Source organism: Armigeres subalbatus, chromosome 2 (assembly GCF_024139115.2).
Source record: "Armigeres subalbatus isolate Guangzhou_Male chromosome 2, GZ_Asu_2, whole genome shotgun sequence".
Classification (NCBI taxonomy): domain Eukaryota; kingdom Metazoa; phylum Arthropoda; class Insecta; order Diptera; family Culicidae; genus Armigeres; species Armigeres subalbatus.
This window is the reverse complement of record NC_085140.1, coordinates 169,209,238-169,336,749: the sequence shown is the minus strand read 5'-3', so window position 1 is coordinate 169,336,749 and position 127,512 is coordinate 169,209,238. Positions and strand designations below refer to the sequence as shown.

The 127,512-nt window shown below is 39.6% G+C and overlaps 1 protein-coding gene and 1 long non-coding RNA gene across 8 annotated transcripts; both read left to right on the top strand.

Annotated features, from left to right (window-relative positions):
• The first annotated feature begins 10,154 nt into the window (after window positions 1-10,154).
• Window positions 10,155-11,422, top strand: LOC134211171 (uncharacterized). The gene is made up of 3 exons (XR_009978958.1): window positions 10,155-10,731; window positions 10,791-10,872; window positions 10,967-11,422. It is a non-coding gene; the product is annotated as an uncharacterized LOC134211171 (long non-coding RNA).
• A 6,583-nt stretch (window positions 11,423-18,005) lies between these two features.
• Window positions 18,006-92,100, top strand: LOC134211170 (protein sprouty). 7 transcript variants are annotated; one of them, XM_062687837.1, is made up of 5 exons: window positions 18,006-18,156; window positions 18,216-18,297; window positions 18,392-18,626; window positions 79,791-79,947; window positions 83,110-92,100. In XM_062687837.1, the coding sequence occupies exon 5, from the start codon at window positions 83,189-83,191 to the stop codon at window positions 84,962-84,964; it is 1,776 nt and encodes a 591-aa protein (XP_062543821.1). In that variant the 5' UTR covers window positions 18,006-18,156; window positions 18,216-18,297; window positions 18,392-18,626; window positions 79,791-79,947; window positions 83,110-83,188; the 3' UTR covers window positions 84,965-92,100. The 7 variants fall into 7 exon arrangements, with proteins under 7 accessions (XP_062543821.1, XP_062543820.1, XP_062543825.1 ...); XM_062687836.1 differs by lacking the exon at window positions 79,791-79,947; XM_062687841.1 differs by lacking the exons at window positions 18,006-18,156; window positions 18,216-18,297; window positions 18,392-18,626; window positions 79,791-79,947 and adding exons at window positions 41,025-41,243; window positions 42,307-42,721.
• Window positions 92,101-127,512: the final 35,412 nt, after the last annotated feature.

Here is a 127,512-nt window from a genome sequence, read left to right as displayed (position 1 = left end):
CCCCCTGCCAATAATAGAACAAAACCTACCAAAGCCGTCTTTCCCCCTACCACCAAAAAAATCTGTGTTTTAATTTCATCTTGCGAATCATAAACTAAGATAAGCGGAATACAAATCTTAGGGATCGCTTCTCAAGGTGCGACCTGAACTATTTACAGTGTTAGTTTACTCAATCAGTCTGTTTCAATTTAAATATTTAGTTAATTAATAGCTGTACGGATTTTGATCCATTGATTCGTATTCCGTCCACGGTGGACGGATTTCGATTCAGGAGGTGTTGATTTAATTCATTATTTTATCATGTTTTTCGTGGCTTTTAATGTTTCAATGTTGAACACTTTAAAAGTAGAGGTCTTCAAAAATCTGTATCAATAAAAAAAGGTCTCATTTGCATTCGATTCCAATATTGTAGAGAACTTTTCATATACTGGGGTGCTTAAGTATACGGATTTTGACGCCCCACGGTAATTTTATCGACTAGTCATCGTTATTTGCACAGATTTATTAAAACTATTTAGATATTTAGATTTCGAAACAAAGCAACATTCCCATGTGACGCCACATTTTCATTTGGTCTCTTGAAAATAAAAATGCAACGGTTTTCGCTTTCACATGACGATCACGAAAACTACCAGTCAGTACCTACTGGTAGTTTTCGTGACTGTCATGTGAAAGCGAAAACAGTTGCATTTTCATTTTCAAGAGACCAAATGAAAATGTAGCCGTCTACCGGTCACCTGTCACATTACAAGCAGTCATGATGGGAATGTTGCTTTGTTTTAAAATCTAAATTTCTAAATAATTTTAATAGATCTGTGCAAATAACGATGACTAGTCGATAAAATGATTGTATGTATTGTTTTTTGATTTTCGTGTTATTTGGAGACGAGCCAGCCTCGGGCTGAAAGTCTCCCTAATAAAGAAACCAAAAAAAAGGTTTTCGTGTTAGAAGTAACATTTTTGAAGAAGAAACAGCTTGCTTACAACGGTTTGATGCGCTTTCGTGCAACAAAAATCCGTGAAAATATGGCAGAATTCCTTTCAATATTTATGTTTTCTATGAAAGCGGGAGAGAATAAAATGTAAATATCGCGTGACCTCTCTCAATGAAAATGAAAATCTCAGTACTGCTACCAGTACTGGCGTCCATTAGTAACTATATATGAAGCTGTGCCAACTTAACACTGGATCGTTGTCATGCTACCGCAAGTTGTAAATTACGCGCATAAAAAAACAGATTCATCCACCTAGCAGTGATCTCGTGGATTATTAACCTTCTTCAGATATTAGGAAAAACTTACGAATAAGATATTAGGGTCATATTGACCCTGAAATGTAAATGCTTATAGAATAGTCAAATTGTAACCGAATTACAAAGTTTACATATCGTTTGAAAGACAAACTCATCAAAATTGTGGCTACGGGTGATACGCTAGTTCCAGAGACAATGGCCACCGGGATACAACTTCCACTGTGACTTTAAGGGGTGCATAAAAAACGTTCCATATCTGTCTTTCGATGGCTAATTCTTCGTAGATTCTCATAAAACGGAGATGTATGGTTCACGAGCTAGTTTTCGACCAAAATGGCCACTCTTGTAACCTGCAAGGTGCCCCCGGGGAACCCGTAGAAGGGGACGTTTTTGCTTTTACACCAAAAAACGGCCGTGCGACGTCGTGATTTTTCACCAAATTATTATCGACCTCATCGGCCACTTTTGGAACCTATGAGGTGCCCCCGTGAAACCCGTAGAAGGGGACGATTCCATTTTTACACCAAAATATGCCGTACTGCAACTCTTCTTCGTGATTTTCCATCATATGGATGTTTATGCACTTGAAATCAAATATGCACTATATTGGCCACTCTTGGAACCTATGAGTTGCTTCCAGGGAATCTGTTGAAGGGGACATTTCTGTTGTTACACCAAAATACGTCGTGCAACGGCTCGTTCTTGGTGATTTGGCTTCAAATAGATGACTATGCGCTTGAAATCGATTTACGACCACATTGGTCCTTCTTGGAACCCATGAGGTGCCCTGAGGAACCCGTAGTAGGGGACAATTTCGTTATTAAATCTAAATATATGGTGCGGCAATTTTCTTATTATTTTTTCATTAAATATATTTCTGTGTTTGAAATTTTGCTCAATTGAGCATTGTAAGCCACCCACGATTTGTACAATCACCTATGCTATGCTATGCTATGCTACTTTTGCCACTCTTGGAGCCCATGGGGTACCTTCTTCTTCTTCTTATTGGCATTACATCCCTCAATGGGACATTGCCGCCTCGCTGCTTAGTGTTCATTCAGCACTTCCACAGTTATTAATCGCGAGGTTTCTAAGCCAAATTACCATTTTTCCATTCGTATATTATGAGGCGCTAACACGATGATACTTTCACTCCCAGGGAAGTCGAGATAATTTCCAAACCGAAAATTGCCTAGACCTGCATCGGGAATCGAACCCAGCCACCCTCAGCATGGTCTTGCTTTGTAGCAGCGCATCTTACCGCTAGGCTAATGAGAGCTACATAAGCGAAGAGAGATCGCCACTCGAGTTCAGTACATTCAAAGTTAATTGCCTATGTTCCGGGTATTAAGCCACCTGGAGTGGAAATTAAATACTATGTCTATATGTGGTCGGGTTGGGATATGACTACCAACTGGCACAACCTCACACAACCCCACTTCATCGAACGCCGTTGCTGATGAAGCAAGTGTGTAGGAGTCAGACAATACTAAATACTCATCCTACTTGGTTGGCATTGTACAAAAATACATATGAGAGAGTTAGTTCTGAAAATGTATTGCGAGAGTTCGGCTACGTGCCCGGTGCTGGGAATTTGGTTTCATCAGTACCCGCTAAGCTGCGGAGGTCGACGGAGGTCCTTCGTAGCTTAGTAGGGAAATCATCTGTCCAGCGTACTGGTTTCGTGGGATCAAACCCCATTGAAGGGAACGGTTACCCTCCAATACCTTTTCTGAACTAAATCTTTCACATGTTGTGCATATGAATAATTATTCATAATAGTTTCAGACATAGTAATCATTTTTGAATGCATGACAAATCATTGACTTCTCCAAATGAATAGAAGTGTACGTGATTCCGCAGTATTCCTCTCAAAGTGTTTGTGATAATTTTGCTGCAACTGAATTACCACTCACTTTTATTTTACACATCCTACACAGTACCGTCGTGCGGGGCTTCTTTTGATTCCGGGGGCTACTTTGGATTTTTAATTTTTTGAAAAAACTAAACGGAAAAAATACCAAATTTGTAACAGAAAGTTGCCGTCCAACTATCAACAAGACACCCGATTGGTGATAATGACAATTTTATAGTAATTTTCGTTATAATTCTTGTTTTAAAATTTCCAAAGTAGCCCCTGATTTTTCAAAAGAAGCCCCGCACGACGGTAACATTAGTGTTGGTGATTCTGGCTTTGGAGAAGTTAATATACAGGGTGTTCAATAAGTTCGAATACAAGTGGTTGATCATTGTGTGTGTGTGTGTGTGTGTGTGTGTGTGTGTGTGTGTGTGTGTGTGTGTGTGTGTGTGTGTGTGTGTGTGTGTGTATGCCCAATGTACATATTCTGTATTAGTATTGGTTTCAGCGTTAGCGGTATATATACGCTAACGGATGTGTGTGGTGTTGACATTCTGTCACTTGTTGTTAGCTTATTACGCACGTTGAAAATGGATTGGGGCATCGTAAATAGCCTTTTTGAAGGTCAAAATCATTGCGGCTTACTACAAGACTGAGGTTTTGGGAACGATTGATGCCCCCAGTGGCCCGGTGCTAAGACGGAGATGAGCCCTACGTGTTCCAATAGGACGGTAACCCTTTATACACAAAAAATGCGATTTAGGCCTAATATGGGGACAATTTCATCAACTTTTTGGACAAACCCCCTTTTAAATCCTCTTAACTTCTTGTTTGGTCCTTCATTATGCTAAAGTTGTACGAATACAAGGTCAGTAACTTGGACCAGTTCAAGACGTAATTCTCAAAATCTGGAACGAAAAGCCTATGCAGAGCGTGCGAGCCGCTTGCGATGGGTTTAAGAAACGTTTGAAGCTCGTGAAGAAGTACAAAATAGAGGTCATTTCAAAAGAAATGTTACAAACGTTCCTTATAAACAATACTTCCAATGAAATGTAACCGGGAAAAGAAATAATTTAATCTCAATTTTGAAAGTGTATTCGAACTGATTGAACACCCTGTAGTAATAGCATCCGAACGTCATAATGTTGTAGCCTTAGCAACATAGTTGATGTCGATTGTTGTCGTAACTCAATGTTGTCGGTTGACGTAAATCATATATGACCAAATTTGATGTCATATGAGTATCAGAAACTGATTTACAACATGTGTGGGAAAACACAAAAATGATCTCCTCTAGTCGTTCACTAGAGGTCTATTTCAGCAATTCTCATCCTGGGGTACATGTACCCCTAGGGGTATCTTCGCTGGCTCCAGGGAGTACCTCAAACAAAGATGCGTAATGGCAGATATATTACAATTCCAATAAAAAAAACCGTAACGCTGGGTAGACACCTTTGCATGGTGTGTTACGGTGTAAGATCTACCATGGTTACATTGCCAGATACAGGCAAATCCTGACCCAACGAATACCTTCCCCAATATCCATCTTCGTGGTACTTATGAGGGTATCGCTGAGTCGGAGCCTCTCGTTAAGTAAGTACTATATCAACACTTCATTTCCTTCCCAAGTTACGGTGAAGATGGGCACAGCTAGGAGTAGTAATCCTCATGCTTTTGTGATTTTTGTCCACCTTGATTTCGGATAGCAATCTGGATAGCAATTTCAAAAGAAAAACATGAGTATCACTAGTGTCCAATCTACGAAGTACACCGTAACTATGCTATTCTATGCTATATATTACAATTCCAATAAAAACTGATTGATAATGTTTTGATTTTTTTATTCTAACGCTTTGTATTGTACATAATATGCATGGTGATAAGTAAATCAAAGACTATTAAATCATGTCCACAACAAGCAGTACAGTGCATGAGGGGATGTGGGACGAATGGACAAAACGTTGAATGAACAATTTTTTAAAAAATCTTCAATATATGTTACATGATCGATACAAAATGTTGAATAACATGCTTCTGAACTAAAGTTTAGAATATAAAGGTTTGGAAGCCTCCATTTGAGAGGCTTGAAGGTCTTTTTTTCGAAAAGCTCAGTAGCTTCGTTGCAAGAAGCTTGGAAGCCTCCTTTCAAGAGGCTTCTTCTGAAGCAGCTCGTAAGCCTCCTTTCAAGAGGATTGGAAACCTACCTTCAAGAAGCTCGGAATCCTCCTTTTAAGAGGATCGGATGCCTTGCTTCAAAAATTCTTCGGAATTTTTCATTCAAGAGGTTTGGAAGCCTCTCTTCTCTAGATAAAGATTGGAAACCTATCTTCAAGAAGCTCGGAATCCTCCTTTCAAGAGGATCCCTTGCTTCGAGAATTCTTCGGATTTTTTTATTCAAGAGGTTTGGAAGCCTCTCTTTTCTAGATCTAGCTTCCTTCCAAGATACTGAGAAGCGTTGTTTCAAAATACTTGGAAACCTCCGTTCAAGAGGCTCGAAAGCCTCGTTTCTCAAGAGGAAGGCTCTTTTCAGGTGCTAAGAAGCGTCTTTTCAAGATGCTCGGAAACCTCCTTTTAAGAGACCCGAAAGCTTTCTTTCAAGAGGCTTGGAAGCCTTCTTACAAGAGGCTCGGAAACCTCCTTTCAAGAGACACCTTATAAGTTCCAAGAGTGACTAATGTTGTTGATAATATATTTCTAGTGCATACCTAAAAAATCTAAAAAATCGAAACATGTAAAGTGCCCAATAGTGGAACCTCCAGCTATTTTTGCATTATTACTGCACAACATTTTTCTTTGAAATTCCATCGGTTCCATATGTTGAAAATTTCTACTCCTTATGATATAAAGAGCAAAATTTCGCTACTAGAAGGTCCACTATTGGGCATTTTACCCTTATTCCTTTAATAGTTGTTTGCCCCGAGATCTGCCTCAAAGTGGACAGTTTCTTTGAAGTTCTATACTGAACAGCTGATCTTTTTCCATCAGGCGTTTCGTAATCCCTACCCATTATTCATGGTTTCCTTCGATGATCCCAAATGAGTTATTCTGAGCTCCACCACCACCTCATACGCTCCATTTGAAGATTGGAGATTTACAAGACTGATTATCAATTTGAAATTTTCGTTAATATCAATGCAAACAAAAAAATAATATTTTTTTTCCGATATTTGGCAACAACTTCCTGTTGTCCAAATCGTGATGGACTGCAATTCCAACACAATTATTATTATTATAATTTCTTTATTATAGTGATTTTTCAAAATTAATTCCAACACAACGCACACTGGGGAAAATGCGACCCAAAAAGGAACCTATTTATTGCGGCTACTTGCTGCCCCAGAAAAATACCATTCCTAAAGGGAAAATCCACGATAAAACGAATGGTGCTATTTTCATTCGCCAGAAATTATGGGAACTGGCCGTTTTGCCCCATTTACCCCTAAAAATCATATTATTTCTATGACAACTACAATTTAAAATCGATTTCGGCTAACTATTTCTATGTTTTCTGATGCTTAGTCAGTAGAAAATACGAAGGGTATCTATTCCGACCTTATACCATGACTGGAAGTGGCCGTTTTGCCCCATTTACCCCTGGAATCGTATTTTTCTATGACAGCTACAATTTAAAATCATATTCGGCTGACTATTTCTTTGTTTTTTTATGCTAGTTTAGTAGAAAATACAAATGGCATAAATTCCGGCCATGAATAATGACTGGAAGTGGCTATTTTGCCACATTTACTCACGAAAATCGATTTTTTTTTTCTATGACAGCTACAATTTAAAATCGATTTCGAGTAACTGTTTCTATGTTTTCTGATGCGAATTTAGTAGAAATATAGTGTAATCTAGTCCTGGTGTTAGGTGGGACGCTAAACAGCCCTGACACGACGGCCCTCCGACGAGACAGGAGGTTTGCGCAGGCCCAATAAGCCACCTTTAAAAACAACTATTACGAACGACATAGAAGATAATACGACTCGATACAATCGGCAACGACCTAGGCGACGAATAAAGGATCACGATTGGAAGCTTGGAACATGGAACTGCAAGTCACTAGGCTTCGCAGGTTGCGATAGGATAATCTACGATGAATTACATCCCCGCAACTTCGATGTCGTAGCGCTGCAGGAAATCTGCTGGACAGGACAGAAAGTGTGGAAAAGCGGGCATCGAGCGGCTACCTTCTACCAGAGCTGTGGCACCACCAACGAGCTGGGAACCGGCTTCATAGTGCTGGGAAAGATGCGCCAACGCGTGATTGGGTGGCAGCCAATCAACGCAAGGATGTGCAAGCTGAGGATAAAAGGCCGTTTCTTCAACTATAGCATCATCAACGTGCACTGCCCACACGAAGGGAGATCCGACGACGAGAAAGAAGCGTTCTATGCGCAGCTGGAGCAGACATACGATGGATGCCCACTGCGGGACGTCAAAATCGTCATCGGTGACATGAACGCTCAGGTAGGAAGGGAGGAATGTATAGACCGGTCATCGGACCGGATAGTCTGCATACCGTATCGAACGACAACGGCCAACGATGCATAAACTTTGCAGCCTCCCGCGGAATGGTAGTCCGAAGCACTTTCTTCCCCCGTAAGAATATCCACAAGGCCACATGGAAATCACCTAATCAAGTAACGGAAAACCAAATCGACCACGTTCTAATCGACGGTAAATTCTTCTCCGACATCACGAACGTACGCACTTACCGCAGTGCGAATATTGAATCCGACCACTACCTCGTCGCAGTCTGCGCTCAAAACTCTCGACGGTGATCAACACGCGTCGGAGTCGTCCGCCGCGGCTTTACATTGGGCGGCTACAAGACGGTAGACTAGCCCAAGACTACGCGCAGCAGCTGGAAGTGGCACTCCCAACGGAAGAGCAGCTAGGCGCAGCATCTCTTGAAGATGGCTGGAGAGATATTCGATCCGCCATTGGAAGCACCGCAACCGCTGCACTAGGCACGGTGGCTCCGGATCAGAGAAACGACTGGTATGACGGCGAATGTGAGCAGTTAGTTGAGGAGAAGAATGCAACATGGGCGAGATTGCTGCAACACCGCACGAGGGCGAACGAGGCACGATACAAACGGGCGCGGAACAGACAAAACTCGATTTTCCGGAGGAAAAAGCGCCAGCAGGAAGATCGAGACCGTGAAGAGACGGAGGAACTGTACCGCGCTAATAACGCACGAAAGTTCTATGAGAAGTTGAACCGGCCACTTGCAGTCATGATCCAAGGCTGGAATATGTAACAACCGTATTTTCTTCAGTTCAATCAAAGTTAATTGCCTATTTCCGGGGATTAAACCACCCGACTTGGACGTTAATTTACAATGTTATGAAAACTCATATGTGAATATGTACGTTATGTGAAAGATATTGATTTGGAAAATGTATTGGGGGTAACCACTTTCTCTTCGATGGGACTCCTCCAATACATTTTCCAAATCAATATCTTCCACATAACGTACATATTCACATACGTATTTTCTTACAAATTAGCATTAGAAAACATAGAAATACCTAGCCGCAATTGATTTTAAATCGTGGCGGTCATAAAAAAAATGTTTTTTTTTTGAAAATGAAACATATTTGCCATTTTAGTCACGATTCCAGGTTTGTAGTTACTGAATTTGCATAAGAAATCATAGAAATAATTAGCCAAAATCGATTTTAAGTGTTAGCGATCATATGATAAATTGATTTTTAGAGGTAAAGGGGGCAAAACAGCCATTGCTAGTGACAGTCCCAGGCCGGATCATATACAATGTAGACCATTCGTATTTTCTACTAAATACGCATCAGAAAACACAGAAACCGTTAGTTGAAATTGATTTTAAATTGAAGCTGTCATAGAAAAACTACGATTTTCGTGGGTGAATGGGGCAAAAAGGCCACTTTTTTATAATCCAAGGCCGGAATTTATACCATTCGTATTTTCTACTAAATTAGCATCATAAAACATGGAAATAGTCAGGCGCAACTCATTTTAAATTGTAGCTTTCATAGAAAAATACGATTTCAGGGGTAACTGGGGCAAAACGGGCACTTCCAGTCATGGTATAAGGTCGGAATAGATACCCTTCGTATTTTCTACTGACTAAGCATCAGAAAACATAGAAATAGTTAGCCGAAATCGATTTTAAATTGTAGTTGTCATAGGAAAACTTCGATTTTCGTGGGTAAATGGGGCAAAATAGCCACTTCCAGTTATTTTTCAAGGCCAGAATTCATACCATTCGTATTTTCTACTGACTAAGCATCAGAAAACATAGAAATAGACAGCCGCAATTGATTTTAAATCGGAGCTGTCTAAGAAAAAATACGATTCCGGGGGTAAATGAGGCAAAACAGCCACGGAATAGATCGGAATAGATACCACTCCTATTTTCTACTTAATTAACATCAGAAAACATAGAAATAGTTAGCCGCAATCGACTTTAAATTGCAGCTGTCATAGAAAAAATATGATTTTTAGGAGTAAATGGGGCAAGACGGCCAGTTCCCATAATTGCCGGCGCATTATAATAACACCATTCGATTCGTGGATTTTCCCTTTAGGAAAGGTATTTTCCGGCACAGCAAGTAGTTGCAATAAATAGGTACCTTTTTGGGTCACATTTTCCCCACTGTGCAATGTTTCGCTCTAGACTAGAGAGTCCAGCCCTGGACGTCCCAGAAATTTGACAAACCTTGGGTGTTCTTGTTTTCAATTCGAGCTACGTGAGTGTCATCAATAGTTACAAACTAATGGACGTACAACACTTTTGTAATACCATGTAACTCAACATATCACATAAATAAGCTTATCTTCATGTATCAACATAAGAAAACAAAAAGATTATAGACTATTCAGATTACGCCATTTATCATAATAAATATCGTGTTGAATTTGAGGAAGAATATTGAATGTATGGGAATTGACATCAAGTTACTCTTTATCATAATATTTGTTATAATAAATGGCGTAATCTGAATAGGCTATAAGATTCCCAGCCTTCTATTAATAGAATCAGAGAATCTGTGACCTGCGCACTACTATTAATCTTGTTTTGTACCGCGAGAGCAGACTTGTAGCTCTAAGCCCAGTGTGCGAAACAAAAATATAAATTCCTATTCTTACCATGTGTTAACCACCTACACCTAGAACAACAGAACAACAGAACACTACGATCCAAGCATGACCAACAAACCGTCCAATTACGGTAATCGCCAACGACACTACGTTTATCCCTCGGTGGATGATAGTTGAAGCACAGAATGGATAGTGGAAAAGGGAGATCGAGCAATGTCTACCTGTGCGCCGCAGTAGAAGATCCAACACATGCTTGTCTATCGGGGTACTTTCTCATATGAACGATATATATATATATCTGAGAGAGTTCGTCTATAAATTATCGCCACCCAGGTAAAATTGAGTAGGTCACTCATTTTTTTAAAGCAGAGATCACACAGCTTAGATTTTTGAACGGAGATTCAGTAGCTAGCGTATCGTCAAACAGATAAGACAACTGTTTCGTGTACTCCCGGGAATATCTAGTGATCCTTAGTGACAAATTGTAGTGGTGCTATAGTTGGACGAGTGGATAAAAGGGCAGTGGCACGCTTAGGTAAAATTAAGTGAAATTGTTAGAGGCATGTCATAATGCAATTATCTCCCTTGATGCAGCCGTACAGCCTAACTCCACATCTTCAATTTTGCACGGTGTAGCATTAGGAATGGCAGAGTAGCCCAAGTTATTTTGAGATCGGTAAGCGAATTGAAATGCCTAAAACCATTCCAAAAGAAGTGCTTTTAGTGGGAATCGATTTCTAAAGTGCTGCCTCGATGCCCTCTTTGTACAGGCCTTTCTCTTCAACATCCATAATCGCAATGGTGTTAACATCCATTGTCCGGTGCTCTGGTGAGGTGAAATTCCACCATGGTCAACGAAGTAGTGCTGGAGATACTGGCGGTTCGTCGGTGGTTGCATGTCCTTCTGTCCGGACTACTTCAAGCTGCCGTCGTGGGATACACTAAACACGGACACCACTCATTAGGATTAAGTACTAAACACTAGGAGTTAAGTACACATATGCGTAAGTAACATTTAATAAATCATTTCATTACACAGTTGTGCATGTAAAAGGTATATTTTTGCTTTGTGATTGAGTGGCTCGTTATGTCCCTAGTGTTGGGTTCCATTGTATTTATTTCGAACCAGGTTTGGATACGAGATTGGTAAGTGGGTCAATGGGACCAGTATCAACACATCCTCTTTCCACCTATTTTGTCATCGTCTCATGCGACTCCCCCCTTCCTCAGGCGGGGAGATGACAAATGGCGCCCAACGTAAATATGTTTGTACAGTGGATATCCATTTTGACGAGGTTTTTCAGACATGGAGTCATTCGCTTATAATAAGCAAATTTAGATTTTCACATGCAATGGTGGATGTTTATTGTTTATTGTATATATCTTTATTCTAGGTTTATTGTTCACACATAATGGTTTCTGAATTACGATGAATTTTGAAATGATTTTGAATTGAATTCTTGCTTTTTTATTTTTAGTTGAATTTTTATGCAAGAATTTGTAAATATGTACATAAATTAGTACTTTTAAGAAATTTAAATAGATAGTGAATTTTTATTGAATTTTATTGAATTAGTCAATTTAATTTTTAGAGTTAGTTGAATTTTATTGCATTTCATTGATTTTTTCACACTTTTCATATTCTTACACATTACAAATTTTAGGATAATGAATTGATTGGCCGATCTCAATAGTAATCATACCGTTGAATATTATTGAAAAATTATTTAAGTGAAAGGACACTAATCGTGAAAGTGAAAGGACACTAATGGCGTACAGCAGAGAAGGTGAAAAAATCGCGAGCAATTTACTTGGTTTTGAAGATGAAAAGAGTCCGGTAATGAGTATTAGAAAGATGAGTAATCGCGAAATACGAAGGCTCACAATCTCTCCCTCCTTTAGGGACAGATTAAACCAAGTTTATGAAAACCGCGCGAAACAAACGTCTGATTCGGTGGTTAGAGTTGATAGTAAAGAGTGCGCGCGTGAGGAGATGGCAGATAATGGGAGACAGGTAATCCCTCCTCCACCGGTAATGCCAGTTGAAAATGATCCACAAAATAAACACGTGATTAGCAATAGTGACCGAACGAGACCGAGTGAAACGTACACAGGTACGAAAAAGAAAATTCCAGTAAATAGAACACCGGAGATTCAACGACAGAGTGGTGCACCGGATTTAGACTTGAATTTGAACCCGAATGTGATGTTAGTAAATGAACAGCGACATTCTGAGATGTTTCGTCCTCCGGGATTTAATATTCATTCTCAGGTTTCGAATCCAGCGATGGCGAATAATCCTTTATTCTTCAATTTCAATAATGCTCATACAAATAATAGGAAATCTTTACCGGTTTCACAATGGCCGATTAAGTATGCAGGCAATGACAACGGAATTGGGTTGAATCTATTTCTTCGAAGGGTTGAGTTTTTTGCTCATTCAGAGAAAATGTCAAAAGAAGACCTTTTTGAATCGGCCCACTTTCTTTTAGTAGGACCTGCACAGGACTGGTTTGTTGCTAAATGGCCAATATTACGTAACAAAGATTGGGACTATTTTATCGATGCTTTAAGGCACCAATTCTTGCCGAGTAACATCGATCACTACGTGAAAGTGCGATCGTTTTCGATGTTCCAGGGGAAAAATGAACTTTTTTCGAATTTTCTGGTGCGCATGGAGCAATTCTTTTTATGCAGAACAACTCCAATGTCCGATCAAGACAAATTTGATATAATGTGGCACACAATGCGGCCCATCTACCGAGACCGACTGGCCTTAGTAGACGTCAAGGACTTGCACACATTAGAACAATTGTGCACCAGGATTGACAACAGTAGTGAATCAATAATGAATAAATTCGTACTTTCGTTCGAAAATCAGAGAATCAACGAAATTAACGAAACTAATTGTAACTCAAGATCAAATACAAATTTCAATGCCAGAACTCCACCCAGAAATAATAATCAACCTAATCAGCAAAGAATTCAACCTTCATATCCAAGCAATAGCAGACATAATCAAGTAAACACAAATCAATACTTAAACCATCAAAATGATAGAGCCAGGAATAATCCGATCATCAACAGAAATCAAAATTTCCAACAAGAACACCAGCCAGAAGGAGGGTGGAGAGAATTGTCATTAGATGAGATTTTGCGACGTTATAGAGTTCCAGATCGTAGAATTTGCTTTAATTGTAGGAAAAGTGGTCATCATTTTACGAGATGTTTCTCAAGGCGCAATGTATTTTGCTGCATATGTGGTCTTCCAGAGTTCCATTACGAGGAATGTCCATTTTGTGAGGCAAAAAACCAGAGAAGGGAAAACTGAAGGAGGAGGTTTTCCCAATTCCAGATATTCCTCCAAGTTTGAATGGTGAGACAAAAACTCTAAATTCATTCCAACAGATTGTTTCAGAATTTCATCACAATACAGATTGTACCGATGAGAAACAAATAAACGATGACTCAACAGAATACACTGGTTATTTTCAACATATTGAAACAGTTTTTATAAATTTAGATGGCGATTCGAGATATTTTTTGAAATTTAGCGTTTTGGGATTGCAATTACAGGGGTTGTTGGACAGTGGAAGTAACGTGTCATTAGTTGGAGAACACTTTGGTAATTTGACCAGCTTTCTAGAGATTCAAGATCTGGATAAAAATATTAAAATTTCAACTGCCAGCGGTGAACCAATGAAAATTAATGGATTTGTAGATGTTCCTTTTACAGTCAATCAAAAAACTAAAATTTTACCATGTTTAGTTGTTCCTGAACTTGGATCGCGTTGTATCTTAGGAATGGATTTTTTTAAATTATTTCAAATTAAAATTACGTTTGATGAAGTGGTTAGCAATTTAACAACATACAATGTGGAAGCAAATAATGAAATTCAGTCAGCTTCTCACGTCCTAGATGTGGAACAGACTGAATTGCTAGAGGCTGTGAAGAACACTTTCAAAATATCAGAGCCTGGGACTCTGGAAACATGTAATGTGATGGAACATAATATACAGCTCACTGATGAGAATCCCATTCATTTGAATCCTCATCCGTGGTCGCCCACAATTCAAACAAAAATTAATGAGGAGATAGACAGATTGTTGGATCTGGATATCATAGAACCCTCAAACGCCAATTGGGCCTTACAAGTGGTCCCAGTCACCAAAGAAAACGGTGACATGCGACTTTGCTTGGATGCTCGTAAGCTAAACGCGAAAACTATCAGAGACGCATATCCTCTGGCAAGCTCAATGAGAATATTAAATAATTTGGGGAAAAATCGATTTTTCTCTGTTTTGGACCTAAAGGAATCTTTCCTTCAGGTGAAGTTATTGAAAATTCAAAAAAGTACACCAGCTTCAAAATTATCGGCAAAGGTCTTTTCAATATAAAAGGCTTCCATTTGGATTGATAAATAGCAGTGCTACCATGTCGCGTATACTTGATAGGGTTTTAAAGGAAGGACGTTACGAACCATTTATTTTCTCATATTTAGATGACATAATAATTGCAACTAGAACATTTGAGGATCACATTAAATATCTAAAATTGTCTCAGATTGCTTAAGAGAAGCTAACCTGTCCGTAAATTTAGCGAAATGCAAGTTCTGCCTGAAAAGAATTAAATATTTAGGTTTTATTCTTTCGGAGAGCGGCTACCAGCCGAACCCTGAGAGAGTAACTGCGATCTCAAAGTTTGCACGTCCGCAAACTCCTAAAGAGATTCGCAGATTCTTAGGGATGGCGGGATACTACCGCAACTTCATCCCAAACTTTAGTGGCATATCTTTGACTTGCTGAAAAGCAAGCCCAAAAAGATTAGGTGGAATGATAAGGCGGAACAGGCATTCATCAAGCTCAAAGAATGCTTGATATCAGAACCAGTTCTTGCCAACCCAGACTGGACAAAGAATTTACCATACAAACCGACGCCAGTGATGTTGCGATAGCCGGGATACTGACGCAGGAGTTGGGTGGTAAGGAGCATATCATTGCCTTCTTTTCGAGGAAGCTGAGTTCTTGCGAGAAGAAATACGGGCCCACCGATAAGGAAGGGTTAGCGGCTCTTGAAGCAATTGAGCATTTTAGGTGTTATGTTGAGGGTTCTCATTTTACGCTGATTACTGATTGCTCTGCAGTTACGTTTATTTGCAACTCAAAGTGGCGACCTAGTTCACGATTGTCACGATGGTCAGTCAAGCTACAGGAATATGACATGACAATCAAACACAGAAAAGGGAAGGATAATGTAGTTTGCGACGCTCTGAGTCGTGCGGTTTGTGCCATTTTTGTGAACTCCACTTCTAGGTGGTACAACGATCTGAAGCAAAAGTAATCGACACTCCAGAAAACTATCAGAATTTTAAAATTGAAAATGGAGATCTCTATAAATTCGTTACTTCCAGATCTGCACAAACCATGGGTCGACTGGAATGGAAAGTGGTTGTGCCACCTGACAAGATGACACAACTCGTTGAAGAAGAGCATGCCAAATTAATGCATCTCGGTACAGAAAAGACTTTGGAACGAATAAAATTAAAATATTATTGGCCTAAGATGAACTCAGATGTTAAGAGAGTTTTGTCTAAGTGCAGCACTTGTAAGCAGTCGAAGCATTCGACTATTGCTACAATTCCTCCAATGGGAAAGCAGAAGGATGCTACCCGCCCATTTCAAATGATTGCTATGGACTACATTAGTGGTTTCGTCCGTAGTAAATCGGGCAACAGTGATTTGTTAGTTTGTCTGGATGTGTTCACTAAATATGTTCGTTTGTTTCCTGTTAGAAAAATAAGTGTGGAAAGTCTAACTCAGTTAATTAAATGTGAATGGTTTTTGAAATTTGGTGTTCCACAAGTGTTAATCTCGGATAATGCTGTAACGTTTTTAGCTAATAAGTTTCAAGATTTGTTGTCCCAGTTTAATGTTCATCATTTTAAGAATACCAGGAGACACTGCCAAAATAACCCAGTGGAACGGGTGAACCGAGTTATTTTAGCGTGTATTCGTTCATATTGTCAGAACGATCACCGCATCTGGGATTCCAAAATCCCAGAAATAGAATTTGCATTGAACAATACAAAACACTCATCAACAGAATTTACGCCATTCTTTCTTGTGCATGGATATGAGTCGGTGATTGATGGAAGAGACCATCTTCAGGATAGGTGTACTTCTGATCCGTCAACTGCTGATTTTGTCCAGCGCAGAAAGGAAGTTTTGGGTTCTGTGTATGAAGACGTTGTAAGGAATAGCAAAAACAATTTGAAAATACAAAAAATCTATGACAGTAAACACAAAGGTATGCCGCCTATTTTTAATGTTGGGCAAAAAGTTTACAAAAAGAACTTCCGAATTTCCAGTGCAGCTGAGAACTATTCAGCTAAACTTGGCCCAGTTTATGTTCCTTGTAAGATCATCGCCAGGAGAGGAGCAACATCGTATGAATTAGAAAATGAGGAAGGGAGAAATTTAGGGTTGTTTGCCGCGCAAGATTTGATTCCGGAATAATGTGTGTGAGACTTAGTTTTTAAAAAAAAGTGTATGAGAATGAGTTATATTAGAGTGGTGTACTGGAAGATATAATATTTATAGTCATTTGTGAATCAGCTATAGAGAATTATGTTAGAATGTTTGAGGAAATGGTGATCACCGAGAGCTTGCGTAGTAATAGGAAGCGTGGTTATGAAAGAATAGGAAATGAGTAAAGTGTTTGCGTAGTATTTTAGTGAAATGATTCGTTTAAGTTATCGAGAAGGTTTGTTTGCGGAGTATTACGAAGCAAACGAGATGAGAGAGATTGAATTGAGAATTGTGTTCGCGTAGTAATTAATGAGTAAGTGTTATTATAGTATGAAAGTTAACGAGTAGGAATGTGCACGTAGTCTATAAGCCAAATGAAAGTGTAATGTGACAATTGTCTGAATGTTGAGATTGAAATGTGTGAAAATATTATAGAAATGTCAAAATGTGTAATTGAGTCCGGAATACAAGCAGAGATTGAACGCTGATAGTCATCATCCATAAAGTTCAGCATGTTGCGTTTAACTGAGTCCATCGAATAACTACGAATGATCGATGATCTGTTCCTGGTTGATGCTTGCTCATATAATTGAAAGAATAAAATGAACTTAAACTAGTTACTGAAACCAGGAGCCGTCTGGCAAGCATCCACATGCATATGAGACTTTAAAGTTGTTCTGACAAGAATGATTTTTGTACTGAATTACTGATTACACTTGACGACACCATACACTAATTTACATGGTCGGCAAGAGTCGAATGCGTGAGTGGATAGCTCATGGTAAGAAAGTAACTGCTATATTAGGACGTATCCCATATTGCAGTCTGGTGTGGGGGTATTGTGACCTGCGCACTACTATTAATCTTGTTTTGTACCGCGAGAGCAGACTTGTAGCTCTAAGCCCAGTGTGCGAAACAAAAATATAAATTCCTATTCTTACCATGTGTTAACCACCTACACCTAGAACAACAGAACAACAGAACACTACGATCCAAGCATGACCAACAAACCGTCCAATTACGGTAATCGCCAACGACACTACGTTTATCCCTCGGTGGATGATAGTTGAAGCACAGAATGGATAGTGGAAAAGGGAGATCGAGCAATGTCTACCTGTGCGCCGCAGTAGAAGATCCAACACATGCTTGTCTATCGGGGTACTTTCTCATATGAACGATATATATATATATATATCTGAGAGAGTTCGTCTATAAATTATCGCCACCCAGGTAAAATTGAGTAGGTCACTCATTTTTTTAAAGCAGAGATCACACAGCTTAGATTTTTGAACGGAGATTCAGTAGCTAGCGTATCGTCAAACAGATAAGACAACTGTTTCGTGTACTCCCGGGAATATCTAGTGATCCTTAGTGACAAATTGTAGTGGTGCTATAGTTGGACGAGTGGATAAAAGGGCAGTGGCACGCTTAGGTAAAATTAAGTGAAATTGTTAGAGGCATGTCATAATGCAATTATCTCCCTTGATGCAGCCGTACAGCCTAACTCCACATCTTCAATTTTGCACGGTGTAGCATTAGGAATGGCAGAGTAGCCCAAGTTATTTTGAGATCGGTAAGCGAATTGAAATGCCTAAAACCATTCCAAAAGAAGTGCTTTTAGTGGGAATCGATTTCTAAAGTGCTGCCTCGATGCCCTCTTTGTACAGGCCTTTCTCTTCAACATCCATAATCGCAATGGTGTTAACATCCATTGTCCGGTGCTCTGGTGAGGTGAAATTCCACCATGGTCAACGAAGTAGTGCTGGAGATACTGGCGGTTCGTCGGTGGTTGCATGTCCCTTCTGTCCGGACTACTTCAAGCTGCCGTCGTGGGATACACTAAACACGGACACCACTCATTAGGATTAAGTACTAAACACTAGGAGTTAAGTACACATATGCGTAAGTAACATTTAATAAATCATTTCATTACACAGTTGTGCATGTAAAAGGTATATTTTTGCTTTGTGATTGAGTGGCTCGTTATGTCCCTAGTGTTGGGTTCCATTGTATTTATTTCGAACCAGGTTTGGATACGAGATTGGTAAGTGGGTCAATGGGACCAGTATCAACACATCCTCTTTCCACCTATTTTGTCATCGTCTCATGCGACTCCCCCCTTCCTCAGGCGGGGAGATGACAAATCAATCAGCAATTATACCCTTTAAAGCAACGATTCCTACAGTTTGAATGCCGCAAGAGCAGCACGAATGGTGGGTCAAGATGCATTTGTGTTTATTTGTAGACGATCTAATCGCCTTGCTATTTTAGGTTAATCCAATTGAAGGATTAGGAATCCTACTATACAGTATTATTTACCCTAACTACTGGAATCTTGTCTGTATGGTTAAGTTTTAAAAACATGTATTGTCTCATCGAAATGTGGACAACAATCATTCAATTTAATCGATTTTTGCCCAGTTTCGCGCCACCCATTCATCGCTTTAGAGTAGCAGGGATATTGAAACAGTTTCGTGGTTCGTTTCTCCACTCTAAAAGGAAAACGACACGTTCCGGTTCTCTTCTTCCAAACGCGCCTAGAAAGCAAAAAGGCAACGTATAAGTAGTCAAGTTATGAATCGCTCAGTCTGAATATAGTCAACATATTTATTCCACATTTTTCTTCTTTTTGCCCAACGACGACCACTCGGCCTTCATACCCGGCCGTATTCATCGTTATCGTTGTTGTCGTCGAAAACGTCGACCGTGGACGTGGTGCTGCCTCCAGGGAGGAAAAGAAAAAAAATACGACTGGGCAACTCTCAATCGAATCAATTCAATTCAGCTTTTCTGCTACGGCTGCTGCGACCACTTCAGCTTCTTCCAGCCGGTCGTCTCACGATTACTTCCCTGCATTCCGGCGATGGTAACCGTGAGTTGCCTTACATCCCCGCACATCTCAGCCTACACATTGATCGCTTCGGCAGCACCACCCGATTCGCTCGCCGCACGCTCTCTCGCGTACTTATCCCTTTAGCCCACTACTATAGGAGTCCACCCCACACTGCAGTCTTCCGTCTTCTCGATCAGCGTTCCCTAGCGCGCGGATCGGATAGTGACCGATCTACATACACACACCCTGCCTGCCGGCCTGGACTGGCCTGGAACGAACGGCTTCAGCTTGTGTCCACGCATTCGCTTCCGCTGTGAGCGAAAACGACTAAAATAAATACTCCCCCTAAACAATTAGAAAATTCCCATAAAAAAAATAGAAAATTGCCAATAAAGAAATCAGGGTATGAGCAATAAATAAACATAAAATTTCCACAAATAAAACAAAATTTCCATAAACAATTAAAAATTTTCCACAAAACAAAAATAAATAAGCACTTTTAAAAGCAAAAATTGCAATTATAAAAGAAGAATTTTCCATAAAAAAAATTAAATGTTCCACGCAAAAATATACAATATTTCCATAAATAAATCAATATTAGCAATACAAAATAACAAAATTTTCCACAAAATAAATATATTTATTCCACAACAAAATAAAAATTTTCAACGAAATAATCAATAAAAAGCAATAAAAAAAATAAGAAAATTTCCATAAAGAAATATAAAAAAGCAATCAAACTGTGCTGTTTTTCCATAGATGACCCCTTCTTTAAAAGCGTTTAAAGTTCATGAAAAGTTTCATCAGCTTTATTGCTTTCTTGTATTTTTTTATGGAAATCTTCTTATTTTTCTATTGCTGAAATTTGAATTTTTTTATTTTTTTATGGAAAAAAATATTTATTTTGTGGAAAATTTTGTAATTTTTTATTGCTAATATTGATTTATTTATGGAAATTTTTTATTTTTTTCGTGGAACATTTTCATTTCTTTATGGAAAATTCTTCTTTTATAATTGCTATTTTTGCTTTTAGAAGTGCTTATTTATTTTTGTTTTGTGGAAAGTTCTTAATAGTTTATGGAAATTTTGTTTTATTTGTGGAAATTTTATAATTATTTATTGCTCATACCCTGATTTTTTTATTGGCAATTTCCTAATTGTTTATGGAAAATTTCTAATTTTTAATGGAAATTTTATTTAGCTGCCGAGCGAAAACAGCACTGCAGCGCGCATGGAAGAAGGAAAATAGTGTGACTTGAAGTGATCGAATGCGGTAGCAGAGCGTTGAGGGTTTACTTTGTGGATTTGACTGTAAATATATTGTGAATTCATTGAATGTACTTTTTGCTTCCATTCAGAATTAATTGCATATTATTCGACAACTAGGCCACACGAAAAAAAAATTTTTTTTTGTTAATTAACTTGGCTCGAACCTCCAGGATGTCGATGGGTCGAGTCCCTCCAAGACACGTGGTACATTTTCGCAAATTTATTATTAATCTGTCCATTTCGGAAACATGGGCTGTACATATGTTCTATTCGGTGGACTTTCGGATATTCATTATATAATTTGATTTTCCAAATTTTGTTGCAAGCAAATCGGTTCAAGATAAGTTCCTAAAACATGAGTGAGTTTATTTTGCGCACATACACATACAGGCAGACAACATCTCAATTCGTCGAGCTGAGTCGTTTGGTATATAACACTATGTATCTCCAGGCCTTCTATCACAAAATCGTATTTGGAGTGAATATATACCCTTTTCGTTACACCTTGGTGTACGAGAAATAGCTAAATAGCGAGACCTTGTCGTAATGCCCTTGAGAAAACAAAACAAAAACTGTATCGAAAGTCGAAACCGATACTGAATTGCTTCTAAATAGTAACGGAATAATTCGACATAGATCTAATAACTGGTTACAGTGGCACGCTCGAACAGGTTAAAAAAATGTTCTATGACAGTAACGTGTACCGGTTATTCAAAGTGCGATTTATATATAGGAGTAGTTCTCCTATTCTCAAAAAAAGTGAACGTTCCTTGTGGAATGCAATTTCGATATGCACCTTTTTAGAACGACATCATCCGTGAATCCGAAGACCTTAACTGCTTTAGGCAACTTCAGCGTTAGTACCCCGTTATACATCACGTTCCACAGCGTTGGGCCGAGTATGAAGCCTTATGGAACGCCCGACGTAGACCTGACGAAATCGATGTGACGAAATCGGTTCACACTATAGACACTAGAGTGGGGCGTCATGGTCATTTTTTCAAATCAATGGTTTTTTGAACCCATTCTGGGTCATGAACAACTGTGCAGAATTTGGGACCGATTGGTTGCTTCCTCGCTTTCCGCATCGCGTTTGAAGTTTGTATGGAAATTAGTATGGGAGAACGTATATTTTTGCATTTCTACTGCTAGAGGTTTCAGTTCATCGTAAACCAAGTGGCACATTGCGTTAAAGTATAACCTAAAGGATACCGAAGAACTTTGCTGAAGAAAGCACGTTGCTGGAACGTCCACGAAAAAAGTTATAATGCTTCGAACATTGAGTGTTCAAACCATATGCAAAAAATCGTTTATTCTGCCAGCACTGCCGTACTACGTGGAGCAATAATTTAACTGAGTGTTATTTCAAAATTATTGATTTTATAGGACTTTGGAGCTAATGGGAGATATTCGAAATGATTTGACAAAGTAAAAATTCCGACTAGAAGGAAAATGGGTTTTGCCCTCTGACAATTGCAGGTTGTCCGGTAGTGCTGGCAGAAACATTGATTTCTTGCATATGGTTTAAACAATGAATTTTCGAAACGTAATAACATTTTTTGTAGTCCTTTCAGCTACGTACCTTCTTTGGCAAAGTCTTTCGGCATCTTTCAGGCTATATGCTAACGTATTGAGTCACGTGATTGATGGTAATTTGAAGCCGTTAAGTGCAAAAATGTAAAAAAGTACGTTTTCCCATACTAATTTCCATGTAAATTTAAAACGCGATGCGGCATGCGAGGTTACAACCAATCGAGCCCATATTTTGCACAGTTGATTGGGGTCCCAAAACGATTCAGAAAAACCTTGATCTCACTTGATCGGACGAAGTTTGCGTTTTTCCATACAACTGCGCCCCACTCTAATAGACACTATAGGTTCCATAGACGAGCTGAGGCGAGTGTAGCCAAACGAACTGTCAGTTAGTGTAGCCAAACGAGCATGACGTCACGAATGCAAACCAAGCAATGGAGCCTGTGACATCAAATTCGAGCGGTACACTGTGAAAAAATGGAAAAACACACTAAATCGAAATGACTCATCCGTGCCTCCGCTCGTCTATGGAATCTATAGTGTCTATAGTTCACACATAAGCTACTGAGATCTATGTACACTAGCCGTTCGATAACTGCAACATGTTTACTTTTCAATCAGCGAATGCAGTTCGATAACTGCTACGTATTTTAGACGTCAAACCGTTGTAAATCAACGTCAGATGCAATAAAAGTGAATCTGATTGAGCAGCCCAATGCAGCTGTCATTGAGATTGACATTGTTTTGAAGCTTAGCGGTCCGATAACTGCAAAACTGTTGCAACTGACGAATTGCAGTTAAAAAGCATTGCAGTTAAATAATTTTCAGTTATTGAATGTCTACTGTACAACATGTGTGCTGCTCGGGAAGGATCCTACACTGAGACCCGTCTAAGACCAATATGAGACCCGAATTCCCGAAGCTTTTTTTAAGTCAATCGTTACTACCACGCAGAAGTGATTGCTGCTCTTCTTCTTCCAGGACGCCCTCCCTGCAACTTCAAAGACTGTCCTGATTGCATCCACCGTCGATTTGCCTTTTCGGAATACGAACTGCTTTTCCAATAAACCGGTAATCCTTGTTTCGACAGCGACACCAACTTCTGGATCTTCCACTAATGCGGAAAGAAGCCATCTGCTAGGCATTTCTGCAGCACCGTCCTGAACAAATCTGGAAACGCCAGTTTCGCAGTTTTTAGACCCACGTTTGGAATTCCATCCGGACCCGAAGCTTTCTTCATCTTCAAACCTTTCGCCACTGATGTTACCTCATCATTGTAGACTTGCATACCTGCAATGGTTATTCGGTTTTCATCTTCGTACGGTGTATGCGGCCACGTCGTAGAATCATGCTGCTGGAAAAAAACGTTCAAGATAATCTTCAACTTGTCCGGACACATTTTCGCTGACATCGCTGGACCTTTGATCTTCGCTGTTACGATACGATAAATGTTGCCCCAAGGATCAGCGTCTGCTTCTTGGCACAACTGCTTGAAGCCGTTGAACTTGCTGATTTTAATCTCTCGTTTTAAATCCGCCCTAGCTTTACGAAAAACTATCATACGCTCCTCTCTGACCGTTTCAGTCCTTGCTCTCTGGAAACGTCTCCTGGCTCTGAGACTGGCAGTACAAAGATTGACAAAAGTTTTGCTTCACAAGTAATTTGGCCGTCGGCTGTTCATTGACTCCAGTTTCCTTGGCATCAACGCATCGCAAGCCCTCGATACCGTTTCAGTCAGTTCATCTACTTCAAGATTTGTTGCGCTGCTGTCTGCTCGAATTGCTTCGATAAAAAGGTCCTTGTCGAAGTCCTTCGTCTTCCATCTTCGCGTACTATTCCTTATTCCTCGTCGAGCCGGCTGCAGTCGAGTTCCAACACTACACCGGATCGCCTGGTGATCGCTATTAATGTAGTCCTCACAAACTCTCCAGATCATGTTTCTAACCAGCGACGGACTGCAGAACGTGACGTCGGTAATGGACTCCCTGCCGTCTCTGCGAAAAGTACTGACGGTACTTTCGTTGCCAAGTCTGACTTCCAGTTTTGCTGGCGCCTCCATTCCACCGCCAAAGCGTTGAAATCGCCTCAGATGATTACCGGTTTTCGGCCGATCAGCTTCTCCGTGAGTGCGTCCAGTATCCGATTATACTACTCCAAAGTCCACATTAGGGGTGCGTAGCAGCTACACACGAAGATCCTATTAATTTTTGCGGTTACGAAGCCTTCGCTTAAGCTGTCTACCACTTATTGAAAAGCGATATTGCCTATCACTTGGATAGTCGGTGGTGAGGCACTGGCTAGACACGGTGGACACGACGAGGAGTCCACCGGGAAAAACTCCCTCGATACCGACGACCCGCCTGCGTGGAAGGCTATTCCGTTACCAACACGACTCTTCCACCTGGTCAGCAGATTCATAGATGATCTGGTGACCGGACGAGTGCCGAATCAAAAGAATCCGAGTGGAGATAGCTTCCGGTTCAACGGTGCCCCGACGAACCGAAAACAGTGTATTCCCACGCCACGATCTACTGAACTATAGTCCCCGGCGGTGGACTTAGCCTATTCCGATTTACCCTGCCCTTGAGTCATTCGGAATTCTGCTAAACCGTTGAAATATTCAACTCACGCCTTGATCGCGAACTTCTCGATTAGTCCCCAGTGGTGGATCAATACTACCCCGACGTCGGAATCATGCCCGTGAACAGGGTTTGCAGAAATCGCTCTTGATAGATAACAAACAACGATAAAAGTTCCGAGGCATAACAAGCCATGATAACAAATTTATCAAACTTGTATACAAGGGCGGAAAAACAAAAGTCCCCACAGAGAAGTGATGATTTTCGCTTTGTTCTCGCTCATTTTGTGTTTAGGGCCACACAGTTTTGTATAACAAGTTGAAATGCATTAAGGTACACCGGGGCAAGTGGGACCTAAAAAACTCTAGTTCAGCAAAATCGCTTACGTATACTTAGGAAACAGGGTATTTCTGGACATGAACCACGGATACATCATTATATGCTTTCGTTGTTGAAGTGTAGACGTGTTGTAAGCCGTGTTGTAAGTCAGTTACAAAAATATTGGTAGTGACGTAAATTAATTTACCTGTGGGACCCACTTACCCCTTCAAGCGGGGCAAGTGGGACCTATTCTGCTCTATACTGTCGAACGAAACTAATTTGAAGAATGTAGATATAATGTTCATGTAATTTCTGAGTCGTAATATTTCAGATCATGGATGGAGGTTTATTGCTTGTCAGACTTTTGTTTTTGGCAAAAAAAGGTATTACAATGTTAGCAGATATAAAAACAAGACAACAGCCGGTTTACTGTTTAATTGTATGTTGTCTGGCTTTACATTAGCTTACTTTCTTACCAAATGTGTTAGATGGAAGAGATAAGCAAATCTTTGTTAACTTTTCGAATGAATGTTTCTCTGTTTAAAACAGATTATTACATGAATTAGAACTTCAAAAGGAACGTTTTTATTCAGGCAATGTTTTAAATTTGTAATAGAACGAAATAGACTTGATCCCCGGGGAGACTTGATCACCCCCTGTTTTATCGAGAACTAAAGTAGTTTTGATCTAGCATATTTTTTTGTATAGATCTTCTAGACAAATGACCTTTATGTGGTGAGTTATTTTTTGGATTGACAACTTTATTTATTCTGCAGGACGGTTTGTATGTTTTGACCTTCCTAAAGATTTTTTTATTGGCCACGCAAAATTTGAACAACTTTTAGTAACAATGACCAAATGCTTTCGTTTTTTCACAGCACAAAGCCATAAATATGCTTGATGATCTGTAGTGTTGAAAATGCCAACACTCCATCAAAGTTTTAGGATATTTGGATTTGAAGTTATTACCTCAATACGGGGACACTTCATCCCCCTTTAGTCATCCATACAAAAATTTGGCGAAAAAATTCAGAAAAATATAAATCTGTTCTAAGGCTTCTAATTTTTTGTAAATTTGACAGATTTAATGAAGGGTTGGCAGGAAAAAATATTTATTGAGTAGATATCATAGAAAGAGGATCAAGTCTCCCCAAATATTAAAATTGCATGTGCTGTCGAATTCAATATCAAAAATCGTTCATGAATACGCACAGCAATTCGAAAATTTCGCGTATTTTGAAGGAAAAATAATTAAAAAATCTGAGGGCACCTTCCTGATTTTATCAAAGCAGTTTCTTGGAGAAAGATCAATTTCCCCCGAATATTTGAAAAGTCGATTGTTGACAGCACTCCAAAAAATCGATTGTGTATCAATAACAACAATAACACTAGTCAACAGTGTTTTACTCCCTTCAACCATTCTCAGTGTACTTGAAAGATTTTTCTTCACTGAATTCAGTCATGTATTCAGATTTTTTGTAACACGTCCAGTTTTTGAGAAAAACGGGTTTAAATTCACAAAACTACGTTTTCTGATGGGAGTTTGGTTTCTCTGTTCTGTAAAGCTGGTTTTCGGTTTATAACTTTGAGAAAGATGTTTGAATTATATAGAATAAATTGTACAAGATCTATGTAAGTTGTTGAATCTTATTTGACACGTTCATTTGTTGTGAAAAACGGAATTTCATTCTCAAAAGTACGTATTTTCATAGAAATTTGGTATCTCTCCTCTGCAAAACGGAATTTCGGCTCCTCACTTTCAGAATAAAGCTTGAATTTTGTAGAATGGGCTTTGTAGAATACATGTGGGTTGGGGGCCGTCCACAAAGTACGTCACGCCTCTAGGGGGGAGGGGGGGTTGTGAGCAGCGTGACGATCCATACAAAAATTTTAGGGGTTTCTTACAAAAAACGTGACGAAGGGGGGAGGGGGGGTTGAAAATCGCAATTTTTTGCGTGACGTACTTTATGGATCTTCCCTTGTTGGATTTCATTTGGCACGTTCAATTATTGTGAAAAACGGAATCGAATTCACAAAAGTACGTCTTTTCATAGAAATTTGTTTTCTCTCCTCTACAAAGCTGAATTTCGGCTCCTCACTTTTAGAATAAAGTTTGAATTTTGTAGAATGGGCCTTGTAGAATGCATGTCGGTAGCTGAATTTCATTTGGCACGTACATTTGTTGTGAAAAACGGAATTTCATTCACAAAAGTACGTCTTTTCATAGAAATTTGGTATCTCTCCTATCGGCTCCTCACTTTTAGAATAAAGTTAGAATTTTGTAGAATGGGCCTTGTAGAATGCATGTCGGTAGCTGAATTTCATTTGGCACGTACATTTGTTGTGAAAAACGGAATTTCATTCACAAAAGTACGTCTTTTCATAGAAATTTGGTATCTCTCCTATGCAAAGTTGAATTTCGGCTCCTCACTTTTAGAATAAAGTTTGAATTTTGTAGAATAGGCCTTGTAGAATGCATGTGGGTTGTTGGATTTCATTTGGCACGTACATTTGTTGTGAAAAACGGAATTTCATTCACAAAAGTACGTCTTTTCATAGAAATTTGGTTTCTCTCCTCTGCAAAACGGAATTTCGGTTCCTCACTTTCAGAATAAAGTTTGAATTTTGTAGAATGGGCCTTGTAGAATACATGTGGGTTGTTGGATTTCATTTGGCACGTTCATTTGTTGTGAAAAACGGAATAAAATTCACAAAAGTACGTATTTTTATAGAAATTTGGTACATATCTCTCCTCTGCAAAGCTGAATTTTGGCTCCTCACTTTCAGAATAAAGTTTGAATTTTGTAGAATGGGCCTTGTAGAATGCATGTGGGTTGTTGGATTTCATTTGGCACGTTCATTTGTTGTGAAAAACGGAATTTCATTCACAAAAGTACGTCTTTTCATAGGAATTTGGTATCTCTCCTATGCAAAGTTGAATTTCGGCTCCTCACTTTTAGAATAAAGTTTGAATTTTGTAGAATGGGCCTTGTAGAATGCATGTGGGTTGTTGGATTTCATTTGGCACGTTCATTTGTTGTGAAAAACGGAATTTCATTCACAAAAGTACGTCTTTTCATAGAAATTTGGTTTCTCTCCTCTGCAAAGCTGAATTTCGGCTCCTCACTTTTAGAATAAAGTTTGAATTTTGTAGAATGGGCCTTGTAGAATGCATGTGGGTTGTTGGATTTCATTTGGCACGTACATTTGTTGTGAAAAACGGAATTTCATTCACAAAAGTACGTCTTTTCATAGAAATTTGGTTTCTCTCCTCTGCAAAACGGAATTTCGGTTCCTCACTTTCAGAATAAAGTTTGAACTTTGTAGAATGGGCCTTGTAGAATACATGTGGGTTGTTGGATTTCATTTGGCACGTTCATTTGTTGTGAAAAACGGAATAAAATTCACAAAAGTACGTATTTTCATAGAAATTTGGTACATATCTCTCCTATGCAAAGTTGAATTTTGGCTCCTCACTTTCAGAATAAAGTTTGAATTTTGTAGAATGGGCCTTGTAGAATGCATGTGGGTTGTTGGATTTCATTTGGCACGTTCATTTGTTGTGAAAAACGGAATTTCATTCACAAAAGTACGTCTTTTCATAGGAATTTGGTATCTCTCCTATGCAAAGTTGAATTTCGGCTCCTCACTTTTAGAATAAAGTTTGAATTTTGTAGAATGGGCCTTGTAGAATGCATGTGGGTTGTTGGATTTCATTTGGCACGTTCATTTGTTGTGAAAAACGGAATTTCATTCACAAAAGTACGTCTTTTCATAGAAATTTGGTATCTCTCCTCTGCAAAACGGAATTTCGGTTCCTCACTTTCAGAATAAAGTTTGAATTTTGTAGAATGGGCCTTGTAGAATACATGTGGATTGTTGGATTTCATTTGGCACGTTCATTTGTTGTGAAAAACGGAATTTCATTCACAAAAGTACGTCTTTTCATAGAAATTTGGTATCTCTCCTCTGCAAAACGGAATTTCGGTTCCTCACTTTCAGAATAAAGTTTGAATTTTGTAGAATGGGCCTTGTAGAATACATGTGGATTGTTGGATTTCATTTGGCACGTTCATTTGTTGTGAAAAACGGAATAAAATTCACAAAAGTACGTCTTTTCATAGAAATTTGTTTTCTCTCCTCTACAAAGCTGAATTTCGGCTCCTCACTTTTAGAATAAAGTTTGAATTTTGTAGAATGGGCCTTGTAGAATGCATGTCGGTTGCTGAATTTCATTTGGCACGTTCATTTGTTGTGAAAAACGGGATTTCATTCACAAAAGTACGTCTTTTCATAGGAATTTGGTATCTCTCCTATGCAAAGTTGAATTTTGGCTCCTCACTTTCAGAATAAAGTTTGAATTTTGTAGAATGGGCCTTGTAGAATACTTGTGGGTTGTTGGATTTCATTTGGCACGTTCATTTGTTGTGAAAAACGGAATTTCATTCACAAAAGTACGTCTTTTCATAGAAATTTGGTATCTCTCCTCTGCAAAACGGAATTTCGGTTCCTCACTTTTAGAATAAAGTTTGAATTTTGTAGAATGGGCCTTGTAGAATACATGTGGATTGTTGGATTTCATTTGGCACGTACATTTGTTGTGAAAAACGGAATTTAATTAACAAAAGTACGTATTTTCATAGAAATTCGGCTTCTCAATGCGCCAAATGTCATCCAACCAACCATATGCATTCTGCAAGGCCTATTCTACAAAATTCAAACTTTATTCTAAAACGAAGAGCCGAAATTCAACTTTGAAACACAGAATCAAATTTCATTGAAAATACGTATATTTGTGAATTAAATTACGTTTTTCACAACAAATGTACGTGCCAAATAAAATCAACAACCCACATGAAGTCTACAAGGCCCATTCTACAAAATTCAAACTTTATTCTAAAAGTGAGGAGCTGAAATTCAGCTTTGCAGAGGAGAGAAACCAAATTTATATGAAAAGACGTACTTTGTGAATGAAATTCATTTTCACAACAAATGAACGTGCCATGGAAATCCAACAAGGCCCATTCTGAGTTCAAACATCTAAAGTGAGGCCGAAACTTTGGAGAGAGCAAATTTCTGTGAAAGACGTGCTGTGAGAATGCAAAGGAGTCTGAATGAAACTTTTTCTAAGTGAGGCCAAAATTCAGCTTTGCAGGGGAGAGAAACCAAATTTCTATGAAAATACGTACTTTCGTGAATTAAAATGCGTTTTTCTGAAAAACTGGACGTGTTACAGAAAATCTGAATACGTACCTGAATTCAGCGTGAAAAAATCTAATGAGTACATTAAAAATGGTTGAAGGGAGCGAAAAAAAGCTCAATTTTGTTGGATAGTGTAATTTAAGGACTGTAATACATCAGTAATGTTAAATACTATATTTCTTAGAGAGTCTGTGTGGAAATCGCGTATGTTTATTTACTTTTGGCTGTGATACATCGAAAATCAGAAAAGAGGATCAAGTCTACCCAGTCTCCCCTACACTACTTCTTAACACAGCGATTCCACGGGAAAAGAATAGAGTTGAAAAAAAAATTGTCCAATTTTGCTCAAAATCGCTTGGTATGTTCTTCATCGAAAATAATTAGACCCGTATTTTTTTATTTTTTTATTAGGGTGACCATGTTCGATATAGGGTTACCAGAAAAATCGCTATCTTTCGAAATTTTTTATTTTAAAAAATCATAACTTTTGAACCACTGGATCGATTTGCAATATTTTTTTATGGATAGAAAGCTTATTACTTCTAGTTCTTACTAAATTTTTTGGTTTGGTGTATTGGCGTACTCAAATTTGCTAAAATGGTTAAAATATTCGTTTTTTAAGATTTTTTAAATGTTGGACCACATTTTGTGTAACATTTTTTTGAAAATTTCAAGTTTTCTGAACATACACACATGGAATGAGCATAATTTTCCATCACTTCAAAATAACTGCGGGAATCATTCTGTTGAAGTTATCAAACTTATTCCTAATAAATTCATGATAACCATGTGTACTAATTGTTACCGATGTTAACAAGGACGACCAGCAACCCTGTTGGGTTTGCATTGATAGACCTTTAATATATATAAACACTAACAATGTTTGTAAGACTTCGCACGCAGTATTTTCTTAGGCCACGAATAAACACATAAATCCTAAATTTATGTGACTATTCTGTCCTAACAGTGTATGTAAAAATACTAACGCTTCGCACACCCCTGCTCGGTGGCACAAGTCTACCGAGGCGAAACCGTGGTACCCCTAAAAGCAGAGGCAACCCTAAAAGCCGAGGCTGAATGGAAGAAAGGGAGGAAAAAAAGGAGAATCAACGAGCAAGGTGTAAGATCGTGGCAGTCGATCGAACACCAAGCGAAGATCAAGACGGAATATCACCAGACCACAAACTTCTTTTGAGCGATTTTTATAAAAACCGCGTGTGAAAACGGCTGGAACCGGGACCCGAGCATCGAGAAACCAACGAATACTACGATTCAAGACCTTGGATAGGGATCCAAGCTGCGTATCGCGGAGTGTTTTCGAAGGCCTGTCGTGGCGTCTGTAGGCACACGTTCCACGGGTTGGCTGCAGTGGTCGTAATTCGCTTCCGGTCGTCATTTGCTCGGGCGGCTTTCCGCCGTTATTGGCCGTGCCTGGTGGCCATCCGACAGTACCGCAATCGTTGGGCCGGAATCGTTTGTCATCCGACGATTTTCGGGCGGATGTGCCCGGGGATAATCACGTGGTCAACCATAACCCTACCTGCAGCGTTCGGCGAAGCCACAATATTCGGGAACAAGTCTTCGCGTCCAACCACAAACACCCACCCCAGCGGCATTGTGCCGCACTCGGCAGTGTGCTTGGCCTGCTTTCGCCAGCCTCCGTGCCCGACCGCAACCATCAACACCGGCGGCGTTTTGCCGCGTCCGGCCGTGTGCCCAACCTGCCTTCGCCAGTCTTCGCGTCCAACCACAAACACCCGCCCCAGCGGCATGGTGCCGCATTCGGCCGTGTGCTCGGTCTGCCTAAGGTAAGGCCCAGTCGTCAACGAAAGTCTCCGTGTCCCTCGCCGTGTCCAACCTCAACCACATCTACGACCCACCGCCGCGCTCAGCGAAACTTGGAAGGCGGTCCCTCAATCATTCGAGAGCCAGCAGGTAGCATGCAGACACGGTATGTTAAATCGCATGCCAACAATGGGCCCCAACGTCTCAGGCCGGCTACCCCACTACTAATTCTATGAACTAACCCAAAACAAAAACTTAAAATTAAATAAAACAATGCTTTAAGGTCTATTTTTCATTTTCAATTCCTTCTACCAACGTGTTTGTTGATTCGTCCTGGTAATGTCCGTTTCTGCCTCTTTGGTGTCGTAGGCCCCTTAAGCAGGTTACAAGTCGACCCTGAGAAATTTGGTGAGCTAGTTAGGGACGTCTGGACGTCCACTCCATAGACGTGAGGACGTCAAGGGAGATCGTTGCATAATCTAGTTTTATTTGTGAAGTAATGTACCTATCAAAAGTAGGGGAGGCTTGTCCAATTCTGACCCCATTAAATGTAAGAACTATAAATCACCCTCACATTGTTTAAAAGCAGAGACCAACATTGCTAGGGTTTACTCAACCATGGTTTACGCTTTAACTGGAACCACAATGGTCCGTTAGCGTCCTAATTCAGCATGAGTGCTCATAAGGGTTGCAGAGGCACTCATGCCGAATTTGAGTGGTAGCGTAAACCACGACTGAGTAAACTTAACTATTTTGAATTATTCCACAAAAGGGTCATTTTGAGTGAACCGAACTGAAACTAGAATATATTTTTTAGCGTGTAGATTTTTTTATATTTAGTGAAGTTAAAAAATCAATTTTGAAGTCCAAAAAACACAATTTTTCCGACCAATGAAATCTACGCTGAAATTCTTTGTGTAATGAATGCTTTCCATTGGTATTATTAAAAATTTGGCAACCAGCGCTGTCTGAGAGAATCTTGGCTCTGCTATATTGAGGAATGGTAGCTCAAATCTCAAAGCTTTAGACTACAAGCAATGGTTTTCTCTGATTACCTTCAATTAAAACTCAGCATTTAATTTGATTATTTTTATTTTTCATAATTCATCAAAAAAAATATTACATAGCAAAATTCTTACAATTTTAAACACTTTCCTTCATCTGAAAACGAAAACCGTTTCACGATAATGTAATTTTCATTTTGTGGCTTAAAGTAATGAAACGATTGTGTCCCAGAGATTTGTTTTACACGAGTATAACGGTTCTTTATTTTCTTTTCCATTGCATTGTAATCTTTTTCGGAGAAAAACTCGTAATACATTTTGGAATCTACTTTAGAAACAGCCCAAGAGTAAAGTTCGTACGCAGTTGTAATATGATGGCCTTGTAAACTTGCTTTTGAGGCGTTTCGCTTTAGAACACCTCCTAAAGCGTCACAAGGCCCTTTTTCATGGCAAATGGCAAAAAAGTTCCACTCTGCTTTAAGATCGAAGTCTTTGTACATGTGGCACAAATTGAAAGCAGTCATCTTATTTTTGTATTGACTGCCTGATGCATCAGAAAAAAAATAAATATTTTTCAGGTAAGGTAGCTTTTTTTAATGAAATTCACACAATTTGTTATAAACAGCCGAACGGCAACATGGTTATGTTTAGTAAATTCTGCGATTTCTATGAAGCTTGTAAACTTTAAATTTTGTGCTTCATCCTTATAATATATGGCAAAAGGATGGATTGTGCATTGAGCGTTTGCCCAATGAAAACCTTGTATAGCGTCCTGAATAACAAAAGAGTAATTTTCAGAGAAGTCAGCAATTATAATGCAATCAGTTGCTTCCAAATTAATTTTAAGTTGTTTTAAGTAGTTTCCTTGTTGCTCTGCAATAAAATTATGCGGAAATAATTCGCTTAATTTTTCTAAAAATGTTTCCACATACTCTTCTGCATCCATTCGCATTGAATTTAAATGACAACGATCTGTTTGCTTCCATTGTTTAAATTCTAAGGAATCAACATTTTCAAGAAAATTCATCAGGTCATTCTCCAGTGTCTGCGTACCCGGGCAATGATCACAAGTTTTCAACCAACATTTCTCTGTAGGATTTTCACAAAGTATTTTAAAAAACAAGTCATGATACGTTTTTAAATGGTTATGAATAAGTTTCTTGTCCTTAAGGGTTTTAAACATTAATTTAACATTCTGATGATAAATGCATACGCAGACAGTATGCGTTCCACTTGAACCAGCTTGAATACAATTTTTTGGGCGGCTGCTGGAGAACATTGAAAATCCAATTTTAAAAGTAAAATATTGCTCTTTGTAAATTGAATAAATTTCACGAAGGTTACATAAAAGTAACCTGCGCTGTACATGCACTTTTTCTCCTGCCATATTTTCAATAACGAAATCCCTTTTCCCAGGACATGCTCTGCTTATCTCGTCACTATTATAAAAGTCCCTAACTACAGTTAGAGTATCATCGCTCAAAGACAACATATTTACTCTGGTCTCCGGTGTGCTCATAAAACCTTTTTCAATCTGTAATTTCTTTGCACGTTGAGCAGTTCGTTGCGAAACACCGAATTCTTGCATCATTTTGTATGCAGTCCAGGATTTGGGAAGGGAAGTTAGAATCCTATATCGATCGTTTCTGTCAGATATTTCATCAAATTTTGCCTTCATTTGTTGAAGAATTTCCTGACCGTCTCCGGGTTTCTGGGCACCAGCGCTACCAATTGATTCAGCACTCGTTGATTCCAAAGAAAGCAAAGATTCTGAAAACAAGATGGAAAAATAACTATTAGGAGCATGTTTCTTCATATAATGTAATACATATTGTATTCGATTATTCTATTTTGTTGCATGATAGGCAACTGCTCTACAAATTGAGCTACGAGGTCGGATTAGGTAAGATTATACGGAACTGATGTTGCTTTCAATTTTCTGAATAATCGAGGACAACTAGTATAACGTAGCAAATCATGATGTCTGAATGAACAAAAAGAAGAGATTATTCTACTTACCAACACTAGGAACAACGTCAATTTCCGATGATCTAGCGGCATTGGGATCGATTATTTCGAAACCACCATTATTGATGTTTGCTGGTGCGGCGAAATTGTTCACTCTAGATGGTCCCGCCACGGCGAAATTATTGGTGCCTGATGGTCCGGCAACGGCGAGATCATCAAGTTTCGATGGTTCAGAAACGGTGAGTTCTTGATTTTCACATTCTATATTAACTGCACTTGGAGCTGCTGGCTCGTTTCCTTTCTTGATAATGCGATAAAGTCGGCAATAGCAGGTATTACAAATGTGGGAACAGCTTTTATCAATTTTATTCTCCTTTCCGCTGCATAATCATACAGTTTAGGAGTAAGTTTCCTGTAACAATTACTCCAAACATGGCAATTTGAGCATTCGTGCTTCATTGTATTAAACGTTTCTTCAGTAAGGCAACTGGACAATTTCACTGATTTTCTTGACTGACATATACTTTATCTTATAGACCACTTTAAATAGTCCCTTTGGGTATCATTTAGGTAATCCCGTAACACGGTAGATCACTTTGACGTAGTGTGTTGCGGTGTAAGATCTACCAAACAGAGCCCTAGCTTAATCCATTTTCTAGCTAGGGCAATGAGTTGTGGTAATTAAGGATTCATCGTATTTAGTCCCCGCTACCAACAGCAGTCTCAGAAATAAAACATAATTAATGTTACCTTGCAGACAGTGGAAAGACTCGAATTCCTCTCGTTTGAGGCTAAACTGTATGCAGCGGAAACAACTTTTCAAGCAATTAGTTAAAAAACCTCGGTACCCGTCCCTAGGCTGAACTGACTGCTGGAAAAATCGAGTTAGGGGTTTGAATACGTACTAACTCTTCTTGAACTGGTGAACAATGGTAGTGAGAGGAACACACGGAAGTTCTTATTACTGAACAAATTCTCTTGCTTGAAATGGTCTTGTAGACAGAGCTAAATCCCGGTTTGTAGCTTTACTGGTGAAATTCTAGAAGCAAGGCAAGGATGTAGCTAGGGGCTCCGATGCATGGCCAAAAACAGTATTACTGTTCTGTTTTCTCAAGACAGGATTGATTTCCTATTGATAAGGGGCGCGCCTTCAATGGGATTGCTCTCTGTGAAGGGTCTAAATAGCGGGACCTTGTCATGGTGCACTTGAGAAAACAAAACAACAACTGTATCGAAACCGATACTGCATTGCTTATCAATAGTAATGGAGTAATTCGACATGTATTTAAACACTAAGGATACAAGTAACACTACAATAGATCTAATAACTGGTCGCAGTGAAACACCCGAACAGGAAAAAAAAATCATTTAGGTAGAGTGAACAAGGAAAAGGAGACAGATGAATCATAATCAAAAAAGAAAATACAATGAATTACCTGCATCAAAAATATTGAAAACATATAAACAAAGCAGGTAACCTATTGTATGGATTGCTGAAAACCAACCTTTTTGAAAACCGACATATTGCTTTGCCGATTTTGGAGAATGAAGTCATCAATAACAACACCAGACTATTCCGATTGAATTATTTTCTACTATTGCGATTCGTAAATTCTTCTAATAAACGAGACCAAACAAACACTCTTGAATAACATTTTCATACTTTTGATTTAATTTGAGCTATTTGAAATAGTGGAGAATAACGTTCATTCCATGTGTGTATGGGCAGAAAACATGAAATTTTCAAAAAAATGTAGCTTAAAAACGGCACGATGAACATTTCTAATATTTTGATATGTTATGTAAAAATATTTAAATTTTTATAAAAAAATATAAAAATATATAGTCGTTGTGGTCGAACATTTAAAAATCTTAAAAAACGAATATTTTGACCATTTTAGCAAATTTGAGTACACCAATACACCAAACCAAAAATTTTAGTAAGAACTAGAAGTAATAAAATATTGCAAATCGATCCATTGGTTCAAAAGTTATGATTTTTTTAAATAAAAAATTTCGAAAAATAGCGATTTTTCTGGTAGCCCTATATCGAACATGGTCACCCTAATAAAAAATAAAAAAATACAGGTCTAATTATTTTTTATGAAGAACATACCAAGCGATTTTGAGCAAAATTGGACAACTTTTTTTTCAACTCTATTCTTTTCCCGTGGAATCGCTGAACAACTAAACCAACGATATCAACTGCATTTGATTCAGATCCATATGATATATGAGTGTCGAAGTTATTTTCAACAACAATCTAAAACCAGGTAAAATGGCTCTATCGAAAGTGTTGTTCAAATATGTCCCACTTGCCCCATGTATGTTAAAAATCAAGGGAAAGTGAAAATTGCAGATTTTGGCTTTAATCAAAACTTTTAAATCGTTTTTGATGTTCCACAATTATTTAATTGCTCGAAATATTCACTTTCCACATCAATGATGAATTTAGCAACGACTATTTTGTTGGAAATCCATTGAATTAAAATAAAAGTAATAGATTTTGCCGGTAGCTTAAAGTCATGATTAAACAATACCATTAGTATAGTGCCGCAAATGGTTTTGATTCCAATTTTTTTTTGTGTCAGGTGAATTCGGTGATATCTTTCTAGAACATTGATACCATTAAAAACTTTCACCGATTAATCGGCAGCCACAGTACCCACTTACCCCGTATTTTCACTTGCCCCGGGGTACCTTATCAGAACCAGTGACCCCCGCGTTCGGAATTTTTTGAGAAACTAGTAATAAGTGATAAGTTATAAGTGATAAGTAAGAAACATTCTCATTATCATGAGGATTCAATCCCTTCCCGTAACTGACAACCCGCCTTAACGAGTGACAAAATCGATCCAAAGAGATTCTGGGTGGATTTTTAGTAGATTCGGATTCAATGATGCCCTGACGACCCGAAACCGGTTTGTTCGCACGAAACGATTTACTCAACTAGTCCCCAGCGGTTGATCTAGTCGATTTTCAATATCTATAGGGCCATTCCGCTCCCAACTTAGTTCATCTCCAGCCTCGGTTGCGATGGGGCGGCGGATCTATTCTACGGGTGCTCCCGGTCGTGACGCCACGTACTGCGAGTGCACTCTCACCGCAAGGTGTAACAATTGCGACGCTGGTAGCTGGCGCTAGCGTTTCCTTTCATTATCGACATTTATCTTCCACGGCGATGTACTATGACGCTCATGATCCGCTTTCCTCCATGGCGGCATGCTGCTGGTCCGTGCGCCAACCTCATTGTACGATAGCAACTATCCTGCTCGTCACTCTTGCGACACTCCATTGTTCTGTGTTCTGGCATATTTTTCCGATGATGTTATCGGTGGTAGAGCACGTGTCCATTCCGCATGCCTCTAACATCGCACTCCTCTCCCTTCCTCCGGGACATGTGAATAGTTTCTTTTACGTCTAAACATTGTGGACAGGCGGTGGAAACCGCATGACCGAACCTGTACAAGTACCACCTGAAGCATCCGTGGCCTGTTAAGAACTGGGTTTAGCTATCCAGGAGGTCTGTTAATCCAGGCCGATACAGATGGTACCAAGGCGGAAGGTCCACCTGCTCGTGATGGGGGCGCTAACCAACCCATTCGCGATCTCCGCCCAGCAGGTACTGTTGACCGTATTTCGCACGTCAAGAATTATCACTGCGTAGTTACGGATGCCGCAGCGCTTGTATTCAATGGCAACCTCTGCAGTGCCAGCCACCAGCCTGATTTCTCGCTCGACAATCCTCCCGCCTCCCATACGTACGCCGACAGTCTGCCCAGGATTAGCTTCTCCGGTAGTTTCCATACAGTATCTATTAGACAGATTGGTCTGTACGCTGAGGTTTCTTCTGGTAGCTTGCCAAATTTTGGGAACCAAACGATGTCTCTTCCATGTATTCGGAAGTGTCCGCTCATCCAGGTACTTCTACATGGTACACCTGAACATGTTTGATATTATGGCTGCCTTTAATACAATATTCGGGATCCCGTCCGGACTAGGTGCTTTACTCGGGTTGAGAGACTTTGCCACCGTCAGTAGCTCCTTTATCGCCAGTTCTTTGTCAGCTGCTCTTACCCTCGCTGCTGACGGCCTTTGAGTTGGGCCGTGTTGTGAGAATAAAACATCATTTATAATCTTCAGCCTCGTTGGACATCGCTCGGAAGGAGCCAGTGTTCCTTTTGTTTTAGCCATCACCACCCGATAAGCATCTCCCCATGTATTCGAGTTGGCGCTCTGGTACAGTCTGTCAAAACAGGCTTGCTTGCTCTCTTTGATGGCCCTGTTTAGTGCCATTCTCGCCGCTATGAACAGCTCCTCCCTCACTTCCGCCGATGGAGCCACCCGCCGCCGAATCTGAGTAATGCGTGATGGTCAGATGCGATGTCCACGCTGCGTTTATTCCGAACGTCATCTGTAGCATGGTTGAATGATGGATTCCCAGTTGTTTCCCGTTCCATTTGTGACATGCAGTTGGGCTTTCCACGACGGCGCAAATGATTTTTTGGTGGATCTGCTCCTGCTCCGATACTGTCTCGATAACTACTTGACAGATTGTGCCAGCGTAAACATTACACTCTAAGATAGTTTTAGTAATAATTTAATTATTTTTTACTTGCACGCTAAAATATAACTAAATCAAACTGATTACTTTAAATGCAACTGAAGACGAGATAAATATGGTCATGCATAGACTTATCACAACCGTAAATTTTCCTAGCACCATGCATAACAACAGTAACGTAATGAGCATTGGCCTGATCGTAGCCCTATCGAGTGTAAAGAGCTGCACCAGCAACTACATCAGCAGCAGTTACAAAAATATCATCATCAATAGCAGTTTCAAACATAACCATCAAAGAACACCACACGAAGGCGACGACTACGGGCCAGCAGAGCAGTGGCCGATCCCTCGGTTGCAGTTTTCCGCTGCTGGGCGATCCCTCAGATGTCGTAAGCCAGACGATCTCCGAGCGGCGGTTGAGGATGGCAACCGAGAGCAACACGCGGGCGGACGCACTGGGACATTTGGAAGTGGGACAGAGACGGAAAGAGCCGAGTGCGCGCGCAAAAATCGACTCCATTCCGAACCGAGTGAATGAAAGGGGGTATACCGTCAACTCGCAACCCGGTTTGAATGGTAGGCCGAATGAATTAAAATAAAAATATGGCTGTATGGCAAAGCACGTTAGGGATCGAGAAGAAAACGATCATTGCGACCGTCGTCGACCGACGACGGGAAGTGAGATCGAGTAGCGACGACTACGACGTGGCGACGAGGTAGTTAAGCGAACGAGTGAGCGAGAGGAAACTGGGGCCACATTTAGATTTCTCATTTCGTCGTCGCCGTCGTCGTTACTCCATTCATTATGGCCGAGGTTTTCATTCATAAAAACCTCCTCAACGACGGGTCTCTGTGGGGTGTTGTGTAGTAACAAAAATGTCCGCTGCGTGGCATTGTTGTACTTGCCGAGTGCCCACGAAGCTGGTTCGGTTCTGTTCGGCTTGGTGGATTCAGTCGTCTGACTGTGTTGGTGCGGAAGCCGAATGAAGTCCGAACGCACTAACACAGCGATATAAATGAATGAAATCACACATACCGAGATGGGATGAGCACAAATATTGCTGGCGGTGCATATTGTACAACGTGTACGGATAGGCTTTTCCTGTCACACATACTGGGGAAAGCGGATGCAGCCGAGTGCCCGAACGAGTGAACCCGAAGTCGGAAACGCCCTCCCCTCCGACTGCGCATGACGTTTTCTAAATATACGAATTGAAACGAAATAATTTATCAGTCGTTTTAGAGCTTTGATCGTAGACGGACTGTAATCCTTACCGTTGCTTCGTAGATTTTTTTTTGGGTGAATAAGGAGAAAAATTACTATAATTACCATCGTGTATACACACATATAGCGCACACACCGCGGTTTGTTCGGAGGAGAGAAGCGCTGCAAAGTGAGAATTCGATGTACGTACGATCCGTAGAAAGGCAAGGCGAGAAAGCGAGTGGCACAAGCGATCTGTAAGAAATTTATTATGAAGCGCACGACGAGTGAACGAATTTCGGCGAATTAGTTTCGAGACAAGCAGATAGAAAAGCATTTTTTCGGGAAGATTAACGCGAACGTATCTGTCAGTGGAGTGCGTATATTTGGCGATAAGGGGTATGGATGCATAGTTGAACGCTCCTCCTGACACAGAAGTTAGTGTTGGGCCCAAGAGCCTGCTTCACGAGGAACTAGGCTTCAGTGGATTGTTGATCTTGTGAAAAGTTTGTGCATTATTGCGAATTTCGATGTGTGATGTGACAGTAACTAGTGACGAAAGTCATAGAAGAGGAAAATTCACGAGATTGATTGTGTTGGGTGTAAGACGGTGGTAGACGAGACACATAGAAGAAATTTCATCAAGCGGGCTGCGACGCGGCAGCATTTTCATGCAGAACAGTACGCGCCGCGGTACACACACTGGTGAAGCGCAGCACCACAGACATAGCGCGACGACGGCAGATGTACGACGAACAACGTCGCGGTCGTCTTCTTGTTGGTCGTCGTTGTCGTCCCCGTCATCGTCGTCAGATCAACGGCAGCAGAAAAACAACATCGTCGACAACATCACCGTCGACGTCTTCGTCGTCGTCAGCGGTAGGAGCAGCATTACTAGGAGCAACCTTAGCACCAGCTTCAGCAAAAGCATGAAAAGAGCTCTGAAAAAACGCCAACGGTCACAGCAGCGAGCAGCGAGCGAAGAAAATATTTTGAAAAGTGATTTATTTTTGTTCATATTTTTTTCTGGCAACCGAAAAAGAGCATGAAGAAAAAGTAAGAAGAGTTGAAAATGCGAATACATCTGTATATTTATAAATGAAAAATCAAAGTTAAAAAAAAGAAAAAGCGAAAAGCAAGAAAAAGATTTTTCTTCGAAGTGATCTAATGATTTCATGAATGAAAACAACAGGCACACGCAAAGAAGAAAAAATCGCACGATAAAAAAGAAGTTTTATTAAATCAGTGAATACTATGCAAAAGCGATAGTACGGGATTTGGAAGAAGTATATAAAAAAGTTCAACAATATTAATACACAGAAATAAAGAAGCAATTGGAAAAAAAAGTGAGCGAGTCAAAAGTAGTTACAAATCAGTGAAAGCAACATCAAAGTTCGCAAAAGTTAAAAGAGCAGTGCATTTAAATCTATCGGATGAAGGGTTTCGACAGTGCTCCAAAAGTCAGTAAATTTCTCTTCATCGGGCTGGCCGGTAAATCATGAATCTAGTGTTTTCGCGCAAAACTAGGATTAACATTGGATCTACCAAGGCGATAACAGCGACGAAATCGCAAAACAAGCACCCTTCCGAAGCAGCAGAAGCAGTGGCAGCAGCAACAGTTACTACACTGGTAGTGGCACTCCCTGAAACTCTCCCGAGCGTCATCATCGGCATTGGATTAACAACGCACCCATCACGAGCCTGGCAGCACCCGGTTTAATTGCTTATTGATTATGTAAGTGATCAGCTTTTAGCTACCTACTTATTGGCTTGCGTTTAGGTCCGCGTAGAGGCGAGGATCGTTAGTTTGGGATCTACTCTTTCCACTATATAGCTTACCACGAGAGCTCCGAGATAAGAGATTATTGCTCGGCTGAACGAAGGATGGAATTTTTATTTTTCGGTTTGATTACCATAGGCTCAATTGAATGGAGTCCAACGTGTTTAGATCGACGTTTCGACTTTACATAATGTCTTGTTCAGAGATGAAATGTGTATAAAAATGTAAATGGGCTTAAAAATGTCATCGTATGAATTTTTGAGGTCAAATAATTTAAGATCTCTTCAAAAGTATGTGATGTGCAATAAGGCATATTGGTATTATTGAAAAAAATGCCCTATTGCTTTTCCATTGATTAGGGATACAGGCAATGAATTTGAAACTAATATATATAATTCATGAAAATGTTCAAATCTTATATTGCGTCCTCAAATTCTCATAAATATTTCGTTAAATATTTGTACAGGCCCATTTATCTTGGCTAATCTATTACTACACACTTAGTTTTTTTTTCAATCGGCAAAATTGAGCATCGCCGTAGCTCAATTAATTTCAAAACAGAATTTGAACAGAAAAAATATCATGTGGATTGCGGATTATTTTCCCAACCAAACGTCACTTTATTTAGGACGTCGTCAAAAATCATGCTTGTCAATTCTCAGCGGTGCACATAAAATGCGTTGCGTTTGACAGTTTTCCTACGAAAAAAAACTGTCAAACACAATGCAAACGTACCCTATGTGTGGGGTGGTTTACGTTTGTCGAATTGAAAACCCAGATTAATCTACCTAGCGGTGATGATGCCATTCTCGATACAATCGTTTGATTTCGCCATAGTATAAATATCACCCATAAATCGTTGCATACGGCTTTTACAAACACTTGATAGCAATCAATGCACTAGCACCATTTTCTTCAAAACTTTCAAACGCAATGAACGATAGTGATCATTGCCTATGGGGATCAACTAGTCTTTGTCCCCCGTTACTTGTTGCAAGAAAATCGTATGAGAATTTCTGTATGTAAAAGTGGCTAATGTTTTTCGATTTTCGTGCACTCACACATACATACACACGGACAGACAGACATTTGCTCTGTTTATCGTGGAATCAAATGTTACCCTTTTGATTGGCACAATTTTGTTGTACGAGATAGGCATAAAACCGTTGATTAAAATAAAGAGTTCTCGCGCTTAGTTTCATAGAGGCGTAACTGTATTGATCGATTTCTCTTAATCGATTTTATATTTTGTTAATAACTCAATTGTTTTGAAAGCTACAACCGTGATTATTGATTCTAGTGCAAGATAAAATCATCCTTTATCACACTAAACCATTAAATCATCGACAAACTAGCGGAGTTTGGTACAATAATAAAAAGAAAACATCGACGAAGATAAATCGATCAAAACAGTTACGCCGCTATGAAACTAAGCGCAAGAGTTGCATTTATTCTTATTCGTAGAAAGTCGCACATTTCCTAAATCAAAATCTGCAAAACGAAAAAATGACATTGGCCAATTGGTAACAGGTTCTGGGTGTCCTGGAGAAGTGACATCAATTCTGACTAGGACCAAATTTCGGAACCCTTTTACCGAAAATAGCCACATCTCTGCGTATTCTTTGCGATTTTTCGTAAATTAGTTCTATAGTTTTTTGCATAACAAATAATGAAACATCACGTCACAAATAATGACAGGTAAAACAATGCATTTTTAACATAAAACAAAGAACATCTCCGGTGTCTGTAAACTATCTAAAATTAAAAATCGGAACAGGAAACTAGAAGAATTTCTACGTCCAATGGTTTCGGTCCCATCAAAATCGGATTATTTCAAGCAAAGTTATAATGTTTTCAATTTCGATAATATTTTGCCTATTTCAACCTTCTTGTCTATCTTCTGTATGACTATCTTATGTAAGTCGTTGAACTTTTTTATTGCATAATATGCATTCCTTCGTTTGTATGTCCGCAAGCGCTTTGCTTTTCCACGGATCCTCAGGCGGTAGTTTTCTTGATAATTTCCACTTTGAAAATTCACGTTAATCACGACGGCAGAACTCACAACAATTTTAGTTGTAGTTTGTATCAATTGATGGCGAATGAAAACCCTATTACAAGTATTCTTCAATACTTTAATTAGTTGAACAATTATTCATCACAAAACTGATCATAAGCACCACATTACTTGTACTTGGCTATAACGCAAACATGCCAACCTTTTTTTAATAGTCTTTTTTGCATAATTCTACGTTCATTTTATAAATACGTCCAGGTTTTTTTTACAGAGTTTGATTTTAGTATATTAAGACCTTTAGCGTCAATGAAACAATAACCTAACACCATGGAAAAATTTACAAAATGTATGTGGTATTTAATAAGCTGCAAAAGTTCAGAAATTAATGAATTCCAATCGTCTAAAAAACCTAGGTGTAGTAGTTTGAAACGTATCAAAACCAAACATATTTTGTCATGATGATTTGGAAAGAAATTTTGCGTTGTATTACTTTGTGTGTCTCGGTTCCAAGCATTTTGTTGGATTTTTCGTTGTGTGATTTGACAGTTCTACAACCTTAATGTTGGAAGTTATGTTCATACTTTTACTACATTTACATTTACATACTACATTTTCAAATAAACACATTGCTTTCGTTGTGATTAATTTGAATTTTATTTCCAGAGAATATGTATAATAAAATAATATTTGATTTTTTTCTGTACACCTACTTGCAATAGCTGATTATGACTACCAGCTGCTTGAATTTTACAGAATTGTGTCGGAACCATAAACTGTACTTCAATGGTTAGAGTTGAGATAAATTTTATATGTGCATACCCACAAAAAAACAGAACAAAAATGAATGTGGTGAGAAATAAAAAAAATAGAACTAAACAAGTTGGTGAAATATAAAAATGTACCAGAGGGAATTTCGAATGAATGTTGCTATCTTGAATTAAATTTGTCCACGGAAACAGGAATGCAAAAGATGTAAACAATGTAGGTATATGTTAGCCTAATTAAAAGTTGTTTATGCCTGCCTCGGAAAATTGAGATCGTTTCAAACCCGAACAGATCCTTCCAAGAATTGAACCTGTCGTTTTTTCGGAGTGGAAACCTAGCGTCAATGACCTAATTCAAAAATATAATCAAACAGAATACAAAGATAAAATATGTGCTTATTTTCATTACAAATATGCGCTGCAATCGTTTGCACAGAACTCCACCGACAAACATTTCTGTCTGGATTAGTGTTTGCATTTGATAAACAAACTGCTAGAAATTTTGCTGCATTCCGCCGGTCCTGGCTGCGATGGCTGGCGAGCAATCTGATCAAACAAAGCAGATCATTCAATAATTGTTCGGCGGAGCCAGACCGTTGTTCCCGTTGGCAATGACATTTATCGTCGTGATCGAGACAATATCACCAGTAGGTATCTGATTTATGATCGGCAACTACTAACTATCCTCTCACGCGCAAATCCTGTAGCAAAGTAGTGAGAATCAGTCCAACAACATGTGGGCGTTAGTGCGCATGTATTCAGAAAAGTTCGGCTTTAGATGTAATTAGGCAACTGGATTTCAGCATTTTGTTCAACAATCATCAGACAGATGCGAACGATTATATAAAAAAAATAGAATACAGAAATTTAAACTGCCCGGCATTTCATTCATTACGTTCAACATATGCATCTTAATAGTTGACTCTGATCGCCACTTTTCTAAATATTCCACTAGGAAAGATATGGAATAGACAATGAGTAGAACGAGAATAGCAATGAGAATCAATCAGGCAAACCACTTTTAACCAGATTTCCGCACCACCATTATCAGAAATCCCTGATCACCAGTTCTGAAAGTTGGTATCGGTCTCCTCGATCGTGATCGTGATGACGATCATCATGACGCCTACTTGATGACGATCGTCATGAGAATGCCGATGATGCCTATCACACCATTTCTGATCGCGACATGTTGTGTGTCACTGTGTGTAGCGTTAATTGTGTGCAGGTAATAGTCCGAGTGCCACAACAAAGCTTGTTTCTGTGTTTTTTATGCACTGAACAAAGGGGCAGGCTGCTGCACCGTCGGTGACGTAGCCCGTGAATATTTCGAGAATCTAGAGCCATGTTTGCAAAACTGCACGGGTGGCTGGGCAAAAAAGCTGCAGTTGAATATTATTTTCCTCGATGAAATAAGTAAATCTGGAACCCGTTTTGTTGCTACGCCGCTGTCGATATCGGTGCCGAGTTCGAGCTGATCTAGTCGTCGAGAAACGGAGGTCAACTAGGGTGTGCGATCTCGCAGCGGTTGGTGCGCGGGGTACGATTGTGAGCTCCCGCGATGCGGGTTTCGAATTCTTTTATGAATGAAAAATGTCAATTACGATTCTATAATTATAGATTGTAAAACACAGCGCGCGGTTCGGTGCAGCTCACACCGAGATGGACGCCACCACCGCACCGCTTGTTGTTTTGTAAGCACACACCACGGCTTCACGTCTCGCGCAGCGTCGCCACTTCGCTAGTGGTTTTTGCGGCGGTACGGTGGAACGGAAACTGCGCGATTTCTATATTGATGAGTTGCAGAAGCCTTGGCCTCGCATTTCCATCGGTAGGTTGCGAGCCGTTTCGGCGAAAATCGAACAGACATCGACGGCATGGGGCGCGTTTACAGCTTCTGTGCCGAGCTCCGCGTCAGCAAAGTTTCATTGGAAGTGTGCTGACGGCGATTCTTTTGTATATTCGCACTGGTATCTATTTAGGCCAAGCGCAGTTGCATTTGGCGTAACAAACGAGATTGCTTGAAAATGTTTCTAAAACTAAGAGTTATTATCAAAACATTGATGTTCCGGTATAATGGTGATTCCATACGGCTTCTAAATAGTCTCAACCTGCTTCACATTCACACATTCTTCAGTGCTCTAAAATGGAAAGTTCTCATGCTATATTATTTAGCAACAGCTACCAAACTTCTACGATTAAGTAATACACGTTTTTGTTTTGTTCCCTCCAACGACCAAAAGAGTCACCTCGGCAAATGTTCCAAGGTGTGCAGCACTGCTCGGTATGAGTTTAAAATGCAACCTCAGCAGCAACATCAGTACTGGCAGCAACCTCAACCCAACAAAAACGCCTGACTCTAGAACAATATTCCACACAATTCACTTTTTTATGAGTTTCATGTTGCTGATGGAACTCTGATGTCGTCCGTGGGTAGTTGCGCGCTCGGCACTAACCGTTGCGGGCTGGTGGCGGGTTGTTAGTAATTCCGTTCACGGACAACGGCCGTATTGAGCAAACGTCATCGATCGTCACCGCTCCGAGTTGTTAGCCCGGACCAATGCGCCGAGGTCAGAGCGCTCTTTGTGACACAGTAACTGCTGAGTTGTGTTTATTGTGAAGAAAGAGGTGCGGTGTGCGGCCATTTACCAACCAGCAGAGTAGTGCCGCGGTTTGTACGTACCTCATAGACTCTTATGACTTGAAGCGGTGTACCTTGGCCGCTGCTGTGGAGGCGCTCGCCGCCGATAGAACAAACGCCGCAGTTGTTTCGCCGTATGCGATTGGATTGTGCATGGGGTTTTATTAATCACAGTTAATTTATTTTCCTTTCATTATTGAGGTAATCACACATGCGGGACATTGTTCATAGACGTGTGGTGCACTTGCGCCACGGTAGCCGCCGATCGGTTCAAGTCGGACGTTCGTTCAAGATTGCACGTAGCTCTTTGAAACGATTAGAATAGTCAAGGGGATTGGCATTTAATAGCCCTGCACGATTATTGTTATTAGCGATTCTTGGTAGGGTGTACTGTGCTGGTGGTGAGCAAGAAAAAAGATTTCTTCTTTCAGTTCATCGCGCAGGTGCTATCGATTTGATAAACGATTGTATGTAGAAATTTGATAAACTCCAAAAAATTGATTTGCCAATAAAATATATTTAGAATAATCAAGAGGCAGGCAACATTACAAATATTGATCAAGGTTTGAAAACCCTCTAACACACCTTCTCAAAGTTTTGCCTTTCTCGTACGGTAAGGCTATGGGACCAGTTATGAACGAACTGTTTTGCAGGATGTTTGGAGACCCATAGTGCTAAATAACCAATCGAATCAGTTTGAGGGTTCGTATGTATGTAAGAGCTGATTTCGACCAAATCCGACTGAATATGAGCCGTTTCAATTTTGTTGGGGAAAATTAAAATATTTACTAAGTTTATTGCAGCGCTTATCCACTATGCCCCGATTCACATGAATCCCATTTTTGATGATTTCGATTTTCTTTCAGAAATAAGCTCAATATTGCCTCCTATTCATGAAATATTGAATGAATTTGCTGCATTAATAATTATACTTTAGCGAGCAATTTGCAATGGCAGAAGTTGTAGTTAAGATAAATAACGCTTAATAAACTATAATCAGTAAGGAAAGACGGACGACACCGTCAACAAAGTCAATCCAACAATCGTAATAATTACCTTTGAAGAACACACCTTGTACCTTGCTCGATGGTCAGTCACCATAACACAATATTTTCTAATCACTTCATTCTACAAAACTAATCTGTTTACTATTATTAATGTTATTAATCGTGTTTCAGTAGAAACAATTAAAAAATACGTAAGCGGCGTCGTTGGAAAAGTTCCACACACGAGCGCGGCCCATCGGGCACTCCATTAAGTACACCAGGCTTGTATTGAAAGATAATAAACGCGAAGAACAACAAACTTAAAATTACTGAAACATTTTTCTTCTAAAATTCAGAATGCCGACATCCGCCGAATTTTATTTTGATAAAAACGTGACAGCGAGTTAAAATGCAACCATTCGCGTGCGCTTGGCTTGCTGCGATCTTCTGGTCAGTCAGATTTTTCCAAATTTTTCCAAATGATCAAACGATTTGACATTGCATGAAGAAAAAGGAGACGTAAGATTACAATCTCACGGAAAGGCATCAATTCGGTTTAAAAATTTTAACGCAGTATTGGAAAAGTCCAATCATTTTTGAGAAAAGTTTCACAAATTTCTCCGTAGGTTTTCTTTTTTTCTTCTTTTTCCTTATGCAATTCCAAATCGCTACTGAGTGTACCATAAAGTTCTACCATATTTTTTAAAATAATATTTATGTAAAACGATGTGAAAGTGGATAAACTTGAAACAAGTTTGCCACTTACACTGTCTAGTCTAGTCTACACATACACAGCCAACTTTTGGAAGAATCCTGGAAAATGGCAGAATCGACAAGTTCTATAATTTTTCTTATCATTATTTATGTGTGAAGCACATCATAAATGTAGTTGAAACATAAAAGCGGCCAGGCCTACTGTGCAGCGTTGTAATTTTTGATGTGTGAAAATCAATTCTTCACTGAAACAAGTTTGCCACCTACACTGTGTCAAAAAATATCCGTAGTTTGGTTCTTACATTCAAGGCTAAAATAAAAAATCGTGTTTAAAATTAATTTAATGAATCAAGATATTTCGGGTTAAAGTCCAATATTTTCCTTTGGTAATTAATAGTATAAATACGCAAAATAACTACAAAAATGTCCGTACAATATCCAAAACATTTGAAGAATCCAAAACCTTATATTTATATTTCGTATGCCCACCCTTTTGCTGTAAATACGCTCTGGAGACCCCTTTCCATCGAGTTGTCAGTTTTTGGGCCGTCTTCGAGGATATTTTCTGCCACTTTTTCATGAGAACCCTTTACAACTGGATTTTGTTCACCGTGTGTCCTCGAACTTTCCGTTCTTGGTAATCTAACCGATTTTCAATAGGGTTACGGTTTGTGTAGATTGGAACGGTAGCGAAAGCGTTGATTTGACATTGTACAACAGCCACTCCTTCACGAGTCTTGAAATCTTGAAGAATGTTTTGGATGACATCCAACATCCATGACTCAAGTCATTGGTGATTACTGTAATACCGCTTTCACTGGTCGCGTTCTATTCCAAATTTTGATAGTATAATAGATAGATTCTGATCTCCTGTCAACATTTGAAATAGTTTCAAGCAGTTTCAAGTGTTTTTGTACTTTGAAAGCTTTGTATCACATATTATATGGACAATCGCTATCTATTCACTATGTCGGCATTCTCAGAGAAACTTTAGGAGTCATCCTCAAGATCATTAATTAATTTTCGTACTCTTATCGGGATTACGCTACGTAGAATAGCCATTTCGTTACAGTGCAAACACTCTAGTCGTAAACATCAATACTACTTGCTAGAGTCTACAAAATCACTCAACATTACTCTCAATCACTAGACAGAGCCTTCATACAGCACTCTGCACGCGCTAGATGTTGACTAACTAACAGATAATTGTTACTGCACAAACTTTCTTTTGAGTAAAAGCACTTGCGTTTTCAATGGCACCATATTCAAAACGGAAGTCACGCACAACTGTCAGTTTTATTATTTCACGCATGCTACGACTCAGCAAAGCTAGAATAATAATAATGACAGTTGTGCGCAGCTTCCGTTTTGAATGGAGCGCCCTTGAAAACGCGAGAGCATTTAGCTTTGAATTCAGGGAGGCTTGTCCTTAAGGCATTGATGTACAGACATTTTTTTGCATCGGTGTGTGTTTTTAAACGTGCTTTTTTTAATTTCGAGTACTTAAAAAGCAATAAAGCCATAACAGTATTTAATTCTTGAATTTCATCCTCGCTGTCGCGGAAGTATCTCGGAAAACTAAAGAAGAATTTACCGATATGGCAGTTTTCTAGGGTGTTGTGTTTTCTTTTACGCGGCCAAGCAGAAAGTTTCAATCAGGAATTGCAGAAATGATCCTCGAAAAATTTGCGGCATTGCTAATTTTTTCGAATGCCGACTATCCAATAGTTTTCGATGAGACTCGATAGACAATCCAGATCAAATTTATCGACTGATTACTTTAACTGAGACTTTAACTGAGAACTTGACAAAAATAAACATTAACGAATTCCAGTATAATAGTATTAGCAAAAATATCCTTACTTCGGAAGAAAGCTACTGATATCTCAACAGCTGGATACTGATAAGAAAATTATTTTGAGCTTTTTAGTGGAATGTTTTCACCTGTCATAAGACGAGTTTATACAATCCCATTGAATTCCACCACTTAATTGTATCTTGACAGATACGTATTTCGACCTCAAAAGTAAGGCCGTCTTCAGTGTCTCGTACTTGACTCGACTTAGTCAAGTCGAGTCAAGTACGAGACACTGAAGACGGCCTTACTTTTGAGGTCGAAATACGTATCTGTCAAGATACAATTAAGTGGTGGAATTCAATGGGATTGTATAAACTCGTCTTATGACAGGTGAGCTGGATACTGTATGTATGGTCTCTAACCAAACAAGCGTGCAAGCATGCATGGACATTGCAATGGCTCTCAATATTGTCAATTATTCTTATGTCCTATAGAATGGTATCTTGGCCACATGGCCACATATCCTTCCCCCATATAATTCTGGGAATCCGAACTGATCTTAAACGAGCTGTGATAACCTTCGCGAAAAGTAATTCTTTCTCTTCTCGATCTAAGATCCTTTTAACGGTCCGCACCGGGACACTCCCTTGGTGATAGAAACGTCTTTTTGTGACATTTACGCGTGGGACAAATCACCAACACGCTGCTACTTTGTCATAGCAGGTACGGTAGGTACGATGTTATTTAGTTCGAGCATCATCCAGCTCTTCCGGTTAAATCGAACGCCTACGCCTTGACCCCACCCGAATCAAAGCCCCTGCGACGGAGTGAGACGCCGCCGGCATAGTGCGAGCTTATCATTCGCCCAATTCGACGAATTGAGCCCCCGTCCGAAAATGGGCAAACGCCTAGCCATCGAGATGGGATGTTGCTTGGCTGTCCCACCGCCACCGCCCGCGCCCGTTCAAAGCGTGGGTTGTCTCCCAATCTGTTTACCATACTCGCTCGTCCGTGAGCCACTCAATAAGCGATTGCAGCAGCGCATGATGCACCAGATTCTGCAGCTTTTTTTTTTCCTTCTGCAAGGGCGGTGCTTGTTGGCAAATGCAATTAAATTTTATGCCTGTAGTGTTGTGGGTGCACACTTAAAATAAATCGCCGAATTCGGTAAAATTTTACCGAAATCTCAACAGCAGAACTGTTCGGTAAATAATTTAACTGATTTTCGGTGATTTTGACAGTTGAGCAATGGAAAAATTTCAAAAAATCTGTAAAATGAATTACCGAACAGTTCTGCTGTTGAGATTTCGGTAAAATTTACCGAATACGGTGAAATGAGTTAAGTGTGTGGGCTGCCATCAGGTGTAGTGGTACGAAGGAGACAGATGAAATGTGAAAGATGGATGAAGGTTGATTGTATGATGGCGTGAATAGTGGGAATGTCACATGTCAGTCTACGATTTCTTTTTATGAAAAGTTCAAACCGCTTGGAAGTAAAAAAAAAACAAAATACTTATTGTGCCATTTGAGTCTTGTTGGTTAATTTAATTTATTTTAATTGCCGATTAGTGATGATACGAAGTTAACTGCAACTACACGCACATAAGGTCTCGCATATAATCGGGGAAATACCCAAATAGTAGAAAATACCCAATTATTTGCCCAAGATTACGTATAGCAAAATCTACTCCTTCGCTTATTTTAGTCGCAATGAAAAATAAGCGCTAGATAGTCGCCTAAGTAAAACATACCTCCAGAAAAAAAACTACAGTATTGAACAAACACATGCAACTAATATCATACTAACATGAAAATCTCTACAAAATATTTATTTAAAATAAAAATCTTAATGGAATTTTGTTCATCAGACGCCGTATAACGTGTTTTTTTAGTATTTATTTATTTATTATTTGCTTGTGTTGCTTGAAAAATGGCTGTCCATTGGTAAAATCGTTCTCAACAGCCTTGAATTTGAAAAATTGAACGGGAATTATTGCAAATTCACAAGAAGGATTGCTGAAACAGATTTGTGACAAATATTGTGTGCAGAAATTAAGAAAATTCGTGATTCTGTGCCAAACTCCGTTCAACAGGAAAGACTGTAATGAATCAGAGACTGAGAAACTATGTTCACTACCCCTATAGAGGGCACTGTGATAGTTATGTTTAAAAAAATGACCCTTTCAAGTTATTTTGTAGGATGCAGAAGGAATTTCTATTGTTTGTTTCGAATTAGCAATTAGAAGATGTCCTGTTCCAATGGGGTTGTTCTTCCGGCGTCAAGCATAAAAGCCTCTGACATAGAATAAGAAGAAAATTCTGATTGGAGTTTTCAGAAATAGCTACAGTCTTCTATACTGCCGCTAACTGCATGTCAGACTTATCTAGATATGGCGTCCATATACAGATAAGTCTGACTTGCGGCTAGCGGCAGTATAGTAGTCAATCGAAGCTCAACATCATTGAAAGCGACGGAATATCTCGTGTGCAGAGACCGCAGGAAAATGTTTGAATCTACGATACTGTTGCAAGATCGCCTAGCAATTGAGGCAATATTATGGACATCTGCTAATTGATCCATGAACTCTAGGGGTGGTGGAACATGGTTTCTCCCATCTCTAATTCATTACAGTCCTTCCCGTTAAACGGAATTTGGAACAAAATCGCGATTTTGTCGATTTCTGCACACGATATTTGTTATAACAATAAAAATAGGCAAATCTGTTTCTCACTATCATGTCTTTGATATGATAAATGTGATATCGGAACTGATTATTAGTACAATCCTGACTATTTACATTAATCAGTTTCTTCATCTACGAGACGAGCCAGCCTCGGGCTGAAAGTCTCGGTAATAATGATTTGAAAAAAAAAATGTCTTCATACAAATTTGAAAGTTTCTTACTCAGTACTTTTTCTTTAACTCGATGGTTTCTTAAATTTCGAGTAATGTTCGAGTAACTGTTATGATATTTCGATCACAAATGAAATGTGGTTAGCATGTTGTACCTAAAGTTGTGTCAAATAAGAGGCTTTATGTCGAATTTGTCATAATTCAGATAACATTGATCGAAATAAGTGCAATGGTTCGAGTCCGTCTTCTTATGAGAAATAAAATCTCATTCTACCATCCCGTTCTAAAAATGCCGAATGTGTTTCCTTCATCGCGTCCTCCGCCATCTGCAGCAGCAAATCAGCAAAACGCAGAGAGGATGTCGTACTCCGTGCACCAATTCTCGCCAAGATTAACGGGCGACGAGTGCAAGCCGCACGGAGACCGCACTCCGCAGCGCAGGCACTGACTGCTCTGTCGTCACAGTTTAGCTGACTGGAGAAACACATTACATTAGCGACTTCCGGCTTACTTTAGCTGGCTTTGCTTACCAGATCGTCGCGCAGCGCTCGTTCGCTAGAGCTGTGTTCGCTGTTTGTGTGAATGCTAAACGAACATCCTATTCCTGCTTTCCCCTGTGCGGCTCCGCTTTGAGTCATTCATAAACCACATGAACTGCAAATGGGAGCGAATAAATCGGTTGGGAAAACCTTCTGAGGTCTCAATCGTGAGAGTGCTTCTATCAGTTTCCAGACAAGATGTTCACTCCAATGCGATTCAAAAAACGCAACCTATGCACAACCCCCACGTATTGACGTTAGTTGCGTCCTTCGCTCCTGATCTCGTAAACACCCACTACCGCTCTGCCGCCATTTATAGACGCATCTACTTGTATACACATATCCCGTTCAACCGTTTCCAACCTCTGTGCCAAAGCGGTTCGCTAATGACAGTAACAGTTACCCGTCGACAGAGGTGTGAATGTATACAAAGTTTGTGTGTTTTGAGCTGTGCAATTTTTTGAAGGAACGACTACCGGGGGCATCTTTGTATCCATGCGTCAACGGATTAACCATCATCCCGCATCCACTCCGGGTTCGTGAAGACGCACGCAAGAGAGCTGGTATGTGCCCGCGGATGTTGAAAATTAATGGACGTGATTCAGTTAATTATCGCGATCAGCTCTATAAACTTAGATAGACCTTAGACCGAACGTGCACGGGCTGGCCGATCGGTCGGTGTCGTCGCCGAATGTATTTGTGGACCGTTGTTGGTGCTTGCATTCTCTCCGGCTTCGATTGCCATCGGGGAAGATTATGCCACGACGAGAAAGTTTACCTTTCGAAAATGCGCTGTCGGTCGGCCATCTCCAGACGCATCGGGAGGGCGCCGGAAGGCCATTAACCGTCATCGCCATCGTTCGCATCTGCGCCCGTTTTCGTCGTCGTAATCAATGACAGCAGCGATGTTGTTGGGAGAATTCAATGGAATTCACTGATAATTTGAATTTAGACTTCAAGGCATCTACATATATTTATTAGAGCATCTCTACCGATCGTTGATAACTCAATCGTGGCGTTTGATAAGATAACGACTGTAGTCGGGCTACCTCAATGTTTACGATTATGAATTTGTATGAACAAAGTTAATATTTACTTAATTATATAACGAACCATTGCGATAGGTAATGTAATGCGACCTATAGTTGCGTTGCGGTAGAATGAGAACAAATCATTCCGGGTGAAACAGCGTCCGAAAACAAAAACGAAAATTTAAACATGTTTGGTTCATGAAAAAATGCTCAATAATACTTGTGTTTGTGTAGTAGATCGTAGATCATTTGTTGTGGATTCACTTTTCATAAGAAATACTCACTTAGGATTGAGCACCAAAAATACTCTTGACAATAGGCCTTTGAGCGTAAGAAAAGTTAATTCTGTTCTTACGCGATGTTCGATTCATCCTCCAAAAAAAAGGTCCGGTTACCCTATGCTCCCAATACTAGGGAATAACTTCCACGTCTACTCTGGTTTCAAGGTTATTAGCGGATTCATTCCGAACCTATCATTAAATGCGAGTGCGAGACACACTCCTAGACGCAGAAAACGCGGCGCGCCCGTAGAGACTCGCGCAAAATTTTGATTAGGGAGATTGACTTGTTTATGTTTATTTTTTTTAACTGAGTTCTATTTTAAGCAACCAGCGAAAGGGGGAAAGAATCGTTGACCTTCTGATCCGTTCCGAGTTTGGGTTTGCTGTATGTTTGTGTGCATGAATACTTCCCGATTGTGTTTATCGTCGATGATTTGATAATCGACGCAGCTCCAAGTACCGTAGCGGCACGCGCTTAAATGGCTGGACTACCCAAGGAGGCGAAAATTGTTCATTAGTTATGTTGGCAGTGAATCAGATTCGCGAAGATGCGCAATAGTGATCTAATAACAAACATTAACTCAATGTTCTCTTTAGCATTGAAACGAATTCATTATTCATAAAATTTGTTTTAGCGTTAGTTCGTTTAACTTTCAAAACTATTTACTGTCAAGATTTCATATTGTTTTTAAAACAATAACTAACTCTTTATATTCTAAATTATAAGTTTTCTCTTGATATCTATCTGACATATCATAGCTCTTATAACTTTTATCATCCTATTCAAAACAAAACAAAATGAGGAGCTTTTTAAATTGTTCGTTGCTTTTATGTGTGTCCTTTTTTGCATTAGTTAGCATACATGGTCGGGGTTCAACCAAACCGCACCAAGCGGCTTTTCGACTGATTTGTGATATTTTATTCGTACAAGGACAACAGAAATAGTTTCAAATCAATTCAAGTATACATTTGCAGTAGGATATCCTCAATTATAGGGTTAAGGGATATCCGATACGATTTGCGATCCATTAAATCTGCTAAACGAAAGTTTGAGCAGAAAAACCGGTATTTTTTTTTTTGGCGCTTGGTCTGATTTGGCTGAAGCCCGACCACATGTTACGACGAAATTAGGGATGAGGTGGAATTGTTTCAGGAAGATGGAAAAAGGTACACTCTCCCTAATCAATTAAAGAAACTTGTTGCTTGAGTGTCAGATTTAAGTGCCACAGTTATCTGCAAATTAAAATGCCATAACATTAAAAAAATGGCGTGAGTTGATAATTCCGAATCGCTTACAACCCCTTGAATTCTAAACTCTCAAACTGTAATCAATCAATGCAAAAACGAAAATGTTTTCGCGGTATTTAAAACATTACAATCATCGCCGTCGCCGGACGTTGTGGGTCAATTTCAAATGCTAGGTACTCTACATATGCTTTCAGAACGCACATTTCCACTGATAAGAAAAGACGTAACGTGTATTCAGTCAACCACTGCAAACAACATGACACACATTTCATTTCCTTTCGAGATGCTTGTCTACTAACCCAAGCCCCACAGCCGCAAGTTGCGCCGGCTGTGGCCGACAGAGATAGCGGCAAATGGTGTGAGGGCGCGCACGAACAAGCGAGAGAGAGAGAGAAAGCGCGCCCGCCCGAGTGAGTGAAGGAGACCGCCTGGTGAGCTATCAATAGAGCGGAAGCTACCACTTCCGGTCGGCGTCCATCACCATTGCCGTAGCCGTCCGGCGTGAAGGTTTGTGACCATCATGAGTTCTATGAGCGATGCGTAATCAGTCGTCCAGTTTGTCTGGTCTTATCAAGGCGAAAGCTCGTCGTTCACTGTCTCTCCGAACAGCGGCTAACATTCGGAAAGGTCTTATGTTCAAAGGAGTCGCACTCTTGGTTTGCTTTATTGGTCGACTAGTTCATGATCGCATTCTAAGAAGATCGAAATATGAATTATGGCCTAAAATAAATTATTTGCAAACGATGGTGATTTTACCTTCAGCCCCTTTCATATGTAGCTACTGACTTAAACCATGCGCTTAAATAGACAGGAAGAGCACACAAAATTAAGCCAAGGAAGTGCGATCGAGATGAAAGTCACGTTACCGTGAGTGGCATTTAAATGTTTGGTATGTGTGTAGGTTGATTAGTAAGAATGCAGGCAAGTAAGCGATAAAATTTGTAGAAGCTCATTGTTTGCTTCCTGTTTCATAATAATCAGCTGATAAATAGAATTTAAGTTGCTCTGTCTTATGATTCATATAATTTCGATTTTGCATGAGATATTTTTATAATTCTCGCACGTGGTATTTGTGCAGAAAAAGTTCCTTTTTTATAAAATTTGAATTATTTTCGCCTTTTCTGGAAGTTTTGCAAGCTTTGTAACTAATATCCTTCAAATTATATTTTGCAAATAAAAGATAATATCTAAAGGAACTTTTTTTAATGGGCGTAATTGATTCTGATCTTCATTTTTGGTACGGCGTTTGTGATCTTTATTCAAATTATTTAGGTGAACTTATATGCCCAACAAAAAGAATAGATTCCGATCTATCTGGTAGTAACATCAATTGCACGGAATATGCTGGATATTAGCCGCTTTAAATATCAAGGTCAAATACAATTACGCCTATTTGGAACAAGTTCCAAGTTTTAACTAAATGAAACAGTTTTCTGAATTGAAAACATTGGCTTTATCTACTCCATAAATCTAAAATCTAGGTTGACTAAAGAACAAGTTTGTTGAGTATTCGACAAGTGCAGATTTTGTGCAGATTAAATGTGTTCGGTCTTTGTTTTTTTAAGGAGATCTTTCCTTTTTAAATTGGAAGTAAACGCGGCTATGCGATGCAACGAGGCGTGACTGTGGATTTTTACAGTGCAATATTAATAATCATTACTTATTTAATAATTATTAATAATAATTCTTCTTCCACAGAATGCAGATTTACGAGAAAAGACACATTCCTCAAAAAAAAAATACAAAGTTGCTCACAATACTACGGCCATAATCTTACGAACACAACATTTTTGATCTTCTTTCTCTCTGTTTATCTTTATCAGAATACTTTTAGAGTTCACTGGTGTGTAAATATGGTCAATACTTTTAGCTGATCAATAGTTGAGCACTTCTCCCGGAAATTACTATTTTTGCTAGGTTTTTAATTTTGGGTTTTTTGTATTTTTTTAGGCAAATTACAAATACAATTCATATGTTCATATACAATCTCTATTACTATTATTTAGATGTAGGTAAAAAATCAAAAACCAAAAATCTACAGCATTGAAACTGTTTATTTGCTTTGTTATTTATGAAAAACGATTACAACTATTGATCGGCAAAATATATTGACCATATTCACACATCAAAATTTGAATTTTTAGAGCTCTAAAAACTACTTGAAGACGATTTGTCTGAAAAATCAAAAATAAGAAAGTTAAAAATTAACTTAGGGTCGTGGGTTCGAGTCTTATCGAAGGGAAAGTGGTTACCTCTAATAGATTTTTCAAATCAATATCTTCTACATTATGTACATATTCACATTTAAGTTTTCAGAACATTGTAAATTAATGTCCAAGCTTAATACCTGGCTTATAGGGAAATAACTTTGATTGATAAACAAGTTCACCCTATTTTTTGATAACTTCATAGCACCGATCGCAATATTGTATGAAGTTTTAAATAACCTTGGTGGCTTTAGTTTAAATAACCTCTAGCATTAGCTTTACTCTCGCGTGCAACAGACCGTCATTTGTTTTGTTTGACTTTCTTGAGACAATTCCACAGGGGATATTCCCGAACCGCGGCTGAGCTGAAGAGAGTACCAAACTGTAGTACCTTACCGCTTGTCACCCCTCTAACTTGCTTAACGGAAACGTACGCGAGCAACAGCAAACAAAATTGCTGAAAAAAAATCAATTGGCTCCCAGATCTTCTAACTTTTTATTACATTAACAATTCCATTCGGGTTAGACGATATTCTTAACGGGCTTAGGCTAAACATAGGAATCTTTATTATTAATATCTTTATTAATGAGGTTTTCGGCCCTGGGCCGATTCGCCTCGTATCACATAGGAACCTATTCATGGTCATGATTGCAAGTTTCAACATACCTTCGCAGCCTTTTTATAAAAAGGGCGAAATTCCAAAGGCGAAGGGGTTTTCGGCTGGGTGCCAAAACGGATTCTTTCCGGCGGAGTGCCGAAGATGAATGGTTTTCTGGTGGGTCGTGCCGAAACGTATCTCTCTTTTCGTCGAGTATCGAAGATGACGATGATTCGGTGAGGTCCTTGTACGCGTGGCGTCGAGTTATCGAAAGCAATCGCTCTCTGGCGGCACGAGCACGTGCTCAAAATTGCCAAATAAAAGGTGCGGATGGAGTGGCGGCTGGACAGAAAGCTTCTTAATTTTGTACTCCTTGAGGGCGTCTGAATTGACCATTTCCTCTAGCTAGAAGTGCTATTTTGTAAGACCCGTCCTAGCGTACCTTTCCGATTCACTGGACGAGCACTATAAGAACAATTCTATCTATTGGTTCGGATCCGGTCCTGTGTATCGTAATGACAACTACAGCTTCGCTCGACTGACTGCGAAACTTTAATCCCCTACGTTTGGCTACATCGAAAGGCAGGCCTTAGCGGGCACACGAGCTCGAATAGCTCCTCAAACAAAGGGACGGAAAGCCTAAATTGACTCCGCTGGTCGCTTTCTAATTTCCACCTCGCACTAAAAAAGCGCCTATGCGCCTGAAGTCCAATTCGTTAATCAGGTGCAATACTTTTGAACACTATTTCTCGGGTACTTATTCAAAAGGACGTATGTGATTTTATAATCAAAGATTCAAACGTCGATTTGTCCAATCTAATGACACTCCCACGCAAACCAACACCACCAACAGGTAGCCGAAGGCTTCCCCTGCCGGTCACTTTTTGAATAAGTACCCGAGATTTAAATTATCTTTTTTCTTAAAATAAAATCTATAGTTTCAAATTGAGTCAGATCTTGCAATAGTCAGCCGCTCTGGCTGGCTTCTATCTGGAAGTTTTCAAAAGATCACTTTTACAACCACTGTTCTCAATTTATACCTTCGATAAAAGTTGAAGGTTCACACTTTCACTTTTGAAAATGAAGATTTTTTTCTCTCGGACTTACTCTTGTGTAAGCGAAAATGAACGAGCTTCAGGATCATTCCCTTCAGTAAAATGGTTGTATACCCCGAAATCTGCCTCAAAATGGATCATTTCGTTGAAGTTCTTTACTGAACAGCTGGTCTTTTTTTGACATTCATTATCCCTACCCATTTTATTCTGCCGCCTTCCAAATTTTAGCATACTCGTACGCGTAGTGTATTTCACGACTCATAGTTCCTGCGTCTACATTAATTATTGCCATCAATAATGCCGAGATTGGTGCACAGTACTTTCCTCTCAAACACATACACACACAGACCGAATATTCAATAGTCTACCGCCTACAATGCCCGTGTTTCATTGTCCTCTGAAAATATCACCGATTTGAACTGGACTTATTTTGTTCGTGTTTCTAAGTAGCGAGTCTTTTGTTACCTACGCACGATTTGCTTTTGCACTCTCCTCGCCCAACAGGATACATAAATGTGTCAACATTTTCAAATGATATCAAATTTCCGAATGACTCCAATCTCAGCACCATTTGAGTGGAATTAATGTACAACGTTCTTCAATGCCGAGCTTTCAACATTAGTGAAAAATGCCTTTCTGACTGGCATATTGGATAGCCTACACGAGGTCGAGGACGAGAATTGAATTTTTAATATTAAAGTTTTCCTAACTGTTTAGCTGTTGGTAGATTCTTTGAACAGATTTTTTTTTATTTACAACATGTGGAGTGGACCTTGTACTAAGGATTCATTATAACAATAAGTTGCATCTGATGGCTTTGTCAGGACATTATTTCAACACCAAATTGTTAAAAATTGTGTATCAGAAAATGTCGTAACCGGAAGATCAAACGTTTGACAAGAATTGTTTTTCTAGCGACATTCTAAATGCTCAATCGTTTAGTGTCGCTCCTGCACCAGGTCCAAAAAGCACACGCAGCAACGGTACAAGTTCAACCAACCGTGGCCACGTGCCGGCCGCTCTTCCGTTCTAATCCCCAGCCGGCGAAAGCACCACGTGCCGGGTGCGAAACCTAAGAAAACCGGCCAACGCCTTCGCCAGCGCGTCAGCCGGTTCTTCCCCAAAGAGCAGACTGTTGGCGTTGGCGTTGACGAAGAGAACTTTCTTTCTTCTTTGTCCTTTTGTACTTGTGGACATAAACCGTTCAGTGATGGAGCTCCACCAGCAAGAGCATCATCACCAGCCTGGTCTTTTGATTATGTTTACTTGTTCAGCCCCACCCCACCCTTGCCTTGTCGCGGTGCGCTGCCCTCTTGGGTGAATTGGGACGTTCTTGGCTGTGTGGAAAATGGAAATCAATGCACGTCGGCCGTCTCCACTCGTGCCGCGCCCCACAAATTCGGTGGGTTTTGTGTTGTTTGTGTATACACGCTGGCAGTGCACAAGTTCGAAAGTGAGTTAAAAATAAATCGCTTCATCGCGCATGAGATCTTTCACTCTTTACACATGATACCGCGTCGTCGTCGTCGTCGTCATCGTCGCACAGTGGCAGAATCCAAACAAGAGCACGAAGCGTTCTAAGACCTTTATGAGTCTTCATGAAACATAATACATAGAACTCCGTTATGCTCAGGGGAAAGTGACTAAGTCTGCTTATCGACGTTCATTTTTCGATTTAAAAGAATTTCATGTAGGCTTTCAGGTTTATTTCCGTAACTACTGATATGTTTACGAATTGGGATTCTATCATCGGCCACTGTGCGTCATCCGGTTCAACTGACTAGCAGCTCGGCCGACGGACCAAATCAGATTACTCTTCTCTAAATGTCCTCATGGAGATGGAAATTATGGAACTACAATTTAGAAACCTCCACTTCGCGCCTCATCGTATCCCATCACATCGTCTTCCAAAACATTGCAACCAAGAGTTTACGAACATCTTAACGGGACAAAATATGAACATTCGGCGCGGGCGTTTGTGAATCGTTGTTTGGTACGGACAAACGCGGGCACGGATACGACGGCGGTGACGAGTGAGCAAAAGGACTGGGTCAGCGTGAGCGAGCACACTCTCAAACAACCCACCACCAACAGTGACCATCATCAGCGGCGCGGAGTCGAAGAACCGAAGGTTGAAGCGCAGCAACTTCCATTCAGTACCGACCGACCGCGCGCTTTGCCGCCGCATAGTTAGCCTTTATTGAAGAAAAACATATCTCGAAAGCATGTGCTGGTGTTCGTGCCGCAGCAGTTTCATCATACCGAAATTTTGCTGAATGATCTGATTCTGTTTGGTTCAGCTTCGGCGGGCGACGTTTTCAGCCCTGAATAATCTCCGATCCGTTGCGATTGCGAAACGGCTGCTGTTTACACACGAGATTCAGCGCGCGGCCGCCGCTCGGTTGACGTGGGGTTTCATTCAAGCATGGGAGCTAATTGGGCGCTAGCGCTTATTGCTGGCTGCCCACGCGCTCCCATGTGTTGGTGACCGATCGCATTCTCTGCTGGTGAATGAAATTAATGTTTCCGTTCACTGATTGCATCGGTCGGTCCGACTCCCTCCGCCCGGTTCGTGCGCACTCACACTCTCGCCCAGACTGGGCCGTGAAAGTGTGGTGGTGAACGCGCGCGGTCGGAAAACACTTCAACCAACATGACTTCCTGTGGGTTGATGTTGAAGTAGGTATGCAACAGCAGCGCTCTGCGGTGCGGTGGGAGCACGGCTCGACGGCCGTGTGGGTTGGCCTGGGCTGTGTAGAAGAAGCGGCGATGGATGGAAGCGCAGCATATGTGTCCATACTGTAGTTCGTGGCGGATGGCTCGGGCGGTGACTATCGCTATGTTATGCTGAATGAATAACACCGGTCAACGTATAGTTTGGTGCGTTTTATGAATGAATGTAGGTCGTTCTCGTCCTCGTCCGTCGCCGTGTCGGTTGGTTAGTGGTGTGCGCCCAAGCATTTAAAAAAGAGTGATCTTTCGGTAGTTTGAATTTGTGATTGCTCCTATTTGTGCTCGGTGGTAATTGATCTTTCGGATGTGTGTTATAAACATGAAGCTAAATGGTAAACGAGGCAGTTTTGACATCAGTGATGAATTACACCGCAGTAATTGAGGTCATAAATATTTCGATTGGAAAAGGCAAAAAATTGAAAACTCAGGTATTTTAACAATTGATTTTTGTGATCTTTTTTTCTCAGTGAAGTGTGACCCGGCAGACGTCAAACATTTTTACAAAGCATTCATTTCGATAGTATTTTGTGTTCAAACATGTTCTCCATTGATAACGTTAACGTGTTTATTTTAGTGTTTAGTTGCATGATAAAAGTATCGAAATCAATGCAGCAAATGGAAATAGAATGTTTACCCTTGTAGTGTTGGTCAGCGATTGAATTCACTTGATTTTAGCAACTTTTGTTTTTGGCAAACTTATTAATGAAATGTGTAGGATAACAGGTACAGGATAAAAATAAAAAATGACACAAATTAAGCCAAAACTGACTGTTTTTCGAATGTTATTGATGTAGGAGCATGTTATTAGTAATGTAACTAGGAAGTAAGGACGATTGGTTAAATGTGGTTGAATGCATTGGCGTAAATAAGAAAACAATTAGCCCCTCATAGGATTTGAAAAGTTAATTGGTAGTGATATCAGTTTTTAGCATATAGGATATTGAATTACTGATAAAGTTTGAAGACAAAAGAGTTATCTCCCACATTCATCCTATCATGAAGAAATGAATGAACGACGAATGGGGTAGAGATAGGGTAGAGATGCGCTGGACGACGGCGTTTATTGCCATTTTGCTTAGCAGCAGTGACTTTTTCTCTCAATTTTTTGTCAGGAAACTCTTTGAAATATTCAAGAGAATTTCTCCAGAAAATTCTAGGAAAATTCTTCAAAATTTTCAAGATTTGTTTATGAAGATTCTTCGAAATTTTTCGCAATTTTTTCGGGAATTTCTCCGGTATTTGAAAAAAAATCTCTGGAGTTCTCAATAAAAACTTTCCGGAATTTCTAAGGGATGTTCTCTTTAATTTTCTTATGAAATTCTTCAAGATTTCCTTTTTAGATTCTCCTCTGATAATTCTACGGAATTCGTAGAGAAATTCTTCAACATCTGTTCAGAACATTTTTTGCAATTAACTCTAAAAATTCTTCGGGAGTCCTATGGATTTTTTTTTCTAAAATTTCTTGAAAAGTTCTACGAAATTTCATCCTAAATTTATTTGAACTCCTCTGGAAATTCTACGAAGTTTGTAGAAGTATATAAATAAAGTTTTTATCAGTGACAAGAAATGAGTAAAGATCTTCATGTAAATAGACAATGATAAGGAAGCAAAGCGGTCGAGTGCACGATCCTCATTCTTCCACATTTTACAAATCTTTTGTAGGAATTGTGAGGAACACTACTCCCTCGGCATTCCAAACGAGGTACAAATGCTGCAAGTGAGGCTCAAACAGCCTATATCGTCCTTAGCCCCATTCGGGAAAGACGTATGCTTGGAAACTCATACGAACCAGTCTGAAATTCGGTTCCGCCATGCCTTATAGGGGCCGTCCACAAAGTACGTCACGCCTCTAGGGGGAGGGGGGTTTCAGAGCAGCGTGACGATCCATACAAAAATTTTAGAGGTGTATTACAAAAAGTGTGACGAAGGGGGGAGGGGGGGTTGAAAATCGCCGATTTTTGCGTGACGTACTTTATGGATCTTCATTAGCACATAAGCCTGGTGAATAAAAACGCAACATAATATATCTACTTGGCTTGAATTTCAAATTGATTCATTCGTTAAAATATGAGTGGTAAGATAGTCGAGAAGTTAGGAAAAGAAGTTTAAAATAGAGAAAATAGATGGAGGGTCTATAGCCCCCGAAACACTCGAAGATATCGAACATTGTTCGTAAAATCAGTGAAAACAACATCAAGTCGATAAGTCCCGTTGTTGAATTTCTACGCATATTTGTCTCGTTGGGAATAAGCTCATCATTATGACAGAATCTTTCAGTGGTGAACAATGCCTATTAAAAGGATCTTTAGTCGAAGTGATATCACTTTGCTCTAACAACATCAACCATGTTCACAGCGTTCACAGCAGAACATCAGAAGCAAGCTTGTTTATATCACCACAAAGGTAACAATTATGTGACATACCTAATCGATAATGGGACATACTGTCATTTGATAATAGTGTTTTGAAAAATTAATATTATAAACATTAAGCTTTACTTTTATGAGTCAAATAAAACACCGTTTTAACTCAGTGAATTAAGAATTAAACCAGAGGTGCCTTGGTGTTCTTAGTTTTGAACTCCTCACACAGTTCAGTGTGCACTGGATTGGTACGCAAGCAAAAACGATCATTATAACGAAGGTTCCCTAGATTTGAAACTATGCAAAAACATACGACCGAGCTTGATTTTTATCCGTTAGATGACCACGTGTTACTGATGTTACTGATGTGATGTTACGTATTACTAGACGAAAAATGTGTAGCATGCCGTCGTTTGAATTTGTTTTCCTAGGATATAAAGTTGCTATGTTAGAGGTCAGTGCTCTTGAACAGTGTGCTGTGTTCTGAACGTTTCGAACACGAACACGCGTTCTCGTGTGCAGAACGCATATTTGAATTGAACCTCGTAAAAAATGTCATCAGTGAACATTAACACTAAGACCTCAGCAGAAAACTGGTTGCTCAGACCTATGGTGAGAATCAAGGCCGAAATTTTGCACCTCATCACTGTATAAAGCCTTGCTTTTTGTTTGTAGATTTCAATCAAGATAATAACTCTGAATATCTGATTGTCGCACATTCATAAGAAGTTTTTAATAGCTTTACCAAAATGATTCCAATTAGCTTAAAAATAATTCCAAAAGTTCCATCATTCAAACACGTACGATTGCACAGTTTTATCCGATATCATCGAGTTCTGCTCTCTATGCGCAGGTGCATACAAAATGATTGATGGAATTCATTGCATAAGACAACACACCACTACCAGCGAGATTGGAATGGCAAAAACCGTACCTCGGTCCATCATCTATGCCGGGAAAGGAAGTGGCCGCAAACGTCCTGCTAACCAACCGGCGGTGGCGGCGGCGGACACTGAGGTACTTCGCACTTCACCATTCATCCGGGCCCCGATACGTGCGAATGTGCGATACATGGCACATGGGCCTACCGCACTTCCTCCTTGCCAACAGCAGTGGCAGCGTCATCGGCCTCCACTCACGCTTGTCGACCTCCCATATGAGGTCGAATGACGAAGCGAGACGGAGAGCACAGTTTCAGCATCCGCTCTGAAGGCAAAACGAAGACAGGAAAGCACCGGCTGTCGGTTGCGTTAGTGCTGCTGCTGCTGCGGTCGCCGTCGTTCATATTCCAGGAAAAAGGAGGTTCTGAAAGTGCACATCCCGAAATTAAACGTGCCTATTTTGCTGCTGTGCCAGCAAGGGTGTGTGCATGTGTGCGGGTGTTTTGTTTTTGTTCGTTTTGGAACGAAAGATTCGGATTCCGGTGCTGAGTGGGAACCCGAACTTCCGGTCTTTTATTCCTGCGAGCGTGGGAGTTTCCTGTCGTCGAGTAGGCATATCATCTGTCAGGCAGGGCACTGGGGTGCGTTTTCGGATGCACATGTGCGTTCCTACCCACCTATGTGCTGTGAGGAACAAGGATTTGGGATGTGTTCTATTTTTCGCAGCTGTGCATCCGAGATGTGATCGTGGGAAAATGTTCGAGCATTTTCTGAATTGCATTGTAGATGCGTTTAGAACCGGTGTGGCAGGTGATGCAGGATATGACAAATTCTTTGAATTACGGAAATCGGTTTTCGGATCGCATAAACAAGAATTAACTTGAACAATATTTAGATTCTGAATTGTTAACGTAATAGAGGGGTGAGCGTGCGCGGAGCTGATCCACGCTATCCGCACGGAACATCTTTTCTTTAGTTTGGTTCAATTAGGGTTACGAGTGGTAATGTTAGGCTTGGATCTAACGTTGGCTCATCACGCAAATTAATCAATAATTCAGCGATACTACATCGTTTTGTAGATATTTTTTTAATACTTTAAAAATAATAAACTTGGGTGGAAAATAACATTGACTCGTTTTTCGACAGCCACTTAAGCAGGCAGGCTCTTGCACAGTTTTTTCTTGTGCCGAATAAAGTCGTTTTCTGAATGAACTCACTTATTTTCGCAGATTAGATGAACGGATAACAATCACACTATTTTAGCATGCATATTGAATTCATTCTTCCATTAGTATAGCGACACGATTAACCAAAATTTTTATATTTGGAGCACTCGTTGCCAAAATATAGCTTACGATTTTCATTTGAAGCAGCACATTAAAATTACCGGCCTTACGGCTTTTGAAAATGCACAAACCTTCCATGGACTGAAAAAGCATCCACCACCAGAGATAAGATTAGAATAATTTGCCGAAGACTTTTGATGACTTTTATAAGAGATTGTGCACACTTATTGTTGTTTTTCAATACTTGACGTAATAATCAAAAGTAAGCAAGCCGTCTTTTGGTATAAATTTGGTTAGAGTTTCAATATATGAAGATTTACAACGTCAAATGTGCTCATATTAGGCTAAGGTTCAAGCCATATACCCTATCGTGTTTTCCATGCGAGATCGAAAATATTTTAGTATGTTCACTTTTCAGTAACCACGGATAACACAAAGTACGATTTGGGTTCTTCTCACTGATCTTATATTGATCATATAGAATACTACTTCTGGCATACCCATATCCGCGAATTTCCCGTGATCTCAAACGGAAAACCCCAAACGGAAACAGCCCAAAGCTTCCTTCCCGAGCGTGAACATAAAAAACACAACCTCTCAAGACCGTATCCGATCGCATTGAGTACGGCCGCCCAAACTAGCGCACTCAGTGCAAAAGTGCGAGTCAGAGGTCGACAACCTTGGGCGCGCGGAGAGAAGTTCCTCGAACCATCGTCCATCCATCCATCCATCTATCCATCCCATCCGTGATCCATGCATCCGCCGCGCTTGCTGTTGTTGTTGTTGTTGTTTTTGTTATTGGTACGCGCCCTACCCCTCGACCTTCACCCCCCACCACCCGATTCTCTTTGGCATCTCCTGCGAAATCTTCTCCATTCCTTACCTACGTGCTTACATTCGTTCGTGATGTTGTTTTGTTGCTTTCTTTCTTCTCCTCGCACCGCACTGCGTCGCGCTCCACCGTCATCGTTGACCACTGGCCGCACAAAAGGTGCTTTCTTTGATTCCCTTTCAGCCTGTTGACGTCGTCGTAGGCCGTGCACGAGCTCGCGGTCGACCTGTTTCTCGAAAACCCGGGCACTCGTCCGCAATCCGTCGAACCCTTTTCCTCCGCCGCGATCGTTATAGTCGCAGGCAGATCCGAACAGCGTCATCGTCATGGTGGAGAGTGTAATAACAACCTCCGTTTCTACATTCGCTTCAGTCACTCTTCTCCACGTATCAGCTTCTTCGCGCTGCTGCTTGGTCTTCTTGATCGGCCCCGCCGTTGTAGTGGTCGAGCATGGTTCAGTCAGTCGCCGTTGTCATCGTCGTCGCCGTCCTCGTTGTCATCCCCATGGTCGTCTTCGTTGAATGTTTGTATCATACTCTTCCCTCTAGCGGACCCCGTTGTGAGCGAAGATCCGCGCACAACAGCACAGGAGAAAAAAAAGGATCACGTCGTAGCTTCTGTTGTTACGTTCGCGCGCTCTCCGATAAGCGACATCGTGCGGCGAGGTGCGGGGAGATTCCTCCAATCCAATGTTGCGCCTCTTGATGCGATGATCTCTTCTTGAACTGCGCTGCTGCAAAGCCCCTCCCGCTCGTGTGTGCACCAGCCTCGAGCAGCACTGCAATCGAGCGACCCACATGATTACCAACCAGCTGCGTACCAGCTGTAGAGCGAGCGCGCACACGGGCATAATTACGAATGATGATGATCGAGATCGGAGATTTTTTCCCCCATTTCTGCTTCGGTGCAGCAGCAGCAGACCCGGTTTTTGAAACCAGCGACAAAAACATACAATATTAGGCATGATCGGAGTACGGCGTAGTAAGTCGCGGATAGTTCCGTAAACGCCTTTCTCCGCCATTCCTTGAGTAGTATTGTGGATAAAACTACGAATGAGTTATTTTGTTGTATAAAACTTATGATAACTGCGTTCTTGGAAGTCTTTTTATAATTTACGAATATGTTTCAACAACTGCATGAAAAATTAAAAGAACTCTTAGAACAATCTATGTCCTGCAAGCATAGTTGTCAATAAATTTGTCCCAAACAAGAGCTCTTAAAAGCCATAATTTTAAATTTCTCAAAACTAAACAAAATTATTTTAATTATAAAAACTACATACATACAAATGCTATTTTGAACACTCGAGTAGGTGAGCGTGAATTCAATGTCTTGAACTCGATCAACAATGACCTTCCCAGAAAGAGAACTATAGCAGCTGTCCCTCAATACTGATGCGTGAATACAATTTAATTTAGTGGTCGACATATTCTCTTCGTTTCGGAAAAAAAAACTAAATGGTTTCAGTATCTTAGCTGGCTTCTTTACTAATGCTACGTGACCTCTTTTTGCAAACGGTACAACACTACCAGCTGTAAGTTTCCCAAATCGCGTCACTGGTTGACCTTCGTTCGAAAGCATACAGCCTGATCTGTACACACATTTTCGCACCAATGGACCGTTGGTACCAATAAAACAGTGCACCCCTCAGGTTTTTCTGGACGCGTCCATTCGAAGATCAGGTTGAAATCGATATCCATACTGTTTTTTTTGCTGGTCAGTGAACGATGGTTTCTTGTCTTCCCTTCTTCATGTTTGATGAGTCTTATTAAAAATACACATACGGCTCGCAGTGTGCTGTAGATACGCTACGTGATTATGCTTGGCTCATGTAGTATCAAGTTGAGCCTCTCGAACGCAGGGGGCATATCAGGTGACGACGCGACCTGAACGGAGTACCCGCAACCCGAACACGTCGAAGAACATCCCGCTATGTGTCAAGTCGTAAAAATCAACTTGTGCCTCTTACCGCCTTCGTTCGTCTTAAGCCAGGGGGACATTTTATGATCGCACCCTATCGAAGTTTATGATACACTCGAAAACAGCACTAGCGCAGGAGTAGGGACCCTGCTGGGGACTCAAGAGTACTTTGAGGCTACAAACCCACATATATTCATTTGCCTAATAGTAGTCATAATCGGTGTGAATCGAACATGGACCGTGTCCCAAACTCTCGGAACAACAAGCATAGCAAATATGCACGTCGAAAGTGGAACCGATTCTGACAACAATGGTGGCACTTGAAAATGAACAAAAGGATCAATGGGATCCGACCAGGCAAGGGACGATACAGCACAACGCAGCGGTACGCCGAAGGTCGTAGTTTCGCAAGTACGAGGTGCCAAAATCCTTAAATTTACCTGTCCCTTAAGTACGAAAATCGGACTGCGCAGGTAACTATGCGAGGTGCTGTCTCGCAGTGATCAATGAAATTCCGTTGAAGAGGCAACCGAGGACCTCGCCCATACTGCTGTGCTGTGTTGCCGACTCCCGAAGGATTGGAAATCAAGAATGAAACATATTCAGTTCGATCCGGAATGGACCGGATCAGGGGGGAGGTGGAACGGATGAGTGGAGAAGAAGAGCATAGTCGAAAATGGAATGTCTAAGTCTGAGAATCATCCAGACTCGTTTGCGCTATTCATTTTTATGCCGTTTTGCGTCGTTCGTTTTGTCGGGTTTTTCGTATTCGATGGCCCTCGATCGAGGCATAGAACTACAGGAATTGGAAATCGCACTTCGATGGTGCTTTTTGAATGTTTGACTGATTGCTGCAGCAGACAGGATGTGGAGAATGTTGTATGTTTTGTTTTGGCGGAATTTGAATGAGTATGCATATTTTATCCATATTTTAAGACATGAACGCAAACCAACACCACGAGCTTGAATCTGCTAGAACGGATATAGACTAATTTTGACTGAACTATTTATTGTAAACGTAAACCTGTAATTATTATTCACGATGAACGAGCATTTTCCGGATTTTGAACAATACTCAAGACAAAACCACCCTTATTTGGAAAACTTTTCCTTTATATTATTTTCACATTGATTTATTGAAACTGTTCACAAACCTCTGGTTCAATAAAGCATAAACTGCAATTCAAATGGTTTTATTGTACCACTGTTGAGATATCAGCATTTGAAACTAAATAGAGAACAACTATTTGACATATGCGTTACAATTCAGGAATTAATATTCACTCTCATTTATTTCTCATTGTACTGTAGTAGAAGTTGTGGTTTTATTGCAGTTTTATGGACCACTATTAATTATTATACCGCCATAAAGCCGCAATATAATAATAATTGTTACCAGCGTAAATCCTTCCTCATGTTTCTAATCCACATCAGCCACATCCGTAGACGTAGCCTTCGACAGATTTCCATTTAAATCCCGCACAACAACGAAGTTTCTTTTCTTCCATTCGAACGCCAAAAGAGTATAATAGTCCGTGTCCGTCCACCCTTTCGAATAGGCCCCAATTTGGAATACATCGGATGACGACGGTCGCGTCCGTCGCCACCACCACCACCGCCGTGTTGCCCCCTCGGTGGATTCGCTTGATGGGCACGTGCTATGGCGACCAGACGGGTATATCTTTTTTGCATGAATGAATGAATGAATATTTTCGTCTCTTTGCTGTGGTCTGTGCGCGAACACTGACAAACTCGTTTTCTGTGAGCTGTTTTTTTTTCGTTCGTTCGCATGTGTCTCTGTTCATATTTCTTTTGCCATTGCTCACTTTGCTCACCAGCAGCAGCACGCTGGGTTGTGGACCAAGGGGTAGATCACGTCCACCATCGTTTGAGTTGGCGAATGTTTGTCGTTGTTCGAGCTCCGTCCGATGAATACGATTCGAACCTTTTCCCTGCCTTTATAAATAATACGGTTTGGTAAATTATTGTCCCCAAGGGGAAATAATACGCAATATGATCAATATGTACAATAAATCAGATTCCACGTGCGGTGCGTGGGTCTCACTTTGTTTATCATGACGGTAGAGCATGGCGAACACTAAACTTTGGTAGCTTTTATCAGACGCCTCTGAAGATAGTCAAATCTGCATGTTTCAGATGCCTAATTCGCTACTTGGCTCAGAATACTTCCTGTAGTGGAAGTGGAAGCAAAGAAAGTGTTCAACAATAGATAAAAAGAGATATTGTTCTACATGTACTCATACAATTAGTCCCACAGTTGTTCATAAGAGCATTTTCTAAAAATAAAGGGCGTAGTTACAATATTTAGGAACGATTTTCTCACCATCCCACGTCAATGGTCAGCTCTTTCTTTCGGATCGCCACCATCCGCGGGCAAACAGAAAACAAAGTTCATCACCAACCATACACAGAAACGAGGGGAAGAGGGCACGCGCTCAAGGACGCGCTTGACGCCCACACTCCGCGTACATAAATCCGATATAAACGACAAACGATGGACCGGCAGACAACGCGACGGATGCGATGATGGCATGCTTTTCGGCAGTCTCGGCCCGTTGTTGGTCGGTTCGGTACTACTGCTTCTGCTGCTGCTGACTGGGGTCAAATGGGGTTTCATACGCTTTTGGACGTCATCAGCACCGACCGCCTCCACAGTATAGATGGGCGACAGGTGCCACATTTGTTCGCCGCACTTGAAGTGGACAACAATGACTATAATAAAAAAAATCTTCATGCGACAGAGGCGAATTCGATTGGTGTTTGGTATGTTTTTGATGAGATTTTGACTCGTAGGGATGCCCCTTGATGCTAGTAAATCACATTTTCGTTAATCTCAAAGGATTTGGCACATTTTTCATGAATTAATTTGAGTACTGCAATCAAAAGCTTTCATGTTGTTCTGTTGATTGCGCTATTCAAATTAATTCATGATAAAAATGTTACTTAGGTCCTTTTGAAAAGTTAAGCGAGAATTGTAATATTCAAAATATTTATACTGATGACCAACGAACATAATTTATTATAATTTTGCCATAAGGGAACTCAATATGTCCATTTTGCTGTTTGGCCTAAGGCAATTTGGCCGAAATGGATATACGGCCGAAAATGTCATTCGGCCGAAACTGTCGTTTAATTGAACAATTCGTTTGGTCGAATAGGTCATTTGACCGATAATGCCATTTAGTCGGAATAGTCGTTTGGCAGAATGGGCCATTTGCCCGAAAATGACATTTACCTGAACCATGGCTGAAAATGTCGATTTAGCCGACCCGTACAACGGTAAATGCATTTGTACGAAATTGTCGTTTGACGAGAATGTCGTTCAGTCGAATGCATCATTTGACCGAAAATGTCGTTTGGCTACTAGGTCATTCGACCGAAAATACCGCTTGGTCGAAATAGTAATCGAAATGACAATAAGGGCCTTTTTTGTGTTGTCTATTTCACGGCTAAGACCGATCGCGGTCCATCTCGCCTAGTAAGGGTCATTTGGTCAAAAATGTCACGCCTCACTTCTCCCTTCTCGTTTAATATTGTTCACTTCACAATTCACTATTTTTCGGCCAAACGACACTTTCAACCATATGACCATTGACCAGTGTAGCAAACTACATTTACTGTATCACTGGTTAAGCATTATGAAATTTTCGACCGTCGTTCGGCTGAATGGCCTTTCTGCAAAACGACCATTTCGGTCAAACGGCATTTTTGGTCAAATGACCTATTCGACCAAACACATTTCCGGCCAAATGGTTCTTTCTTCCAAAAGACATTTCCGGCCAAATGGTTCTTTCTTCCAAACGACCAGTTTGGTCAACGATATTTTCGGTAAAATCGTTTTCATCTTTATAACCGTTTCAACCCAACGATCAATTCGACCAAATGAAATATGGCTAAATGACTTTCGGCTCAAACGACCTTTTCGCGATTTGAAGACAGCATTAAAATCGTATTGCCACTCCAGAAAAAATAAGAGCAATCCTTCAATTTCAAAACATAAAAATTTATTTGTTTTACAAAGATGCAGAAAACTGATCCACGAACACTTTGGTTTTCCAACAATGAGTAATAATTTAACAAGCACAAGTAAACGTTTTACATCGTAGATTCATTACACTCTGAGATGGATCCCCAATCGAAACAGATACCAACTTTTTGTAATAACTGCCGCACCGACTTTCAATTCTTTCCGATACAGTCTTCCTGGTCAACGACAAACATTTTCGAAATAGTTTTATAACGCGGTAACATTTGATATTGGCAACATTCAACTATTTTGATCAATAAGAACCCTGAGCGGACATGGCGTTTCGGACATGGCGGACATTGCCGCATTACGTGAGTAATATTTTGATGCATCATGTTCTGACGCCATTTAAACAACTGAATTCGGTGAAGCGAGTTCTATTAGAATTCTTCCATTTTACTTCCATTAATCGGTGTTGAGTCATAAAACTTCGATTTTTTTATCATTCCTAATTAAAACCTTTTACAGACGCATTTTTCCAAATATTTTTTCAATTACAACATGAATATCACTTGAAACATATTCAAATCTTATGGAATTGGCAGCGCCATTATTTGCTTGACCACTTGTGGTCATTTGGCCACCTACCAATACTGGAATCAATCATTCAAAGGTGGCAGATTCTCAAATCCGTTTAACTTTGACTAAAATGTACGCAACAAATGGAGAAGGAAAAAAAAACAAGATAGGAATTCCCAGCTATAACATTTTTTGCTGCTTTTTCGTGTATTTTGCTTTTTTATTACTTTCTCAGGAATCCTACATCTGAGTACCGCTCCGTAGGCTAAGCCAGCTCAGGTGATCCGACGACGCTAACACCTACACCTGCCAGTCAGGTTCGCGCCTATTTCGGCTGTGTCTCCCTCCAGCTCAATTGTCCACGGCTGCTGACAGTCGTCATCGTCCGGGCGCGCCATGCGACGATTGGCTTTGGCTCGCTCTTCCACACTTGCTTGGATCCGATTGTCTCCGGTCAGTGCCTATCTGCCCATGGTTCGTTATTTTGCATACTTGGCTTCCAACGAGGCACGAGCCATCATGGATGGCTTTGAAGCATGCACAACACTCAACAACAGCTCTTCGATCGAGACGCCCACATTATGATGGTCCTCCGTTTGTCCATTCCGATGGCGACGGTGCTGATGCTGCTGCTGGTGGTGATGGTGCAAACAGTTATAGGCGGGCACGTGCCCACGACATTCAGATTCAGTCGGTTCAGGCTTCGCACGATGGAGAGGCCGAGAAAGTGCGTTGAGTAAATAAATAAGTTTTTATGCCTTTCAGTTGATTTAGACCTCAACATACGTTTAGTTTTTTCACTTTACTGAAGTTCAAGTTATTGCTATGAACAAAACTGGATGTTCAAATTGAATAAACTTATTCTTATAACTTATTTAATTAAAAAATTAGATATATGTATGTTAACAGAAAGTAATTAGAATTAACAACTGATTGAGATTAAATTTTCGAAAATAAGATTCAAAATGAGATTCAAAATTTTAATTTCGTTTTGATAAATAGGAAACTGTGAAAAAAAGAAGGTATTAAAAACACATTTGTATAGAACATCTAACAGTTTGGCAAAGCAAAACGCTCTGGTAGCACAGGGTAGCACCAACTTACGATGTACCACGCGCCTCCACACGCATCCACGCGCTGTCAATAAAAGAATGAGACGTGGTGCGTTGTTCTCTAAGGTCAGTGATCTCATTTTCATCTCAAAATCACTCCGTACGACTTTATCAAGAAGACTGCGGATGTTTTACAAGACCCGAATTCGATATATCTGGCATATGACAGTGCACTGATCTTGTTGATTGGCAGATCTCACTGGTTCTATGAGCAAATTGATTGGAACGTATCCCGGAATGAATTTGTAAGCGAGCTGGACAGGCAACCATCGACAACGATTTTTGAACTCATGGACGCCATTCACAGGATAGCAAACAACTGCATCCCCAAAACCAATACAACCCCAAGGAAGGAATGGAATGAGTGTCGCCAGTCAATATGCGAGTTGAAAGAGAAGTCCTCGACGAACATCCTAGACAGTATCAGCAGCGACCAGACCATATTGATATCCGATCTCATTTTGCTGAAGAATGTCGATCGGTTATTATATTCCGACGGTATAAACAATGCTTTTTCTCAATTGAAAGAAATATTTAAGAGTAGTGATAATGGATATAATTGCGTGTAAATAAAAAATTATCAACAATATATCGACCTTCTAGTAAGCTGGGAAAGTAGGCTTTTAGGAAAGGGTCGTTCGGCCGATCATTCGGTCGAAAGCAAATGTACCATTTGGCTGAACAAAAGGTCATTCAGCCGAAAATGCCGATTGGCCGCAATGGTCATTTGACAGAAAAGGCCATTTGCCCGAAAATGTCGTTCGGCAGAAAGTGCCATTTGGCTGAAAAAGTCGTCTGGCGGCATAGGTCATTTGGCCAAAATGTTTGACAGAAAGGGCAATCAAGCCGAAAAAGGCGTTTATCAGAAAGGGCCATTTGACCGATGGGCCATTTGGCCAGAATAGTCGTTCGGCAGAAAAGGTCATTTGGCCGAAAATGTCATTTATCCGAAGGATCGTCGGTTCGCCAAACAGGTCATATGGACGAAAATGTCGTTTGGTCGAATGGGTCATGTGATCGGAAATGTCTATTGGCCGAATATGTCATTCCGAAAATTCCATTTGATCGAAGAGTACATTCGGCCGAAAATGTCATTTGGCAGAAATGGCCATTTGGTCGAAAATGTCGTCTGGTCGAATAGTTCATTTTGCCGAAATGGTCGTTCGGCAGAAACGGCCATTTAGCCGAACGGGACATATGGCAGGAAGTGTTGGTTGGTCAAAAAGGGCATATGGTCCAAAATGTCGTTTGGTCGAATAGGTCAGTTGATCAGAAATGTCAAACATGTGAAATGACTGAATGACACTTTTCATCAGAACAACTCTTCGGCAAAATGACATGTTCAGCCAAATGACAGGTTCAGTCATATGTCCCTTTCGCCCAAATGATATTTCGACCAAACCGCTATTGGCTTAATAACCGTTTCGGCCAAACGTTCTATTCTGCCAAATGGAATTCTGCTAAATAACTTTTGCCCTAACGTGTTTTTCGGCCAAATGGCATTCGGCTACAAGACTTTCGGCTAAACAACACTTTTTTAATCAGTTTTTGATTACATTTTACACACAGATAAGGTATTTCTACCGCTGGGGTTTGCCAAATCTTTTTTTTACTTCTTCTTCTTCATCCCCCACTGGAACATTGCCGCCTCGCAGATTAGTGTTCATTTAGCACCTCCACAGTTATTAACTGCGAGGTTTCTAAGCCAGGGTACCATTTTTGCATTCGTATGTCATGAAGCGGGGGAATCGAGACAATTTTTAATACAAAAATTGCATAGACTGGCACTGGGAATCGAATCTAATCAACCTCAGCATATTCTTATTTGTAGCCGCGCGTCTTACCGGCTAAGGAGGGCCCCACTAGACTTTCAAAATATTTCTGCTATAAATAAAAAAAAATGTTGTAACCAACTTTCAAGCGAAGTGTGCTATGCTATGCCAAAGACCAGTTATGAAGCTTTTTCTTTGTATTTTTTTTTCGTTTTCTTATAACATTAATTTTGATATGAAATTTGGGTAAAAAAAAAGTTCTAAACTACTGAAGCAGAATCTAAAACTTATACACTAATTCAGCGATAACATAGTTTCATCTGCAACAATAAAAATGAATTTCCACAGATTTCCCAAATAGTAATTGTTGCCCAACTAAAATAGACCCTGTCCCTAAACGACCCTGCTGTGACCTGGTAGTTTCGCTTATTTGTAGAACCGTGGCTGTAAAATTACAACGAATTTGTTGAAAAGCTAGTTCCTCGTCAAACAAAACTAAACTCAACACCTGGTGGCGACCCACCTATCCATGTCTTTTCCCTGCATTGAAATCAAGTTGGGCTGTTCGCCGCTGTACTATAGACTCTGCATGATCCAAACCATGGTCTTGTTTCACTTGTTGCCAACTTCAGCCTCTTTTACGTGAAATGGTTTACATTTGATTGTGTACTTCACGAATATTCAAGGCGAATTCCCCTGATTCCCTTTTATTTACCTCTTGAATGTATTTACAATTGAAGAGAACTCACGTCGCTATTATCGAGTGCAAAATACTGAACACTTGAAATATATAACTGACTATTTGATATTATTTTTGCTTTCAGGGTCTTTGTATACACAGCAGAACTATCACCTTCTTCCTCGAGGCTGTGTTGAACTTCACCAGAATTAAAAAAAACACATAAATAAAGATTTAAAAAAAAATCTTCCTCGAGGGCTAAAACGGTCTGAATCTATAGATACAAATATATCAATGAATAGGTGAGGATATTTTTTTTCTTTAATTGAAAATGCAAACACTTACACACATATCAAGGAGTGCAGTCAAGTTTCAGGAATGATCGATCTTCTAAAACACACCCGCCAATAATAGAACAAAACCTATAAAAGCCGTAATTTCCCTTGACGATGATCGCGTTCCATCTACTTGTTTCAACTTTGCTTCAATACTCTGGAGGCAGCAAATATTGACCGTATGACGCATTTGTCAACAATTGGAAGACGTGAAAAAGAAATCATGCCGTATTAATTTTCCTCTATCTTCGCGGGATTGATCGACTCGTCTTCTATGCCATCTCATTTGTGTCGATCGATTCGAGCTCGAATTGCCTACTTCCAGGGCCGGGAAGAGCGCTAATTGGTCACCGCCATACACGGCATATCTTCGTCACACATCCAAAATAGACGACTTTGCGATCTAATTAAAGTTCCACTGCGTTGTTCGGTGTGTTGTTAACTGACCGAAATTATTACAAATCACCGAACCGGCTTTTGAAGACAGAGAAATGATGTACCGTCAAACGAGACCATTTGTCACATTTTTCGTTCAGAACTTCGAGACTCTGTTCTTCAAAAGAACGTGTGTGCGTGTTTGTCATTGGCGATGTCTGGACAAGATCACTTGTTAATTTGCATCTGAAGATGCTAAAACATGCACTAAACACTTTGCAATGTTTTAATAGATTGACTGGATAATGTATGGAATTGTAAAAAAATAATTCCATGCTACCCCACCTGACGGTAGCAAAGACGTCATATAAGACGGATTGGTGCTGCACCTTATACAATGATTTAACTTCTTTTACAGTTGATAATCCGATGTCAATTTGAGAAAATGATCTGAAAAATTTCGCCGTTTGCTACAACCACGGAGGTTCCCTTCGGCCATTCGTACCAGATCACGCGGAAGTCGTTTCCCAGCCCCAGTCAGAGTACCATTACTGCCGCCGCCGTGGTGGATATTTTCTTTCTTCATCAACCGCTTTCTGTCTGTCACGAACGACCCGAGCAGGGGCTAGCAATGTGTATGATATGAAATGAAATGTAGTCCGCGCACCGTTTGCAATAATTTGCTTCCAAGAAATACCGTGCCAACCAACCCCATATTATATAGGTTCGGTACAGAGTGCCGCTTCGAAGTCAGAAATGCTGTACTGTTCGCGCCGCCAACCAGCTCACTAATTGCGACTCATTTCATACACGATCACATCAGCGACCAATAACAGGGGCATTCAGTAAATACGCTTCACCAGGCAACACTGCCACAAGTGTGGACGATCAAATAATCATACATTTGACAGTCATAAGAGTTGACCGAATGAACAAGCCTCTTATGTTTCCGCCATCAAATGGTTCCCCCCGCTGCTTTTTTGTTGCTCCACATGTCACAATTGTTATCACTTGGTTCTATTCTGGGTGTAGATTTACACTTGCTATATGTCTAAACTAAACGCAGAACTTAAACCATCGTGCGATCGCGCACCGCAGATATGTGCGGAAACAGAAACTGGTGCACCCTTCCAACTTGCAAAATGCGATATTTTTAGACCAGCTGCGAGAACTCGTTCAGCGCTGCGCTTCTGCTGCTGGAGCGTTCGCTCCACACATGTTCCGTCGTCCTAGTCGTAGATCTGAGAGATCTTCCATCGAAACCGGAAGTCGTCACGATCATCGTCGATCGCATCACAGCCACAAATGTTTCACACATTGCGCGCGAAATGTGGATCGACGATGGGTGATGGTGCCCGGACGAGTATGCACATCGTCAGAGAAACGAATTCGGTCATTTGAAAACTGAACGAAACCCCTTAGTTCGTGAACGAACACGCGAGATGCTGAGGAAGTGCTCATTGGGAGTGGTGAAGGTGGCGCTCGCTCAATAATGTCCCTGACGCCAATGTAATCAACAACAACATCCAACGTTTTTTTTTAACAAACCCATGCTTGTCGTCCGTCGCGATCGTCGCGTCGTCATCATCGCTGTCGACCGTCAAACGCATTCCTCGAGCAAATAGCAATAAGAAAACCGGATCGATTCACCTAGAGGTGAGATTGTTTTACCGGAAGACAATGCGGTTTGCTAAAATTATGAGCACTCTCGATCTTAGACAAAACAGAAAGCAGAATAAATAATTTTAAGGTTTTGGGTAAACGAACACATACGAACAAGTACACGTACAACCATACAAAAATATGTCGATCTAGTTATAAGACTAAAACTGAGATAAAACATAATTTTTGAAGTGATAAAACAACCATTCAATGCGTCTCAGTTTTACGCGAAAGACGAAAATACCGGACAATCAGCATTCCATTCGAAATGAACGAAAGGCGACGGCCGGCGGCGATTGTGACGGCCACGAATGACCGAAAAAAGGCAATTGGAGAAGAATTAGCAGCAACGGCAGTGGCGAGACCTGGAGATTGTGGAACACAGAATTCTAAGCATTTGTAGAATTTTTTTTGTTGTTCTTCCTTTTTCGTTCATCTCCCTGTTTTTCGCTTGTTGCTGCCATCGGAATCAGTCCATTGACATTGATCATCATCAATGATCGTCACTATCGTCATCATTGTTGTACTCGATCAAACTGCATCGTACTCAAACAATGCAGGGCTAATTTGTGAGGTAAAAATAGCGAATTCTGTGAATTACGCATAGAATTCAGACGTAACACTCGAGAAAATTACATCATCTTTTTTTTTCGAAGTGCATCCTAATACAAATGTCTGGCCGGCGGTGACAGACCTTTGGTAAAATTTTTATATTGGAATTTGCAGTCATTTTTTTTATATTTCAGCAGGTAACGTTTATATTAGAGTACACGACGAATTTACATATCAGTTGTTTTATGCTTCTTCAAAGAGCAATCACTTCTATAAAATATTAGGCTGCTGCTGGCAGTCACCCGAGATGCCACCCTAATCGAGCTGCGTTCTCCGATTGAAATTCAATATGCTTTAAAAGGCTCAAATAACCAGTTGTTCGTTCGAATTGATGGCATATCAGTAATCATTCCGCATGCGTCTTTGCCCACAATCATAACGGAACTATTCTCGATCTCGCATCATTGACGCCACTAACCATTCGCCATTGATTTACGACGCCAATAATGAATGTCTTTTCCGATTTCTTCTCTCTTGCAGAAGGCGATTAAAACGATGACGGATCTTGGTGGACCACGGTTGAAAAGAACTCATCGAAGCCGCTAGTGTAACGAGCTACATGGATCGCAGAAATGGCGGCGATCCTTTGGCGCCTCCTCGGCCCCCTAAGTCCTTGCCTCGTGTTCATCGTCCCCGGGCTCCCGAGCCGACCATAATGAGCGCTGCCAACAGCCAGTCTTCTGTGAATAATACGACGATCAGTACGACTACGAATCGAAGTCTCCATAACGTACCGCAACTGTCACCAAATCCTAGGAATCTAAGCTCTTCCAGTTCCCCCGTACGAAATATAAGTAGCAATATTAGTTCATCAATTCCACCGCCGTTGCCACCGGCGCCGCAGATAGCGCCCTTGACGCCACTCCACACCCGAAGCAGCAGCAACAGCAGCAGCCTCAGCAGCAGTAGTCACCATCATCCCCCACACCACCACTCCCACTTTCCTAGTAGTCATAGCGTTAGTAATAGTTTAGCTCAGCCAGCAAGTACCTTCTCACGACGACGTCCACCGGCAGCTCTACCAACCATCTCGATTCCGAGCATTTTGAACCCAGGCGTAGAGACGACAGCGTCGAACCCGACGACCACGTCTGCCTCATCCCCGGTCACCCTGGCTGCACCTAGACCAGAGAACGAAAGGCTTACCAACGAGTATGTCGATACGCCGTTCAGTAGACTGTCGCCCGCATCCAACCGTCAACGGGGGCAGCATGTTGTTGGATCCGCGTCGACCGCCGGGACGGCGGCGTCTCCAGCGTCCCCTGGGGCACCCAGTATCGACCAGCACCGTCAACTATCAGTATCGCAACAAATCAACAATCGATTACATTCGCCTAGCACTATACATAGTAGCAATAGTACAACGGTGTCGACCCTCGGTAAGCCAATCGGATCCACGGCGACGACTACGACGCTGCACAGCAGCAATAGGAACTTTAATAATAACACAATCAATACTAGGCCAAACCAATTACCACTGGGACACTCGACGGTGTCTGCGGCGGCGGCAACGACAACAACCACAACGGGAACGACCGGCATACCCTTGTCGGGCGCACCAACGATACAGTCAGCAACATTGCCAATTACCAAACAACCAGTATCAAACACTTTTAGTAAAGACTCACCGGCAGCCGGTCTGCACGAGCTCGACATCGATCTGCACCCGTCTAGTGGTGATCTACTTAATTCCATCACCTGCCCGAACTGTAAAAAGTGCCGGTGCGAGGAATGCCAACGGCCGAGGCAGCTGCCCTCTCGATGGTTTTGCGATAAGACCTGTCTCTGCAGTGCGGAGACCATTATCGACTACGCTTCGTGCACATGCTGCGTCAAGGCACTCTTCTACCACTGTTCAAAGGATCAGGAAATGGAACGCGAGAGTGATACAGTCTCCTGCGCGGATGATCCCTGCTCGTGCGTTCCTCATAAGCGAACGACACGTTGGGGCTGCTTGGCAGCCCTCTCGCTCCCACTGCCCTGTCTTTTGTGCTACTGGCCAATGCGGGGTTGTGTCGCCGTCTGTGCAAAATGCTACGCTAAACATTCCCGACACGGTTGCCGCTGTCAGTCACAGAACGGTAGCAGTCTCGCCGGCAGTATACTCAGTGGTACTGGTCTGGTGGGAGGTGGACTGGGCGGGGGTGGCAACGGTGGTTCCCAAGGTGGCAACGGTCAGCTGGATCGTGGCAGCAACATCAGCATCAGCAAGTTTTCCGCCGTCAATAGTACTAGCCCTTTTGGCAAGGGTCACCACCACCACCATCATCATCATCATCATTCGGGGGATCTAACGCCCGAGAAGCGGCTGCTCGATTCCAGTCCGGAGTACTGATATATGCTGTATCTGTAAGCGGGCAACGAAGGAGGCAGCGGCGGCTCCATTGGCCGCCCGGCTGCCCATTCTCGAGAAACAGGGCCCGCTGGCAGAGATCATCCCGATCGCATCCGGCGTTCAACGGTAAACAATAGTAGTAGTAATAATAATAAAAAAAAAACCTGGCGAGCGCAACAGACAATGCAGCCGTGCGCGCGTAACTCTCTGGTTATACGTTTCAGGAGGGAGGAAGCGAAACGTGTAAAAAAACGAAGAGCAAAGTTCGAAGCATATAATAGGAACGGGAGAAATGTTTTTTAATTATAATTTAACCAAAGACTGCAGACTATTATTGAGTTATGTTTTTGATATAAATAATGTTTTTTCGTGTAACACAAACAAAACGAACCGATTTGGGGTATGCAAATCTGTAAATTATCCAATAATATACGGGCTTAACTATGGATTGCTACATACCTATCGAAAAAATGACGGAAGTGAAAAGTCGAATAATGAAGTCAAAATACTTCCCATGCTACTACTACTATTACAAACTAACTTCCTACTACTGCTAGGTTTCGTTACAGAAAAATATGAATCAATACAGCTACAGTTACTAAAGAAATTCGAGGAGCAGGTTGATCCATTAGGACGCGGGAAAGATAACTAATTTATTCTAACTGTATACAGATTTTAAGGCAAACAGGCAATCTCTCAATTTTCCAGAGAGGTTAAGATATTTTTAATAATGAGAGTGGAGAATCTGTTCGCCAAAAAAACAAATGGCGAAACTTTGCGGTATAATGCGCGTTCTCCTTGTGTATAGGGAATTAGATAGAACATTTTCCAAATGGCTAGGCTGGGCGGCATTGGCGAATTCAGAGCACGAGAGATTGATGTTGTGTGAGCGGATTAACAAGTGTGGGTGAGAGAAAGCATAACTTGTTTTCCATTCCTGAATGACGTAATTTATTTCCTACCTTAGATTTTGTTTCAAGCAAACAAGTGTATGGAACATCGCAAGCGAACGACCGTTTCCGCGATATTTTAAAAATATCGGGGAAAATGTGAAAGAATTTGAGGGTATTTGAGTGCGCCAACAGCCAAAGGTCGGCCGATAACAGGTATAGTGCGGAACTGAAAGAGCGAACCCGAGAGTTGAACAAAATCATGTAAATAATTATATATATTTATCCAAAAAACAATGCGATTAATTTAATGTAGGGCGCCCATGTGGCAAGCAAAGAAACTATTTTCTTAAAAATTGTACGAATGAAGAAACCTGTATATAATGGTATAAAATGATGATCCCACAGGAATGGACTAGAGGAAAAAGATAAGAACACATATTTATATTTAAACACACGCGAAAGAGCCACTGAAAACATGTAATATATTTTGGGATCGTTCTAGTTTTGCCTGAGGCGAAGCGAGAACGGATTGTGCGAGTGATTATTCCACGTGAGTAGTGTACATGAAGGAGCGACTGAGAGAGTGCGAGTGTAGTGCGTTATTCTTTTGTGTAAACATTTACACACGGGGAAAAAGGAAAGAAAGCAGCAAATCAGCATTATCCGGATTAAGCTTAATTGTGTTTCACGGAATAACAAAAATTCATTGAAAATAGTAAGAAGCGAACACGAAACGACGAAAACAAACGGTCATAGTTTCCAAAAAGTCGCACGTAGGTTCAAAACCAAGAGAGTTTCGTGTTGTTAGCAGCAGCAGCTTCGGTTCCACGTGGTGGACCCTGGTCACGCCTGTGAACTCAATTGAGGAATGACAAGTATGCGAAAATTATCACGCTCCCAATCACTGACTACCAATGGAGCAAACAGAAAACAAAAATATTCGAACCGAACTCGAACACCAAGGTTCAACAGCGACGGGTGTGAATGTACTTTTCGCGACCACAACGTCGATCGCCTCATAATGTTGTAGGTACGCTTCGTTCGTCAGTAAATATCAGAGTGTCCGGCCCTGGATCTGAACGGTCCGCAGGGAAAATCGGTTCATTGTTATTTAAATTGATAAAAGCGCTGATTAAAGTGGTGCATTCACCACGTTTTCGTATGTTTTTTTTTCATGTTTCGTTTTTTGGTACTGTATTGGTGAGGGAATTTGAGGCATGGTGCGCTTCAATGTTTACCGAGGGGCACTTCACGCGGCGGAGCACCTCGCAATCGATCGCGGAGGGGCTTGACCGCGCCTCGTCTCTCAAAACAGAACCAACTGATTGTATGAACACTTTGGAATCCGCTCTGCGACGTGTGTATTGATGGAGGAGAATGGATCCAATAGCACACGCTAGTCGTGGCCGGCCGGCTGTCCCGTAGAGAGACGTGAAATATTTAACCGCCAGTGATAACCTATATGGTTGCAAGCGAACATAAATAACAGATAATATTTCAGTCAGTCAGAGCTGAGTGAACGAACGGAGATCGTAGAGCGAGAAGGGAAAAGCTTGCTTACTGTTCAGTTGCAATGGCTACGAAAATGTATTTATTGAGTAAATTATGCTCTTGACGTATTTACTCCAAACCAAACTTTCTGTCGAATAATTTCAATTAGTTGATTTCCACTTTGTATTCTACAATCATATTACCTACATGTAATGCGTGAGTATTTCTTCGATAACGTCTGAAGTCCCTATACTTTTGAGTAATTAAATAAACTGCATAAATGTTTTAAGAACATGGTAACAGAATGGTCAAAACAACCTGAAAATATCAGTTTGTATTACTGAGCGTAGACTCGCCTTCCCCTCGATGATCTTGTCCAAAGCTTCCTAGAAATTGGAAATAATCGATTTTCCTTTTTCCAAGTTCGTTGTGCTCCGGTCGTTTCCCTATAAATATATAAATTGTTGAGCGAAACGAATCAATAAAGGTCCCATGCTACAAGCCGTCCAGCTACACAAGCATTCCAAAAATCAGGACCATCTGTTTTGCGCAGATCCCAACCCGAGACATAGAGAAAAGATGAATGCCACGCTATCTTTTTTCTTCCTTTTCAGGCGAACTCCGTGTTTTTTATACTCTCCTTGTGTCCTGTCCGAACAAATGTCGATTTTTGAAAGGGAAATTATGTTTTATGTTCACGTTGTTTTTTTTTTCTTTCTGGAATCTGAGATAAAATACTTTCGAGGGTCGTCTGAACTCCGAACATGATCGTCGTTCGTTTTCGTCGTCATCATCGCCGACCGAAGAACGGTGATCCCGACGTGAAATGGAACCCGAATTTCATCCGCCCGCCCTATCCCCGCTCGTATCGTGTATGGCGTAATCCAAGCTTGCCATACTTTTTTCTCTTCGTTCGATCGTTCGTTCATTTTTGTTGAGGAATCTATACGTGCCCTGCATGCAGCATGATCGTTTTTTTTATGAATTTCCTGTCTAATTTATCAAGCCATGAAAGTCGTCTCCCGGTGCAGTCTATCTCTCCCTGGTTTCGGAGGGTCCACTCATCGAACACTGCCATTGCGATGACGGGAGTTTGTGTACCATTGCTGCTGATGCCGGCAGGAATGTGAGCAAAACGCAACAAGCGTGTGTAGGAAATCTCAACTCAAGAGTGGAACATTTATCTTCGGGAGATTTCCTCTTTGGAGAGCCCGGCCCGGACAGAAAATCCAGACGGCGGTGCACTCGGGCTGAATGCCGTGCGCTGCCGGCTTTTCAAAACAGGAAACGACTGCCATTTTCATTCATTAAATTTTCGTTTCTGTTTGTCTGAAAATGACGAAAGGCGAGAGTGCAATGCGTCGAAAGTCGTGCCAACGTCGCGATCGCCGCTAAACTGGCAGCTACGGTGTGGAAGCGTTTAATACGCTTACTTCGATGCAAAATGACGCACTTAGACGCATAGGGCACTGAAATGATCGCAAACCATGTGTGTCTGTTGCGATCTGCGAGAGCTTTGTTCACCCACAACAATTTGGTAAGAACGGCTCGTGTATGTAGTTGTTACAATGCAGTAAAGCCCTCTACCTGATCGTACCAGAAGTAGTCAACCAAAAGCTAGAACACTCAAATCCACACGGTTGTATATTCCGTTTCAACAATTTGATCGAATTATTACACTCCATGGAAATCTAAATCAACTGTAATCGATTAGCGTGCTTCATCGTCTTTCTTACGAACAAAAATAATGATGCAACCGCGGGAGTGTAATCGAAAAACAAAAATTATTTTTTCACCCGAACCAGAGAGCTAGTAAAAATTTTGCGTCGCAATTTTCTTGGCAAACCATCATTACCCATCGCAGCCGAAATGTATTCGTTTCGATATCTCAGATGTTCGCGGCACCACTTGGGGTGACGCGCGATAGTTTACCGAGCCACATGATGTCCCGCCATTGGTGCCTCCCGCACCCATTCGTAATCCGCCTCTCTGATCTATCGACGTACTTCGCGCGGAGATGGGATTTTCTCGCTCAGCTGCCCGCATCCGCTCTTATTTTGGTTTGGATTTGAATGAGAATCGGGATAAAGTGGCGTTATCGTTTGATTGAATTTAAGCCCGAATGAAATATATTCCTATTCATTACTTTTCTTGCTACCTTTCTTTATTTTTTCACATCAACACATGGTCATTTTTTTGTCATACCCATGCGTCTTTCTCTATCAATGTAATAAATTTACTGATGAACGGAAGATGGGTTATTCTTTTGGTGCGCATTCAACTTTCTCTCAATTCCAGTGAGTTAATGAGAGGTACTCAGGCGTTCGATCCGCTTTCAAGTGAAGTGATTTGGCCAGTGCACTTGATACTAAATAAGACTTCCAAGACAAGACAATTTATCATTGAACAAAATCGAGCCAATTTGATGATTTTACCTACCATTCCCTCAACCTAAATCGTTAAATCCGCATTTCCCTTCCTTTTTGATCAACGACCAACAAAAAATACAAACGAATCGCGCGCTGTCCAACGTATAATATACATATGTGTGAGTTTATTTTTATTGCTCCTCTTTTATAAATAACATTCATTCATAAAAAAATCTTATATTTAAGTTGAGTGAAAATAAAACGGATGTTGTAATTTTTCGTGCTAAATTTAAAACGAAGAAAAACACGCCGAGAGCTCCAATCTTCTACTGACTGCTGCTACTGACTAAAAGAGCATTTGTGAATGATGCCATGAAGCGACCTCCCGTCGCTGTGGGACCGAAGCTGCTACAACATTCAACTCAAACGATATTATGGATGGCTCTGATCAAATATCTATTCCAAAATAAACCAAGCGTTCCTAATTATGTAAAAAAAAGAATATACATCGGAAGAATTGAAGTAACCGTACCTTGTAGATTGATGGAAAAATTTGACAAAGGAAAATCCTTACCACGTAATTAACACCAGAATTTTTTAAGCAGCTAGATCATTCTGTACATTTCGACCGATAGAAAGCTTGGCATATTTTACAGTACGCCATGTTTGTATACTGAAAGTATAGCATTATTAAATGTAGCCGGGAAAATCAATTGAATTGCCTTAATGTGAACAAAAACCAATACTTATGACGTTTTGTATGCTCGTCCAAAAAGAAACAAATTTTCGCCGCGAGTTTGTTATGCGTTTCTTTCCTTTTGTTTAATGATGGAGGCCTTATTTTGTTAAAATGTAAACAAGTGTTTTGCGTAAAATCAAGTGAAGATGATTGTATTTTTTGTTCATAAACAGAATAAACCGACTAATAGGATGAAAAACAATTATGATGGGTTAAGTTGTTGAGAAAGGTGGTAAACGCTGAAATGATTTCGTGTAGGATTTAATTTCCAGTATTATCTAGTCGTGCATTATAATGTAGCAGGAATACAAAAAAAAGATGAAAAACTAGCAGAACAGGAAGACAGAAAAATAATTATTCAGTAAGATGATATACTAAAACACGAAGCAGAAAAACTAAACTCAAAATCAGAAACATTGTTGATACGATCAAAAATTTTGAACGATAAATAACTATTGACATATTTTTTGGCAAACTTTAAAAATTTGTTGATATGATTTTTGACATTTTTCGAAAAAAAATTGTAGTTGTTATATTTACCATATTTGTAATGCGGAAATTCTGAATTCAAACCAAGAAGCTAATATAAAGTGAAAAATGTCCATAATCTCGATGTCAGACACAAAAGAAAGCATAATCTTATCAGCATTAGAAAAAAGTGTAAATTAAAAAAAAAGTGAAGATAATTAAAAAGAAACAACACATGCGCTATATGATATAAAATAAAGTGGAATCATTACATTGTCAACTGTACCTAAGCTGTTATTTTTTAAATAAATGGAAGAAATTAAACAAACTTGAATGATGTCAAATATATTATCAAATTCCTAACAAGCCTTTAACAATGTCTCTCATCCTAAACCGGTAACTTTTACACAGAACACAAGCACTTACTATTGAAATGTGTGAGCTGCGAAACACAAAAATACTCTCATACTCCTCCCATTTAAAGTACACCGTTATAACTTTATTTTATCATTTAACTAATTATCAAATCAGACCATTCTGCTCCCATCTACATCAACAACAAAAAACGATCAGTACACATTTTCATACCCACATACTCAGGCTCGCACCTAATAAACATCAGAAAACAGGCATTCGTTGAAATTTCCCATGTTCTCAAAAAGTAGCTATGCAATATTGTCGACACTCTCACGTAAACAAAATCCAGAACACTGAAGCAAAAACTTAACTGTCCATTATGGAACAAAAATGAGTTCACCGTCAGATTTGGCTTACTAAAACCACACAAGCAAACCTTGCAGAGCAGTATAATAACCACTCGATGAGAATCAACTGCAACCTAAACAAAAATTCTACAGTAAAACTATTTGAATAAGAGAAAAAAAGAATGAAGTAAAAAAAATGTTTCTTTTTTCGTTTGGTAGATAACAAAAGAAATGACGTATATGCGAACATATGGGACAAAAAGTCAGAGGAAAAACAAAAACACGCGGATGCGAGGGATGCTAAAGGGAAAATCGTAAAGAAAAACAAATGAAAGTTGAAAAGTATGAAAATTCTACTACATAAACGCTGTGTAAATTTATGTACATACTTATATTATTTCTTTTTTGGAGAATTATAATTATTATCTAATGTTAAAAATAATAACAATACGACCAATTGAAAAAAATTAAACGACCCTGTTTTTTTACTGGATAGCATATTGAACGTACCGAAAATTCCCAAGTTCTCCACCCCGGATGTTGAAAGTTCACCCGAATCGCCATGTCCTCCTGTTGCGTTTAGGTATAGGTTAAGGCCAATGAGCAAGACTTTACAAAGGTGACGCAGATCAGCGCTGCGTGCCCTCTTTTACTGCGTGTCTCTTTTACTCTTCCGCTGCTCATGCAATGCAAATATCGACGTCACCACCTTAGTAAAGTCTAGCTCCTAGGAATAAGACTCCATTCGGCGCTACAACAATAGGCTGTGTAAACAATAGAGCTTGATTACGTCTAATCATCTTTCACATAGAAATAATTGGATTTGTTTTCCTCGGGAAACGTTTCAATACCAAATGAATGCCAAATTCTCAAAACGACTGATCTGCTTTTGTAAACAAAGATTCAAAAGTCAATTCAACGAATCTGATAGCAATCCCACCCAAACCAACACCACCAACTGTTAAACAGGTAGTTCAGACCTTCACATACGTATTAGGGGTATTGCGTGGGAATTATCAGTTTCGTTAACTCGACGTTTGAACCTTTCTATACAAAAGCAGATAAGTCGTTTTGAAAATTTGATGTTGAAAAAGATTCGAAAGTCGATTTGTCGAATCTGATCGCACTCCCACGCAAACCAACACCATCAATACGTAGCTACTACCTAGGTGAACGCTTCTGCTACACTTTGATGATGGTGGGGTGCAATCAGATTAGGCAAATCGACGTTCAAATCTTTGTTTACAGAGGCAAATAAGCCGTTTTGAAAATTTCTTATTGATTTGCTCTGGGGGTCGTACACTTATTACGTAAGCAATTTTTCTGGGTTTATCGATGTGGAGCGTAAGATATTGACCGAACCCCCCTCCCCCATAAGTGCTTACGTAATATGTGTACGGCCCCCTGCGGTTGCTTGATTGAGCTTGATTGACCGCCCGTTGTTGCTACTCCAATATGACCAGGGCAGCTGTTCTTGCACAGAGAACCAACAGATGTTTGCCTGGGACTAGTTAGAGTTAGACTGATCTGCAATGTACAAGTACCACATATAAACAGACGTAACACTAAATAAATTACCATCGACTAGAGTCCTATAAGAAAAGTAACGTCATGTGCCACATTTGACAGGTCTCCTGCTCGTTTGGAATGAGCATTTGTATGAAACTAACAGATGATTCTGTTCCAATTCTGACACTTGACGACACTGTTATTAAAGTCACTGTACCATCGACTACGACTTCAACGATCTATTTAAATTTGATTAATTGTACATTTCGCAGCTAGAGCCGCTAGCGTCGTAATCCTTCGAGTTTGACATTTCACTCCAGCGCTATCGGGCGCCAATGTCATATGAAACATTATTTCGTGTAACATGCTGATGGTGGTAGAGGAGTTGAGTAATGATTTTTTCAGAAAAAAATTCAAGCTGTTACGTCTGTTTGTCTTTGCAAGTGCCACTATACCTGTGCACTTGCCAGGAGTTCATGCGGAATTTGTTGGAATTTCCGGGTCAGTCAAATGTAAAGAATGTACATATGGAAATTCCAGTTCTAGCGATTGCTAGAGCATGAGAAATAAAGAGAAAAATACAATGTAGGCTAATGAAACGGTCCTGAGGTTGAGCCTATGGCCTTTATGGCCAAATTTATGTTTTTCACTGTTTTGCTTTCTAAAATCGACCTGAAAACGTTTTGGGCAATACAAATTTTTAATTCGCGATTTCATCACTTTTACATTTTGATTTTGTAGAATTTTATTTATTAGTTTTCTACAAAAAAAAATCTTGGGATCTGACGACCAAACTGGCACAACCTCACACAACCTTACTTCATTGAGCGCCGTTGCTGATGAAGCAAGTGTGTAGGAGCCGGACAATACTAAATACTCATCCTACTTGGTTGACATGTGTACAAAAATACATTTGAGCGATTCCAAGCAACTGCATCAAAATTTAACAAAATTTTTAATTCATGATTTTCTATTGACTTGAAACTTTGCACAGTTTTTCAATTTCATCTAAATCGTCATTTTTCGATATCAAATCTTTTTATTGAGTCACGACTAACTTTTCAAAAGGGTGTATGTTCATGTATGGTTCAAAAATATTCAAAGAGCTGCACAGCAAAAACGGAATGTTCGATTGTTATGATTTTTTCAGCAAAGTTAGACAACTAAATAGTGATTCTTAAAAAAATGTACACCGCAAAAAATTTTTTTTTGCTTTAGAAAATATCATTTTTGTCACAAAAACTCAAATATCTCAAAACCCTATCTTTTTACGTAATTTTTTCAGGGAAAACGGTCCATTATATTAGCTGATTAGTGATGGTAAACTAATAAACAAAAAAGTTATGACATTTCAAACATTTCACAATTTTCACATATAGTAAACAAAAAAATTTCCGTTTATTTTTTTCAAGAATTGCAGTTTGATGCAGATTTTATTGTTAAGGGACGTGATTTAAACAAGTTGTTTTTAAGATATTCCATATTTATGTATTCATCGATATTGTGTATATTATATGTATAAATAAATAAAAATGAATTAACAGATCACAAAATAATCTTAGATTTGACACTTAATATCAGCACCACAATATTTTTTTGCAGGGAATGATCGATGAGTCTCTCTACTCGATCTATCATATTATCCTAATTATTAAATTAAATGCGGCAGTTACACAATGTGGTTATAGAAACTCTAAGAGTTTTGGGTTTGAATTTCGGTATGGGTTATGATATCATGCAAACAGTTTAATAATACTTATTTTTTATTTATTTTTATTCATTTTTTTCACAATATCGAACACTTTTGAATTATTATCAGCACAGTTTGAGTATAGTTTTGCTTTAGTTTTATTTTCCGACAATGGAATTAAACAGTGAAATTTTTGGGTTCCTTGGATCGTTTTTGCATTATTATATTGCTCGCTGAGCTCTGAAGCCTTTATTTCGTACTCTTCAGTTGTAGGGTATCTGTTCCTATATCAATAACAATAAGGCAATGCGCATATAAAATGCATTGATTTCTCACCCAATAATCAAGTAACATTAGAATAATTATGCTTGGCTCACGTAATTTTTAATTGAAAACAATTTGGTAACTTCAAAAATAAAATTATTATCACATTTTAGAAGTATTTTGCTGAAAAACATCATCACCGCCATGCACCTATTTCAATAACATTCAAGAATAGTTAATCCCATGCCTGTACCTATATCAATAATACTGTTTCCAACATAAAATACGCACACTATTACTTGTGTGTATACGTAACGATATGATTGCAGTGATGCCGAATTCTACAATGTTCTGTATTTGAGTTGAAATAAAATTACGAAATTGCAGTTTTTGTTGTAGTTTTCAACTTATCAGTTAAATTTTATGTTTGTCGTAGATTATCTTTTCGATAACATACCTTATTTTACAAACATAAGAGTTGAATTTCACATTAACTTTATTCAAGCATTTTGAAATAAAAATCTAAGTCGGCAACCCTTGAGAGTACTGCAAGGCATGTAAACAGTTTGGAATACGGGCAAGGATAATTTAGACGTTGTTCGAAATAATCCTATATCAAACTATAGGAAATCGCGTTGGTTTTTCAAATATAATTATATGTATAGCGAAAATGTGATGTGCTTTATGTGTTGTGAAGTGAATTTCGAAAGGATACACTTGTGTTAGCTTGAAATTGAGTGAAAAACAACGGCGTGAAAACGGATGAATCTGCTAGTAGCAATGGGGCAGTGCATCAAACCAACAGTTCAGAGGTAGGAAAATGAAAATAAAAGTGCATAATAATTTTATCTTTTAATAATTTGATTCTTGTGCATTAAAACATTGCTTTAAGAAAATCTTGAATAATATTCGAAACATTCAAGAATGTGTTCTATCCATTATTGTGTACATACGATGTGAGGAAATTGTAATTAAATTGATTTTTTATTTGGTTTATCGACGGTTGGGATTAATATACGGGCTGTTATTAATATGGGAACAGATACCCTAGTAAAACAAAATGATAATTTGGTTAAATATTTTTCTTTTCTACGATTTGCCCAATCAAAAAGTTCTTTCGCAGTTTTAATTGGATGCTCACGTTCTTTGGCTAAATTAGTTCTTGTGGCCATGCGCTTTATTGTTCCTCCAATAGCATCACAAGGACCTTTGCCATCTGACGTAGCAAAAAAATGCCATTTTGCATCAATTCCGTACATTGATTTAAATTCTTACGATTTTTGTACTGCGACGCTGCTCCATCAGACATGAAATATATCTTTTTGACTACTTTATTCTTATCAACGCGTAAAAAGTTAATCATTTTTTCAATGAACTAGTTTACGGATACTGAATCATGTCTTAAATCTTCGTAAATTATAATAAAACTTAAGTGCTCAATTTGCGCACTTCCACTAAAATAAATAACGAATGGATGAATTGTAGCTTGTTGTACGTTCCAGTGATGGGACTGCACTTCATCTTGCAATACAAAGCTGTAATTTTCAGAAAAATCACAAATGACTAAAAATTCACCAGTTTGTAATGTATTTTTCGTATTTTTTAAAAAGCTGGATTGTTCTGTTTTAATGAAATCGTGAGGGATTAAACTTTCTAATTTCAAGCAAAAATATGACACAAACTCATCTACAGGTTTTACAATAGTTTCTAGGTCACACCTATCCGTGGTCACCCATTGCTCAAATGATAACTGATCAATATATTTTTCTTCAAACTCAGCGAATAAAGTATTTTCCAATGATGAAGAACCTGGACAATCCGAACAAGATCGTAGATAGCAATTTGATGTTGTATTTTCACACAAAAGACTACCAGTTAACATTTTAATATCCTTTGTTAAATTGATTCTTTTCAAACTATGTAAAATAAGATTAATATTCTCATGGGTTGTGCACACACACACATTATGTGTTCCTGAATTGGAAAAAAGCTTACATTGCCTTGGCTAAAGGCTTGCAAATGAGGAAAAACCTACTTTAATATTATCGTGAATTTTCTTGAAACATGTGTAAGCTTCTTTCAAAGTCATCATTAATCGTTTTTGAATTGCTTGACGCTTTCCATCTTTTTTTACTGATACATAATCTTTTTGACCAGGCATAGCTCGACTTACTTCATCATCTTCAAAATATTGAACTACTATTTCTTTTGTCTCATCTGTTAATGCAGTACTAGACCTAGTATTTTTGGTTGAAAGACAGTTATTCTTCAATTGTTTTGCCTCTTTTACTGTAGGGTATCTGTTCCCATATTAATAACAGCCCGTATATTAATCCCAACCGTCGATAAACCAAATAAAAAATCAATTTAATTACAATTTCCTCACATCGTATGTACACAATAATGGATAGAACACATTCTTGAATGTTTCGAATATTATTCAAGATTTTCTTAAAGCAATGTTTTAATGCACAAGAATCAAATTATTAAAAGATAAAATTATTATGCACTTTTATTTTCATTTTCCTACCTCTGAACTGTTGGTTTGATGCACTGCCCCATTGCTACTAGCAGATTCATCCGTTTTCACGCCGTTGTTTTTCACTCAATTTCAAGCTAACACAAGTGTATCCTTTCGAAATTCACTTCACAACACATAAAGCACATCACATTTTCGCTATACATATAATTATATTTGAAAAACCAACGCGATTTCCTATAGTTTGATATAGGATTATTTCGAACAACGTCTAAATTATCCTTGCCCGTATTCCAAACTGTTTACATGCCTTGCAGTACTCTCAAGGGTTGCCGACTTAGATTTTTATTTCAAAAATGCTTGAATAAAGTTAATGTGAAATTCAACTCTTATGTTTGTAAAATAAGGTATGTTATCGAAAAGATAATCTACGACAAACATAAAATTTAACTGATAAGTTGAAAAACTACAACAAAAACTGCAATTTCGTAATTATATTTCAACTCAAATACAGAACATTGTAGAATTCGGCATCACTGCAATCATATCGTTACGTATACACACAAGTAATAGTGTTCGTATTTTATGTTGGAAACAGTATTATTGATATAGGTACAGGCATGGGATTAACTATTCTTGAATGTTATTGGAATAGGTGCATGGCGGTGATGATGTTTTTCAGCAAAATACTTCTATAATGTGATAATAATTTCATTTTTGATGTTACCCAATTGTTTTCAATTAAAAATTACGTGATCCGAGCATAATTATTCTCTTGTTTCTTGATTATTGGGTGACAAATCAATGCATTTTATATGCGCATTGATTTATTGTTATTGATATAGGAACAGATACCCTATTTCTATTGATTTTGAACTCATCAATGGCATCCTGAATAGACCACGAACTTGGCAGCATCGACAAAATCAATAATTTTTCTTTCCTTGTCGTGGCTGCATTCGAGAACCTTTCCTTCATATTTATAATTACCTCATCGTAGTCTGTATTTTCCACATCATCAGGTCCTAATTTGAAGAGGTTTCTTCGTACAGCTTAGTTTATTTCACGGTATTTTTTCTCCGGGTAACAAACGTAGTCCATCTTACACCATTTAATCGGGGTTACTTTTATCCCAGCTATGCCCTCGTTAAAGCGTTCGATGTTGACCTTTTGGATACACTCATCTTCCGATTGATTTGTTGAAACAGATTTCGCTGATGGTACGGTGGCAAGGCTCTCAGCACTTGATACATCTGGCAATTCCTCAGTTGTTGTCGTTTTCGAACTTCCTGCGCTCTGCTCAACCGATGATATACAGATTGCTCTTTTGTCAACGTTTAGACGACAGGACGTGCAAATGCGTAAATATGTATTCAATGTGGACATTGGAGCATAACCAGTCGCTTTCAGTTTATTTTCGTAACTCTTTTGAACACTTTTTTCCATCAAACGGCCTACAACAGTTGAGAAAGCGGCTACTCATGTTGTTCGTTATATTCCAATAAACAAAATCACTTTTAAGTTTTTTCTGACTAGTTTGGTGTCATTTGCTTGACTGAACAAAAAAATTACCATAAGATCTTTAACAACCTTAGTGGTAGTAATTTTTTTGCTTTTTCGTGAGCATTGTAATGGTATGTACCTATCATGCATTTGTTATTGTTGAAGATACCCGTTTCCTCCCGATAATAAAGTCTATTATCTAAGAGGTATATGTTTTGCAGGTAAACTATAGACGTATACGTGTATATAAATCTTTGATTTTGCAGCTTTTGTCTTAAAAATAATATTTCTGATATGTTTCTTATTATCAACAGGTTTCAAAACTAGAAACAAAAGAAATTTTTCGCCAGTCACGTACAATGAAAATTATGACATTATCAATACTTTTGATCACAACACTGGATCGTGTCTAAGTTTCTTATAGATGCTATGAATAATTAAATCAAAATATCATGAAAACAACTTGTTTAAATCACGCAAAGCCCTTAACAATAAAATCTGCATCAAACTGCAATTCTCGAAATAACCTACACGGAAAAAAAATTGTTTTTACTAAATGTGAAAATTGTGAAATGTTTGAAATGTCATAACTTTTTTGTTTATTAGTTTACCATCACCAAATTTTTATGGTAGATAGCTAATATAATGGACCGTTTTCCCTAAAAAAATTACGTTCGTAAAAAGATAGGGTTTTGAGATATTTGAGTTTTTGTGACAAAAATGATATTTTTAAAGGTAAAAAAAAATTTTTTTTACTGTGCACATTTTCTTAAGAACTATCATTTAGTTGTCTAACTTTGCTGAAAAAATCATAACAATCGAACATTCCGTTTTTGCTGTGCAGCTTTTTAAATATTTTTGAACCATTTTCACATACACCCTTTTGAAAAGTTAGCCGTGACTCAATATGAAGATTTGATATCGAAAAATGACGATTTAGATGAAATTGAAAAACTGTGCAAAGTTTCAGATATTTTCGAAATGGTCGCTCAGGATCGACTGGCATGCCTCCGTGGAATGCCACATTTGAGAGAGTTAGTTCTGAAAATGTATTGCGAGAGATCGGCTGGTACCTGGTGCTGGGAATTTGGTTTCATCAGTACCCGCTAAGCTGCGGTGGACGACGGAGGTCCTTCGTAGCTTAGTAGGGAAAGCACCTGTCATGCGAACTGGGGTCGTGGGATCAAACCCACCGAAGGGGCGGTTACCCTCCAATACCTTTTCCGCACTAAATCTACACACTTCGAAAATTTCATGTAATTTTATGTTTCCCATGACCGACACCTGCGAGCATCGCAGAAGACATACATTTAAGTTCAACTTTAATTTTACACGACGAAATTTTGGGCAATTTTGTAATTTTACAAGCTCATTTTTGTTTACATGTAAATTTAAATTGAGACGTAAAATTCAGTTACTCACCTTATTTTACAGTAATCATCCTAAATCTATTGGAAATTACCAAGGCACATCAAACTCTCGTGTTCTTAGCTCCAGATATTCTCTTATGAGAGATGCAAGCAACTGAATTTGATTTTCGCAAACTACTGGTGACGTTATAATGTCAGTCAGCTGCTTCAGTAGAATCAGCATTGTAATCAATGGATTACAGTAATCTATTACTTTGTTAATGAATATAAAAGGGAGGATTTGTATCAAATACCATATTTCACTAGCTTTAGCTTTTATGTTTTTAGTCTTTCTAGTAAAATCCAAAACAATCTTAGTTTTCAAATCGAGTTGTTTGAAGACACTATTGATTCTCGCCTGTAAGAAGTTAGTTGAGACAACTTTTTCCTTTACTAGTCTGCGAAAATCAAAAATATATCACCATTAGCCCACCCTTCGAACAAATCGTGAGCAACACAGGGAGCTGCACCATAGTGGAACATTTGAAAGTGATTGAGTTCATTATAAATACAAGTCGCTTTCACTCCACGGTAAGGGTTTTCCGATGGAGTACTTCTTATTATTTCAACATCATGAGCATTGGATTGGGGGGTTCGTTGGTCAGCAATAGTAAAACAGTTGTCGTGGAATGCTTGGTGTTCAATATAACAAAATCGACAGTAGGAGCTTCTAGAAAAGTTCTCCGTTAGTCCTGCAATGTGATGTGCCCCTAAGTTGTCGTTCATAGTTATAAACACAGAACCAAAAATCCTTTCTTCAAAGCCCCCACCATGAACAATAATGCCGGACTCTTCGAGTGTCTTCAAATCTTCGATAAGTCTTCTCAAGACCTTATCCGCACCAAAATAAGTGAAATCTTTCGATTTACATAACAAAATAAGCTGTATATTTTCTGATAAACTTCGCAAATGCGGATCGAGGTTCCCTACCACCATGTATACACATTCCAATTTGTGGCGTCCGGCAGCGTTTCCAATGGCGTTTACCACGGCTTCTGCAGCATCTTGGTAAATAAACAAATTAATAGTTTTTTTGCCAAAAAAGTTACTGTTTCGATACTTAAGCCCATCGACATAATCAGTCATGTGTCCGGGCACAGAAAGCTTATCACGGAAGACGGCATTGTATACCTTACTATCGTTCAACATTGAAGATAGAGTATCTAAAATGGGAACATAATAGTAAAAACAATTGTTGTGATCGCTGTCTTTCTGCAGTTCTACTAACGACGGTGAAACGTATGAAAAATTTTCCTGGAAAAATTTTTTTCGCATGTGGGTCGAACGGAACTTTCCGCCTGGACCAAACAGATTGTCAAACAAATTATCGGAGCACATCCACCGCACAAGCTTTCCCTTTGATTCGACACAGAGATTGATTTCATCCGACACTTTCTCACACTTCAACCGCAGATGTTTCTTTGCCACCACAGTAGCTTCTTCCAGCGCCTCTACGATTTCCTGAATCACCACTTCTGTGACGTGGTTTTTTGAAACCAACTTAAGAAACAAGGCTCCAAACATCTTTTCAATGCTTTTCCGAACCAAAATCAAATCTTCCGCCACTTTGTCTTCCCTTTCCTCTTCCTTGTTTTGCTTTGTGGACGTTTCTGGAACCTGGCCATCGTCAGCGGTTGCAGCACAGCTGTCTTCCGCCTGTGGAGGTTGAGGCTTGGAGATTTCTTTCTTAATACAAACTCGTCGGTGGTAATACATGTTATGGATCTTCAAACTGTTTGTTGTCGCAAATGGTTTTCCGGTACGGCATTTCAGCGGACAACATATAGGGTGCCCTTCTGATATATGTCGCATAGCATGTTTGGTCATTATTTTAAAATCACTACATTCAAAATCGCAAGATATATCCGGACATTCCATTTGGAAATCTTTTTTACGACCAACATGACGCTGACGAAGGTGCGTCTGGTAAGACGCTAAGGACTTAAAAATCACGGCACAATCTTCGATAGGACACTCAAAACGGTTATAATTTTTATGCAACCGGACATGTTTTACATAATATTCGATGTTTTCTACTTCTACATCACAAATTTTGCACTTAAACACCATTTTTTACACTTTTGGTTACCTCGGCACAATTTTTTGAACCACTCGCCACCGATGACGATAAACTTTTCACAAGAAGCGCAGACCAAGTTGGGTTCATGTAATTTCCCGTCACTCTACACCGAAAAAAAAGTGCACTGCAACACAAATTTATGTGCATGTGGTGAATTTCTTTGCCGAGATATAAAATTGTGATATCTTAGATGTAAAATCGAAATTTCACACTTTCAGATTTGTGTGCGTCAACTAAAACGTAAAATTGTGTCAGTTCCTAAAATACGTCTTCAAATATTAAATCATTTTTTTCAAATACGTCTAATTTAAAATTATTTTTTTTGTGTGTATCACATGTTGTACATATGCATAATCAAGTTTCAGACATAGTAATTAATTTCCACACCGGGTGGCTTAATACCCGGCATATAGGCAATTAACTTTGAATGTACCAAATCTTTCTTGTTTTTCGAACATATAGGGGAACGGTTCGGCACTTCATCCCATAGCTCCTATTTCCATCCCATCAAAACGAAAGCAATGAAAGGGAATTTGGTTTGTATCTTTTTTTGTGATTTTTATCACCAGTGAGCACGCGTGTTAGCAAAAAGAAGCGACGAAATTGGTGCTATATTTCTTTGTTTTGCGATTAGATGAATATATGTTCAGTGAGATGGAAAACGCAATAGTTCCCCTAGGGGTCGTACACTTATTACGTAAGCATTTTTTCTGGGTTTTTCGACACCCCCCTCTCACCCCTTGTAAGATTTTTTTTCATACAAATGAATTTTTATTTATATGGAGCGTGAGATATTGACCGACCCCCTCCCCCCATAAGTGCTTACGTAATATGTGTACGGCCCCCTATTAAGAGTTCAAAAATTCTCATTCAAAGTCGACCGTGCAACTTTAAAATTTTCAAAGTTGTTTTTATATTTTCCGTGTAAATTCCGTGGTATTATTCACCATTATAGCCTTCTATTGAATAAGGATAGTTGTGGAAAAGTAATAAACTTCACAAAAATGCACTCTTCAAAGCTATACGAGCAAAAACACAGAGGAACAAAAAAATACTCAATTTTCAATATTTTTTTTTAATTTGTAGAATTTTAAAAATTACCTTTTTAGCGCTATTTGTACCTACTGATCCCGTTACGATCTTTGATTGGACCCGTGTCTTCATTTTACGGTTGGATCCGTTTGCCGAAGTTAAATTTCGACAAGCGGTGGTAATCCTGCAAGGACACCGTTCTACAAAAAAAAACTCTTAGAAGGTCACGTCTCCACGCTCAGCAATGAGCATTAACCCTTATGCGGCCGACAGGGTACCCGTGTTCCTTTTTCAACTTCAAGTGGTGATATTTCAATGTCTTTTTATAGCTGAAAGCTGAAACTTGGTGACATCTAAGAACTCCATAAAATGTAACATCTGTGAGAAAATCACGTTGATATAGTGAGGAGGGACGTGGGGAGGAGCATCTGATTTTTTTAACACGTATGATTTTACTTGTATGACTGAGGACTTAACCGAGAGAATTTTTCGAAAGCGCAGAACATATGTAGTGATCACATTTGATTCCAAGGAGCACAAAGGGCATGTACCACTTTTGAGACAAGTCCATAGACCCATGGTAACGAGTGTAGACCTTAAGGCCTTTCTCCAGAGATTTCTTGGATGACTCGGAACATATACTGTGAACGCATTCTATGCTAAGTACCACAAAGAGCATGTACCGTATTTGAATTTGGATAATAGGCCTTTGGTTACGATCCTTAGGCTTTACTCCAGAGATTTCTCGAATGATTAAGACCTCACTTCAGGGATATTTTGTATTACCCGAAGCATATACTGTTCATTTATTATCAGACTAAGGCCGGAGTGGCCTGTGCAATACATAAAAGTCTTCTCCATTCAGCTCGGTCCATGGCTGCACTTCGGCAACCACGCAGTCTGCGGAGGGTCCGAAAATCGTCCTCCACCTGATCGATCCACCTTGCCCGCTGTGCACCTCACCTTCTTGTTCCCGACGGATCGTTGTCGGGAACCATTTTCACCGGATTACTGTCCGACATTCTGGCTACGTGCCCGGCCCACCGCAGTCTTCCGATTTTCGCGTTTTGAACGATGGATGGTTCTCCCAAGAGCTGGTTCATCTCGTGGTTCATTCTGCTACTCCCCGTGCCGTACGGCATCTGCACCCCACCATGGATGGTACGAAACACTCTCATTTCAATGGCTCCCAATGCGTGTTGGTCCTCCACGAGCATCGTCCAGGTCTCGTGTCCGTAGAGAACTACCGGTCTTATAAGCGTTTTGTAGATAGTCAGTTTGGTACGGCGGCGAACTCTATTCAATCGGAGCGTCTTACGTAGTTCAAAGTACGTACGATTTCCTGCCTTGATGCGTCTCCGAATTTCTCTGCTGGTATCGTTATCGGCGGTCACCAGTGATCCCAAGTATACGAATTCTTCAACCACCTCGATTTCGTCACCACCGATACAAACTCGTGGTGGGTGGCTTACATTGTCCTCTCTTGAGCCTCTTCCTATTATGTACTCCATATTCGACGTGTTGATGACAAGTCCAATCCGCTTACCTTCCCTTTTCAGTCTGATGTAGGCTTCCTCCATCTTCTCAAAGTTACGTGCCGTCAATGTCGTCGACGAAACTAAATAGCTGAACGAAACTTTGTGAGAGTCGTAGAACTCATGTCAATCCCTGCCCTTCGTATTACTCCCTCCAAAGTGATGTTGAATATCAGGCACGAAAGTGCATCAACCCTCTACGCGTTTCGAAGGGACTCGAAAATGCCCCTGAAACTCGAACTACGCACATCACCCGATCCATCGTCGCCTTGATCAACCGTATCAATTTATCTGGAAATTCGTTTTCGTGCATAAGCTGCCATAGCTGGTCCCGATCGATTGTGTCATATGCAGCTTTGAAGTCGATAAATAGATGATGTGTGGGCACGTTGTATTCGCGGCATTTCTGCAATACCTGACGTATGGCGAACACCTGGTCTGTGGTAGAGCGTTCACCCATAAATCCCGCCTGGTACTGCCCCACGAACTCTCTTGCAATTGGTGTTAGTCGGCGGCATAAAATTTAGGAGAGTACCTTGTAGGCGGCGTTCAGCAATGTGATTGCGCGGTAGTTGCTACAATCCAGCTTATCGCCCTTTTTGTAGATGGGACACACGACACCTTCCATCCACTCCTGCGGCAGAACCTCATCCTCCCAAACCTTGGTAATCACCCAGTGCAGCGCTCTAGCCAGTGCCTTACCACCGTGATTAAACAGCTCTTCTGGTAGTTGGTCAACTACAGCATATACTGTGAACACCTTCAATTCTAAGAAGGGCGAAGAGCTTGTAGCATATTTGAAACTGGTTGAATGACCTTTGGTTACGCGTGTAGACTCTTAAGCCTCACTTCAAAGATTTCTTGTATTACTATAGACATAAGCTGTAAACCTTGACAATTGGCACAAAATATATGAGTTTCTGTTTCCAAAACTGTCAAAATTATCCAAATCGGTTAAAAATTGTTGATGTTATGAGAATATCCATTTATGGGAACACGGGTACCCTGTCGGCCATTCCACGAGTGTTTTTTGTTGGCCGCATAAGGGTTAAGATGGAAAAGAAATCTTGCTCTGGTACTTGCTCTGGGAAACGTCTGTATTATGTCCCATGTCCGTGTTACAAGTGCAAAATTGATGACGGGATGACGGACTTCGTTTTAATTGATCCAAATAATTATTTGAAAATTTTATTTTGGAATGCCCGCTCTTTAAAAGGTAAGGAAAGAGAATTATTCAACTTCCTATCAGTTCATAATGTGCACATTGCCATTATAACTGAAACATATTAAAAACCTGGACTTTTTCATCAAAAGAGATCCAAATTATTTTATTTACCGAAATGATCGTCTTGACAGCGCCTGTCGCCATTGTCATTAATAGACGTATCAAACATAAATTATTTATTTTATTTTTATTTATTTATTTATTTACAGTCTTCGACATATTTACATCGTACAGACTAAAACTTAAATGCTAATTCGCGACTTGAAAACATCTCTACTAATATGGAAGTCATACAAATGATAAACATTATTAAAAGAAATACAACAAGCATCAAGCGGATTGTTCTGTCCATATTGCGTTCGGTGTGCTGAGCGTCTGAAGAGGTCACTGCGGCGTGTCGTCCTTCCGGGAACGTTGAAACGAAGCCTTTCCAGAAGTGCGGGACAGTCGATGTTGCCTTCAAGCATGTCATAAATGAAGAGCCTTTGGAGCAAGGTTCTCCTCTCTCTCAAAGTAGGAAGATTTATAAGTGCACAACGGTGTTCATAGGGTGGTAGCTGTTGTCGATCCCGCCATGGAAGTCTTCGGAGAGCGAATCTGATGAATGCTTTCTGTACTCGCTCGATACGGTTAATTTGCACGGTGTGATACGGAACCCATACAATTACTGCATATTCCAAAATACTGCGAACCAAGGCAACGTACAACGTCTTAAGGCAGTAAATATCGGTAAAATCACGAGTGTTGCGTTTGATCATACCCAGTGTAGCATACGCTTTTGCGGTCACCGATGGAATATGCTCAGCGAAGCGTAGTTTGCTATCTAAAATAATGCCCAGGTCTTTGACTTGAGAGACACGTACCAAATCCTGGGATTGCATCAGGTAGTTAAAGGCAATTGGAGAGCGAAGGCGAGTGAAGGTTATTACGTTGCATTTCTGTACGTTAACTTCCATTCCATTTCTACCACACCAATCCAAAATTGTATTAATATCCGCTTGCAATGCGCAGCAATCCACCAGTGATGATATGACTCGATAAGTCGATAGATTTTTAAGTCGTCTGCATACATGATTTTAGACGACTTCAGTTCGTTGCATAGATCGTTGATGAAGAGTACAAAAAGCACTGGTCCGAGATGGCTCCCTTGAGGAACGCCAGAAGTAATGTGAAATGGATCCGACATAACTGTTCCGAGTTTTACGGACGCTCTTCGATTGTGGAGATACGATGCAATCCAATTAGTGAGCCAATCAGGGAAGCCTATCCGCTTAAGTTTTTCTACCGCTAACTGATGAGGAACTCTATCGAAAGCCTTCGAGAAGTCAACATATACCGCATCGACTTGCTTTCGTTTCTCAATATTATCGATTAGCCAAGATACATGACTCATCAAATTAGATGTCGTTGAGCGTTTCTTTACAAAGCCATGTTGGTCAACGTCGATTATGTGCTGTACCGCCGGGTACAAGAAATCCAGCACCATGCTCTCGAAAACTTTCGGAAGACAGCTGAGGATGGAAATGCCTCGGTAATTTTGAACATCGTGAACATTTCCAGATTTATGGATAGGTGTGATTAACGCCTCTTTCCATCTGGAAGGGAAAGAACTTTCCACAAGCGAGCGATTGAACAGCAGCGACGTAAAAACATAAATTATATTCTTCGATTGAAACCAAAGTTTTCGAAACCTTGGGAGTTTCTGTTGAAACAAATTATGGACAATTCTCTTTTATTGCTGCCTACTTGCCTTTCCAATGCAATGGGCAGTAAAGGAATTTGTTGAGAGCTGATCTTCAAATTCTAACTCCCAACAAATCCAATTTTTTTCATAATTGGTGACTCCAATGCCAAACACCGTTCATGGAATAATGCTCAAAGCAATCCCAATGGTAAAATTTTATTTATTTGGGATATTATACTATTCAATAACTCAATGGACCAACTTGTTTTTCTGCCAGTCGAAATCCTTCTACAATTGATTTAGTTTTAACGGATTCAAGTCAGCTGTGTGGCCAATTGTTATCTCATGCTGACTTTGACTCTGATCACCATCCTGTGACGTTTTCAATCTCACAAGAAGCCATTAACAATCCAATAAGCTCTATTTTTAATTATCATAGAGCTGATTGGGATTTATATAAAACGTATATCGATAGGAATTTTGATGTTGATATTCCTCTCGATGCCAAAAGTGATATTGATAATGCTCTCGTAGCTTTGACAAATTTAATTGTCGAAGCCAGAGGCATTGCTATTCCTAAATGTGAAATTAAATTCAACTCCATTATTATTGACGACGATCTTCAGCTACTGATCCGTCTTAAAAATGTGAGGCGAAGGTGATACCAAAGAACTAGCGATCCCGCGTTGAAAGTTATTTGGCGAGATTTACAAAACGAAATTAAAAAACCCAAATTTATCCCCAAGTGGTGATTATGCCTTTCTGGATTCCATATGTTGGATTTGAATTAATGTTGTAAATGCTAAAGCTAGTTGCCTACATCTTGGCGGTTAAAATATTTGACGCAACTCTATCACACTGCTTATAAATTACTCGATAATTGAGTAATTTTAAGCAATTATTATGAGAGTAATGGATTGCGTCACGGCTAAATTGATTAATGGCCTAAAGTTTGCATGTAAACAGCGTATTTGTTAAAAGAAAAATAGAAATATTATTCAAAACGAATGAGTTATTAGCAAACAAAAACAATAGTGTCCAACTAAGAACGTTTCTCCAACGAATGAAACCACTCGAATCGGTCAAGTCCTTCTATATGAAACGTGTTTAACAAAAAAAATTCCCGGGGCTACACACATCCACACACACACACACACAGACGGACATTTACTCAGTTTTTCGAGCTGAGTCGATTGGTATATAACACTATGGGTCTCCGAGCCTCCTATCAAAATTAGGCTTTTGGAGTGAAATTATAGCCTTCTGGTACAACTTTGTTGTACAAGAAAGGCAAAACGTTTCGCTATTCTGAGAAATTCCAACTTTGAGAAAAAGTTGGATCCCACTTCGAAAACCTTTCGGAAATTAACGAAAATTCTTTAAAAACCTCAAAAGCCACACAGGAAAAAAATATGAAAAATAAACAGCGCGTAAAACCAGCCCCGTGGCAAGAGATGCTTCTCAGCGTAGCGAACATTCATGAATATGTCCAGCATACATTTTGAAAAGTACTTCTCCCGAATCGTGCGTTTACAAGCGACTGGATTTTATCCAAGATATTGTTGGCTACACTTGTTCAATTTGGTCAAAAATAATACCAGTTATTATGGGCATGTAAATATAATCCTAAAACATCTTTCAGCACACCATTTATTTCATTTCATTTTCACTAATGAATGTTGTTCGATTTGCATCCCCGGACCATTTCAACTGTGATGCTCGTCACAGTATAAACAATAATAATATCTTTTGTTTGATTCGGAGCGGGAGAACAAGCTACGAAATATGATTTCTTGTAGCGTTTGATTTCACCTGTAGATTCCCTCCAATTCGTAAGTTTATTATATTTTATCATCAAATAACATAATTCCCATGGTCAATGATGTAAATCTTGCAAATTATTTTGAAAACAATTTTCAGATTTAACCAAAACAAATAGTAAACAAAACACATGATGTTTATTTTCGTACAATAACAACGGACGGTAATGAGCTACCGTCCGTGGGCATTGTGGCTATTGTCAAACCCCTTGTGATAGTATAGGACGCCAGGGGGGTGCGTAAAACTTGACATGCGGAAATTTACTCTATTCTACGTTGAAATGGTCCTCTTCCTAACAAGATTGCTTACAACTTGCATGCAACATTGATGATTTATGTCAAATTTTGTATAAATTTAGACTATAACCTATGTGGAATTACGCTAATAATGGCGTTCCATTTATGTGCATGATTTTTAGTGTAAAGTTCAGTGGATTTTTCTATCGGTGCAGTTCCAGCGCTTAAAGAGGGAAAGAAAATTTTATTAACAAATGGCGAAAAGCCTAAAAAACTTACTTCGAAAGTGCCCATAATTTTAGTCTAGGTCTAACTAGTCCAATTGAGGATCAGGTTACACGGAGCTTCGAAGACATTCTCAATCAAGAGAATGTTTTTGACCCTTCGTTGGGAACTAATTTGGATGAAGTGAGATCTATTACTAGAAAATTTAAAAATATGAATGCCCCGGGTGATGATGGTATTTTCTACATACTTATCAAAAAACTTCCTGAGAGCTCTTTATCGTCTTTGGTTAATTTACTTAACAAATATTTTCAATTAGTATATTTCCCAGATAAATAGAAAAACGCCAAAGTTGTTCCAATTTTGAAGCCGGACAAAATTCAGCTGAGGCTTCTAGTTATCGCCCAATCAGTTTACTTTCTTTAATAAGCAAACTGTTTAAAAAGATTATTTGAAATAAAATAAAAGTTCATATTAATGACAATTCTATTTTTGCTGATGGGCAGTTTGGTTTTCGCCATAGGCATTCAACAACGCATCAGATGTTAAGAGTTACGAATTAACTTCGACTCAACAAATCTGAAGGATATTCAACTGGAATTGCTCTTCTTGATATAAAGAAAGCATTTGACAATGTTTGACATGAAGATTTGATTGTAAAATTGATGAATTTTAATTTTCCTTCTGTACATTATTAAACTGATCCAAAATTATTTAAACTATCAGTAAACTATCAGAATTTTAAATGGTGTTCCTGTCTGGTGTTCCTCAAGGCAGCATACTGGGGTCCATATTGTATAACATTTTTACTTCTGACTTACCTGATTTACCACCAGGGTGTCAAAAATCCTTGTTTGCAGATGACACGGGCCTCTCAGCGAAAGGGCGAAGCCTTTGTGTGATTTGTAGTCGATTGCAAAAATGTTTGAATAGTTTCTCCACTTACTTGCAAAATCGGTAAATTTCCCCGAATGCTTCCAAAACTCAGCTTATAATTTTCCCACATAAGCCGAGAGCTTCTTATTTGAAACCTTCTAGCAGACATATTGTCACTATCAATTAATCGGTCTAGAGAAACGAAATATTTAGGACTTCTGTATCAAAAATTAACTTTTAAAAATCACATTGGAGGCATTCAAGCCAAATGTAACAAATATATTAAGTGTCACTTATAAACATAAAATCAAAACTTTGTCTAAAGAACAAATTTCTGATTTACAAACAATTTTTAGACCAGCTATGTTGTATGCTGTGCCAATATGGACTAGTTGCTGCAATACCAGGATTCAAAATAAAAAAAAAAGGATTCTGAAGTTGCCTCCGTGGTATAGTACCAATGAACATTATAGAATTTCTAATATTAAGACATTGCACCAATTTTCAAACAAATTATTTCCAATTTCCTCCTTGTACCCTTAGTATAAATTAGGTTAAGTTTAGTTTAAGTTTAAAACATTGTAATTCCTACATGGTTCAATTCAACCAAAGGAAAAATCCAAACTGCCAGAAGCAATTAAAATGTATTAATAATAACTAAAAATGAAAAATAACAAATCAGGATGATAGTGTTAAGAAAACACGGAACACAGATGAATGCATGTTTTAGATAATTAGCAAATAAAATTAGTTAAAAAAAAGAACGTGGAAAGAACTGTGCAGAATGCGTTGCTTTTCGGTGTAGTTTTGCATTCTTTAGCGATGTGTCCGTACTTATGGCATTTTCTGCACTTTTGACCATTGGGGTGGTCAGATTGCTTCACTAGGGTTTTGCTTGTTTTGTAACCAGCGTCGAATCCACAGATGGAAACTGAACCTCTTGAACCAGCTTCGTCTTGATAGCATCTTCTGTAATTGGCTTATCTGAGTTCTCGAGGGGCAATGATCATAAGACGATACTCGTCAAGAAGCCCATCCGGTTATTACACGTCCGTAATCGCAAATCCAATACCGTCCAATTGATGTGCCGTCATCACGATTTGATTCACATAATCGGCCATGGACTCACACGACGACAGCTCCGTCTTGATCAACTATTCAGCAGCCCGACTCGCCCGGTCAGGCCCGTGTCCTCGAAAGCTTGCTCCAACTTTGAACAAACTTCGTTAGCTGTTCCTGCTTTCCGGAAATGGATGTAATTTACCGGATCCAGAAGTATAATGATTTTTGCCCGCGCTTTTCTATCTTTTCCAGCACCTACAGCTTCGCGGGTACCGTCTGCTTGCAACTTCGGCTTCACTGCACGCACACCATAAGTCTTCGAACTCCAGCTACGTTTGAACGGCAAATTTTCTAGGTGGTCCAATTTTCTCGACCAATTGGCGTTCAATACCGGGAAGGCTTGAAATTAGCTGGACGTGACTACCACTTGATGCCATTTCTAATACTTAATAGAAAAGCTTGGAGAAAATCTTTGAGAACTTCTATAATCTTCAATAGAACGTTTGCATATAGGTCCATAACCTATTAGGAATGCGCAAGAAGAACGACTTGTTTGATTGACATTTGAAGAAAAGGTGAAAAGTTTATTCAATACTAGCAGACCCAACGACCTTCGTTTCGCCTAAAACTGATTTATTCTCTGATTAGTTCTCGCGTTATGCAGAAATTCATGCTCCATTTGTATGGGAGCCCCCCTTTTCAGAAGGGAGAGGGATTTCGAACCACCACAGAAACATATTTTTCTTTCCAAAACCTCCACATTCCGGATTTGGTTTCATTTGCTTGATTAATTCTCGAGTTATGAAGAAATTGGTGTATAGAAGCCCCCCTTTCCAAAGAGAGGAGGGGTCTCCAACCAGCTTAAGAACCTTCCCCGGCCCAAAAACCTATGCATACAAATTTTCACGCCGATCGGTTCAGTAGTTTCCGAGTCTATAAGGGTCAGAAAGACAGAAATTCATATTTATTTATATAGGTTACAATTTCATAGCTTACTACTATAGTCGCAGCTTACTACTCTTTAATAATATTTAATTTAATTACTTATCTATTTTATATATCACATCGTATCTCAATATGCAAAGGCTGCAATAGACAACTTTTTTTTCAATTCAACTGACTTTGTATAGGCTTATTGAATAACTTATTCTCGGATAGAGTTTACAAAACAACATTACATTTTTACATCTTGACATTACATCATAAATACATTTCAACACTTTGTTACATTATGCTACTAGCATCGATAAATTTAATAATGACATTTCACAGCACTAAAAGCATCCCAAACATTAATAACCAGGTCATAATGTATCATTATTTCTTTCAAAAAACTTTATCTTTCAAAGCCATGTTAATGGGTCCATTGCACGCAATTTAAAGTTTGAACCATTTTTTTGGCCAAATATGTTTCTGACGAAATATTTGGTGCAATATTATACAACGATGTCCACAATTTTAACAATTATTATAAATCATATTCCAGAAGTATGCTGAAGATTGCGTAATGATCGCCAATCTATTTAATTGTTTGTTCATATTTTATGTTATTTTCTACTATTCACGTTTTATTTCATATCAAATTAAATTTTTCACATTTCAATACCAAATTTTCAAAACGACTTATCTGCTTTGGTAAACAAAGATTCAAACGTCGATTTGTCGAATCTGAGAACACTCCCACGTAAACCAATACCATCAATACATAAGTGAAGGCTTCGCTACCTGTTGGTGGCATAATTTTATAATAATTTTATTGTAAACATTGATAATTACGCTTTTTCGCCATGGCAAGCGTCCCATCCAAATTCCAACTACAGATATATATGAAGCTCGCGCAAGCTCTCCGCATCTTGTTAAGTAGGTACCTAATCAACACTTCCTACATATCCCTATACTGTTTTCTGGCGCATTTAACCTCTCTTTCTAAAATACAGAATCACCGCCTTCGACCAGAGGTCGCACAGACTGAACACTTAACATCTAGCATGAGACAACGGACTGGGCGCAGGACATACATTTACATAACACCCAGTCGACAGGTGAAGAACTTTTCGATTTACGAAAAGTTTTCTCCTTACCGGGCTGGGAATCGATCCCACACTCCACAGCACATGCGCCTAAACGATTGACGTCGCTAACCACGCTGCCACAAAGTCCACTCTCGACAGCTAACCTATGATGGTTTGCGGTCAGTTATGCTATGCTATGCTAACATGTTCCGGACAGCAGAACAAAGGGAACCGAAGTGACAATCTGTAGTCTGTAGTTCTCTGTAGTTTATAACATTTCTTCGACCGGACCGAAAATTGAAACCGCCACCTAACTAGTCTGATGATTGAATAACATGCCATTTCGACATAGGGAATGCCATCAAGATAACCCTTTAATATATAACAAGCCCTTAATTTAAACACATTATGAAAAATCGAGTACGCTCTAGATACTTTACATCAGAAAAAAAAATCTGCAGATATCCGCACTCATCATATAAAATCACTCGTTATAAACACTCGATCAACCAGCGGCATGGTTGTCTGCTTGCTAGCCTACCGGCTTGCACCATTGCGGTCATTCGGTTCGTTCATACCCCGGCCTGTTGTGCCGATGAGAAGCCGCGCGTTGTATATATAGAGTAAGTACATCTAAAAATAGAAATTACTCAATTTCATTAATATTTTCGGCAAGCTCTTTCAACGGACTTTGCGAAAATGGTGAAGGTATACAGCGCTTGACGCCACGAACACGGCTAAGGTAAACAGTGACGGGCATCGCGATCAGTCCCGATGATCGTTCTTCATACTAATCCGTCGTAATATGGCAGCCAAATCGTGATTTGTAGTCAAGTACACTGAATGCTGCGGAACGATTACTAACTGAAATGAAAAGGTACAACTGTAATCCGAAATTTCATTGAATTTTGGAAATGTACAATCCTTTCTCAATTTTGACAAACACCCGTTTTCGTCTGTCCTGCAGTTTTTGGACAATTTTAAGAATAATCTTTTTAGTTCCGACTACATGTAACATTCGAATTACAAGATACATTGGGGGTTGTCCACAAACCACGTAGACCAAAATTTCACATTTTCAACCCCTCCTCCCCCACTAGTAGACTTCCGTAGACTTGTGCGAAATCACTCCCCCCTCCTTAAAATCTAAGTAGGCTTTTAATTTTTTTACAAAATATTATATGTGATTGGAAAAATATGGAAATCAACCACGTTTTAAGCAATTCAGATTTTTGATTTTCTAAAGAAATTAAACGAAAACAATACCAAATTTGAAACAGAAAGTTAGTAACCAACTATCAGCAAGACACACGAATGGTGATAATGGCATTTTGATAGTAATCTACCTCATAATTATTGATTCAAAAAGTCCAAAGTAGCCCCCGATTTGTCAAAAGAAGCCCCGCACGACGGTATGTAAACGTTACAGTAAAACTCGAATTTCAAACATAAGAAAATCAAACTGAACAAAATCCAACAAAACAAAAATCAATTTAAAACGAAATCAAATTCCATCCTCTGTCCATAGCTCCTGAAACTAGATATCAAAGCCAATTACCTATTAGCATCTGACATATAATTCTCAACGCTGTTCAAATTTGTAAAAACCGAAGAATTTTCAGAATTTTGAATCGAATTGAAATTCCAAGAATGTCAAGTTTTACATTCCAATAAGTTTTTCGTGGAAATTCTGTAGAATTTCCCGATTGATAACCTTTAAAGTTTCCAGGGAACACCTTAAAAATCTCCATGATAATTCCTATGCTTTTCTTGAAAATTGCATCCAAAATCCTTCTAAATACTTAATCGATATTTTTAAATTTCTCTTGCAAATTTGGAGCAATTTCCTGAGGAAATTTAAAAACACTTATGGACATCCCAATGAATTTTCGTAAAATTTTCGGTGGAAATTATGGAGAATTTTCAGTTGAAATTTTGATGAATTTCTCGTAAAAATTTCAAATTAATTTTCATGAAAATTACAAAGGCTTTTTTACAAAATAAAATGCAAACTCAAAGCGTTCATTTCTCGAGGAAGTTTTCAACAATTTATTTAGAAATTCCGAAGATTTTCCATCGATATTTTCGAAAAATTTGCATTAGAACTTCTAAAGAAATTGACGTGAAATTTTCGAAGAATTACCTTTGAAGAATTTCAAAGACTTTTACTCAGGCCGGACTCGATTATCCGGAGGCTCGATTATCCGGAGGCTCGATTATCCGGGGCTCGATTATCCGGAGTAATATTTTTACCCATCTTACAAAAATAGAAATATGTATTTATCAGTGTGTATCCGTAACGTATCCAATATGTGCAAGACACCTAGTAATAATAGTGCCTTTCTCGCTTTCCTAAAGGACTGTTCACAAGTTACGTAACGTTTTAGGGGGAGGGAGGAAGTTAGACCAAGAGTTGCGGTCCGTACAAAAAAATTAAACCTTCCATAAAAAAGGGTTGCGAGAGGGAGAGTGGGGTATCTAAATTATCAAATTCAGCGTTACGAATTTTGTGAAAGAACCCTCAGGGAACGGAAATTAAGAACATTCCCAAAAATGGAAAAATTTATGAATTTCAGTTCAAAGCACCGATATTTTTTTAAGCATTCGTATGTACATTCTAAGTACAGCATTGACATTGTGACTCATGCTACCAAATGGTCCTCCGGAATATCCGGTATGGGTTCGTACAAATTACGTAACGCTGACGATTTTGCTCCATCTTCCCCCTCGTAACGCTTTTTGTATGGAAGGTTTAATTGGTTTGTATGAATCGTAACGTACGGTCTGATCGGCTGCCTCTCCTTCCAGCATTTCGGTATTTGTGAACAGCCTCAATGTTTATATGAAAAAAAGGTTATTTCGCCAACGGTCTTCCATGAATAGATTCAAACACTGGAACTGGTGTACGCATAGTAACAGTTTAGGGAATATCCATTAATTACGTAACGTTTAGAGGGGGAGGGGGGTTCCGTTAAGTGTGACATACATTTTTTTTAAATACCTCATACAAAAAGTGTGACATAGGAGGGAGGGGAATTGAAAATGGCCATTCTTTGCGTTACGTAATTAAGGACACTCCTCGCGGAATCCAAGTTTCAAAATGCTCGCGTTTTCGGGGGCACACCACTAGTTACGGATACGGCGCACAACTGTCATTTTTGTTGATTTAGCTTTGCTGCGTCGCAGCCTGCGTGAAATAATAAAAATGACAGTTGTGCGTTGCTTCCGTATCGAGTGGTATGTTCTCGAAAACGCGAGCTCTTTGAAACTTATCCTTCGAAATCTCTAAAACACTACCGTTGGAGTTCTGAGTAAATTTCTTTAAAAAATTGGGAAGATCTTTTTGTAGAATTTGAAAAAAGAAAGACAGGATCACCATCTTTGACCAGAGCTCGCACAGACTGAATACTTAACACTTAGCATTAGACAACGGACAGGACATTCACACAGCACCTAGTAAACAAGTGGAGCGCTTTCCGCTGCACGAAATATTTTCTCCTACTAGGGAGGGAATCAAACTCACACTCCATGGCTTGCAAATACGCTTAGACGACTGACGCCACTAACAATGCAAATTCCAGAAATTTCCCGGGTAAATTATAAAGAATTTTCTTTGGGAATCTCGAAGAATTACCTGCGTAAATTTCCAAGGATTTCCTGTTGAAATCCACAGAATTTCACGTTGAAATCAAATGTTTTGACGGGGAAGGGCCGTTTGTTGTTTGGCCGAATATGTCATTAATCCGAAACTCGACTGGCATAAAATCATTTGGCCGAAATAGACATATGGCCGATAATGTCGTTCGGCCGAACAGGTAATTTGACTGAAAAGTCGTCTAATCGAATAGGTCATTTAGCCAAATATGTCTAGATGTTCGTTTAGTAGAAAAGGGCCATTTGGCCGGAATGAATATATGGTGTTGATTGCCCGAGCTGCCGAAAAAATCGTTTGACCGAAAATGCTGTTTGGCCGGACGAGGTGACGTAACGGTTTGCGACGTACGGGTGAACCGAACTGATAATTTGGCCGAAAAAGACGTTTGCTCCGACAGCTCATTTGTTAGAAAATGTCATTTGGCTGAACGGGTTAACCGTATAATCCGATCAGCTGAATAACATTTTCGGCCAAATTGCCCTTCCTGCGATGAATTACTAATAGACAACATAAGGAATTTCACGTAGAAATTCAAAGAAATTCCGTAAAAAATCCAGTTGAAATTCCGTTGGAAACAGTTTTTGCGAAACTTTAAAAATAAACACAAGGAAATTATGTTAAATTAGAAGTATGCATGCCCGGTGGCAAAGGCAAACTCGTAAACAATTACCCGTGAAAATTTCAAAGAAATTCCCGTGAAAACTTTAGTGAAATTCCTGTTGAAAATTCGAAAAACTAGGAAGAATCTCCTGGGATAGTTCATTAGATTTTTCTGGGGAATTTAAAAGGATTCTCCCGTTTATGTCTTAAAATATCCTGAAAAAAAAACTTTACGTTACGAACGCAATAAAAAAAATCGCCAAGCCATCGCCAACCAAAATTATGACAAACGTTGCCGCTAACGATTTTCGGATCGGCGCTGACCTCTAACGGTAGTCAGAATCCATGAACGGACCAACGGGATATTTTATTAGATGTTATATACCCAAAAAAAGATTATTTGAACAAAAGTAAAATTTTTAGCAACAACAAAAAAATGGCTCGATTATCCGGAGGGTTCGATTATCCGGAGTGAAATTTTTTACAACACTCCGGATAATCGAGTCCGGCCTGTATGTCCAAAGAATTCCTCGCGAACATTCCAAAGAATTTCCGAAATTTAAAAAAAAATATCCCTGGGACTATCAAAAAAACTCCAGTGGAAATTCTGAAGGGTTTCTCGCGGAAATTTCGGAGAACTCCCCTTAAAAATTCCAAAGAATGTCTTTTGGAAATTTCAAAGACTTTTTCTTGGATATTCCAAAATGCTTCCATTGTAAATTCCAAATAATTTTCCGTTGATGAACGACATAATTTTTCGTGAAAATTCTAACGAATCACTTGTAGTTTCCAAAGAAATTCCTGCTGAAAATCAAAATAAATTCCAGTAGAATCTGCAATAAAATTCAAGCGGAAATTTTGAAAAAATTTCAAATGTTTTTATAGAATGCTTTGAAGATTGTTCCTGCTCAACACCGAAGAATTTCCTGGTTAAATCCATAATAGTTTTTTTTTAACTTTATTTATGTGTTTTTTTTTATTCTAGGATTAAGTTCAACACAGGGATGAAAGAATCCATGATAGTTTTATAGTGTAGTTTAGACTAATACTTCAGAGAAATTCATTAGATGTTTGTGGAGAGATTCAAAAGACTATTTATGTAAAACAAACCCGGAAAAATCCTAAAAAAAAGGTGAAACAAGTGAACTTTGCACAAAGCTGCTATTTAAATCGTTTTCCACAAAATTATTAAATAGAATAAAAAAAGTCTACGTAGACTTTTGGTATACCAAATTGAAAATTTTCCCGATCGGACATTCGCGAATACGAAGGTAATGCCTCTCCTCACTCTTATGGCAAAATCTCATTGCTATCTGTCAGACTGGGGCCCTCCTTAGCCGTGCGGTAAGACGCTCGGCTACAAAGCAAGACCATGCTGAGGGTGGCTGGGTTCGATTCCCGGTGCCGGTCTAGGCATTTTCCGATTGGAAATGGTCTCGACTTCCCTGGGCATAGAAGTATAATCGTGTTAGCTTCATGATATACGAATTCAGAAATGGTAACTTGGCTTAGAAACCTCGCAGTTAATAACTGTGGAAGTACTTAATGAACACTAAGCGGCGAGGCGGCTTTGTCCCAGTGTGGAGATGGAATGCCAAGAAGAAGAAGAAGAAGAAGATCTGTCAGACTGTGCGTGAAACATGGTTACCTATCACCTCTTCTTGTCCCTCCACAGTAAAATCCCATAAGGAACTGTCAGACTGTGCGTGAAGAATTCGGCACCAACATTTCAAAAGTGCGAAACTGCTTTGGTAAACAATAGTTTCTCCCGTCGTTGGTGGACTAATTTGAGCCCTTCCACGCAATCCAATCCCATTTATGGTAGCAACGAATTCTATCCTTTCATTAAATGGCGCTGGATTGCGTTGGTGGGTACAAATTAGCCTACCAGCGACGGAAGAAGCTCTTGTTAACAAAAGCAGTTCCGCCCTTTTGAAATGTTGGTGCCGAATTTACCTTCGTAGTCACGAATTGCATTTCGAAATCAGCCAGATTTGATCAGCTGATCGAAATTTTGAGTGGATTAATCTGAGATGTGGATATACAACAGTAAAGCACATGTGGAGATTGGGCAAATCAAGCATCCGAAAGATATTCAATTTGCAAAAAAGAGAGCTAACTGCGGTGGAGGTTGGTACTCGGATTCTGATGGCTTTTCCGCAAACGTGACCTTTAAGTGGTCTTGTTGTGTAGGGGTTATCACGCCTATCTAGAGAGTAGGAGGTTGAGGGTTCGAGTCCCTCCAAGACACGTGGATTCTTTTTCGCAAATTTCATATCAATTTGTCCATTTCGAAACATATGCTGTGCATATGCACAGCCAAGATATTTAACAAAAAAATGGTTTTCGTACGGCCGAGTTGCCGAATAATATGCAATTAATTATTAAATATGTTATTAATTGAACAAAAATATAACTCGATGTGTTACGTAAAAAGGGGTGAAAATAGCTCATACTAACAAATTATGTAGATTGCATAATTATTATCCATAATGTGGGCATTTAACTTTGTCCAGCTGGTTCAACTTTGAATGTAGGTTCAACGTTCAAGCTATACTGAAGGTGGTACCTTCGTTTTTTTAATTCCAAAAATGTAGGCATTTTTTTCGGTGAAAATAAACATAACACGTTATGTTATAATCATGTTATGACGATTATGAAATTTTCATCCCTCCATCTTTGACAGAGAATTTATAACAAAATTATTTCAAGTATTGTTATTTATAAGACATATTGATATGTATTGTTATGACTAACTGATCGGGCAGGGCAGTTACAATTTAAAAATGTTCGAAATTCATGTTTCTTTTAGCTTTCTTTTAATAATTTAGGAATCGTAGCTGAATTTCAGGCAATTCGGTGGCTTTTTAGGAGTGATGTTCATATGGAAATTTATATGGGATAAACATTTTAAAAAAATCAAGCCTTCCTACAACTGACAATTTGCGATGAGTTCAAATGCACAACCCTAGCCTTCATTTTTTGGAATCTTCATGAACGAAAACAGCAGATAAGTCAATAATTTTGAGTTGATTTAACGGTCTCATTGATCTTCTTCTTCTTCTTCGATGGCTCTACATTCTGGAACTTGGCCTGCTTTTTAACTTAGTATTCTATTAGCATTTCTCAGTTATTAATTGAAAGCTTTTCTATGCCCGCCATTGCATTAGTATGCATCTTGTGTGGCAAATTCAATGGATACATTATGTCCAGGGTGTCGAGAAAGTTTCCAACCCGAAAACATTCTAGACCGGATAGCGAATCATTCTCGCCATCTTCACATTGGCAATCCCACGCCTTTGCTGGCAAGGCTACTGGAGACCCCCATGTCTCATTGATACATAGTTTGAATATGTGATAAATGGAATAAATGGTGCAATTAATCTCAACTTAGCAGTGGCAAATCAAACCAAAATGAATGAGCACTTTGCTGAATTCGTGTATTAAGAAACTAAAAAAGGAGGCCGAGGTAATACATTTGAATACAAAACGATTTGACAGTTGTAGGAGTACTTAAACAACGTTTAAGTTTTACTTATATAAATATGAAAATATGTATATACATGAACTGCTCTTGCGCCACCCCTAAATCAGCGACAATATTTCTCTTCATTTATAACCTCTTTTGTACATAGGGCCAACGCGAAAGATCTCTATTCTGGGCGGCTACTTACTTTAACTGGGGCCTAGGCCAGATGCCTATCGAATTCCTGTTATAATCGGTTTGTGATAGCATCGTCGACAGCGCTCAGCATTCAACATTCACTTGTGAGGCAACAATGAAATTTGATAGTTCACTAATCTGAATGGATCTCCATAGGTTTGGTAAATGTATCAGCTGGTTAGTTGGGCCGATGGGATACTGGCCACCCTGTACTAGGATTCTAGAGTTCATCCTAGTATCCCTCAGAAGTCGTGAGATATCTTAGAAGAGGTGAATATCACCCGATATTACGGCTTTCGTTCTTTCGTCGGTCAAGGAGTTTTTCGTCGGTCAAGGAGAGAAGGCTATTTGGCAGAAGGTCATTAGGCTGAATGGCCATTAGGCCGAAAGAGCAGAAAAAAGGAAACAGTGAAAAATGAGAAGTTCTTCCTTCACCATACCCCTTCTTTCTTCTCCCTGCTTGATTGCTCCTTTTTCCCTCTTTCTTCTCTTTTCTATCTTCTTCTTTCTTCCTCTCCCTTCTTCCATTTTTCTTTTTCCTTTTTGCCTTTCTCGTACACCAAGGTGTAACGAAAAGGCTACAGTGAGTCCAAAAAGTATTCGTCTAGCTGTGTGTTTTCTAGAAAATGTCAAAGATAGAATCTAGTAAGCTCAAAAAAATAAAACTATCGATTACATTGTGTAGCATCTTTATTGTTAAAAATCAAACAGAAAAATAAAACAATAACAAAAACAAAGGTAACAAAACATAACTATTCATTAAATACAGGCTCAAAAAGTATTCGTCCATTCAGGTTTAGCGCTCTTTTGAAACGAAAACAGGAGTTGAAGAATGGAATTTAATGTTTCGTTGGATTCCCCTGTGTATCTATTACGGGCTGTAGTTCTTGTGGCATGGAACTGACCAAATTAGCCGTAACGGGGGACGGAATATTCTTCCATTCTTCTTTCAACACTAATTTCAATTCGTTGTTGTTGGAAATATGACTTTCACGAATTTCCTGAAAAGTTTGTCGTCCAGAACCTTCCAATGGAGTTAAATTGGATTCATATCTGGGCTCTGAGGAGGCGTTTTGAGTTGATTGGAGTATTATAGAGTAGCTACAGCTTAATACTTTGGGCTGTGTGCTTGAGGTAATTATCACCCCGTAAGATGTATGTTCCCTGTAAGCCCAATTTCTCAGCACTGGCGTTCAAATTTTCTTTCAAAATGCGGATGAACATTTTGTGATACGTAATTCCTTCAATAATGTGAAATTTTCCCACACCGGTTGCGCTCAAGCACCTCAGAGACTATGACGGAGCCCTCACCATGCTTTACTGCTCAAAAGAGATTCAGCGGCTGTATCTCAATATTCCTTTTCCGCCATACCATACATTGGCCATTTGATCCAAACATGCTGTACTTGCTTTCGTCAGATAACATGACTTGATTCCGAAAGTCATCCTTCTACCAGCGATATTTTTAGCTGAAATCGATCTGTTTTTGATAATTTGATGGCTCACTTGAATTGTCTTCCGTGATACTCGCCCATTATACCCATACTTTTCACAGGTATTTCTGTTCGTATTGGTTTATATCTGAGCACTTCTTCTCTCCAACTCACTTGCCTATATGGGTGAACTCGTTTTTAAGGATTTTTTTATTTTCCGCGCAATAAATCGCTCATCGTTATCAGTTTACCATCGCTGACGACCACTCAGTTATTTTTTTGATAGATTTTTTGTGGCGCTGATGCGATCAATCCCCAATTAAATGGTTGAATTTTTGCTACCCTTAGTTTACCCACATTTCTTGCAAAGTCATAAGTCAACTTGCACTAATTATGCAGGCGTAGAATAAGTTTTTTTTCATTTGGACTCATCTTTTTACTTTTCCCACCCATGGTGCTTCTATTTTCCGCGCCAAGTTCAAACAAAACAAAAATATGATTTGATCTGTCATTGAATATTGACAAAAATGTTGCTAGACATCACTAGAGTGTGCTAATGTAATTACATGCGAATAAAACTATTATATTCGTGTTTCACTCGATTATTTTCTGAATAGACGAATACTTTTTGAGCGAGCGAAATTGACGAAATTTAGATATTCTCTACATACCAGAAAAAGTAATTGAAATTTCTATTTGTTTTTGAATAATAATCATGCGTTGATAAGTTTTCTACCAAATTTAGAAGAAAGTTTTTTGATTTCACTTCTATCACGCCAAAGTTTTACATTTTACTAAAGAATATGCAGCTAGACGAATACTTTTTGGACCCACTGTATATATTCACTTTCAAGACGATTTTGTGATAGAAGGTCCGGAGACCCATAGTATTATATACCAATCGACTCAGCTCGACGAATTGAGATGATGTCTGTCTGTGTGTGCGTGTGTGTATGTATGTGCGCAAAATAAAACACACTCATCTTTTAGGCACTTATCTTCATCTTCACAAAAAACACGCTAAGAAATTCTAACTCATTTTTTTTAGTATATCCAATGTACGAGAAAGACACAAACACCGCTTGGTGGACCAATCAGGGTTTTATTTCTTCATTCTTCTTTCTTCCTTCCTTTTTCTTCTTTCTTCCTTCTTCCTTTTCCGTTCTTCCATTTTCCTTTTTCCTTCTTACTTCTTTCTTATTTTTTTTCTTCCTTGTTCCATCTTCTTTCTTCTTTCGTCTTCTTCCTTTTTCCTACTTTCCTCTTCTTTCTTTATTCTTGCATCTTCCTTATTTTTTCTCCTTCTCAATTCTTTCTTCTTTCTTCCTCCTTCTTTCTTCTTCGTTTTTCCTTCTTCGTTTTTCCTTCTTCCTACTTCCTTCTTTCTTCTTCCTTCTTCCTTCTTCATTCTACCTTCTTCCTTCTTCCTTCTTCCTTCCTCTTTCTTCCTTCTTCCTTATTCCTTATTCCTTTTTCCTTATTCCTTCTTCCTTCTTCATTCTTCTTTCATCTTTTTTCCTTTTCCTTTTTCCTTCTTCCATCTTCCATCTATCTTCTTCCTTCTTCTTTCTTCTTCCTTATCCTTTTTTCCTTATTTCTTCTTCTTTCTTTCTTCCTCCTTATTCCTTCTCCCTTCTTCTGTCTGTCCTTCTGAAAGGAGAACGAATAAGGAGGAAGTTATTTCTTCTCCTTTCTTCCTTCTTCTTTCTTCCTCCTCTTCTCTTTTCCTTCTTCTTTCTTCTATCGTCCTTTATTCTTTCTTCTTTATTCTTCTTCATATTTTTTTCCTTCTTCTTCCTACTTCTTTTTTGCTTCTTCCTTCTTCTTTCCTCTTCCTTCTTCCTCATTTTTTCTTCCTTCTTCTTTCTTAATTCTTGTTTCTTTCTTTTCTCGTCTTAATTGTTTCGTCTTCCTTCTTTCTTCTTCCTTCTTCCTTCATTCTTATTCCTTATCTCTTCTTCCTCCTCCCATCTTCTCTTTTCTTTCTTTCTTCTTCCTTCTCCCTTCTTTCTTCTTCCTTATTTCGTGTTTCTTCTTCTTACTTCCTTACTCTTTTCTTCTTCTTCCGTTTTACTTTTTCCTCCCTTCGCACTACTCACTTCTCACTCCCCACTTCTCATTCGGCCTAATGACCGTTCGACCTAATGACCATTCGGCGTAAAGGCCTTCGGCCTAATGACCTAGCATCCTGGATAACAATCAAGCCAACTCACTTACGCGGTCGTGGCCTTGTTAACCTTTCTACCTTGCTAACAATATAAAAGAAAAAATGTGAAACTTCGCATTTTGTAAAAAAAGAAATGAATGGGGAACCTGAAATAAATGTGTATAGAAATAAACTAACGCTACAGAACGCCCATCCCTGATGGTAAAGCAAATGGTTCACTGGCAACCCTGGCAACAACCAGGATGCAAAGATGAAGAAAGAGTCAAAGGAAAAATCGGGGAGAATGTGTGAGACCTGGGAACAAGTCGGACGTAGCGGACATAGCATCGAAGCCGGAAAATAAAGAATGAAGTGGAAAGACCATATGTTTGAGAGTAGAGTGAAAAGGCGAATTCGGAAAGTTTTGAGAAGAAAAGTGTAGCCGGTTCCGAACGCCAGTAAGGAAAAGTCCTTAGCAAGCCAACAGTAATCGTCGTGCTCAGCTCCAATTCGTATTAGCTGGGTCCGAAATTCGAACGTAAACGTTCTGCCCGTCCGGCACCAACGTGGAAGCCATTCCAGCAAAATTAAGGGAGCCAGAAAAGTGCTCCCCGTGTTTGAGGGGAGTAGGTGCTCAAGGACAGCTAACACCCGACCTCGACCCCTGTCCCTCTGGGAAGCCCGCGGTAAGCAATTCAAGGAAAGTACGACAACTGGTCAAGTACAAAGCACCCTCATCGTGTTCAACCCACGCCCCTCCGGTGTTACGGGTCACCCCGACCTGGGTTAGTCGTCTGGGCATCCAGTTTCCCTCCGGAAGTCTAAACCCGGATCCCGTCAAAGTCTACAGAGATTGCAAATTCAGCTTAGGTATGTCCCGAAAAACTCTCCTTCTAGCCTATCAACTATGGGCCAAAACTACATCGATCGGCCGCAACTAACTTCACACTAATTTTAATATCAAAAAAATATGATAAGTAGAATGTACCCCACGGAAACGATTGAATTTATTTGGCAATAGCAGTCTTAATAAGTAGCGTTTTTCATGATTATAAGTACCGTGAAATTCACTTTAAGAATTCTTCCAGAAATCCCTCTATGAATTCCTCCGGAAAGTCTTCGGAAGTTCCTCGGGAAAATTTATTTTTAAATTCCACCAGAAATACCTTGAGGTACTCCTTAGAAAATCCAGTCCCTGATATTAACCTAAAAACAAAAATGACAAGCATGAGGATTACTATTCGTGATATCTTCACCGAAACTTGGAGGGGGAGAAGTGTTGGTGTAGCACTCACTAAACAAGAGGCCTTCAACTCATCGACACCCTTATAAGTACCACGCGGTTGGATATTGTGGAAGGTATTCTTTGGGTCAGAATTTGTCTGTAACTAACATTGTGACCCTGGTAGTTCTTTTATCACAACACACCACGTAAAGCTGTCTACCCAGGCAGCGTTACGATTAGAAGCGAAAAGAAAATTTTACTAAAATCGAAGAAAATTGTACCAATTATATGAGGATTCTGTCCTAAAGATCTTTTGATGTCCCGATTTTTGATATTTCGAATTGATTATATGTAAAATGTGTATGGATTTCTCAACACCTGAACTTTTGTCCTTATCGACATTTTCTATATCTGTCCTACCCACGATTGAACGTGAATGCGCCTCGCGGGGGTGGTAGGGGAGACTGGGTAGACTTGATCCCCTTTTCTGAATTCTGATGTATCACAGCCAAAAATAAA

Bases quoted from the DNA above. Each gene is read 5' to 3' on its own strand.
- LOC134211170 (XM_062687836.1), top strand. From the start codon at position 83,189: ATGGATCGCAGAAATGGCGGCGATCCTTTGGCGCCTCCTCGGCCCCCT.